The sequence below is a fragment of the Hyperolius riggenbachi genome, chromosome 2 (genome assembly GCF_040937935.1).
Source record: "Hyperolius riggenbachi isolate aHypRig1 chromosome 2, aHypRig1.pri, whole genome shotgun sequence".
Taxonomy (NCBI): domain Eukaryota; kingdom Metazoa; phylum Chordata; class Amphibia; order Anura; family Hyperoliidae; genus Hyperolius; species Hyperolius riggenbachi.
This window is the reverse complement of record NC_090647.1, coordinates 309251574-309395752: the sequence shown is the minus strand read 5'-3', so window position 1 is coordinate 309395752 and position 144179 is coordinate 309251574. Positions and strand designations below refer to the sequence as shown.

The 144179-nt window shown below is 43.4% G+C and overlaps 2 protein-coding genes across 2 annotated transcripts; both read left to right on the top strand.

Annotated features, from left to right (window-relative positions):
* The first annotated feature begins 35099 nt into the window (after positions 1-35099).
* CSF3R (colony stimulating factor 3 receptor) lies at positions 35100-95215 on the top strand. Its single transcript, XM_068269060.1, has 16 exons — positions 35100-35178; positions 46664-46749; positions 49063-49341; positions 50377-50500; positions 50745-50932; positions 58881-59029; positions 61163-61316; positions 66865-66956; positions 68273-68483; positions 69080-69259; positions 75614-75715; positions 77147-77293; positions 81022-81162; positions 87816-87912; positions 89371-89449; positions 94141-95215. Exons 2-16 carry the CDS (start codon positions 46689-46691, stop codon positions 94603-94605), a joined length of 2469 nt encoding a protein of 822 aa, XP_068125161.1. The 5' UTR covers positions 35100-35178; positions 46664-46688; the 3' UTR covers positions 94606-95215.
* A 19445-nt stretch (positions 95216-114660) lies between these two features.
* Positions 114661-143904, top strand: MRPS15 (mitochondrial ribosomal protein S15). Its single transcript, XM_068269061.1, has 8 exons — positions 114661-114905; positions 118212-118262; positions 129687-129762; positions 130384-130432; positions 132057-132141; positions 133471-133529; positions 142001-142192; positions 142910-143904. The coding sequence occupies exons 1-8, from the start codon at positions 114773-114775 to the stop codon at positions 143000-143002; spliced, it is 738 nt and encodes a 245-aa protein (XP_068125162.1). The 5' UTR covers positions 114661-114772; the 3' UTR covers positions 143003-143904.
* Positions 143905-144179: the final 275 nt, after the last annotated feature.

Genomic DNA, 144179 nt, shown 5'->3' with positions numbered 1-144179 from the left:
TGACAGACAATGAGCACAATTTAAAATTACAGAAGCTACTGTGTGATTCTGAATCATGCAGTGCATAAAAATGATCACGCTTTCTCAATGCAACTGTGACAACTACTAGGGAAAGAAGAGGTACATTATGAATTATTCTGGTGAATAGATTATCTTCTGCAAGAACTTAAGCTTTATTAGTTGATCTCTGTGTGATTTCTCAGAAGTGCATGCCTTCATTGGAATCCCTTCCCAATGCTCACAAGTGAGTGCTGAAATGGCCTTCTGCCACTGTGTGGAGAATCTAGGGCTGGGATGACATTATAAATAACACAGTGATGTCTTTGAGTCATTGAGTATAAATACGAGCTTGCCTGAATCACAATCTAATCACAGTGTGAGTCAGTAATAAGGATGCCAACAATAAGGATTATTTCTTATAGTATATGCAGTGGCGTACATACCATAAGGATGCAGGTACTCATAGCACCAGGAGTAGCCATGGGTAGGGGTGCCGCTGTGTTCTTCCACCTGGGACCTTTTTTCATAGTTTGGGCAACATTTGGGAGAATAGCAGCAGACAGTGCAGGGCACCGTACTACTTCCTGCACTAGATTTAGCACCTCTCCCTCTTCCTGTCCCGTGGGCAATGTGTCCCCTCACTCTCTACACACAGCCTGCAGTGAGTGAATGTGCAGAGCAGCAGGGTGAGTAGAGAGAATGATTGTTGTGCTGCAGCTGGGACATTAGCAGGGAGAGGTGGCAGGATGTGTTTAGAGCTTCAGAAGTTGCCTGTCATTAGTAGCCATGTGCACTGACTGCTGTAATACCAGAGTGCCCTGGACTATTGATTATTTACCCTTCATCAGTAATCAATAATGCAGGGCAGTCTGCTGTTGCAGAAGGCAGTGGTACAGGTGCTGACAGCCAACCTCTATAGTGAGCAGAGAAGCAAACTCCAGGCCATTTAGATTAACTAGATTGCAGGTAATCTTACCTCTTTTCCCAGCTCCCCCTCCCACCCTCTTGTCTTCCCTATGACTCTTTCCTCTTTTCAGATTTCAGGGGCTTTTTTCACAGCATGTCCCTGCCAAACAGCACGGTTGATGTCTGCAGTCTTGGTGAGATGTGTTTCTGCCATTGCTCCCCTCCCACCAAGCTCTCTGTCTTGTGCTTCTACCTCCTTTTCTGACTGTCCTCAGAGGAGTTCACAATCTACTCTTGCCATAGTCTAATGTCCTACCCAGGGGCAAACCTAGGATTTTTAAGGGGGGAATTCCTGAAAGGTCTCCCTCAGCCCCGCACAATACAGTATAATAATATGGTATGATATCATGCTGGGTACACATAATGCAATTTCCCGTCTGACCGACCGACAATGGGATAGATCAGGAGAAGTTTGGATAAAGATAATAATGAGGACAGCCGACATTGCTAAAGAAGGGGAAAGTGAAGCATTCACACAGCAAGGCACAGGGCTGTGCTCATACCTGACTCTGTTAACTTCCCCAGAGCTGCTCCATGCTCTGTGCACACACTGCTGCTCCATACTCTGTACACAAGCTGCTGCTCCATCCAAAGTCAACTGTAGCAGGGAAAAAAGGGGGCGGTGCTGTGAGCTGCAGGATGCCTGCATATATTCTGGTGTTTCAACCTGTGCCTGTCCCCAGATACTGCACCAGCCCTGGTCTGAGGGGGGATTCTGGGCAGCTGTAATCCCCCCTGTGTTTGCCTATGCTACCATGTTATTATTGTGTATTTACACATGACATCTTCTCAAACCCGTCAACCCTCCCATCAAAAAAATAGGTTTTCTTTTCTTTTTTTTTTTTCTTTTAAGTTCACACATAAAAAAGTAAGCATTCAAAATCAAAATCAGATACAATGCCAATATCAGAGACATAATGACTTTTGCCAATATACAGTAACAATAACTCAGAGGAGGGATCGAGGGTTAATTTTCCCTGCTATAGACCCATCCACCAGATGCCTCTGATGCATGTATCTGACAATTGAGCAACCGAAGGGATTTACAGGTTATATGAAAGTTAAAAAAGAGAAAGAGAGGAAAAGAGAAGATAGGAAAATAAGAGAAGAAAAAGAGAAAGAGATGAAATTATGAAAATAAGAGAAGAAAAAGAGAAAGAGGTGAATGCCTGAGCCACAGAGTAGGCCACCTTCCTAACTGATGTATATAAGCAATAAAGTAATAATACATGTACTCAACTACACCATGCAAAGAGATGAGCATTCCCACACTTTTTGAAATAAGTGCAATATATCTGAGAGACTTGCAGTAAGGTGTTCCATCCTATACACCTATACACATATGTCACCCTGGCAATGAATTCCTGAGACCCCGGGGCATTAACATCCTTCCAATGCTGTGCTATTAAACTCCTAACATTTTCTAATCCATAATAATTTCACCCTAAAAACTTTATTTTCTGTGTTTTATTTATTTATTTATTTGGGGGGGGGGGGGGGGTATAGTATACATTTAAATATACTTACTGTCGAATGTCTTAAAATGGTATGAAACTCAGCATTTTCTCTTCAAAAAGCTTATTTAGAGCATAAAATCTACTACCACGAAAAAATTGTAGCTGAACGGTATTTAAACAGTTAAACACTGTTCTTAAGTGGAAAGCTCCTTACTGCTTCTGGCTGCATCCAAGGAGGTAATAACATTACTGGTGTTTTTGTTTACATGCCTCTGTTGCTACAATTAGTATACAGCCAGCAGCATGGTCACACTAAACTGCACTGAGCTGAAAAGCAGAAAGAGGTGAGAAATGATCACTACTAGATTTTAATATATAAATACAACAGCTATGCAATATGCAATCAGAGTAGATAAGTTGTACTTTGGGAACTAGTAATTAGTAAACCAGTAATATTACGTGTGCACAAAAGCAATTATGGTAACTGTATGGGTAATAAAAAGAGGGAAAATTGAATATGTGGTCAGAATGTTATCCCACTTTAAGAGATAAAAAAGACACATGCCTCAGGAATATATAAACTGATAACCTTTGTAGTTTTCAGTGTTGTGGCAGAATAGGCCACAGTGGGGTTAACACAATAACGTTTAGTAAGGCTGCTATTGTCGGTTCATAAATGACAATTCGTCAGTTCATAAATTACTTTTCATAAAAGGAACATAAAGTGAGAGGTGTATAAAGGCTGCCATATTTATTTCCTTTAAAACCATACCAGTTGACTGTCTGTCCTGCTGATCTCTTTGGCTGCAGTAGTGTCTGAACCACACACCTGAAACATGCATGCAGCTAATCTTTGTCAGATTTTTGTCAGAAACATCTGATCTGCATGCTTGTTTAGGGTCTATTGCTAAAAGTATTAAATAACAGCCACCATTGCTCATTATCTGCTGCAGTCTCCTCAGCCTTTTGTCTCTGTTTTCACAGAACAGAAGTTTTCCCAAATGCTGTGTCTCCCTCAGCTCTATTTACCAGTAACCATTAGCTTGTCAACAGGGGGGCAAGGGGTTTTGCAAATCGGGGCAGAAAATCAACCCTCCCATACAAAGCGCAACACCCACCACTGTTAGGCTTGGGTGCTCCGTGGCCAATAGATTGAATTGTTTATTAGCCAATGGCAATGTGTAAGGGGAATAGGAAGCATTGCAGATTGTAGTTGGACCCGGCTTTTTTTGTTTTTCATGACAATGCCAGTCTATGCTAGCTGTGTCTTTTCAACAAGTGTTATATTTAGTGTTGCCTTTAAGTAGGTCCACTCCGACCCTAATGCTGGGAATACATTGCTCGATCCATTAAGATGGCTCAATAGATAATTTCTGACATGTCCCATCTCCCGCCCGATCGTTTAGCCGCTCGATTCCGGATTGAAGTGAATGGAAAAAGATAAGATAAACAAACGGAAGATAAGCGAATTGACTGCGGAATCGAGCGGCAAAATAATCGAGCGGGAGAATCAAGAGGTAAAATCGACCGGTTTATTCTGAGCATTACACTACATACTTGAATAAAAGCTGTACAATGAAATTGTAGGGTGCAATGATAGTTTCAGGGAAGCCAAAGACATGGGAAGAATCAACAGGAAAATCCTGTTGACCTGTCATTTACCTAAATACATTTCATAGGAGCATTTATTGCCAGTATAGGGGTTGAACAGCTTCTGCTTTTATTGGCTTTATCATTAATGAGCCCAGGCAGGAAATAAGACACTCTATCCAAACAAATAACACCCACTAAGAAACTCTAGAGTTATTGCTTCTGCCTGATGTTCCATGTGCTCTAAGTTGTCCATACAGATCTTACTAGACCTTGTGCTTCTACATGTAGCTATAATGCCTTTCTAATTGTTGTTTTTAGCTGTTTGTAATGTCTCTGTGGAGTATTCTCATCAGTTGATGGACTCAAGAGTCAGGAAAATATTTCTTATACTAAAAGCAGACGGAGGAGCAACTGGTACCATTCATACTCACCATATAAGTGCTGGTGGATTTTATCATTATAGGGGTCTTCCTATTACAGTGAGTGTGGTTTTAGTTTTTCTGTTACCCAAGGAAGACATTATGTGAGTACTTTGTTCTATCTAACATGAGTACATTTCCATCAGATCACCGTTTATTTACTCGGTACAAAAACAGTTGAATGACTGTGGTGACCCTGATAAATGATTGCAAAAAGGCCCAGACGTTAAAAAATGGGCGCTAGGCCATGGACGCGACGTCAACCCCCCACCCTGCAGCGTGCGCATGGCAGCGGCACATGCAACCACCGCACGTCTGTGATGCGCACGCAAACAGCCCATGTGTGCACTCGTCCGTCCCCTCATCGATGTCTGAAGTTCGCTTGCATGCCGCACACCTCACAGACACAGGGACACAGGAGGATGCGGCAACAGGCAAATTATTATATAGGATATGTAGACTGGAACTGATAATAAGAAGAAATACTCAGAAGTAAAAAGCTAAATTAGGATTACAGTGAGCAAAGCTTCCCTGAGTGTCAGCAAAACCATCAGTCACATCTAGGAGGCTTCAAATGTCAGAGGGGAGCAAGATCCTTCTGAAAAGGTCAACCTCTTTTTGACTGTCTTAGTGACTGTACTAATTAGCATATTATTCTGCAGTGGATACCTTTCACTGCAGCTGACCTCTGATTATGTTTGGTTACCGATAGTTCTGGAGCCAGTACAAAATATATCAGATCTCCTAGATTGCTCTGGGAGGAAGATTCTGCATACCTAAACAGCTAGGGTTAAACATCACTGCGGGTACATTCAGTATACAGCAGTATTTAGGTATAGGAAGTGTTTCTGATGCAGTAACCCGGAAAATTACCATCAAAGTGTGTATATCCTAAATAAGTTACTACATTCTACTATATGTCACTATGGTGCCTCTTCAATGCCATGAAAATGGCTGTATGAGGGTTTGGCACTAGATACGCATGGTAAGCTCACACGCAAGACTCTCTATTCTCCCATGACTTTTTCGAAGCACCAGCCATATGAGCAATACTTTTCTTTTGCAACATGTTTGAGGCAAGGGAAACACAGTTATTGCTTCACACCACTTCCTCTTCTCAACCTGGAAAAAAAAGCAGAACATTCGTAGCGCATCCTCCTTTGTCCAGTGCTGGAACACTGCAGAAACATTATCTTTAAATAGCAGAGATGATATTGAATGTGATCAGTGAGAGCGGCTGTATCTTACATCATGTTCCTGTGTGCGGATCACAGATGCTGCTTGCTTAGCTGTCTTCCTGTATGCACCTTCAGGTTTCTCCAAGAACACTTGTAATGTGCTAAAGGGGAAATTCCACTTCGGTTGAGATAAATATTGTCAATTTGCTCCAGCCCTGTAAACTACAAGGTTTAATGGCAATCATTATTTCAACTTGTTTAACTTGGGATTATGTTTATATAAAATACAGCTTCTCTACAATGTTTCCAACAAAAGAAGATAGACAGATTTAATGATTAAAATTAAGTTTGCTGCTAGTTAACGGATTAGTACAGGTGTTGAAAATTAGTTCCTCTATGTGGCTAATTACTTATGCTGCAAAGTGGGGATTTCCAGACAGTCTGCACTCAGAGTAAGGGCTGAGACACACCAGAAAAGCTCCCCAACCGCTAGAGGTTTCAAAAGCTCTTCCCAATGTAATGCTATGTTTTTTTTTTTACAAAACCTCATTGCTCCAGTGTGCACAGACACATAGGATAACATTAGCAGGAGGTTTCAAAAACTCAAAACGCTTAGAAAAACTCCTCTGGTGTGCACCAGGCCTAACCACAGTTTTGTTGCCATGGTTCTTTGCAGCTTTGGAAATTCTTAGCTGGCTGCATACTAAACTGGAAAGATAACTTAATACAATTACATTGTAAAAAGCCTTGTACAGTGTCAATCTAGGTTTATGGAAGTTTTATAAAGAAGGTGAAATGTACACTTCCAACCATAACTGTTTTTTTTAAAATACAGTGGGTAGGAGAACACCTGAACTCGATTGTTAATTGTAACAATATGGTGTCAGGACATCTCTTCTTGTAAACAAGTAGTGAAATGCAACATATATGCAAATACCACAAACATGCAACATTTTGCGTCTGCACAGAATTCCTATCTTCATGGGAAAAAGGTATGCTGGTAACATTTATTGGACTTGCACTGTGGCCAATACATTCATCAGTTTTCCTTAATGACACTCACACATTTGACTGATGTATTGTATATGGCAGATATTCCATATGGAAACAAATGGAATATGATCAAAGGTTGCTAATACTGTTTATGACTCAGTTTGGAAAGCTTTGCTAACTTCCTGTTCTAATTACACCAAGGACTTTCATTGAAGCCCCTAGTGCCAGGAAACAATAAAATTACGCAAACCTCCCCATCATAAACACAGTCAATAATGTTAGGCAAGGTTCATACGATTCCTCCACAGTCAAGCCAGCACCATCTTTAGTATTTAAAGCTCTTTATTCTTTAAAAAGCATGACAAGCTTCTTCCACAGCGACAGCAGCGCTGTTTCGATCAACAGATCTTTTTCAAGCTGTATAAAGTTATGTCACATAAAGATGGTGCTGGCTTGACTGTGGAGGAATCGTTGGAAACGTCTGGAGTGCAGAGACGCTGCAAGCCATAGCACATCCATCCCTTTTCCCCTCCTTGGGTGCTCGCTTTACACTGAATTGAGGCAAGGTTCATATGAATGGCTGGACAGTAGTGTCCCTAGCGTTCCCTAACCACCAGAGATCAGCCACTGACAACTGCAAGCATGGATGTACAGAGCACCGTGTGGTGGTTGTTAGGCGAGGGGGGTTCTTTGTCAAACACTTCACAGATACTCTCTTTGTGGACCGGATCAGGTAATTTGAGGGTGGGGATTGGCAGGTGTCTAATAGCCCCCTGTGTAAATTATTGCTAATTGGGCGCCCAAGAGGTGAGTTGGGTGCCTGAAGCAGATAGTAGATTGGCTACTACATAGGAAGTAATGATCTACAATTGCTTAGGCACTAGGATTAGGGTGAGAAATTACCAGAGGTAGGTTAGTGTAAGCACTAGGTGGGGGTTTAGTGTTATGCATTCGGTGGGGGGACTAGTGTTAGACACCAGGAGTTCCTGTGAGAATGGGCCTGGGTTAGTCACTAGTAAAATACTGGTAATGTAAATCACTGATACGTTTACTAGCAGCACTACCCAGTAGGCCCAACTCACATGGTGGCACAAATATTGTGGGCCTTTATGCAAGAATGACAACAATAAGCTGCTGAAAGCTGGTTGACTCATTGGGTAGGAGTGTGTTTTCTGCAGTCAGAAGGCAGCATAAGCCAAAATCAATTGGTATTCAGGGGTGAAGTATTTGTCCTGATTCTGAGGAAGATGAGACTCTTCTGGTTCTAAGAAATGTCAAAACATTTTTAATTGTGTAACTGTAGAAATCATATATGAGAGGTGGGATGGTGTATAGTAGAAAAACTAAGCATTTTAAAAGCCATAATCATGAAACATATGTGGTACTTCACTTTGCAGACCATTATAGTTTTCCATAGCCTTCCCGTATAGGTAGACAGATGTTTCCCCAACATAGGTATGTACTGGCAAGTCACATGATGAGAGACACCACCTGGAGCCATGGAGACTAGACACAAAGGAGGAGAGGAATGTAACTTTTTTGGATTGAGAAATAAATTGAATTTCCCTAATTTTCAGTCTTTTTTATCAGCTATACTAGAAAATGCTGATTGATTTTTTTTGAGAAAAAATTAATAGTGTTTGGTGGATTGGTTTGATTTTTCAAACAATACAATGCATCAAGAAAAAATGGTATGGTATATGAGAGTGTTAGAATTTAAGTATGATATGCTTGAATTCGGGGTCACTTTACATAACTGGTTGAGTAAAAGGACTTGTTCTGCAGAGAGTGTCTCTTTAACGAGAATTTCTTTTAGAGAGAAACAAAGACATTTGGAGGTTTAGTAGAAATGCTCTATGGGTAGGTACAAGGCTGAAGAAGAGATATCAAGCTCTAGATGTACAGACTTCCAGGCCTTGTGGGATAAACATCGAGTGTTTTCATATTTCCTAAAGGTAAACAATAGCCAAGTACATTAACCACTTCACCACTGAGGGGTTTTACCCCTTGAACACCAGAGCAATTTTCACCTTTCAGCGCTCCATCCATTCATTCGTCTATAACTTTATTATTACTTATCTCAATGAAATGAACTATATCTTGTTTTTTTCGCCACCAATTAGGCTTTCTTTAGGTGGGACATTATGCCATGAATTATTTTATTCTAAATGTGTTTTAATGGGAAAATAGGAAAAAATTTGGGAAAAAAATATTATTTTTCAGTTTTCGGCCATTATAATTTTTAAATAATGCATGCTGCTGTAATTAAAACCCATGAAATGTATTTGCCCATTTGTCCCGGTTATAAAACCGTTTAAATTATGTCCCTATCACAATGTTTGGCGCCAATATTTTATTTGGAAATAAAGGTGCATTTTTTTCAGTTTTGCGTCCATCCCTAATTACAAGCCCGTAGTTTATAAAGTAACAGTGTTATACCCTCTTGACATAAATATTTAAAAAGTTCAGTCCCTAAGGTAACTATTTATGTTTGTTTTTTTATTGTATTTTTTTTTTTAAATTACAAAAAAAAAAAATTGGGGAGTGTGGGAGGTAATGAGTTAATTTATTGTGTAATAGAATCTATTTGTATGTGTAAAATGCTTTAGGGTGTAGTTTACTATTTGGACACAAGATGGCCACAGTGAGTCTGTTTACATGCGACCTGTAAGCGTCCGGAAGGACGCTTACAGGAAGCAGTAGGAGGCTGGGAGAATCACAATGATTTCTAAGAGAAGCAGCGGATCATTGCGGGGGCTTAGATCAACGAACGGGAATGGATTTTCCCGTTCATTGATCTCCGGGCGAGCAGGCGGCGATGTGCATGAGCAGCGGGTGCGCGCGCACGAGCGGCGGGAGCGCGGACAGCGGCGGTAGCGCGGAAGGTACGGATTTTTCCGGCCCTGGTTTTTTAGGGGGGAAAAAAGGGACGGAGAAATTCGTACCGCCGGGGGTAAAGTGGTTAAACAATGTTCTCCTCAGAACAAGGGGACAGGTCATTGGAAAATGGAATTTTCCAATGCATGCGCAGTAAAGACTGTGCTTGTCATGCTATCACGTGTTCTTATCAGCCAGTAGCAGGCGATGGGTTATGGATCCATCCTTGCTGGATGATGTCACATTTAACTCTTTAGAGGCTAGTATAAAATAGCCGACATGGGCTCCAGAGAGCCACTTCGGACTTCCAACTTTCCCTTCAACTTAAGACTTCACTTCTACTTTCATTCATATACCTGTATGCTGTATATACGCTAAGTGCTTAGATGTAACATAAGAGAAAGCCTGGCCTATCCACAAGGGATAAACCAAGTCTGCATGGAACGCATAAGATTCTACAGGCCGATTGTTTTGCTGAGGTAACGAAGATAAGATTAATGCTGAACACATCTGTATATTTGTTTTCCGAATAAACTCCTGAAACTTTGATGACGTCTAAGCAGTTCTACCTCCTGTGCTGTTGCTGTGATGAGTGTCAAGTTATCACACTTTCTGTGATATGGTGCCGAACAATGGTGTAGTGTTGTTGCCAATAGCAATCAACAAATATTTATTACAGAGAGTATCTTCAATCTAATATATTATAATTTCCAAAGGAAACTTACCACTTACCACTAAATACAATGGTGATGTCAATTTAATAACAATATGTAAGTAAATACAATCAATTATGCCTGAGAGCCAACATACAGCAAAATGATGTGGAAAGAAAATTACTGGCATGATCTAATGTTACCACTCGTCTACCGTATTACAGTAAAAATTCCAGACTGCATGTTCCAGGCATCAGACCGCACCGCTACACGGACTAGACTACAGACACGTTGTTTACCAGAAGAAAAGATTAGGTGTTCATGCTGTAAACCCAATGCAATACAAGCCAGGTATTGCTCCACACTGTGGTTATGTAGAAACAAAGGCAAGACAAGATTTACCAGGGCATGTAAACGTGCAAAGCTGTTGTCTTTCAATGTAAACACAACAATAGATGCAATGTAATAAAAAAGTGTTGACACAAACTATTCACACGGGTAAACATTTACAAACCTTAAAGGGGATCACAGCAATCAGGCTTCTTCAGTGATAATTTAAAGTGTTAATTTAATTATACTTAAATGTGGTTACATTGGTTTAAAATGATACTCTGACCAGAAATGCAATATATCTGCATTACTGAAATTTGCTCTGTTTTAAGATACTTCCATCGTAGAGAACTTGTGTATTCATATCTGGTCTGTGAATTTATGGATCCAAGTAGTCTAAACCATGTTTCATCAATAGTACACAAATGATCAGCACACCACACCCCCAATTACCCATGTTTATTTAATAATCTGCAAGCATACCAACATACATAATTGTTTTTGTATACAATGATAAAGGGTAATCCTGCAAGGCCTGATACATTTGTTGATATGCTTGCAGATTCTGTAAATAATCGCATACAGAATGTGGTGTGCTGACTATCTCTTTACTGTACATGATATAGGTGACAGCCAATCACAAAGGTCATGGCAACCACAAAGATATATTATAAACTTCACCAATGGTGACAAGTCATTAAAAAAAATATATTACCAGATTACTCAGCACTCTGCAAAACAAACTTGGAATTCACACATTTTTTGTTGTTATCATTCTAACATTTCAGCACCCACTTGGCTACAGCTTCTGTACACTCGCCTGCTCATGATTTATAAAACTCAGCATTATCCCTAGATAACTCTAGTGTCCCAGTAATGATTTTAACCCCAAAAGGTCCAGAGAGCACCACAATATTTAGATATACAATAAACCATACAGCTGTGCATATCTAGAGTAAAGCACAAATCAACGAAAAAAGAAAAGATCTCACAATGTACCAACTGTAATCAAGGTATACAAAATTATTTTGTTTCACAACATAATAAAAGCACTATCAGGAAAAATATGGGGAAAAACAATTAAAAATGTCCCTTAAAAATAAGGGGTGGGGTGGCTGACAAGGTATATATATCAAAAATTGTACAAAAAGGCTATAACGTATAGGGCAGTTAAGCTATAATAATATAATCACCAATAAATAATTCTCACGGCAGATACCAACTATACAACCAACCATGTGAATTATATAGAAAAATATACTGTATATATTCAAGATTAGAGAAAAATATGTACAAAAGTTAAGAACAAGATCATATATTGAGCCCACAATGGCTCAAGTGTATCCACATAAATAGTGACCAATCTTCAAAACCTATATAGTGAGGTGCTAGTGCAAATCAGGTACGGCAAATCGTAGGGACGCACAGCGTCTGTAATGACAACAGAGCAAGCTGCGCTCACAATCAGTCAAAGGTACTGTAAGAAGATGTGAGCTGCGGTTTATCTCCTTATACTTAGCTCACATCCTCTGACAGATTATTTATTGGTGATTATATTATTATAGCTTACCTGTCTTATACGCTATTTGTACAATTTTTTATATATATACCTTGTCAGCCACGCCACCCCTTATTTTTAAGAGACATTTTTAATTGCCTTTCCCTATATTTTTCCCGATAGTGATTTTTTGTGTGCTTTTATTTTGTTGTGAACCATAGTAAACTTGTATACCTTGATTATATACAGTTGGTGCATTGTGAGATCTTTTCTTTTTTCGTTGCCAAGTAATTTATTTTAGGTAGGATTCTCATGGAGATGATCAGCAGATTTTATAAGTAAACACTGTTGAAGGCCTCCAAGGTATTGCTGTCATTTTAGACTTAAAACTTTCATAAGTTGGCACACTGATTCACAGATGAGTATGATGGGCACTCGCTGTTCAATCTGTGCATCATACACACATACTGTAGATTTCCTCTGGTTGTTTCTTGGGCAGAATCAGGAACGTCATAATGGCCCAGAGTTCAGCACTTGAAAATTGCACAATTTGGTCTGGATCCAACTTACTTTTTCTTCTAAGTTTTCCCGTAGGTGATATTTCACATCTTATCAACAAAATGCCTTTTAAGCCACCAGTAAGTAATACAATGCTCAGAATAATTTTAACAGCACTTGTTCACCTAGTTTTTGAATTACAGAGTGATGCAAAGTTATTTTAAATAGATAATGAAAAATATCTCCTAGGAGAAAACTTTGTGTTGCCATGGTTATCTCAGTGGTCTGAAAAACACATGTATTGCTATGATCCTCTAATCTTGCCCTTAACGATAAAAATATCTATGAGTTGACATTTTTTCTAGCTAAAGTGACAATTGTGTCCTACTTCATATCAACCATGCACTTAGAAGTCTTCCCGGAGTTACGTCTTACATCTGATTATGGTATGTAGTTTTCACACTGATCACTGGCAAAGATGTATTAAGATTAAATGGGGCACTAGGCAAGGTATTAGGTTTGACTCATCTTTATGGTCTTTTTTTTGTATTATGAAAGAAGTCAAAGAAAGTGGTTTTTGGGCCTGTGACCTGCATAAGTTTTCCTTGTGGATGATCCTGCTCACTGTCTAAGATAGGAAAGAGTTAGTATCTGTGGGCCAGTGCACACCAAAAACCTCTAGCAGATCCGCAAAACGCTAGAGGTTTTTGAAGCAGATTTTCAGAGCGATTCTAGGCATGTTTAGAGAGATTTTCTAAACATGCCTAGCGTTTTTTGGAGCGTTTTTTGGAGATTTTTTTTGTGTAGCAGATTTCATATTGTTACAGTAAAGCTGTTACTGAGCAGCTTCTGTAACAAAAATGCCTGGAAAACCGCTCTGATCTAGCGATTTTCAGAGAGGTTTTCCATTTTCCTATACTTTAACATTGAGGCAGAAATGCCTCAGAAATCTAAAAAATGCTGCAGCCCCCGAGTTTGCGTTTGTGGAAAAAACCAACCACTCTGGTGTGCACCAGCCCATTGAAATACATTACCCAAGCGTTTTCAACCTGCAAGCGTTTTTTAAAATACTCCAGAACCACTCTAGTGTGCACCAACCCTGTGTCCTGTTGATGTTGTCATCCTGGGGACACTTACCTGCAATCTATGTTATGACACAAGAAAAAGCAAGCAATGATTGTCATATACAAGTTGTAGCAAAAGTCAAGCGAGAGTTCCAACTCTTTATTTTTTAAGCTAAAAAACAGTTTTGCTGGAATCCCCTTGTAACAATTTATCTTTAACCACTTGAGGACCCACCCTTTACCCCCCCTTAAGGACCAGCGCTGTTTTAGCTGATCTGTGCTGGGTGGGCTCTGCAGCCCCCAGCACAGATCAGCGTGCAGGCAGAGCGACCAGATCGCCCCCCTTTTTTCCCCACTAGGGGGATGATGTGCTGGGGGGGTCTGATCGCTCCTGCCTGCCGGGTGTTGCGGGGGGGGGGCACCTCAAAGCCCCCCTCCGCGGCGAAATCCTCCCCCTCCCTCTCCTACCTGGCCCCCCCTGGAGATCCGGGCTGCACAGGACGCTATCCGTCCTGTGCAGCCAGTGACAGGCTGTCTCCTGTCACATGGCGGCGATCCCCGGCCGCTGATTGGCCGGGGATCGCCGATCTGCCTTACGGCGCTGCTGCGCAGCAGCGCCGTACAATGTAAACAAAGCGGATTATTTCCGCTTGTGTTTACATTTAGCCTGCGAGCCGCCATCGGCGGCCCGCAGGCTATTCACGGAGCCCCCCGCCGTGAATTGACAGGAAGCAGCCGCTCGCACGAGCGGCTGCTTCCTGATTAATTAGCCTGCAGCTGGCGACGCAGTACTGCGTCGCTGGTCCTGCAGCTGGCACTTTGCCGACGCACGGTATAAGCGTGCGGTCGGCAAGTGGTTAAGGTAACTTTTCAGCATTTTGCAACTGAAATAGTACCAAAAAGTAGGTGAAAAAGTACTATCAAAATAATTTTGAGTATTTTCTTGCTTGCTAGTGGTTTAACCTCCTGGGGGATACAATTATATCGCCCAGGAGGTGGCACAGCACTATTTTTTAAAATGTTTTATTTTTTAAATCATGTAGCGAGCCCAGGGCTCGCTACATGATAGCCGCTGTGCAGCGGCATCCCCCCACCCCCTCCGATCGCCTCCGGCAATCAAATCAAACAGGAAATCCCGATCAGAACGGGATTTCCTGTTTGGCTTCCCCCGTCGCCATGGCGACGATTGGGATGACGTCATCGACGTCAACGACGTCAGGACGTCAGAGGGAGTCCCGATCCACCCCTCAGCGCTGCCTGGCACTGATTGGCCAGGCTGTGCACGGGGTCTTGGGGGGGGGAGCGGCGCGGCACGGCGGGTAGCGGCGAATCAGCGCGGAGCGACGGCGATCGATATATACACGCAGCTAGCAAAGTGCTAGCTGCGTGCAACAAAAAAAAAATTATGCAAATCGGCCCACCAGGGCCTGAGAAATCCTCTGTGGCGGCTTACCCCGAGCTCAGCTCGGGATTATCCCCCAGAGGGTTAAAGGGCATTTTTTTGATAAGGTGTGAAAATTGAAGCACCGAGTGGTGAAACTAGGTGCCCCCATAGCAGCAACGTAAAGCTAAACAGGGCGTGTAAAGGTAGTTCGGGACTCTGGCATTTGCCGCAACTTGGAGAGGGAATAATATTTAACGTCGCCAGGGAATTTTGCTTCAGCAGGGAGAGCAGTCATTCAGCATGCCCTGCGGTGAACTCACTGGCAACGCGTACATACTGTATGTACATGTGAAAATATCACCTGAAGAAATAGTTCATTGCATATGGGCCATGGTGTCCACTGTCTTTATTTCTGTCACGTCTTAATAGTTGTGAATTAGCACATTCAAGTGGAAATATTGTCAGTGGGTCACTCACAGCCATACTTATACCTGAGGGTTTTTTGTTTTTACATTTTTTGAGAAATGCCATCTACTCATGAAAAGCTAAAACTGGCTAGTGATAATGTTTGCACCACTAATGTGCAGGAAGGAAGGAAGGAAGGATACAACTGTTTTCCGCCTACCAGATTTTTCTGGAAAGGAAATACATTATTTTTCCTATGGAAACATTTTACTTCACCATATTGATTGCGGCTGCTTTAGTTTGGTTGTGGCCCAGAATTGATGTTTGTATACAGTGTGCCTCTGAGGAAGCGGCTTCTGGCTGTGAAACACGTCAGGCAGTCTTTTTATGTGAATTGGAACTCTGAATCCGTATCCATACATAATGTCTACAAATTGAAGACTTTGGCCTCGATTCATAAAAGTGAGTGCGGTAGTTCAGAGAAGGGCGGGAAATTACCGCTAGCAGTAAATGAGGGTTTTTGCAGTGAATTCATTAAAAAAATTCAGAGTGCGAGGTGATTGCAATAGCAGTCGGTAAGTGTGCGGTAAGTGTACGGTGTGGTGTGGAAAGCTGTCGGTATAATTTGCTGAGTGCGGTAGTTTGACGCTGACTTCCTAACGACAATGTGCATGCCGGGAAGAAGTGGGCAGTTTTAGACACACGTAACTTATTTATTATAAATTATAAATTATTATTACATTTTATATATATATATATATATATATATATATATATATATATATATATATATATATATATATCACTTTATTTCGCCAAGTACAGCAAGAGCTGTAATCGGAATTATTTGTGTTACGAATGGCATAGGCATAATTAGTATTATATATATATACATATATATATAGTACAGTGCAGACCAAAAGTTTGGACACACCTTCTTATTCAAAGAGTTTTCTTTATTTTCATGACTATGAACATTGTAGATTCACACTGAAGGCATCCAAACTATGAATTAACAAATGTGGAAGTATAGTACATAACCAAAAAGTGTGAAACAACTGAAACTATGTCATATTCTAGGTTCTTCAAAGTAGCCACCTTTTGCTTTGATTACTGCTTTGGATGCTCTTGGCATTCTCTTTATGAGCTTCAAGAGGTAGTCACCTGAAATGGTTTTCCAACATTCCAACGTCTTGAAGGAGTTCCCAGAGATGCTTAGCACTTGTTGGCCCTTTTGCCTTCACTCTGCAGTCCAGCTTACCCCAAACCATCTCGATTGGGTTCAGATCTGGTGACTGTGGAGGCCAGGTCATCTGGCGCAGCACCCCATCGCTCTCCTTCCTGGTCAAATAGCCCTTACACAGCCTGGAGGTGTGTTTGAGGTCATTGTCCTGTCAGAAAATAAATGATGGTCCAACTAAATGCAAACCGCATAGAATAGTATGCCGCTGCAAGATGCTGTGGTAGCCATGTATGCCTTCAATTTTGAATAAATCCCCAACAGTGTCACCAGCAAAGCACCCCACCCACACCATCACACCTCCTCCTCCATGCTCCAATCTGTTCACCTTTTCTGCGTCGCACAAAGACACGGTGATTGGAACCAAAAATCTCAAATTTGGATTCATCTGACCAAAGCACAGATTTCCACTGGTCTAATTTCCATTCCTTGTGTTCTTTAGCCCAAATAAGTCTCTTCTGCTTGTTGCCTGTCCTTAGCAGTGGTTTCCTAGCAGATGTTCTACCATGAAGGCCTGATTCACACAGTCTCCTCTTAACAGTTGTTCTAGAGATGTGTCTTCTGCTAAAACTCTGTGTGGCATTGACCTGGTCTCTAATCTGAGCTGCTGTTAACCTGTGATTTCTGAGGCTGGTGACTCGGATGAACTTATCCTCCGCAGCAGAGGTGACTCTTGGTCTTTCTTTCCTGGGGCGGTCCGCATGTGAGCCAGTTTCTTTGTAGCATTTGATGGTTTTTGAGACTAAACTTGGGGAAACTTTTAAAGTTTTCCCAATTGTTCGGACTGACTGACCTTCATTTCTTAAAGTAATGATGGCCACTCGTTTTTCTTTACTTTTTCTTGCCATAATACAAATTCTAACAGTCTATTCAGTAGGACTATCAGCTGTGTATCCACCTGACTTCTCTACAACGCAACTGATGGTCCCAACCCCATTTATAAGGCAAAAAATCCCACTTATTAAACCTGACATGGCACACCTGTGAATTTAAAACCTTTTCAGGTGACTACCTATTGAAGCTCATCAAGAGAATGCCAAGAGTGTGCAAAGCAGTAATCAAAGCAAAAGGTGGCTATTTTGAAGAACCTAGACTATGACATATTTTCAGTTGTTTCACACTTTTTGGTTATGTACTATACTACCACATGAGTTAATTCAGCTTGGATGCCTTCAGTGTAATTCTACAATGTTCATAGTCATGAAAATGAAAAAAACTTTTGGTCTGTTCTGTATATGTATATACAGTATATATATATATATATATATATATATATATATATATAATTTATATTATATTATTATTATAATAAATATATATATATATATATATATATATATATATATATATATATATATATATATATATATATATATATATATATATATATATATATATATATAAATCATTCTTAGAAATTATCTAACTCTGTGCGATTTCTAAAAACCTTGGTGATATTACAACCACCCTTCCTCCTTTGTATCCTTAAAAATTCCATAACATTAAGTTCAAAGGGCTCCATTTGTCACCTAAAATGCTACTGTGTAGAGCAAACTCATCAGGTCTTTGTTGGCGCTAACAACATGTTATTTATCGCTTCCTTACTCCCCCTTTTTTTTTCATTAATACACGTCATTCAGTTTACCGACACAAACGACATTTTCATTACCGCACTATTACCGGTAAAACATGCGTAAAACATGCGTTAAATTTTATGAATCCACTATCAACAACATACCATGCGGTAATTTACCGCTTGGGCAATAATGCATGCGGTAATGCTTTATGAATCGAGGCCGTTGTGAACGAAGAATAAATAGAGAATATTGGTTCATATAAAACCACAACATTTATCATTTTGTTAAGGAAATACATTCTGTACAGCTGTCTGCTTACCTATTGAGATCTGAAATTTCACCTTCATAAAAATGCTATAAACATATCGCAGTGTTAAAAACTTTTTTTGTAATTTAATGTGGTTAACCTGATCATTTAATTTCAGTTTTCAGCCAGCTATATTTTTTCAAAACTCTCATTAACTTTGAGTGGCACTTTCAATCCATGGCAATAGTAGTCTGGACCCTGCAAGAGTAATGAGCTGCACAAAGCAGGAGTACTTGTTACTCTGCATGTGCACCTGTACTAATCAAGCAAAAGTTATTTATCTTTAAATCCCCAGTTCAGGCTGATGTTTGTTAAATGCATATTGAGTGGAATGTATCTTAATTTGCAATACACAAAGTTTTGTATATTACATATGAACCTTTATTGTATTATGATTTGTATAATTACCTGGCAGACTGGGCTTGAAAAAGCCTGATTTGTACTAATGTCAGATACTGCTTGGCTGGACTAAACTGCAGTCTATAAGCTGTCCAAACCCCTATCTGAGGTAGTAAGGGAGGGACCTGGCAGCCACACTTTCCCTAAAACACATAGCTGACCCTGCCTATCTTTACACTCTGTGCTGATTGATTGATTATAAGAGTGTACATCTGCATTCCTAAAGTTAAAGAACAACTATCAAAGAAACTGTCCTTCTGTAAACCCCACATACCTATAGAGCTTTTTAGCCAGCAACAATAGAAAGCTTTTCAGAAACCTCTCATCACAGCCTGTGTGAAAACAATTCCTTGTTTACCAGCTGTTTGTAACAGTTTGTGTCGGCATTGGGCTAGAAGCTAGAGCTATACCATGTAACCAGGTTCCACTTCTCTGTCACTATTCACAGAGGTATGATTTACTGTTAGTTTCTTACACATACACACTGCTTTTTTACAGATTATATGAGAACAGTGGAGGGACTTTTAGATACAGAGAAGGTTCTTAAAGAGAATCTGTACTGTCCGATTTGTACAATAAAAAACATACCGATTGAGTCACTGTGATCTCCTGGATCCCTCTTTTTTCGTTTCCGCAGCTCCCGGACGCGATCCTGGTGACACACTATGTGCATTGCGGCGTGCGTGGATCGATGGGAATCCCAGTGACGTACTTCCTGCCCAGCATGGAGTACGTCAATGAGCAGCGGCCGTTGCTATGTAAAGAAAAACCTTTCTTTGTTACAGCTTACAGAACTCCTGCAATAAATCTGCAGTGTGTCTACTTCCTACGTAATGGAAGCAGAATGAGGGCTAACATCCGGTGTTTACATATTAACTGTGTCTGCCTAGGACTGGCAAATTTCTGTGCTAACATGGCTGAGAGATCAAATTACACTTGTGATTATAATAAGATTAGAGGGAATTAGACAGGCTCTTTTCTCTAAAAACACATAGGGTGCAGTTTCTCTGTTTTCCTTGTGTCCTGTGCAAGAGTTCACGTCCACTTTAATTACCTTTAGGTACCTGTGCCAAGAAAGAAGCAGACACGTAAATCAAGAGGCTCTTGCTGGAATAAAGGTTCTTTTCCCGCTCCCATAGGTACAGTACATGTTTCCCCTAGGTACAGGTTTACCAGGAATCGGACGCAAGCAATCCACATCATTCTGTACCTGGTAGTAGGCATGTGCTTTCCCAGGGCATGGAGTCTAAGTGGCTATAGATCTTCATCTTCTCCAGAGCATTCCCGGAAGGGATGATGGGCCATTACAACTAGATGGGCAGAGAATCAGTTGATGTACAATGGGCGCGGCCATGAGGTGAGTGGGCGTGGCCATGGGTGGGGCCAAATGTACATGAACTTAGCAACGGTGTAAGCTACAGATAACGGGCCTGCCCATCAAAATATTGGATAGAGCCCCCTGTCCTTTATTTAGATAATTTACAATCAGTATAGGCATAGATCAAAGATGTATACGCACATACAATTTTAATTGGTCAATCACTGACCCCCAATTTTACCACCCCCGTGCAGTAAGTGGGCCAACAGACAATGAATTTTATGAACAGAGCTAAAATTGGCTAATCAAAATTGTATGTGTGTACCAGGCTTTACAGCTAATACTGTACATACTGAAAGTAGCAGGGATCAGCATACAATATAGCTGGTTTACAATCAGTAAAGGCACAGAGCAACACCTTACACTGTACACACTGGAGGTAGATCAGCACACAGTGCAGGCACTAGAGAACAGCGTATACTGTACATACTGTAGGCAGCAGAATTCAGCACACTGCAGCTAGCGTGCCAAAAATATGAGGATAAAGTTGTGCGGTGTGCTTATCGCGCCGCACCGAAAAATGAGTGGACCATGGCCCAGAATATAGGTGTGGTAACGGGTGGAGACAAATTTACATGAACCTAGCAATGGTGGGACATTAGATTATGACAGTGGTGGCGAACCTTTTGGAGGCCGAGTGCCCAAACTGCAACCCAAAAGTCACTTATCTATCGCAAAGTGCCAACAGCAATTTAAACTAAATACTGTACAAACGTTTTAACTCATACATGAACATTATGGAAAATCCAAGTTGAAAATAAACTGTGAAGATAAACAAATTTCATCCATCCTACTCCTGAAAAATGTATTCAATTTTTTAGAACCTCCCAGTTTTATTTTCTGTTTTAAAAAGCTAAAAAAGTAGGTTTAATGCTATTGTCTCATATGATAAGGATTCAGCTTTTCCCATAGTCTCGCAGTTAGCAATCATGTGACCCCCAACAAGACAAATTCAGCAATCATGAGGCCCCCAACAAATCATGAGGCCCCCAACAAGACAAATTCAGCAATCATGAGGCCTCCAACAAATCATGAGGCCCCCAACAAGACAAATTCAGCAATCATGAGGCCCCCAACAAATCATGAGGCCCCCAACAAGACAAATTCAGCAATCTTGAGGCCCCCAACAAATTATAAGGCTCCCAACAAGACAAATTCAGCAGTCATGAGGCACATAAATAGACAGCATTTCACACAAATAGGCAAAATGCCCCCTTAATATGGTAGCCCCCCAAGTTAGGTAGTGAGTGACAGGGACTCCCAGATTAGCTAGTGAGTGACAGGGACCCCCAGGTTTGCTAGTGAGTGACAGGCGCCTCCAGTTAGGTAGTGAGTGACAGGGACCCCGATAGTGAGTGACAGGGAGCCCCTTTAGGTAGTGAGTAAGTGCCAGGGAGCCCCTTTAGGTAGTGAGTGAGTGCCAGGGAGCCCCTTCAGGCAGTGAGTGAGTGCCAGGGAGCCCCTTTAGGCAGTGAGTGAGTGCCAGGGAGCCCCTTTAGGCAGTGAGTGAGTGACAGGGAGGCCCTTTAGGCAGTGAGTGAGTGACAGGGAGGCCCTTTAGGTAGTGAGTGAGTGACAGGGAGGCCCTTTAGGTAGTGAGTGAGTGCCAGGGAGCCCCTTCAGGCAGTGAGTGAGTGCCAGGGAGCCCCTTTAGGCAGTGAGTGAGTGAAAGGGAGCCCCTTTAGGAAGTGAGTGAGTGACAGGGAGACCCTTTAGGTAGTGAGTGAGTGCCAGGGAGCCCCTTCAGGCAGTGAGTGAGTGCCAGGGAGCCCCTTCAGGCAGTGAGTGAGTGCCAGGGAGCCCCTTTAGGCAGTGAGTGAGTGCCAGGGAGCCCCTTTAGGCAGTGAGTGAGTGACAGGGAGCCCCTTTAGGGAGTGAGTGAGTGCCAGGAAGCCCCTTTAGGCAGTGAGTGAGTGCCAGGGAGCCCCTTTAGGCAGTGAGTGAGTGACAGGGAGCCCCTTTAGGAAGTGAGTGAGTGACAGGGAGGCCCTTTAGGCAGTGAGTGAGTGACAGGGAGGCCCTTTAGGTAGTGAGTGAGTGACAGGGAGGCCCTTTAGGGAGTGAGTGAGTGACAGGGAGCCCCTTTAGGGAGTGAGTGAGTGCCAGGGAGCCCCTTTAGGCAGTGAGTGAGTGCCAGGGAGCCCCTTCAGGCAGTGAGTGAGTGACAGGGAGGCCCTTTAGGTAGTGAGTAAGTGCCAGGGAGCCCCTTTAGGTAGTGAGTGAGTGCCAGGGAGCCCCTTCAGGCAGTGAGTGAGTGCCAGGGAGCCCCTTTAGGCAGTGAGTGAGTGCCAGGGAGCCCCTTTAGGCAGTGAGTGAGTGACAGGGAGGCCCTTTAGGCAGTGAGTGAGTGACAGGGAGGCCCTTTAGGCAGTGAGTGAGTGACAGGGAGGCCCTTTAGGTAGTGAGTGAGTGCCAGGGAGCCCCTTCAGGCAGTGCGTGAGTGCCAGGGAGCCCCTTTAGGCAGTGAGTGAGTGACAGGGAGCCCCTTTAGGAAGTGAGTGAGTGCCAGGGAGCCCCTTTAGGCAGTGAGTGAGTGACAGGGAGCCCCTTTAGGAAGTGAGTGAGTGACAGGGAGGCCCTTTAGGGACTGAGTGAGTGACAGGGAGGCCCTTTAGGTAGTGAGTGAGTGACAGGGAGGCCCTTTAGGGAGTGAGTGAGTGACAGGGAGCCCCTTTAGGGAGTGAGTGAGTGCCAGGGAGCCCCTTTAGGCAGTGAGTGAGTGCCAGGGAGTCCCTTCAGGCAGTGAGTGAGTGACAGGGAGGCCCTTTAGGTAGTGAGTGAGTGCCAGGGAGCCCCTTCAGGCAGTAAGTGAGTGCCAGGGAGCCCCTTTAGGCAGTGAGTGAGTGACAGGGAGGCCCTTTAGGTAGTGAGTGAGTGACAGGGAGCCCCTTTAGGCAGTGAGTGAGTGCCAGGGAGCCCCTTTAGGCAATGAGTGAGTGCCAGGGAGCCCCTTTAGGCAGTGAGTGCCAGGGAGCCCCTTTAGGCAGTGAGTGAGTGCCAGGGAGCCCCTTTGGGCAGTGAGTGAGTGCCAGGGAGCCCCTTTAGGGAGTGAGTGAGTGCCAGGGAGCCCCTTCAGGCAGTGAGTGAGTGACAGGGAGGCCCTTTAGGTAGTGAGTGAGTGCCAGGGAGCCCATTCAGGCAGTGAGTGAGTGAGAGGGAGGCCCTTTAGGCAGTGAGTGAGTGACAGGGAGCCCCTTTAGGCAGTGAGTGAGTGACAGGGAGGCCCTTAGGCAGTGAGTGAGTGACAGGGAGGCCCTTTAGGCAGTGAGTGAGTGACAGAGAGGCCCTTTAGGGAGTGAGTGAGTGACAGGGAGGCCCTTTAGGGAGTGAGTGAGTGACAGGGACGCCCTTTAGGGAGTGATTGAGTGACAGGGAGGCCCTTTAGGTAGTGAGTGAGTGACAGGGAGGCCCTTTAGGGAGTGAGTGAGTGCCAGGGAGCCCCTTTAGGGAGTGAGTGAGTGAGTGAGTGACAGGGAGCCCCTTTAGGGAGTGAGTGAGTGACAGGAAACCCCTTTAGTAAGTGAGTGAGTGACAGGGAGGCCCTTTAGGGAGTGAGTGAGTGACAGGGAGGCCCTTTAGGGAGTGAGTGAGTGACAGGGAGGCCCTTTAGGGAGTGAGTGAGTGAGTGAGTGAGTGACAGGGAGGCCCTTTAGGTAGTGAGTGAGTGACAGGGAGGCCCTTTAGGTAGTGAGTGAGTGACAGAGAGGCCCTTTAGGTAGTGAGTGAGTGACAGGGAGGCCCCCCCTCTAGCCGCCGCCGCTCCCCCCTCACCTGGCAGACCTCAGGATCAGCGGCCACCCGACCAGTACCAGCGGGCGCCGGACGCACCCGCTCGATATGCGGAAGTAATGTCACGTCCGCATTTCAGTGCGGGCGCTGGGTCCTAGCGCCCGCACGATTGGTCGCTGGCTCGCCGCCTGATCCTGAGGTCTGAGTGACGCGGCGGCGGCGGCGGCTGGAGGGAGCCGCTGACAGAGCGGCCGGGCGGAGATCCGTGGCACCCCAGGACAGATTGGGGGCACGTGCCTCCCCAAAATAGGGCTAGCGACGCCCCTGGCTGACACGAGCAAATAGCACTGAGCATTTTTGTGCCAATGCTGTTGCTCTGCCCACCGACAAAGATAGAAGGTGCCAAAAGTGCACGTATGGAAGCAAGCCCTAAGGGAGCCAGCAGTCAGTTGCTTAAATGCATGAAAGTTTTTACTATTTACTCCACCACTAGAGTATATTTAGCAGCTTACCCACTATACTTACTACTTGTCCATCACTAAGTACTGTCCTTTTTTCTACTACTTGTCATCCACTTATCACATACTATCTCTCACATATTGCCTCCTATTGCATGCCTATAGAATCTTCCTGTTATTATTATTATTATTGATTTATAAAGCGCCAACATATTCCGTGGTGCTGAACAAAGTTCCTATCACTTATTGTTGGTCTCTGAAATCTACCTAAAACAACCTGCCTGATACTAGAATGTTTCATTCATTACCTGCTGCCTAACTATCCCTAGAATTTACCATCCACTACCTGCCTGCCTCTAGAATCTACCGGTTACTAACTGCCTGCCACTAGAATCTACCAGTCACTAACTGCCTGCCACTAGCATCTACTGGTCACTATTTGCCTGCCACTAGAATCTACTGATCACCATGCATATCGCACATCTGCATCACTAGGCAAATCACACATCTTGCACACACAATGTTTATGTTACTTGAAGAGCGTCCATTACTAGCTGACAAGTTAATGTAGCACTAGATATTAACCTAATCAGCCAGGAACACATTATATACATAACACATTTGAGCACATTTGTACCATGTATAATGTGAATTACGCTATTACAGTGCAATCACATTGTGCATGCTTTTTAATAGGATGATTGCTCACAATCACATGTGCATAGCACATCCTCACTTATAACAAATAATTTGTGTGCACAATAATGTAAAAAAATAATGTAATATAAAAAAAATCATGGGAAGAGAGCTATTCGGCCCCTTTAGGGTCCCTAAAGGGGTGAAAATGATGTCTGAAAAGTATGTGGAGTTTCTGACTGACCACTTTCTTCTATAGCACAAAAAGATGAACTGTGCTGTGCTTTCCGTGATAAAATCATCTTCACGTATGACAATGCACCAGGAATACCTCTGCTCCGTTGGCTGCTTTTGGCATAAAAGGAGAAAAATTCATGTTATGGCCCCTATCCTCCCCTGACGTCATTTCTACTGAGAACCTTTGGGCATCCTCAAGCCAAAGATCTATGAGGGTGGGATGCAGTTTACATCCAAACAGCAGCTCTGGGAGGCTATTCTGGCATCTTTCAAAGAAATTCAAGCAGAAACTACTCCAAAATTTCACAAGTTCAATGGATGCAAAAATTATGAAGCTGCTATCAAATAAGGGGTCCTATGTTAAGATGTAACCTGTTAAGATGCTTTTGATTTCAGTAAATATTACCTTCTAATGCAGAAAATTCAACAAATTACTATTTTCAGTTCTTTACGACTTATAAAATGTTTTGAAACTCTGCTGTATGTAATAATTTGGAATAGTGCATTTTTATTTTTTGTATTTTTCAAATATATACTGTTATCAATAGGAGGTTTGTTTATATACTCTACTGGTTGATGACTCAAACATTACACTGACTGCCACTTGCATCCACTATTTAGGAAAATCAGAGAAAAATATAATATGCATAATAATTTGGAATGTGGTGTAAAGCTGCTAATTTTTAGGTACATTTTGCATAACATATAGTTGGGAAATGGGAGCCCCGCACTGGTGTAACAATAACAATAGGGCCTGCAGCCCCTGCCCCCGCGGGGGGGGGCTTGGGGCTGTTTTGGGGGGCTGGAGGGGTCGCAGCATGAGGGGAAAGCCATGCTGCACTTCGGCGGGGAGGGCTCTCCCCTCTGCGCTCCCCTCCAGCGTTGAATAGTTTGTGTATGCAGGCGGTGAGCAGCGGCAGATACATACCTTCCGTGCGCTCCAGCGTGGACGTTCCTCTCTCTAGCCTCTGACGCGACTTCCTGTTTATACAGGAAGTAGTGTCAGACACTAGAGAGAGAGGAAAATCCACGCTGGAACGGCCCCAGGGGGGTGCCCGCTCAGTATTTCTGCAGGGGAGCCCGGTGGGACCTTGTTACGCCCCTGGAGCCCCGTTCCTTTTTTGGGAGTTATAGGTGTTTTCTTGAGTATCTACGTCCCTGCAAAACACCACTACAGCTCACAGGTTGTAGATACTCGTCTGTTGCCGTCACACACTCCCACTCGCTCCCGCACATGTTCTCAATGACAATCATTAGAGGGGAGATGAATGAATGGGAATGCAGTTCCCATTCATTAATCTAAGTGTAACGATTGGTGTCAGCAAATACAGAGTTCTGATTATTTGGTGATCTGCTGTATCACCAAATAATGCAGATACTATATCTGATTATATGGTGATCTGCAGAATCACCAATAATCCAAATATAGCAACACTAAGGAAATAACGTGACCTTAGTCACACTTTATTGCACTGAGTGTAGTGATTGGTGCAAACAGTAAGTACTGATATATTTAGCAACACCTCACCAGAGGAGCTGGTGGGTACTAACAGTACGGAGCCCCTCACCAGAGACAAGGGCTCCCTGGTGAGAGTAGAGAGGTCAGACTAATCGATTCGGCAACAGACAGGCAGATAAGGTACAAATACAGAAGGCAGAGGCACAACGATATTCAGGCAGAGTTGGCAACAAGATCAGATGGGCAAAGGTACAGAATCAGAAGACAGAGGCAGAATGGTATTCAGGCAGGGTTGGCAACAAGATCAGATGGGCAAAGGTACAGAATCAGTGAGAGTAAGAATAGTCAGAACCAGCCAGAGTCATACACAGATAATAAACAGTATAATAACAATCCTATCCCTGTGTGAAATCCCCGGTTTCCTCCCGGATCAAAGCACACCGGATCTAACTAAGGTCTGAGCGCTAACACGAAGTGATCGCAACAGCAGACGAGGTCTAATGAATCCTCCGGGCTTAAGAGCCCGAGGAGACCCTGAAGCACGCCCCCTCTGCGCCTAGCCAATCAGCGGTGGAGGGCGCATGGCGTGACGTCAGCCGACCCGCAGGTCAGCTGAGACGTCTCTTCGCCGCATAAAGGTTGTGAGGGTGTGCGCGCGCACGCGTCAATGTGACCCTATGAGCGGCAGACAAATCCGTCCTCGGCGTGCTAGACGCCCAAGGCACGGGAGACCGGACAGGCAGGGAGACGGAGGCAGCTGCGGTGACGGTGCTGTTCGCCGCAGCTGCCCACTATTTGTTACAGTACCCCCCCCCCCCCTTGAGGCGTGGACTCCGGACACGTCCTACATGGCTTTTCAGGATGCAACCTATGAAACTCTTGTCTCAACTCCTCAGCATGCATACGATGACCCGGCACTCAAGACCTTTCTTCAGGACCATACCCCTTCCAATGAACCAAATACTGAAGCGAATTGCGCACCCAGCAAAAATCTAAAATATGCTCAATCTCATATTCAGGTTCACCATCAATCACCACAGGGGCGGGGGGGGGGGGGGGGGGGGAGAGGAATCCACATGCACATCTGGCTTCAATAGAGACACATGAAAGGGCTTTACACCTTTCATACAAGATGGCAGCGAAATTACATATGTGACATCATTAATTTTTTTGGACACGCGGTATGGGCCTATAAATCTGGGGTCCAATTTGGCCGAGGGTTGTTTCAACGCCAGATGCCGGGTTGAAACCCACACCATGTCCCCAGGAACAAATTCCTATTCTACAGATCGCTTCTTATCAGCTTGTCTTTTCAGGGTTAGAAAGGCCTTTTCCAGATTTCTTTTAACCATAGTATAGATCTCCCTAAAAGATCTCTGCCAATCTTCCATCGCCGGAAGAGAAGAGGACACCACTGGTAACGGGGAAAATTTAGGAGATCTTCCCGAGACCACCTGGAAAGGAGAGAATCCTGAAGAGGTACTTTTTAGATTGTTATGTGCAAATTCCACATACGGCAGGAATTTTGCCCATTACAACTGAGCATCGGCCACATAGCACCTAAGGAACTGTTCAAGTGACTGGTTGACCCTTTCGGTTTGCCCATTGGTCTGTGGGTGATAGCCGGACGAGAATGACAGGTTCATTCCCAGATGATGACAAAAATCTCTCCAGAACCTGGACACGAATTGGACTCCCCTATCTGACACCACATTTTCTGGTATCCCATGCAACCGAAAAATGTGTTGGATGAAGAGATCTGTCAGTTCCTGAGCTGAGGGGAGTCCATCCAGTGGAATAAAATGAGCCATTTTGCTGAACCTGTCGACTACCACCCAGATGACAGTTTTACCCTCAGATCTAGGAAGTTCGCCCACAAAGTTCATGGACAGATGGGTCCATGGTTGCTCAGGCATCGGCAATGACTGGAGCGTGCCCACTGGAGCCTGTCTGGAAGGTTTATTTCTGGCACAGACTGAACAATCTCTGATGAACTCCTTACAATCTGAGACCAGGGACGGCCACCAGACGCATCTAGCAAGCAAATCCTGCGTTCTAGCCACCCCAAGATGCCCTGCATTCTTATGTGCATGAAACAATTGTAAAAGTTGCAAGCGATAATGCAGTGGCACAAACAGAACCCTATCTGGTTTCCCATTCGGGAATGTCCTGTTGATAGGGACCCAATGTAGATAACCAATCCTCCCATGTGTCGGTGGCTGCTAAGACAACTTTCTCGGGCAGGATGTTCTCAGAGGTTAGTGGCTGTACTGTCTCGGGCTCAAAACATCTAGACAGGGCATCTGCCTTGATGATTTTACTTCCTGGCTTGTAGGTAATGATGAATCTGAATCTCGAGAAGAATAAAGACCAGCGAGCTTGTCGGGGGCTAAGTCTCTTGGCCCCCTCAATATATTCTAAATTCTTGTGGTCAGTATAGACCGTAATCGTATGTTCTGCCCCTTCGAGCCAATGGCGCCATTCCTCAAACGCGAGTTTGATGTCCAACAACTCTCGGTTTCCAATATCATCATTTCTCTTGGTTAGAGAAAACTTCCGAGAGAAAAATGCATACGTATGCAATCTGCCCTAAAGACCAGAGTGTTGAGACAGTACAGCCCCCACCCCAATCTCTGATGCATCCACCTCCACAATAAAGGGAAAAGTGACATCAACATGCCGCAAAATGGGGGCGGAACAAAACAACTTTTTCAATGATGAAAAGGCTGAATGCGCTTCAGCTGACCAATTATAAGTGTCTGCCCCCTTCTTGGTAAGTTCCATGAGAGGTGACACTACAGAAGAAAATCCCTTGATGAATTTTCTATAATAATTGGCAAAGCCAAGGAACCTCTGGAGTGCCTTCAGCCCTAAAGGCTGTGGCCACTCCAGCACAGCCGATACTTTTTTGGGTCCATGGAGAGTCCGGCGGTAGAAATGATATATCCCAAAAAGGGAACCTCAGTCACTTCAAAGAGGCATTTCTCTAGTTTTGCATATAAAGAATTCTGCCTCAGTTTCCTTAAAACAAACTTTACATGCTCCCTGTGTTCAGCCAAATTGGGTGAGAAAATAAGTATGTCGTCCAGGTAAACAAGGACGAACCGCCCTAGGACTTCACTGAAGACCTCATTGATCAACTCCTGGAAGACGGCGGGAGCGTTACACAACCCGAAAGGCATGACTAGATACTCGTAGTGCCTGTCGGGTGTGTTGAACGCCGTCTTCCATTTGTCACCCTCCCTTATGCGTACCAGGTTGTATGCTCCTCTTAGGTCGAGTTTAGAGAAGATACATGCATCAGTAACCTGGGAAAACAAGTCATCGATTAAAGGGAGTGGATAACGATTTTTTATAGTAATCTTGTTTAACTCTCTGTAATCAATACATGGCAGGAGCCCACCGTCCTTCTTTTGTACAAAAAAGAATCCTGCTCCGGTCAGAGACTTTGAAGGACGGATGAACCACTTTGCCAAGTTTTCTTTAATGTAAACCTGCATAGCAAGTTTTTCAGGACCAGAAGGTTATATAAATGGCCTCTAGGGGGCATATAACCTGGTCTTAACTTAAAGGGACAGTCAAAACTTCTATGCGGAGGAAGTTTGTCTGTCACTTTGGGACAAAAGACATCAGTGAAGTCTGTATATGGTGCGGGCAATCCTTCCATTTGAACCTTGGTAATGCAACTTTCTCCAAGCAATGATGATGACAGAAGGAGGACCAGCTTAATAGCTGCCCGGAACTCCAGTCAATCTGAGGGAGTGCTTTTGCAACCACGGCATACCAAGGATCACTGTGGAAGTGGCCATCTTGAGCACAAAAAGTTGTATTTGCTCCTTATGAAGTACCCCTACTTGACATAACAGTACAGGAGTCTGAGACAGAGGTTGTTTCCCCTGAAGTGGAGAGTCATCCACTGCAGTAACAAAAATCTGTCTGTTCAAAGAAACAATGTGAATTCCCAACCTCATAGCGAAATCATAATCTATAAAATTGGCTGCTGAGCCCGAGTCTATGAATGCCTGGGTAGACAAAACTCGATCTTCCCAGGTAATAGAACACGGGAGAAGTAAACGATTCTCATTTAGCGGTAACACAGGCTCGCCTAGGGTAGTACCTCTAGCTACACCTAGGTAGCAGAGTTACCGCCTTCTTGGGGCAATTCTGTACCACGTGGCCCTTCTCCACACAGTATAAGCAGAGCCTCTCTGTTCGTCTCCGATTTTTCTCTACCCCAGACAATTTGGAATGTCCGATCTGCATCGGCTCATCCCAAGGAAAAGAAGGAGATGGAGAAGGAGAGGTGATAGAGACGGATCTCCCCGAGAATCTACCTCGAGTTTGTCTTTGATAACGAACCCGGCGATCTATTTTAACTGCTAATGAGATCGCAACGTCAATAGTCTTACGTTCTGGATGACTTAACATAAGATCAGCAACCGCAACAGATAATCCCGTTAAAAAACAATCCAATAGGGCAAACTGTCCCCACCTAGCCAACACAGCCCACCTTCTAAATTCTGCAGCGTACGTCTCAACGGTGTTATGCCCCTGCCTGAGGGTTTTGAGTTTCCTCTCAGCCGTAACTGCTAAATCGGGATCGTCATATATAATCGCCATGGTTTTAAAAAATTCCTGAACAGATGCCAACGCCTCATGACCACTAGGGACTGTAAGCCCATGTCTGTGAATCCCCAGATAATAAAGTTTTAATAAAAGTCACTCTCTGACTCTCAGACCCTGATGACGTAGGTCGTAACTCAAAATACGAAAGGCAGCGATTTCTGAAATTCTGAAAATCAGACCTGTGCCCTGAAAACTTTTCAGGGAGAGGCAGGGCCGGGCCGAGGCATAGGCTGGAGAGGCTCCAGCCTCAGGGCGCAGTGTAGGAGGGGGCGCACAATTCATTCAGCTGTCATTCCTAATTGTGTATGAAACAGAAAGAAATAAGAAAAGGGGATACATAGCAGTGACTGCAAGCCTTAATAAGATATTAAGGTGTTGGGGAGGTTGTGGGCCCTGTGGCCCTCTTAGTCTAATAGCAATCAGTGTGTAACAGCTGGGGTGGGAGGGATAGAGGGGCGCACTTTGGTGCCTCAGCCTTGGGTGCTGGAGGACCTTGTCCCTGCTCTGGGGAGAGGTATCCTGGGCTCCTTAACAACAGGGGATGGCACTGGTGCATTAGTTGCCTGAAGGGTGCGCACCACCTCAGACAACTGGTTGATCTGTGTCTGTTGAGCGTTAACTGTGTTGGTTAGGCCGTTAACAGCCGTTGTTCAAAAGTTCAACCTGACTGCACAGTGCCTCCATAGACATTTTTTGGTCTGCTGTTCTGTAACGATTGGTGTCAGCAAATACAGAGTTCTGATTATTTGGTGATCTGCAGTATCACCAAATAATGCAGATACTATATCTGATTATATGGTGATCTGCAGAATCACCAATAATCCAAATATAGCAACACTAAGGAAATAACGTGACCTTAGTCACACTTTATTGCACTGAGTGTAGTGATTGGTGCAAACAGTAAGTGCTGATAGATTTAGCAACACCTCACCAGAGGAGCTGGTGGGTACTAACAGTACGGAGCCCCTCACCAGAGACAAGGGCTCCCTGGTGAGAGTAGAGAGGTCAGACTAATCAATTCGGCAACAGATAGGCAGATAAGGTACAAATACAGAAGGCAGAGGCCAAACGGTATTCAGGCAGGGTTGGCAACGAGATCAGATGGGCAAAGGTACAGAATCAGTGAGAGTAAGAATAGTCAGAACCAGCCAGAGTCATACACAGATAATAAACAGTATGATAACAATCCTATCACTGTGTGAAATCCCCGGTTTCCTCCCAGATCAAAGCACACCGGATCTAACTAAGGTCTGAGCGCTAACACGAAGTGATCACAACAGCAGACGAGGTCTAACTGAATCCTCCGGGCTTAAGAGCCCGAGGAGACCCTGAGGCACGCCCCCTCTGCGCCCAACCAATCAGCGGTGGCGGGCGCATGGCGTGACGTCAGCCAACCCGCAGGTCAGCTGAGACGTCTCTTCGCCGCATAAAGGTCATGACGGTGCACGAGCGCGCGCACGCGTCAATGCGACCCTATGAGCGGCAGACAAACCCGTCCTCGGCGTGCTAGACGCCCGAGGCACGGGTGACCGGACAGGCAGGGAGACGGAGGCAGCTGCTGTTCGCCGCAGTTCGGGAATCCTGTTGCAGAAATGACTGCTTCAATGCGGCATGGCATGGAGGCAATCAGCCTGTGGCACTTCTCAGGTGTTATGGAGGCCCAGGATGCTTCGATAGCGGCCTTAAGCTCATCCAGAGGTCTTGCGTCTCTCAACTTTCTCTTCACAATATCCCACAGATTCTCTATGGGGTTCAGGTCAGGAGAGTTGGCAGGCCAATTGAGCATAGTAATACCATGGTCAGTAAACCATTTACCAGTGGTTTTGGCACTGTGAGCAGGTGCTAGGTCGTGCTGAAAAATGAAATCTTCATCTCCATAAAGCTTTTCAGCAGATGGAAGCATGAAGTGCTCCAAAATCTCCTGATAGCTAGCTGCATTGACCCTGCCCTTGATAAAACACAGTGGACCAACACCAGCAGCTGACATGGCACCCCAGACCATCACTGACTGTGGGTACTTGACACTGGACTTCAGGCATTTTCGCATTTCCCTCTCCCCAGTCTTCCTCCAGACTCTGGCACCTTGATTTCCGAATGACATGTAAAGATTGCTTTCATCCGAAAAAAGTACTTTGGACCACTGAGCAACAGTCCAGTGCTGCTTCTCTGTATCCCAGGTCAGATCTTCTGCCGCTGTTTCTGGTTCAAAAGTGGGTTCATGCTTCCATCTGCTGAAAAGCTTTATGGAGATGAATATTTCATTTTTCAGCACGACCTGGCACCTGCTCACAGTGCCAAAACCACTGGTAAATGGTTTACTGACCATGGTATTAATGTGCTCAATTGGCCTGCCAACTCTCCTGACCTGAACCCCATAGAGAATCTGTGGGATATTGTGAAGAGAAAGTTGAGAGACGCAAGACCCAACACTCTGGATGAGCTTAAGGCCGCTATCGAAGCATCCTGGGCCTCCATAACACCTGAGCAGTGCCACAGGCTGATTGCCTCCATGCCACGCCACATTGAAGCAGTCATTTCTGCAAAAGGATTCCCGACCAAGTATTGAGTGCATAACTGAACATAATTATTTGAAGGTTGACTTTTTTTGTTTTAAAAACACTTTTCTTTTATTGGTCGGATGAAATATGCTAATTTTTTGAGATAGGAATTTGGGGTTTTCATGAGCTGTATGCCAAAATCATCAATATTAAATCAATAAAAGGCTTGAACTACTTCAGTTGTGTGTATTTGAATCTAAAATATATGAAAGTCTAATGTTTATCAGTACATTACAGAAAATAATGAACTTTATCACAATATGCTAATTTTTTGAGAAGATCCTGTATATGTAGCAATATGGCTTAACAAATACAGTATCTCACACAACTGAGTACACCTCTTACATTTTTTGTAAATATTTTGTAATATTTTTTCATGGGACAACACTCAAGATATGACACCTTGATACAATGTGAAGTAGGAAGTGTACAGCCGATCAGTGACCACAACATACGCCGCACACCGTGCCAAATTGCTCTGCATAGCTGTCGTTCCACAAGGAAGCCTCTTCTAAAGATCATGCACAAGCAAGCCCACAAACAGTTTCCTGAAGACAAGCAGACTCAGGTCATGGATTACTGGAACCATGTCATGTGACCCTGCGGTCTGACAAGACCAAGATAAACTCCCACTAGCAGCACTCATGCAGCCCCAAACCATCAAACCATGGCCATCCCAACAGCATGCTTGATTGTAGGCTAGACACACTTGTCTTTGTACTCCTCACCTGGTTGCCTCTACACACACTTGACATCTGAACCAAGTAAGTTTATCTTGGCCTCATCCGACTGCTCTTATGGCGCGCTCAGAAGCCAATAGCAGCGTTAGAGAGTTTTGTTCATTGTCTCCTTGCTGAATAGGTGCTGGTTTACTGTACAGGAAGAGCCAAGATTGTCAGAGGCCGAGCTCTTAACCATTACAATATCCAGTGACCACTTAGATGATGCTAGATGAGACCCATTTAAATAATAATATCAGAAATTAATTACATGTTTTTCCTTATGCGTAGTCTTCCTCTATTAATGTTGTGGGTGTCTGTGGGCTTCATTCCCCCTCCTCATAGTCTGTCAGGCACGCTTGAAGTTCAGGGAGGTGTTTTGCAATTTCCAGTGGGTTGGAGAGACAGTAACGGCATCATTGTACTAGGAGCAGAACAGCTTCACTTGTGCCCCAGGAAAACCAACACGCTGCCTCATAAGTCACATGTAGATAGAAGCACTGGCTGAAGGCTTTCTGTAGTGCGTAGAAAAATTGCTGAGTGAGTATAAATACTGTTAACTTTTACATGACTCTTGTTAAAAAGGTATAATTTTTGTTAAGCCATTAAGGGAAAGAGTAAATGTGCAAAGGGCATCAATGCTTAGCAACTCTGCAATGATCTTTTAGAGATTCAGTTACTTGATTAATTTCTATGTACTCTCCATTGCTTTCTAGTTTTTTTTCCATTGCCTCATCTATGAGATGTTTGAATAAACTGTCCCCCTATACAGCCTTTAGTTTTGAGAGGTGACAGAATTAATTTGGAATGACCAAAATTGATACTGCACTGCATACATGTAGACCTTTATCTTTTTTTCAAATGCAGGCTAGCATTTATTTATTTATTTATATGTTTTCATTCAGTGGCCAAGGTAAATAATGGAAATATAATTACGGTATAGATTAGGTGATAAAGCCATTTTTAATACTCTCCAAAAGCCTCTAGCAGATCCGCAAAACGCTAGAGGTTTTTGAAGCAGATTTTCAGAGTGATTCTATGCATGTTTAGAGAGGTTTTCTAAACATGCCTAGCCTTTTTTGGAGCGTTTTTGTGTAGCAGATTTCATATATTGTTACAGTAAAGCTGTTACTGAACAGCTGCTGTAACAAAAACGCTTGGAAAACCGCTCTGGTCTAGCGTTTTTCAGAGCGGTTTTCCACTCAATTAACATTGAGGTAGAAATGCCTCAGAAATCTAAAAAATGCTGCGGCCCCCGAGTTTGCGTTAGTAAAAAAACAAACCGCTCTGGTGTGCACCAGCCCATTTAAGTGCAGTTTTCAAACCACTAACGTTTTTAAAAATGCTCCAGAACCGCTCTGGTGTGCACTAGCCCTCACACAGACTACCAACAGTAACAGAGTTGATTTAAAGGACATCTGAAGTGAAAGGAATATGGAGGCTGACATATTTATTTCCTTTTAAACAATACTGGTTACCAGGCAGTCCTGCTGATCTTTCATGCATCAGTAATGTCTGAATCACACACATGAAAAAAGCATGCAGTTAATCCAGTCAGACTTCAGTCACATCTGATCTGTATGCTTGTTCAAGGTCATCAGCTAAAAGCATTAGATGCAGAAGATCAGCAGGACAGCTAGGAAATGAGTATTGTTTAAACACTGACACTTAAGCAAAAATAAACTAATGAGATTGTGAATTGTATGTGTTGTATAGATAATTAATACAACATTAGTAGCAGGCAAAAGAGTCCTTTTTTTTTCAGTTATATACCTTTATTTATAACATTGCATCATTCTGTCATGTTTGCAGTTTAGAAATCACGCTCTGTATTTTAAAGTGTACCTGAGGTGGGGCCACAGCAATAAACTATACATACCTTCCTCCAGTCCCATCCGGCCTGATCTCTCCCTCTCCATCCTCTTCTGACTGCCGTTCACCCGCCCTGAAAAAATTCTCCAGGCCAGATGCAGTCCCCTCTCTTTATCCCATCGCCGGGAGCATACTGCGCCTGCACCGTAGAACTGCGCGGGCGCAGAATGCTGCCGGCAATGTGAACGCTGCAGGAGCGCGTGCGTGGTCGGGACGCGCATGCGCAGTTGGCCTCAGACTGGAGGACTTTCTGGGGCCAATTACAGCGAAACGGGGAGTCAGAAGAGGACAGCGTGGGAGCGATCAGGCTGGAGGGGGCTGGAGAAAGCCCCAGGTATGTACATTTCAGGTTCCCTTTAAAGGAGTCATCGGGGGTCTTTAAGAAAATTAGTGCTACTTACCGGGGGCTTCCTCTAGCCCCAAGCTCCGAGCATGTCCCTCGCCGCAGCTCTGCCTTTAGCCGTTCGTCGCAGCTCCGTCCCGATCCCTGGCGATGACGTCAGGGCGACCTCCAAGTCGGCCTGTACTGCGCCTGTGCGAGCGGTGCTGTCAATCACCGCCACATGGGCCGGAGCGGACTGCGCAGGCGCTGTAGTTCTGCACCTGCGCAGTCCGTTCCGGCTTATGTGGCGGTGATTGACAGCACCGCTCGCGCAGGCGCAGTACAGGCCGACCTGGTGGTCGCCCTGACCTCATCGCCAGGGACCATGACTGAGCTGCGGCGAACGGCTGAAGGCAGAGCTGCGGCGAGGGACATGCTGGGAGCTTGGGGCTAGAGGAAGCCCCCGGTAAGTAGCACTCATTTTCTTAAAGATTCCCTGATGACTCCTTTAAGCTGTAATATGAAGCAAAACTAATAGCCCTTTAGAGAGGGATATGGATGTTTCCTTTTAAACTGTTTCTTGTCAGTCTTGCTGATCTCTTTGGCTGCAGTAGTGGCTTAATCACACCCCTGAAACAAGCATGCAGCTAATCCAGTCTGACTTCAGTCAGAGCACCTGATCTGAATGCTTGTTGAGGGGCTGTGGCTGAAAGTATTAGAGACACTGGATCAGCAGGAGAGTCAGGCAACTGGTATTATTTTAAAAGGAAAAATCCATATCCTTTTCAGATTAGGTTCCCTTTAAGGTGCCTATAGATCTAGCGATGATTGGCAGAATCGACCACAAGACAGATCTCTCTCTGATGGATTCTGATTAGAGAGAGAGATCTATCGGCTGCCCATACACCACAGGCCAATTCCTGATCAATTTCAGCATGCCGCCTCGCCTTTGCCCCCCAGTGTATAAATGTGCCCCCCGTGTGTGCATTTTATACATTACCTGTCTTTGGAATCCCATTCCTCCATTTGCACAATACACACCGCCATTTGCGCTATACAAGTGGCTCATGTGTCACGTCACACAAGCAACACATGCTATATGCCGGCGGCGTGTATATCGTAAATGGAGGAGCGGGATTCCAAAGACAGATGGGCACCGCGCGGTGGGCAACATAGGGCAGGTAATGTATAAATGCACATACGGGGGGCACATTTATACACTAGAGGGAACCATTACCAATGTGCACCTGATTGACCACTACGGCCGGATATCCTGCAGCATGTCCGATCAATACATGCGATCAATTTCGGCATGAAATTGGTTGCATCATTGATCGGGCATGCTCTTGGCTGCACCAAATTTCATCCGATTAGATAATAATAATCGAATCAGATGGTCGATCCACCACTAAGCCAAGTAGTGTATAGCCACCTTTACTTTTTCTTGGCTGTTTAAGCTTTTTAAAAAACAGAACAGTTCAGAGAAGCTCTTTTTCATAGATAATAACTCAAGTGTTTTAACTCTTCCTGTACTGGAAAACAACATTAGATTTTTTTTATTTGCTACTAATGTTCTATTTTTTAGCTGTGCTACACACACAATTCATTATCTCATTTGTTTATTTTTCGCTTCACGTTCAGGGGTGCTCGGATACCCCTTTTCAAAATCCGGATTGGAGCCGGATCCGGATACCCAGATATCCGATCCAGGTAGGATATCCGATTTAAACATTTTTCTAAACCAAATCCAAATCAGATATCCGACCCCAGTATCCGGGATATCCGGGCAAATTCGGATATCTGTATAGAAAACCCAGAAGTGGCCTTTAAATTGCTTTAAAAACATTTTTTAGGGTAAATGAGGCATGTAGCATCATTATTTTTTTTAAATTGTGTTTTGGGTTAAATATAGGTGGTATCAGCACAGCAGCAGTGGCCTGTGGCACCCTGACAGTGTGAGCAGCACAGGCAGCAGGAGCAGGGTAATGCAGCAGCAGCAGGTGTAACGTCTGCCAGGAGCATGCCAGACAAGGCACTTGGCAGTGGCACGTGGCACTTTGCACTTGGCACTTTGCACGTGGCACTTTGCACTTGGCACGTGGCACTTTGCTAATATATATTTATCCATTAGTTGAGTCGTTTGTTATTTTCTTTATTCAAGCTACGGAGATTTTTCAGTTAGCTAGTCAGTTTAGCACGTTTCAGTAGGTTGCGCCTATCGTGATTCGTGACCACCCGTGCTTAGCTAGCATAGTTGTGTTGCTATTAGTTATGTTCTTTCCTGTAGTCTTTCCTGTGTGGATGCTTGCTGGTGACTTTTGTTAGCCTGCTTGCTCTGCTTCTGTGGATGTGACTGTGAGCTGCGGTTGCAACTAGTTACGCTCCAGTCTATAGTCCTGTCTTGTATCTGTCTGATTGCTTGTTATCGCAAGAGTAGCGCAACATTGCACTGCGCTGCCATTGCGTCTTATTTGTATTATTTGTAGCAATATCGGAAGCCCAGAGCTGCAGTTGCTCTGGGCAGCCTGTGTAGCCTCTTCCATTATCCAGCTCTTAGCCTTGTTGTGCTGGGTGGTCAGAAAGTATGACCCCCCAGCATTACAGCAAGTAGTACTACTAGCTGTAAAAGCACAGGAGTTTCATAAAATCATATATATTCTCATACAATTAACATACACTTTTCAGTTGTCAGTGGACATGAACACTGTGGTTGCTGGTATTTCTTCTCTGCGCTTACGGTATACAGTCTTAAATTATGAGAATGTCAATAATCACTGTAATGAGTATATTTTAAAAATGTGTTGGGATCTCCTTTGTGGGGTTGATGGAAAGGGGTTGACGTAGAAGATGAGCTTGTAAAGCTGAATAATTGCAAATACCTTTTGTTTACATTTAGCATGACTTATTAAGTTGGGGGCTTCAGTGTTTCTTTTTATCTCCTAAAAATTTCTAGTGATTTTGGTTCACCATGATTTAACTTGGTACTCTACAAAGCATCTTTTTTTAGAACTGCAAAGCTTGCTGAGCACTTAAAAGTTTTTACATTAACCACTTCAGCCTTCAGTCGTGTTTCACTTTATGCATCCGAGCAATTTTCACCTCCCATTCATTTGCCAATAACTTTATCACTACTTATCCCAATAAATTGGTCTATATCTTGTTTTTTCCGCCACTAATTAGGCTTTCTTTGGTTCATTTTGCTAAGAGCTACTTTACTGTAAATGCATTTTAACAGGAAGAATAAGAAAAAAACTGAAAAAAATCATTATTTCTCAATTTTCAGCCATTATAGTCTTAAAATAATACATGCCTCCATAATTAAAACCCACGTATTGTATGTGCCTAATAGTCCTGGGTATTACACTGTTTAAATTATGTCCCTATCACAATGTATGGCGACAATATTTTATTTGGAAATAAAAGTGCATTTTTTCCGTTTTGCATCCATCACTATTTACAAGCTTATAATTAAAAAAAATAGAAATATTTCATCTTTACATGGATATTTAAAAAGTTTAGACCCTTAGGGTAAATATTTACGTTGTTTTTTTTAATTGTAATCCTTTTGTTTGTTTTTTATTACACATTTTATTTGGGTATTTTTGGGAGGGTGTGATGTAAATAGTAATTTTTTTATGTAAATATGTGTTGTTGTTTTTTTATATGTAGATTTAATTTTACTATTTGGCCATAAGACGGCAACCATGAGTTTGTTTACATGACGTCACTCTAAGCATAACATGTATGCTTAGAGGGATGTAGGGGGGACATAAGAGGCAAAAAGAGCGAGGCTTCTGAGAGAAGCAGTCGCTTTTTCTGCCGGGGAAAGGGATCAATGATCAGGCACCATGTACTGATTCATTGATCCCTGGACAATCGAACCGGGGCCCGGGAGTGTGAGTGCACGCTCGTGATTGGCCGCGGGAGCGCACATGGCCTTTTGGACATAGCCTCTAACTGATAAGTCTCTAGCCTCTAAACTGATAAATGTTCCTATTCAATTCACTTTTTCTAAGTTTCCTCTTAGGTGATATTTTCACACCTAAACAGTTATTTTAAACAAAAACAATTATCTTCTAGGATAAGTTTCCTCCCAGGAGATAATTTTTCTTATTTTGTTTTAAATAACTTTTGCACTCTGCACTTGAAAAGTTACCAAAAAGTAGATGAAAAGGTGCTGTCAATATTATTTGGTATTATTTTTTTGCTTGCTGGTGGCTTGGCGGGTATTTTATTGATAAGATGTTAAAATATCACAAAGGAAAAACTGAATTGAATAAGGGCCAAGAGGAGAGAAACGTTTGCAAAAATCAACCCACTGGCCCATATGCAATTCACTTTTTGTCCGAAGTTTAATCCTAGGTGATAATTTTTCATCTATCTTCTTTTTAAAATAACTTTTAAGCATTTTGCAATTAAAAAATTACCAAAAGTATTCAAAGTACTATCAAAATGGCTTTGTGTCTTTTCTTGCATGCTGGTGGGTTAAAAGGCATTTTATTGACAAGGGCCCATATGCAATTCACTTTTACTCCTAAGTTTTATCCTAGGTGATATTTTCACACCTTATCAAAAAAATGCCTTTCAAACCACCAGCAAGCAAGAAAATATTCAAAATAATTGTGACAGTACTTTTTCACCTGCTTTTTGGCACTGTTGCAATTGCAAAGTGGTGCCAAGGGCCCATATGCAATTAATTTGTTCTCCGGAGTTTTCTCCTAGGAGATAATTTTTCATCTTCGATTTAAAATAACTTTTCAACTAAAAAAGTACCAAAAAGTAGGGGAAAAAGTACTGTCAAAATTATTTTGAGTATTTTCTTGCTTTCTGGTGGCTTAAAAGGCATTTTATTTAAAAATTTTAAAATATCACCTAGGAGAAAATTCAGGTGAAAAATTGAATTGCATATGGCCTAAGGTGTGAAATATCAACTGGGAGAAATCTAAGGAGAAAAGGGGAATTGCATATGGGGCTTTATATCTACTATATATTTTCAATTGCAGAGTGCTAAAAAGACAGAAGATGAAAATTAGCTCCTAGGAGGAAAAGTGAATTGGATCAGGCCCATAGTGTGAACTATGAGGGAAGAAAAGCATTGCCACTAATAATGTGCCTGAGTATTTGACACCAGCTTATGAAGCCACAGCACTAAATGAAAACGATCATATTTCAGACCTAAAAAATGATATTATTCAAAGGCAAGAAAGAGATCCTTGCAGCTGAGACCAGCATTTAATCCTTAAATCCATCCATTAAACATTAGATTGGGGGATTAGTACAAAGTCTGCTCACACAAATACCGTAGTTTTCAGAAAAAAATGCATGCAGTTACCTAATAGGCAGTGTCCTCCATAAACCTGGTATGTACACAAAGATGAAAAAGATAAATGGAAAGTCAGGCCACCCTGTTTTCTCTCATTACTGTGGCTGCATTTTTTAATTACAGATCAGAGTTTTCCCTGCCCTGCCATTATATTTGTTGCTGACTATCATGTTGTGTTTGTTTATATAACACAGAATGAGCATATGTCATATAATTTGCCTGGGGCCCACCACAAAAGCTGTTTCTGACGCAATATAGAATTGCTGGCAATACCAAAAGAGCTAGGCTAATTAAAGGGGAACTGAAGTAAGAGGTATACGGAGGATGTCATATTTATTTCCTTTTAATCAATAACAGTTTCCTGGCAGCCTTGCTGGTCTATTTCTCTGCAGTAGTATCTGAATAACACCAGAAACAAGCATGCAGCTAGTCTTGTCAGATCTGACTTTAAAGTCTGAAACACCTGATCTGCTGCATGCTAGTTCAGGGGCTATGGGTAATAGTATTAAAGGCAGAGGATCAGCAGGGCTGCCAGGCAACTGGTATTGCTTAAAAGGAAATAAACATGGCAGCCTCCATATACCTCTCTCTTCAGTTCCCCTTTAAAGTAAATGGAGGTGATTCCACAGGAGTGAATGTGATTTCCTGGAATCAGAGTCACATGTCCTGCAGCATTTTTGGAGCGTTTGCGCTCCAAAACAAAGTATGGCCTGGGACCCACTAGCAGCACTTTTCTAAGCTCTTGTGAAGTAATTCTATGGGGGATTTAAAAAAAATCACATTGTTCAACTGAAATCACACACATAGCATTACACTAGCAAGAGCTTTTCAAATTACAATCTCTTAGAAAAGCACTGCTAGTGGGTCCCAGACCTACAGGTTTGCTGCAAAATTGCTTTGCAATTGCTGTTCAAAAGTGATTTTGCAGTGATTTTACTACCAGAATCACAATCACTGTACTATTGCTACCATTACATTTAAAAGCGCTTTGAAATCACCCAAAATCAGCAGATTGTTATAGTTTCATTGTTGGTGGTTACTTGGTTTCACCATAAACATATTCAATGCAGTCATATCCTATCTTGACTGCTGCAACCTCTGCTCTTTTGCCTACGGACTCACAAATTCCTACTAAAATCTGCTGCTTCTTTGACAATTTATTTTCAGTTTGGGTTTGGGATGAGAGCAAGTTTCACATATCAGCACTGCTCCCATTATCACACCTAACTGATCTACTGTATATTTGGGGTTTTTTCAGGACAAATTAGGTTTTCAGCGTGTGATAATTTTGTTTAATAATTTCCTTATTTTTTATGCCTTTCAGAGGGAAAATAAGAAAAAAAAAATAGAAAAAACACACTATTTCTCCCTTTACATTCATTATAGCTTTACAATAAACAGTGCTATCTGTAAGTTAAACCCATAAATTGTATTTGCTTATCCATTCGTTATTAGAACATTTAGATTGTTTTTTGCTTTCTCATTGTACACTATCGATGATTACAAGCCCTTTTTTTTTGCAAAAATAATAGCAATATACCCTCATGGCATACATATTTAAAAAGCCAAGTTCCTAAGGTAACAAAAAATGTTTCTTCTTTCATATTTTGTCACTTTGTTTTTATTTTACAAGTATATTATTTTGGTACACATGGGGCCATATGCAATTAACTTTTTCACCTAGAGTTATCTCCTAGGAGACAATTTTCATCTTCTCTTTAAACTAAATTTTCAGCATTTTACAATTGAAAAAGTACCCAAAAGTTGGTGAAAAAGTACTATCAAATTTATTTTGAGTATTTTCTTTTTTGTTAGTGGCTTAAAAGACATTTTGTAACAAGTTGTGAAAATATCACTTAGGAGAAAACTTAGGTGAAAAAGGTAATTGCATATGGGCCATTATGTGAAAATGTAATTGCTTTTGATTCAGTTTGTGACTAAAAAGAATACACAAGACATGGGCCTCAACCCTACAACTCTCTAAACCAGCCTTTCTCAACCTTTTTACCCTGGAGGAACCCTGCAAATACTTTTTGAATCTCAAGGAACCCCCACAAGTACTTTTTGGATCTCAAGGAACCGCTGGCATGGTCTTTAAAAGCTGATGTGGATGTTTATGCCACTACCTTCTATTACAGTGCCCTTTATTACAAATTCTAATGCTTTTTATTAATGTGCTCATTAATGTTCTGACCCCCAATTTGGTGCTTCTTTTTACAGTACCCCCTTTTATAGTGTGGTCACCATCATACTTCCCCCAACCCCCACGATGGGGAAAAATGCCAAGGAACCCCTGCAGAGTACTCAAGGAACCCTGGTTGAAAAAGCCAGCCATAAACTCTACTTATCACGGTTAAAATATTACTGTAGTTTTGCTAAGACTTGCCTAAGTTTCATCATAATTTTGAAAATTACTTTTTATGTTTTGATTGAGTTTGTCCCTACCTATTTTTTATGTGACGTGGGTACAAGCATTAAGACACACCAAAATGTATTATACAACTTGTCATGGTTAAAATTATACCACGTATGTCTTATTTAATTACAAACTGGTGTTGCACTCTCCACAACTACATTGGACATAGATATACTGTACATCCAGTTGTCAGGACACCTAAACTGAGAGGGATATGGAGACTGCCATATTTATTTAATTTTAAACAATATTAGTGGCTTGGCTGACATTCCGCTGTGCTTTCTTGCTTCAGTAGTAACGGAATCACCCACCAGAAACAATCATACAGCTAATACAGTCAGACCTCAGTCTGCACGCTTGTTCAGGGTCTATGGCTAAAAGTATTAAAAGCAAAGGGTCAGCTAGATAGCCAGGCAATTTGCGCTGTTCAAAGGGAAATAAACATGACAGCCTTCATATCCCTCATACTTCAGGTGTCCTTTAAAGGACATCTGAGGTGAAAATAAAGTGATGAGATAAACAATTGTATCTATCCTCCTACTCCTAAAAAATGACTTTATTTTACAAAATGAGGTTTATTTTACATTTAAATCTAGTTTTTACTGTTTCATTGGCTCTGCTCATTGCCACCTTCATTGCAGTATGTCAATCTCTTTCCTGCTCTCAGAAGCCATTTACTGACAGGAAAGTGTTTTATGGCTGTAATGACTTATCAGTGAGGGTTATGCTGTAGTCCGACTCAGTCCCTACCCAGACAGAAACTTGCATACCTGATATTTAACTCTGTAAGGCAGAGAAAGATAAAAAAAAAAGAGCACAGCATAATCATTTGTGTGCTTGGCACATGTCTATCTCGTCATGTCACAGGTCACCTTGGTTGTCCTTTAAGTTATTTAAGAACAACTTATTTTGAGTTTTTTTGGGTTTTTTTGCTTGGAAAGTGCTGAAAAACTACTATATAAAGTAGGTGAGAAAAATATTAGAATTGATAATTCATAAGTTTTGTGAATCAGTCCTGTGCAGGCCTGGCTCACCCATGATGCCAAGTGAGGCGTATTCCTCAGACGGCAGAAGTGTATTGGTGGCGCCAGGCAGACACAGGAAGTGCAAAGAGCATGCCTGGCCTACCGCCTCCCAGCTTACTGCTGCCTGCCTGGCCATGGGGTAGCAGCAGGCACACAGCGGTGGGGAGGGGGGCCAGATGCCCCCTCACCTGGGGCTATCCCTTCCACGCTCCCCCCTCCAGATGTTAGTGCAGAGTGTCAGCGGCAGCGGATGATTGACTCACCTCTATCTTCCACGTCCCAGACACCGGAGGCTCAGTGCGCTGCGCTTCACACGTCTTCTCCTTCTTCCGTGCCACCCACCATACTTCTGAAAGTACAGTGATAATCTCCCTATTCTTTGCGGTGAAGTGATTGATAAAATAGATTTTTTATGTAATATGAATAATATTGACTACCCAGAAGTGTAGGGAACTTGAAGTATGCTGTGAAACATACATCGACCACATACCTCAAGTAATGCTTTAGCTATTTGCAGAGATGGATTCAGATGTAATGGGCCCCTAGGCGAGGTAGTACATTTTGGACCTCCTTGTAATCTTTTTGGTAAGCTGAAGTGGAGAGAGGTCAGAGAAGGTAGCTGGTGGGCCCCAAGCACCTGTCTAAGTTGCCTGGTGGATGATCCTGCTCTGGCTATTTGCTTCTCTTAATAATCAAGTTGTTATGGCATCCTTACATCTAAAAAGCATATACCTATATGTGTTATGAAGGGTAAGAGGAGGCATTTGCTTTTATTAGATTTTACTGACAATAACTTCACTGTGAATAGTCGGTAGAGTAAGAAAGAGAGAACTCTGATAACGTAGGGGTTATGGTAATCTACACAGATCAAATCTGACTAAACCTAACTTACAAAGGCAGGTTGTAATAATCAGGCTGATAAATAAATACAAGTGTATTGTAAGTGTATTTTCAAAGAATGACAATATCTAGCAATATCTTCAGTTCAGTTCATTTGTAGCATTTAAATTACTTATTTTCATTGTCCAACCCAAAAAAAAATCATTAATGGCTCTTTTTCTTTACAGTTTATGGGTTGAAAATACTGAATTCATGAAGAAAGACAGGCACCTTCTGATGCTAGAGGTGATTGTACCTCTCCTACTGATTGAAGGTAACACATTAATTTGAACTCGTGTTGTACTCTAAACTTGTTAATAAAAAAATCAGCTAATGGAAACCAAGCAATTAATGAAATAACAGCAGAGGACTGAAAATGTGAAAATAAATTGCTTTGATTTGTGATTTAATGGCCCTGGGTAAGCTATGCTAGATTTTCTTTGATGGCACGTTCATATGCCCTCTACCTATGCACACATAGTTTACATGTACTGAAGCAGATCACACTCTCTCCACAATGCTCATGTTTCTGTTTCTTAACAAAAATCATTTTGATAGTATATATTTAAATGTTACGACAAAGCAGTTGAATAGCAATAGGGGGTGCAGAGGTTGTGATCGCACCGGTGTCCTTGGGCCAGCGGGGCCCCAAGGGGACCTCCCTCAACTGTAGTATTAGTTCTTTATTGGTCTTGTGCTGGTAATATCTATAGATGATTTGGGGCTGGTTCACACGGACGCTTGGCGGCGTTTACCGCTAAGCGTTCGGGACTCGTCAGCTAAACGCTCCCATTCAAGTGAACGGGAGCATTTAGCACCGCGCGGTTACCGGCGGTTACCGTCGATTGTGCAACTGCAGCGTTTCGATCCCAATTTAACACGTCGTTTCAGCCATCCCTTGAAGCCACATGCAACGTCCAGGGTCGTCTAGCCGCCGTGGCTTCATGTCCCCTTGTGGAGACGAGAAATCCAGATCGCGACAGGAAGCCGACGATCGCCGTACTGCTGCCCCGAACGAGACATCACAGGACAATGCGGCTTCCGGCCGCCCGACGCCGCCTTCCATCCATGTGAACCAGCATAAATACTTAAATAGTAGTCATCACTAACAAACTGCTCCCCATCCCCTTCTTGCACCTCTGACACTGTGGTTGTCCTTGGTAGGTTTTGGTGTGTTGTATCAATAGTTATGTATAGAGTGCTTATGTATAGAGTGCTTGGGGGGCCCAAAGTAAGACCTGCATCGGGGCCAATAGCCCCTTAGCTATGCCATTCCGGCAAAGTGTATGTTTAGACTTGAAATGAGACAGATTCACTTGTAATTAGTTACTGCAGTTAGTTAGATCTTCAATTTATTACTCAGATTGCCTTACTTTCAAGGTTACATTATAGCAAGGAACTGCTCTGTCCTAAATTAGTCTTTATGGCCCATGCACATGAGACTGAACACTGAAAAGGTGTTTTTTTCAGTTTTTAAACAAGACAGTTTTGGATTTTGGTGGAGAAAAAACAAAACACAAAAAAAAAACCTTATTACCATAGATATGTTTGAGTGTAGCTGCAATGACTTAACCTCTAATTTGCATGCCTCTAGTTTTAACAACCCTTTACTAGGAGTGGCCAATTCTAATCACATGATAACAAACCTTCTTTTTTTAATTAATGCAGTTCAGTTTTGCTGAATCTCCTATGAGATTCCTAAAAGCTTGTGGGTTTATTGGAGAAATCCAAGTACATCAGTCCCAATAAACTTTGTCCATCTATAGGAAATGGTTAACTTGGGCAGAGATATTTTAAAGGGAAGGTCCAAGCAAAAAAAAAAAAATGAGATTCACTTACCATGGGTCTTCTACCAGTCCCATGCAGCCATCCTGTGCCCTCGTAGTCACTCACTGCTGCTCCAGTCCCCCGCTGGCAGCTTTCTGACCTCGGAGGTCAGGGCCGAATTGCGTACATTTTTACACATTCCCGCTAGTGCAGGAACATTAACACATACATTTTTATGCGTTAGTGGTGAAACGCGTAAATTTTTGTTCCTGCACTAGCTGGAATGCGTAAAAATGTATGCAATGTGGCCCTGACCTCCGAGGTCAGAAAGCTGCCAGCGGGAGACTGGAGCAGCAGTGAGTGACTACGAGGGCACAGGATGGCTACATGGGGCTGGTAGAAGCCCCAGGTAAGTGAATCTCATTTTTTTTTTTTTGCTTGGACCTTCCCTTTAATTAATTATTTATTTAATATTTGGTTCTCTTGGCTTACCATAAATCAGAGTAAAACAGTCAATTAACAATTGACCTGTCCAATGGCTGAAATTATCAGATCAAGTTATGAATATGTGTGTTGCCAGCATACGACTGCATGGTTAGATGTGAATGCAAAATATTTAGGCATTTAACAATATTTAACATGCACGAGAACTACAATTTCATTTATTATGGATATCTCCAAGTGTTTCTACCCACTGGATAGATAGAAAGAAAGATAGATAGATAGATAGATAGATAGATAGATAGATAGATAGATAGATAGATAGATAGATAGATAGAAATTAATTGTCAGCAATACATTATTTTTTTATCCCTGACAGGAGCCCACTCATGTCGAATCATAATAGAATCACCCATAATTCATCTTGGTTCTCCTCTGTTGGCCTCCTGCTCTTCACGCTGTCCTCAGTTTGGAAGTGGAACCGTGGTATGGAAGCTGGATGGTGACGTGGTCCCTGACATTCAATACCAGAATGCTGAGGAGAACATTTCATCTATTTATTTTAGCAGCTTCAACAAGACTTCAGGACTCCTACAGTGCTATGTCTCCAGCAATGAAGAACTTCAGATGGTGGATCAAATTTACATTAGAGCTGGCTGTAAGTACATTTTTTTTCTTGAGCTGTTGATATTGCAGCTTTTATGGTACCTTTGTTCTGTCCATAAAACCTTGTAGCAGTATAGTTACAGTATATGCATGTTTTGATATATGTATTATCCCCAAAACCCAGAAAATCAGAGAAAACTAGTAAGCCTATGTAAAGATAAAACTGCATATAAAACAACAAGCGCACATATGCCCTGTACATTGTACCAAAAACTGGGAAGCTGAAGCAGGGCTTTAAAGTGAATTTGTAAAAATTGACTTAACAAATCTGTCACTGAAGATTGTTTTTATAGGTGCAAGTCCAGAGGCTATTTTACTAATTCTATATTCACTTTGTAGTAAGTTACTAGAAGTCATTTACTAGAAGATGTGCTGTAAGGTACAAAACTGCAATGTGTTCATTTCAAACATTCCATTAGGAATGTGAGAGTTGGAAAATAGGAACTATTTTACATACAATTGTTTGAAGTGAAGACAGCTTTTCTCCATGGTGCATCTGTGTACTCCAGTTCTAGCATGTTTGTTCCAGGTGAGTTGGTAGGGACACCTTAATCAGGATGATGGTCTTAGACCAGGGATTTTCAACCCTGTCCTTAAGTACCACCAACAGTGCATGTTTTGTGGAAATCCACAGAGGCAGTTAATGTGCACTGCTTTTGACCTTCAGCAGAGCTTGTTGTGCTGTGAATTCTTGGAATACTTTGATCTCTCTTTCTGCTAGTAGAAAATACAGAAACTGAAAGCAGAAGTCCTCTGTTATTGTCTCACACTGCCCCTAGTGACAAGTAACCATACATGCATTACTACAGTACTATTTAAGAGCTAGAAAATGTAACAAAAAAGAAAAAAAATGTGCTAAAACAAAATGGCCTGGGGTACTTGTAAGCCAATAAATTGGCTGCTAAAGAGTTGATAAATGACGATGGCAGTGTCCATCCAGTATTCATATTATGTATATTGCTGTTGCTATGTACTTTATATGTATATGAATGAGTAATATAATGATTTATCAATACTGTGTTCGCAGATCCACCAGCTCTACCTACCAACCTCAGCTGCTTTTTGAACCTAACAGAGTATGTTGTGGTGTGCAGCTGGCTGCCCGGTAAAGACTCTTTCTTACCAACCAATGTCACACTTTCCAGTTCCAGGCAAGTCATACTGTGCTGCGTGATCTGGTTTTTCTTGTTTTCCTGTATTGCTGTATGTCACTCCTAAATATTGTCTGTAACCTAAACTAATGTCCAGCGCTGCGTAATATGTTGGCGCTTTATAAATACAATAAATAAATAAATAAATAAGTCATTATACACTACATGGAGAATCTAATGCAGCATTTAGAAACCTATTTGTTTTCTATATTTCTGATTTCTCAGTAACACAATGTTTTTACAGGTCCATGGATCAATGTGTGATACCCACAAGAAGTGAATTTACCTGCACTCCTGTTATGGCTCAAAATTCCTGTAATATTTCACGCAAATATTTCCAAACCACCAAAAGTCTTACAGTATGGGTCACCGCACAAAACGAGCTGGGATCTGTAACCTCTTCTCCTATTTGTGTCATACCACTACGAGACGGTATGTATATTTACTTCAAGGAAACATTACTTTTCTGTGCCTGATTCCATCTCCATCATGTGTACATTTTTAACTAACATCAAGGTAGAACAATATGTCATCTGGTCCATCTCCCTAATGCGGCAAAGGCTGACAAATCTGTGTCATGGGTGCTGCCATGTTCCATGTAACATTCTGGCTGTGGGCAGAGGATGCTGTCAGTCAATGTAGGAAATTTGTTGCTGTTCCTAGCCTCACTGCATCATAACAAACTTCGCAAGCAGGCAATCCAGATCCGCAAATGGGTAGATGAATTCCAACAAAGCAATGATGCCTGGGGCTCAACCTGATGCAGGGATTCCCTTTACATTTTACTTGTCTTGCACCATTTTATGCTTAAAGTGAACCTGAGGTGAAAATAAACTGATGAGATAAACAATTATATTTATGTTTCTAATCCCGTAGCGGTGGAGGGCGGCGAGGATGGTGACTACCTGGTCCACCCGCCCCCCCGGATCAGGTAGCATAGGATTTTTTTAATTATATGAGCTTACCTCGGGCTCTCTTTAAACATTTACAAAGTAGGTTAAATGTTTTACGGTCTCTAATCGGTGGCAGCCTATAACGTGTCCCAGAGTTAGTAGAAGATCAATCAATCATGTATTTTATTATCTCACTGCCTCAGAAATTGTATTCTGCCAGGAAAACTTTTATGACTGTAATTTGCTTATCAGTGATATTTACTATTCCTGACAAAGAATCAAAAAGACAGAAGCTGTCCATGCCTAGAAATTAAAGGTGCCCATACACTTACTCGATTTCCCGCCGATAGACAGCAGATTCGATCACTGTGATCAAATGTGCTATGAAATTGATACGTAAACGCTGACCAATCTGTTCAAAATCGATTGATCCCGTTGATCTGTCTGCACAGAAAATTTTGCTCGATTGCCGGCGGGTCGAGAGTGCGTTGATAGCGGAATGTCCCACGACCGACGCTAGCGGCAATACATGACCTGTTCCACTGGCGCATGTCCCCGCGGCCCCTTCTCAGCGCTGGGCTCTGGCTAGCTTCACTTACTTCCTGTTGGGGGAAGTTTAAACAGTAGAGCGTTTAAACGTCCCCCGACAGGAAGTAAAGTGAAGCTGGAACCCAGAGCGGAGGAGAGACAGTGGAGACCAGGGGACTCGCGCCGTCCGGATCAGGTAATGCATGCCAAGGTGGGGGGGCTGGGGCGGCAGCTCCACAGATTGTGAATCGATTTCATAGTGAAATCGATTCAAAATCTGTTTGCAGTGGAGGCAGCCAAAAGATCCCTCTTTGATCAGATTACATCACAGAGAGATCTATCTGCTGGTCGATCTGGTGGCAATTGACCGGTGTATGGCTGCCTTAAAGGTAGCCATACACTGGTCGATTTGCCATCAGAATTGACCAACAGATAGATCCCTCTCTGATCGAATCTGATCAGAGAGGGATCGTATGGCTGCCTTTACTGCAAACAGATTGTGAATCGATTTCAGCATGAAACCGTTTACAATCTGTGGTGGTGGTGTTGCCGCCGCTCCCCCCTCCCCCCCTGCATACATTACCTGCTCCGCCGGCGTGACTCCCCAGGTCTCCGCTGTCTTCTCCGCTCTGGTCTGGGCTCCGGCATGCTTCACTTCCCCCTGTCTGGGGGAAGTTTAAACAGTAGAGCGCCCTCTACTGTTTAAACTTCCTGCCGGGACAGGAAGAGGTGAAGCATGCTGGACCTGGAGACCAGACCAGAGCGGAGAAGACAGCAGAGACCTGGGGAGTCGCGCCGGCGGAGCAGGTAATGTATTGCAGCTGTATTGCGTCGGTTGGCGGGCACTCGAACGCCGCTAGCGACGCGCTCCCTACCCGCGGGCGATCGAGGATCATTTCCCGCACGGTTCGATCGACGGGAACGGACGAAATAGATCGAAATTTAGCGTGTAGCGTGAACGATGTGACAGCAGATTCGATCCCAGGGAATCGGCCTAGTGTATGGCCAGCTTAACTCTTTCAGTTAGGAAAATAAAAAACAGCCTGATTTTTAATATGTTTTGTACTGTACATAGACATGCTTATCTAATGTCACTTATCGCTTTGGGTATACTTTAAACACTTACCGTATATACTCGCATATAAGCCGACCCGCATATAAGCCGACCCCCCAACTTTTCCCTGAAAAACCAGGGGAAAATGATTGACCCCCATATAAGCCGGGGGTAGGAAATGCTGGCCGCCTTATTCCCCGAGTGTGTCTTAGTATAGCTAGTAAAGTGTCCAGTATGGGTAGGTAGTGCCCCAGTATAGCTAGTATAGTGCCCAGTATAGCTAGTATAGTGCTCAGTATAGCTAGTATAGTGCTCAGTATAGCTAGTAAAGTGCCCCAGTTTAGCTAGTATACTGCCCAGTACAGCTAGTATAGTGCTCAGTATAGCTAGTAAAGTGCCCCAGTTTAGCTAGTATAGTGCTCAGTATAGTGCTCAGTATAGCTAGTATAGTGCTCAGTATAGCTAGTAAAGTGCCCCAGTTTAGCTAGTATAGTGCTCAGTATAGTGCTCAGTATAGCTAGTATAGTGCTCAGTATAGCTAGTATAGTGCCCCAGTTTAGCTAGTATAGTGCTCAGTATAGCTAGTATAGTGCTCAGTATAGCTAGTATAGTGCTCAGTATAGCTAGTAAAGTGCCCCGTATAGCTAGTATAGTGCTCAGTATAGCTAGTATAGTGCCCCAGTATAGCTAGTATAGTGCTCAGTATAGCTAGTATAGTGCTCAGTATAGCTAGTATAGTGCCCCAGTTTAGCTAGTATAGTGCTCAGTATAGCTAGTATAGTGCCCCAGTTTAGCTAGTATAGTGCTCAGTATAGCTAGTATAGTGCCCCAGTTTACTAGCTAAACTGGGGCACTATACTAGCTAAACTGGGGCACTATACTAGCTATACTGAGCACTATACTAGCTAAACTGGGGCACTATACTAGCTATACTGAGCGCTAAACTGGGGCACTATACTAGCTAAACTGGGGCACTATACTAGCTATAGTGCCCCAGTTTAGCGCTCAGTATAGCTAGTATAGCGCCCCAGTTTAGCTAGTATAGCGCTCAGTAAAGCTAGTTACGTGCCCCAGTTTAGCCAGTACAGTCCCCGCTCCCCATGGCCGCCGCCGCTATTACCTGGCTGCATCTTCTATTTCAATCTCCGTTCTTGTAAACATTCAGAGCAGCGCGCCCGGCGCTGCTACTGTGACGAGCGGCGAGCCAGGAAAGAGCGGTTCCCATAGTAACAGGACGCTCTTTCCTGCCTCGTCACAGTAGCAGCGCCGGGCGCGCTGCTCTGAATGTTTACAAGAACGGAGATTGAAATAGAAGATGCAGCCAGGTAATAGCGGCGGCGGCCATGGGGGGAGCGGGGGACCCGCGGACAAGCGGAGGGGGGGACCCGCGGACCACCATGACTCGCATACAAGCCGAACCCCCAACTTTTGGCCCCCTTTTTGGGGGTCAAAAATTCGGCTTGTATGCGAGTATATACGGTAATAACATCTGCAGGACACCAAAAACATTTTGTGCATCATCTTGTATACTTTATAAATAAAGGAGATTCCTGCATCGGGCTAGTAGTCCCAGGCATCACTGCTTTATTATTATTATTATTTATTGTATTTATAAAGCGCCAACATATTACGCAGCGCTGGACAATAAATATATACAATGATACAAGGATGACATACATAGGGTTATACACATAGAACAAAGTTATACATACAAATTGTACAAAATACATGATCATGCAATATGGGCTGGTTAGGTAGGCCCAGTAATACAAGTACAGACTGTCATAGGACAGGAGCACATGATCCTGTAGATTACACTAGGGAGTGGAGGACCCTGCCAGAGGCTTACAATCTAAAGGGAGGGGTGGAAACACTAGGGGGGGCTGTTAAATATTCCTTAGAGAGTTACTGTGTGGTAGGAGGTGGGTAGGCCATCATAAAGAGGTGGGTTTTAAGGACTTGCTTGAATGTGTTGAAAGAGGGAGCAAGTCTGATTGGTGGTGGAAGGGCATTCCAGAGGGTGGGGGCAGCTCTTGAGAAATCCTGCAGGCGGGCATGGGAGTGTGAAATGCATGGGGTGGTAAGGCGAAGGTCGTTGGAGGAACGGAGGGGGCAACCTGGTGTATACTTGTGAACAAGCTCCGAGATGTAGGTAGGGCAGATTTATACGCCAGGCATAGAATCTTGAAACTTATCCTGAAACGGATAGGGAGCCAGTGCAGGGATTCACAAAGGGGAGATGTGGATTCAGACCGGTGCGAAGAATGGATGAGTCTTGCAGCCGCGTTCATCACTGATTGAAGGGGGGCAGTGCGTTTCAGGGGGAGGCCAGAAAGGAGGTAGTTACAGTAATCAAGGCGGGAGATGATGAGGGCATGGATGAGCAGTTTGGTCGTGTCCTGGGTTAAGAAGGGGGGGATCTTGGAGATATTACAGAGGTGGAAATTGCAGGCTCTGGTGATGTTTTGTATTAAAACTTTTTATTGAAGTATAGAATTAACAAGAACAGAGTAACATACAGTGGTACAGCAGCCAAGTATAAATACTTGAGGTGTCAATGTACAGAGCAGATTTACAAGAATCAAAATGAATTAAGACAGGTAAGATCAACTTCAGTAATATCCTTGATAAAGAGAAAGCAATTGGTCAATGCCTTTCGGTAATTGTTGAACCAAACTGTAAACCTGCACTGGTGATTGGCAATTTTTAGCTGTCGTGCCGAAGAGAAAAGGAAATAGAGAAAGAGAGAGAAGAAAGGAAAGAAAAAAAAAAACACAGAGAGAACAAAAACAGAAATCAAGAATCAGCCCTTTGCAATAGGATGAAAGTAATCAGTCTGAAAACTTTCCATTACTAGTCATACTTGAGATTTGGACCCCTAACAGTTAGTTGGAGGGTTGAGAAATAAGTGCTCTAGCCATCTCAGAGTCCCTGAACTCATACCAAACTGCCCATTTCCTGGTGAAGGCTTCGTTTCGATCATATAGAATAGATCATCCAGCCTACAGATATTATTCAGTTCACTAAACACGTGGATGGGAGACGGGATATTGGTGCTTTTCCAGTTTCGTGCTATTAGTAACTTAGCAACAATTAAAAGTGTGCATGTTAAAGTTTTCTTTGCTTGGGAAATTTTCCCAGGAATGAGATTAAGGAGAGCAATTTCTGGAGTGAATAGGAGCTTTTCTAGATACAGGGACTCATTGATAGCATAGATCATTTTCCAGAATGGCTCCACCAACGGGCATTGCCACCAGATGTGTATATAGGATCCAGTCTGTTGGAGACATCTCCAACACGTGTCTGGTTCATTAGATTTGTATTTTGCAGTTTGTTGGGGGCATCTATACCATCTGGCAAATAACCTATAGTTACGCTCCTGGAATGATGCAGAAATTGTGGATTTGTGTAAAAGGGTGAAAATGTTCTCCCATTGTTCTCCTTCCAGAGGATGCCCCAGATCTGTGTCCCATTTGTTGGTAATACAAAGGAGCTGGGGGGTGCTCAGTAAGGAAGCCATTTCAGAGTAAAGTACAGATATTTTGTGATCTGTGGAAACAGATGGAGAGCACAGGGACTCAAAAGCAGTGAGTTTTCTATGTATATTAGTGTTAGGATTCAGAGAGAAATAAAAAGCTCTGATCTGTCTCCACAGTAACCAATTAATGACTGGCTTAGATTCCAAATTTCCCAGATCCGATCTATCCTTTATAGTGTTAGAGCTAGTTATGTGTCTGACCTGGGGCCAGAAGTCTCTACTCCAACCCAGAATGTATTGGGCGTTCATACCAGCACCAAGCTCTGGATTGTCAAGTAAAGGTGAAAGGGGACTGGGGATTGAAGACAGATTGTATTTTTCCAGAACCTTATCCCATCCCCTTAATACAATTTGAGGATTAATTGCTATCAGATGTTCTTTGGGTCTAGAGGGAGGAGATATCCACAACAGGGCCCTTGGATCAATATCCGAGAATAGAGAATCCAGCAACACCCACTGTTTACTTTGCCTACTCTGAAACCAATCCAGGACTCTTGTGAGGAGAACTGCGTGGTAGTATGTTTGTATATCAGGCAGGCCCAAGCCCCCCCCCGACCTTTGTTCTACTTAACAGTTTATGATTGATTCTGTGTGGCTTTTTATTCCAAATAAATTGTAGAAAGGATGTGTGTAATTTTTTGAGAAATGCATTGGAAAGGCGTATGGGCAGGGCCTGCATCATCTGGTGATGTTTTGGATGTGTGGGATGAAGGAGAGGTCAGAGTCCAAGGTGACACCCAGACAGCGGGCCTGGGAGGTAGGGAGAATGGTTGTGTTGTCGATTGTGAGGTGGCAATCTGGGATGGGTGCAGCAGCATGGGGTGGAAAGATCAGGAGCTCAGTTTTGTCTAGGTTAAGCTTTAGGAACTTAGCTGACATCCAGGAGGAAATTGCTGAGAGACAAGAGGAGACCTTGTTTATGGTGGTGGATGAGAGATCGGGGGTATGGAGGTAAATCTGAGTGTCATCTGCATAAAGGTGGTAATTGAAGCCCAGGGAGGAGATAAGCTTGCCAATTGAGGAAGTGTATATGGAGAAAAGGATGGGGCCTAGAACAGAGCCCTGGGGGACCCCAACTGAGAGGGGGGCAGGGGTTGAGGAGGAGCCATTGAAGGAAGTTGTGAAGGAGCGATTGGATAGGTAGGAGGAGATCCAGGCCAAGGCAAGCCCATGGATGCCCATGGACTGTAGTGATTGGAGGAGGAGGGAGTGGTCAACAGTGTCAAATGCTGCAGAGAGGTCAAGGAGGAGCAGGATGGAAAAACTGCCTTTGGCCCTGGCAAGGGTAAGGTCATTGACCACCTTGGCGAGGGCTGTTTCAGTTGAGTGTGCAGGTCGGAATCCAGACTGTAGGGGGTCAAGTAGGGTATTGGTGTTGATGTATTGGGTAATGCGCTGGTGGACTAGGCGTTCGAGGAGTTTAGAAGCATAGGGAAGGAGGGAGATTGGGCGGTAGTTTGAGGGTAGGGATGGGTCGAGTGAGGGTTTTTTCAGCTTTGTTGGCATTAAAACAGTAACCCAGCTCATATTTTGAAATTGAACTCTGAGCCCTGGCTGTGGCTCTATTCTGTTGATTATGTAAGAAGGCAAATGGCTGCTGCTGTCAGTAAAGGGTTGCCTAAGCTTCTGCCTACTCTTTGCAAGAAGACTGTCACCCTGGGAAGTCCTATGGTTGCTGTTATTTGAAGAGTAGCGGAGTTTGAGAAGCTGCCTTATTGTTAGTGATGTTCTCCTAACATGCTAAATAGCTTCATCCAAGAGGCAGAAGCTGGAGCCACCAAAGCACTGAATAATTTACACAGTTTATAGTAATAATATAATAGCAATAAGCTGCTATAACCTTTGATTTGCTAATGCCAATGTCTGCCTCCTAGGTAAGTCTAATTAGTATATGCAGATATTTTTTTGCTCATCACTAGTCATCACACATGGAGAAAGAGGTGGAAGGGGGTCAATGGGCCAGCGACTGCTTTTCTCGTGCAGAGACTAAACTTTACCAAAGAGAGAGGAGGCGGGGCCAGGCGCCAGAAGTCAGGTGATGCAATGACTTCGAGACGGCATTGCCGGACAAGGCTTCTCAGGTAAATATAACTTTCTTTTACTTGCAGGCTGCTGGATTTTCTTATTTACTCTGCAGTTCCTTTTTAAGGCTCTGCATTATTATATGGCCCATAGTCTTCCATTTTCTCCCAATAGGTAAATCAACTCGGATCCATTTTAACAAATAAATAAAAGGATTAGGTTATACTCTAGTTTGCACTAATCTAAATTCTACAAGGACGTAAGATGATGCTCATAATGCTGCGTCTGTACTGGGTAAGTAATATATACATTGAGATGTTCTAAAAGTGAATATTTCCGTTTCAGTGAAGCTGGATCCTATAGTCATCGATGAAACAACAGCTCGTGGAGACAGCGTCAAGCTGCGATTTACATATGGAAGGAAAGCAGAATTTCTGAAAGATGTGAGATGTCAGCTGCGTTACAGAGCAGAATTTGAGACTGAGTGGTCTGAGGTAAGTCATAGATGCTTCATAGGTTTCTTAGGCCTCTTTCAGACAGACAGCTCAACTGTGCACTTATTGGGCAGCCTCCCATCTGCCAGCTACTGAGTGCCTTTTGGCTGCAATTTTATGTGACCAAATGGTAGTGTTTGTAAACCCCATGTGTCTCAGTGCTTGATATGCATTGTAGTTACTTGGTAGCAAAAATGTTCATAATGTTGCACCTAAGCATGGCAGCAGCCATGCTCAGATGGTTGGCTCTCCATGCCCATCCTGACCACTAGCAAGTACCTGGCCAATTCACAGGAGCAGCATTAAATTCACCACCTTTTTCTCCCGGCTACCATGTAAAAGAGGCCTTGACATTCAGATGTTATTATTAATCCAGGTATTCCACTATACAGTATATCAATTTGTGCATTCCCATTCAGTTACACACTAATTAATACAGGGTTAATGTACAGATGTGCAGTGCCTGGGGGCTGGAAAGTTCATGAGATGAAGTTCTTCAGTGTGAGTACATTTCTCGGCTGGGAGATGTACTCACATCGAAAGACTACATCTCCCAGCATACAATGTGGCAACTGGGGACATGCACTAGTGCTGCGGGTGCTTCAAACTGCAGCACCTGTGGTCTGGCTGGAGAGATAGTGGAGTGCATACAGGTAAATAATGCTTGTCACCCCCCCTTCCATTGGCCCATGCTATTTACATTCCTTCCTTAGGGGTGCGTTGTTCAATTCCAGATCCAGGGGGAAAAAAATCAAGTTTATTTGTGTATTATGTGGAAATGAGATTTTTTTGGGGGGTCTTACTGCCCTCTTTGTCATCATTGGGAAGATCCCCCCAATGTCTGTCCCTGGCCATCCATGGAGCTCCATGGCTTTAATATGAACCCTCCTAATCCAGGAGAATTTCACACATTACAAGTGCAAACATGATATTTATTTAACCTGACAGCCTAACTAGCAAGCTTTATACAGTAAGCACAATAAAGGTCCATAGAGAACAATTGAGCTTGGTTAGTCACGTCTAAACACAATGAATAAATAAATCAAGTTTACTAGAGGGCAGAAGACATTTATTTTAAATGGCAGAAAAAATAATAATGAAGAACGTTTTCCTTATGTATATAAATAGGGTGTAGCTATCCCCTATCCTTCTATTTCAAAAAATTCTGAATGTATTCAGTACATCAATAATGTAATGCAATCAATAGTAATTCTCTAGGATATATTTACATAGAATCAGGATTTTGAGACAAATATTAAAATGTACTAGAATATAGTGCATATAGATAATATTGCTTATACCATCAACAAATACCCTTGAGATATACCATCAATAATATCTAATACTTATGTAATGGTTTTGAAATAAATGTGAAATATTTTATGTCATTTAGCAGCGCCAGTATACACATATATATATGTATTTGCTGGCTGAGACCTGTGAAACGCGTTGTCCTTTTAATCATGCTGAATAAATAATTTAATCTTTTTACATTAACCCTGTGGTTTGGGTTCTTCCATCTTGAGTGGTAAAGACACCCTCCCTCCACCATATTTTTGTTTCATTACATTACCTATTTTTGGCCGCCTCCACCCCCAGTACTATCTCCTAAGAGGCTGAATGAGGAACTTCACCAGTATTTGCAGTATAAATGAAGAACCCAAGCAGGGTACTGAAAGCCTTCCGCTCCAGCTGTGCAGTTCAGTTTTTAATATATCAATAAAATAAAAATAGTGCGCGCGCGCGTGTGTGTGTGTGTACTGTGTGTGTGTGTACTGTGTGTGTGTGTGTGTGTGTGTGTGTGCGTGCGTGCGTGCGTGCGTGCGTGCGTGCGCGTGCGTGCGTGTGTGTGTGTGTGTGTGTGTGTGGTATAAATATAACTGTAAAAGTAAAAGAAACATGCAGTCATTACAGAGAATGATTAATATCGCAAAATGTAAAGGGGCTTGAACACGTTTTACCAAAATAACTAACTATGTCATTTGTTCTTGCAGATAACCATGTATGTGCTCTAATCAGGGTGTAGTAGTACTTTTTGAATCTTGATTATAGTTGTATGAGTTCTGTTGAACTTATTTACTTATTATGATTAGATGGAGAGCTAGTTCATTTATTAAAATAATATATTTTCAGCCTGTAGATATACCTGTTGGTTTAAAAGAGACAAGCCAAGGTGGACTATTATATGCTACGCAGTACTACTTCCAGATTCGATGTATTCGGAAAAGCCTAACTGGGCAGTGGAGTGAATGGGGTCCTTCTCGTTCTCAAATTACAGCAGAATCCGGTAAGTGCCTTTCTGCATATGGATGACAAATGGAAATATGGTTATAAATTAGCTTATTTTATTTAAAATATGATTTTTAGTTTGGTATTCAATATGGCAAGTTTGGTTAAATATACAATTTTATAAAAGGCAATCATGGAACTCACAGAATAAGGCCATTTTCATATGGCAGGCTGAAGGTGGTGAATTCACCACGTTTGCTAGTGCTTGTCATGAACATTGCAGAGATGGCCACCACAAGCCACATCTGAGTGCAGCCAAAGCTGCTCTCAGAAGTGACATGATGGGGGTTTTATGGTTGCCCGATAACCCTACCATGTGTCAAGCACTGCCATGTTTAGGGTTACAAATGCCACAGTAGTCAGTGAAGATTGAAATCAGGTTTACACAGTATACCTGTGTACTTAGTACAGTTATTAACCCTTATACGAAATCTCATTCAAGTGATGTCACCAATCATGCCATGGAAAACTAGATTTTGTTTTACTAGTGCCTGGCATTTAACCATTGAAATCCTTTTCACAGATATTTTATTGTGTGCATAGTAGAAACGGAAATGTTACTCAGGAAGAGTACATTGAAAACCGTTTTTAGAGGGTTTTTTGTTTTTGATTTGTTTTTTAGAGTTTAACCCGTTAAATTATGTTGAAACAAGAACCACAAGGGTTTTTTTTTTCCTGTACACTGAGTTAAACCTATAAGCCATGTGATAAAAATACTAAAACCACAATGTTGTCCTTTGAAAACAGAATTTAATTCCAGCTCATCACTTCCAGCACAATTGCACAAAGCTCCTTCCTAATGCATCCCTTAAAGACAGTAGGTGGATGCGGGCAAATCATTATTTTTGCCATTGTAGACTAGGCCGCATACATGGAGTAAGGTTTGTCAGTATAATACACTTCTACAGTAATAAATATGTAGTAATAGGAGTAATCTACTGATTGCAATTAGTACTTCAGGCAAGTATGTCTGGGGTAATTTGCCACTCTGCTTGCTCCTTGCACTGGCATAACAATAGGGCCTGCAGCCCGGTCCTCCCTCGGGGCCCACTTGGGGCCATTTTGGGGGGCCAGAGGGACAAAGCATGAGGGAAAAGCCATGCTGCACTTCGGCGGGGAGGGGGGACGGTCGCCTCTGCACTCCCCTCCAGCGTTGAATAGTTTGTGTATGCAGGCGGCGGGCAGCGACAGATACATACCTTCCATGTGTTTCCAGCGTGGACGTTTCTCCCTCTAGTGTCTGATGTGACTTCCTGTATAAGCAGGAAGTCACGTCAGAGGCTAGAGAGAGGAACATCCACGCTGGAGCGCACAGGAAGGTATGTATCTACCGCTGCCCGCCGCCTGCATACACAAACTATTCAACGTTGGAGGGGAGCGCAGGGGGTAGAGCCAAGGTGAGGGAGGTGGGGGGGACCGTCCCCCCTCCCCGCCGAAGTGCAGCATGGCTTTACCCTCATGCTGCGAACCCCCCAGCCCCCCAAAACGGCCCCAAGCGGGCCCCGAGGAGGGGGGCCCCGCTTAGTATTTCTGCAGGGGGGCCGCGGTGGGACCTTGTTACGCCCCTGGCTCCTTGCACTTTTTTTCAGCTTCGAGATCTGGTAGCTTGGTTTCATCCTACAATTGTGGGCATTGGAGATGCTCAGCTGATAGCACCATTGTTCTGGAACAGCAATTGTAATTTCTGGTGTCCATGGTAAAAACTTGACTGCAATAATTTCTTAGGGACTGAGAAGTAATTCCTTCTCATCCTATCTGGCTGATGTCCTGTATGCATACCCTAGCCATAGCTGCTATACAAAGCTGCTTGTGCAGATAAAATCCAAGAACCCATCCTTAATCCAGAGCTCAGTGAGTACTTTTCCATTTCAGAGGTCTGATTAAGTTACCAATTCCTAAAGCACTAAATGGCCCATATGCAATTCACCTTTTCTCCAAAGTTTTCTCCTAGGTGATAATGTTTCAGCTTCTCACCACAGGGTTGGCACCACGGGGCTCTAGTAGGGAGGTGTAGACTTTCATGTCTCATGGGTGATTAACATTGATGCACCAAGGGTTTTTGGAAAATGATAACTTTAGCTGCAGCTGTTAACAGTTCAAAGAATGTATGGTATATATATTAAGTGATTTGGCAGATATATGTGTATTCTATATGCCAGACAGCCAGGGGTCTAGTCCTGGGAAAAAAGATGAGTGGACTCACATCAAAAACCCATGCCGAAAAATGGGCATGGTCACGCAGCAGAACATGGGCGAGGTCATGTGTGGGGCCACATGAGCTCTGACGTAGTGTATCCCCCAAAAATAGAGGTAATCTGACAACTTTTCATCAAAAAAACACATAATCTGGCAGAGGTTCCTCCAAAACACAGATAATATGACAGTGGTTCCCCCAAAATACATGTAATCTGGCAGCAGCGGTTTCCCCAACATACACATAATCTGGCACCAGTTCCCCAAAATAGGCTTAATCTGGCAGCAGATCACCCAAAATACAAATATCACCCAAAATACATGTAATCTGGCAGCAGTGGTCCCCCCAACATACACAATCTGGCAGCGGTTCTGCAAACTACATGTAATCTGGCAGCGGTTCCCCCAACATACACATAATCTGGCAGCTGTTCCCCAAAATACACTTAATCTGTCAGCAGCGGTTCCACAAAAATACAGATACTCTGACAGCAGTTCCCTCAAAATAGGTACCCCCAGTATAGGTAGCCAGGTCTATAGGTCTATAGGTGTCCCCAGTGGAAGTAGCCACTAGCCAGGTCTATAAGTGTTCCCAGTATAAGTAAACAGGTCTATGGGTGTCCACAGTATAAGTAGCCAATTATCAGGCAATATATCTGGCAGTGGCAGGCAGACTAGAGGTCAATATCAGGCAATATATCTGGCACTGTTAGGCAGACTAGAGGCCAATTATCAGGCAATATATCTGGCAGTGGCGCAGACAGACTAGAGGCCAATTATCAGGCAATATATCTTTCACTGGCAGGCAGAGTGGCAGACTAGAGGTCAATATCAGGCAATATCTGGCACTGGCAGGCAGAGTGGCAGACTGAGGTCAATATCTGGCACTGGCAGGAATAATGGCAGACTGAGGTCAATATCTGGCACTGGCAGGCAGAATGGCTGCGAGACGAGAGCAAAGTGGCCGGTCGGGTGCTCGGCGAGGAAAATTAAATCAATCAAAACAAACAGCGCTAAGCTGTGAGTGCTCTTTCTCTCTGGGGCTGCGGCTGACTGACTGGTGCTTGGCGGGCGAAAAGCGTAGACGTGCTGCCGCTGCACGTCATTACGCTGCCACCCGCATTGTAGAGAGGAGGGGAGAAGGCAGGAAGTAGCGCCGAGCGGTCATGGGACTGAGCAGTGTCACATGACCGATGCTCCCGACCAGGAAGTAACTGGGGAGAAGTACGAGTCCTGCTAGGGTGGACGGCATCCACGCCTAAGAAAAAGTAAGTGGAAGTCATCCACCCGCGTTCACGCAGGATTCGACCCCTGCAAACAGCACAGGCTAGTTGCCACTAAACCTTCTGGTAACAATTGTTCAATGCTAGATAGACAAGTACTTTGACAACCTCCAATGTTGAATGGATAGCTTGACTGATGTTGTATGATGACATCTGACAGTTTGCCTCACACACCATTCTCAACCTCCTGGGTCCATGGCAAAATCCCACTCTGCTCAGCCCTTGTGTTATAGACACAGGTCATCCTCATCTTCCATATACCATTACTGCTTCCTCCTGTACTCAGGCTGTGTAATGAATAGTGGAGATGCCGCCGCGTGGGCAAGCGGCAAGGCGGCTGTCTCCGTGTTCAAGCCGGCGGTCTCTTCCGCGCAGCAACATGTCTCTGGTTCGCCTGGTTCTTCTAGTGCACATAGATGGAGAGCTACGCGCGTGCGCGCCAGGCGACAGGACCTTTATGCCAGCAGAAGGGGAATCAGCTGATCAGGCCGATCAGCTGATCCCAGCTGGACTCTGGATTGGCTGAGTGTCTGGGGCGGCACTGTGGAGCACTGTAGGTATATATAGGACTTGCTTGTCAGTTGCAGGTTGTCTGCCGTTGCTAATACTTACGTGTGAGAACTCAGACCTCAGTCAGATCTTACAGTGTGTTGGAACCAGTTGGAACTGGGAATTCACACTTAGCCAGATTCCGTTTTAGGCGCTATTGTGTTATTGTACTGTTATACATCAGACTAGTTCCCGGGTGTTGAGACCAAGGACCTTACACCCAAGACTAGGAGATTACTGTGTTACTACTGTTATACTTCAGACTAGCTCCCGGGTGTTGAGACCAAGGACCTCACACCCAAGACTAGGAGATTACTGTGTGACTACTGTTATCCTTCAGACTAGTTCCCGGGTGTTGAGACCAAGGACCTCACACCCAAGACTAGGAGATTACTGTGTTACTACTGTTATACTTCAGACTAGTTCCCGGGTGTTGAGACCAAGGATCTCACACCCAAGTCTAGGAGATTACTGTGTTACTATTGTTATACTTCAGACTAGTTCCCAGGTGTTGAGACCAAGGACCTCACACCTCAGACTAGGATTGTGCTATATTGATACCTGGTATGATCCCTGGCTTTGCCGACCACTCTCCTGCTTACTGATTCGGTACCTTGCCTATCTGTCTTCCCGTTGCCAACCTTGCCTGTACCCGGATACCGTATCAGTCTTCTGTCTCTGTACCTTATCTGCTCGTGTGTTGCCGAACTGGCCTGTATGACCCTTCTGGCTGTCACTCGTCCATTGGGTGAACAGCCTCACTGTACTCCTCCTGACACCAACTCTATAGGTGTCCATTAGCTGTAAGGGCTGCCTGCTCCTCAGGATGTCCTCCTTACAGTCCAGTCAAGGGACTTTACCTATAGGAGTCCACTGGCTGCAGTACAGTCTGATTCCCAGCCCATCAGGGAATCCTTGGCTGCAGTACAGTCTGATTCCCAATCCATCAGGGAATCCCTGGCTGCAGTACAATCTCCATCTCCTCCTATTAAGGAGGTTAGTGTCTACACAGTCAGAGGCCACCTGCACCTCAGGTGTCCACTGGCTGCAGCGCAGTCCAATTCCCTGCTCTTCAGGGGATCCTTGGCTGCAGTTGTGTCTGTATCTCCCGCTCCTCGGGAGATAACCTTTCTCATTGTTGCACCAAACACTCACACTACATTAGGTGTCTTGTGTCAAGCTATACTTATATTATTGGTGATTCTGCAGATCACCATATAATCAGGTATAACATCTGTATTATTGGTGATACTGCAGATCATCAATAATCAGATACACTTTGTGTGCTGACACCAATCATTACAGGCTGCAGCACAATGTGACAGTCTATCTTCCCTATGGAAAATCCTAACCTATTGCAACCTGGATGTTTTACATAAGAGAGACATGAGTAAATATTGTCCAATGTCCAATATTAACACCATAACCTTGTATAATGTCATCTTCAATTATTTTTTAAGTATATGTAAATACATGTTTTTTGAGGTTTTTATTCATCACTACTGTGTTACTTTGTTTCAGCCCCAACTGGTAAAGTGGAGACTTGGTGGAAAATGTTAGAGACAGCAGAGAATGTATGGGACGATTCACCGATGGTTCAGCTGTTCTGGAAGGTATTGAGACAGATTTAATGTTTAACTAGTATAAGTAGCTTTACAAGTGAGTGCAATTCTTAAAGTGGTCTAACACTCAGCGTTTCAACTTTGCTTTAAAAGATTGCTTACAACTTAGAAACTATTATGCCAGATTTTTGTTAAGCAGAAATTCGTTGAATGGATTAAACATGACATTTTAGTGTTGCATTTAGCTAAAAATCCGCATCTGTGCTGAGATTTAGATACAAATGTATCATGTTTGAAATGTAAATAAACAAAAGCCTCTCTGAGAGAGCACAGAGGGCTTCCCAGACAGGCTTTTCAGAGGTTTATTTGCATTCCAAACATGATACATTTGTATCTAAACCTCAGCACGGATGCAGATTTCTAGCTAAATTCAACACTAAAATGTCATGTTTAACCCATTCAGTGAATTTCTGCTTTAAAAAAATCTGTCATAATAGTTTCTAAGCTGTAAGCAATCTTTTAAAGCAAAGTTGAAATGCTGGATGTTAGACCGCTTTAAAGCTAGACTACAAATCTAAACTCTCTTCAGGATAAATACCGCCATAATTTATTAACATACCAGTTCTACCTGCAGCAGGACATCCTTTAAAGCAAAATTGTAGATGTTTGCATTATAGTTAACTGCTTTACAGCCTTGCCACCTTAGCGTTAGCAGCACAAGCTGTGGCCTGGAAACAAAGCTCTCCCAAGCCCTAGTCAGTTTACGGCTGGTTTCCTGGTTTGGAAGTCCAATCATACGCCCCCTTCCCCATATGCCATTCTGCACCAGCTCCATGCCATGACCAATGCCATATCTCCATATTCTCCCAGCATATACTTCCCATGTTAGCTATACCAATTCCCCTTGATGATGTCATGTCATTGTCTGACCTGTACACCAATACTGAGGCCAGGCAGGAGAGAAGTGGTAGAGAGCTAGGAACTGTGACCTTAGTCATATTCTTGACACAGTCTCTTGACAGTCAGCCTACTGGGCCAATCAAAGTGCAGGCATCTCGCCCTTTGAAGCCACCGGACCCGCCGGTCTCAGGGCGGATTCAGTGGAGCACTTGTTAAGTTTAACGAAGCGCTCATTAAACTATTGAAGCATAGCATAATTTAGCAGTGCACGCTGTGGCTGCATAGCATGTGCTGGAGATTATAACACTCACTGCTGTCATTAAGCTGCGCTGCTGTAGCAGCGCAGCTTAGTGAATCAACCCCAAAGAGTCACAAGCAACCAGAAAGCATAAGCCGATCCCCGTTGGTGATGGATAACCGAGACTCTACTGTAACAATATTAATTATTTTGGATTTATTTCCCATAGCCACTGAATAAAGCTGAAGCCAATGCCAAGCATCTCTGGTATATTGTGAAGGAATCATCTGATCTTCTTCAAAGTGACACTCTTTTATGCAACACAACTGCTCTCAACTGCACTTTCAGTCTGTCCAATGAAATGAAGAGTGCATTTATTTGGACTTACAATACAGCTGGGCCTTCTCCAGTGAAAGAGATATTCTTCACTATAGTCACTGGTAAGACTATTCAAAATTACTTCAGTGGGAAGGGGAATATAGCTAGACTGTCTATTCCTATGTATTATAATTCAGCCCATATTGGGCCATGCTCATAAATAGTGCCCATTCTTTTACAAAATTTGCTAAGTCTCCCATCAGTGTTGATCCTGGTAGAAGAATTCCTCTGACAAGCTGCTGGTAATCCTGGCTGTTACTGCAGTCACCTGGAGCTTGAGGTAGATGCAGATTTCCACCCAATCCCTCCACACCTTCTCTTTGCTGGACTTGGCAAGTGGAAGATGAGCCGGTATTGACATCATTCTGTGGGCTGAAAGGGGCAAAGAACGGGAGTGCATTTAATCTAAGTTAAGCTTCCAGGTATGAATTTTAACATGAAGAGAACCAAATGGAGAGTGAGCCTGAGGTATAATGAAAAGAGGAACTACAGCATGTACCAATACAGATAACTATAAAAAAGGCACCGTTATGGGAGGAATTGATGGTGGCCATATATTATATATCCCCTAGCAGATGATTCTCCTGGAGGGGGGAGGAAGGATGAGAGATAGTGTAAGACTACATTTCCTAATCAGAGTTTGCTTTTCTCATTCTAGGAGCTTCTCTGCATTCATTGCATGTGTCACCCTATGATGATTACAGCCTAAAAGCAGAGTGGGTGCCACAAACCTCAGCTACAGCTTACGTCTTGGAGTGGTGCAAAAGTGTACAGCTGCCCAACTGTGAAATTCAGTGGAACACAGAGTTTAAAGGATGCAACACATCAATTCTGCATGGTAAGATGGGTCTTGCAGAAAATCACATTGCAGTGAGGACGATGTACAACATCAGACAGTTAATGAGCATAAGACAGTTTGCAGCTATTCTTCACATTCCTAAGTATGGTTCATAGCAAATTCACTTGGCCATATATTATAAATAAGAATGATGCTTTACGTAGAAATTGCAACTTTTGTCAAATTTTGCAATATTTTTTAATAATCTTTTATTGAGACAGCAAATAGAGTATAGATACAACTGCATCAGGTTAAATGCAACACTCCAATCATAATCTGGAATTATACAGAAGGAACATCATTGTAAGCAGGTACATCTTATCACATAGTACAGAGTTCAACAGCAGAAGGAAGGTTGGCATGTTTGGGGAAGCGTCAAAGTCGTATCATCCTAATGCGAAGAAAATGAGTCCTCATTCTCTAGCATCCTCTGTTGTTTCTTCCACTGTACTACTACTTCAGATCAGCATCAATGGGACGTGTTACTGCTTGGGTTACTCTAACAATTGGTTAGATTAACAAGGGGGGGGGGGTAGGTGTGTTCATATTAATAGCGACAGGTATTAATGGGTCATGTCTCCCCATGGCACGGTAGAGGCCTCTTGTTGTTTTAACTAAATAAATAATATAATATTGTCCAGTTGGGTGTTTCCCCACGAATCTTGAGGGGGCGGATAGGGAAGAGGGAGCCAGAGTCACCAGAAAGATTAGGACTATTTTGTTTCATCCATTTCTCATAATGTTTTTATAAATCTCTTTATCTGTAAAGTCATACCATAGCGCCCAGGTTCTAGTGAATTTGTCCGATTTTTCCTGCTTTAAAGAGATTAATTCTTCTATGTTTACTATGCTTTGGACCCTTTCTAGCCACATCTTTACTGAAGGGGGGTTAGTTGATCTCCACAAGACTGGTATGCAGGCTTTTGCTGCGTTAAGAAGGTGGCAGGGCAGGGATCCTTTGTATCCTTTGCCTGTACCAGGCATAAGGTGAAAAAGAAAGGCTTCCGGGCCCAAGGTATGTCAAATTCTGCAATGGTTTTGATCCACTTTTGTATAGATTTCCAATAGGTGGTTATAAGAGGGCAGGACCACCATATATGGAGAATGTCTCCAGGATGAGTGGTGCATCTCCAGCATAATGCTGATTGAGAGTTGTAGATTTTGTTGAGGAGAACCGGAGTGCGGTACCAACAAGCTAAAAGTTTAAAGTTGCATTCTTGCATTGTGACATTCATAGAGCTTTTATGGACTAGGTTGCATACTTTCGTCCAGTCCTCTCCATCAATCGTTCTACTTAGAATGGTTTCCCATTTCTCTAAGAAGAGAAAAGGGGGTGAAGCCTTCCCTAATATTAAATCTAGGTATAGTTTAGACAGTAAGTGTCTCTGAGGATTAGCTTGCCTGCACATGAGTTCTAAGGGTGTAAGGGCTCTTATGTACGTGTCCTTTGAGGTGAGAGAGGTTATGTAGCTGCGAATTTGCAGGAAGGCCCAAAAGGGAATTGGCTGATCGAAGTCAGCATTGAGAGCAGCAAGAGGTTTCATTGATGGGGGAGATGTCTCTGTTAGTAGGTCCTTTACCAGCAAATCTGGGAATGGGGAGCAGTTTTTTAAGAATTTCGGTTGTTCACCTGGGGGGAATGTTCTATTCATTCTGATCGAAGATAATGGGCTTGGGATGGAGGAAAGATTTGAAGTGGAGAATATTGAGTGACATTTTTGGAAAATTGGAGCTAGTAAGGGGTGGTCAATTAAATGTGATAGTAACGGTTTGGATATGTCAGAAGTTTTAGTCCAAGGAAGCCATTTGAGAGGGATCTCAAAGCTTTTGTTCTCCAAAGTAACCCAGTCTTTTGAATCAGTGTTGCAGTGCCAATCTACTACTCTAGAGAGGAGAGAGGCGTGGTAGTAGCATGTCAAATCTGGAAGGCCTAGTCCGCCTTTGGGTTTGGGGTATGTGAGTTTGTGATGGTGTATTCTGGGGGGTTTACCCGCCCAGACAAATTTCACTAGTGATTTCTGCATATCTTTAAGCCATGTCCTAGGCAGAGAGATAGGGACTGTCTGGAAGATATAAAGTATGCGTGGCAAAGCTGTCATCTTTAAACTGGCTATACGGCCGAACCACGATAGTGGTCTCTCTCCCCACTCATCCACACACGAATGAAGTTGTGTTGCTAAGGGATGGTAATTACATTTAAAGAGGTCTTTAAGGTGTCTTGTGATCTGGATTCCCAAATATCTAAAGGATGTTGAGGTCCAAGTGAAGGGGAAACTGCTCTTGCAGATCTCTACAGTTTTCTCCTGGAGAGAGATATTCATCGCAATAGATTTTTGAAAATTAATCTTTAGGTTGGAGAGTTCTCCAAAGATTTTAAACTCCCTTAGAAGGTTGGGAATCGAGATCAGGGGTTGTGTTACATAGAAAATCATGTCATCCGCAAAGGCTGCTACTTTATATTCCTTGGTTCCAATACGTACACCATGGATATTTGGGTTCTTCCGTATGGCGTTTAAAAAGGGTTCCAAGGAAAGTATGAAGATGAGTGGGGAGAGAGGGCACCCCTGTCTCGTACCATTGTGGAGTGTAAAACGGTCAGAAAGGGTACAGTTTACTTTTACCCTAGCATTAGGATCTGAATAAAGGAGGGAGATCCACCCTTTCATACTCTGGCCCAGCCCGATAACGTCGAGAAGGGCCACTATGTAGTCCCATGAGACCCGGTCAAAGGCCTTCTCGGCATCAGTGGAGAGGAGGAGTCCGCCCACCGAATGCCGAGAAAGCCACCATTGGATATCTAATGTCTTAATGGTGTTGTCCCTGGCTTCACGTCCAGGGACAAATCCAGTTTGGTCTTTTGTAATCAGGTGTGGGATATGTATAATAAGACGATTCGCAAGAATTTTTGCAAACAATTTCAGGTCGTTGTTTAAAAGAGAGATCGGCCTGTATCCAGAGCAGTCTTGAGGATCTTTACCCTCCTTGTGAATCACTGTTATGTGTGCTTCTAAGAGGTCTAAGGAGTGTTTGTCGTCTTTCGGGACTGAGTTAAAGGCCTTCAGGAAATAGGGGGACAGCATATCTCGGAACTTTTTATAATATTGAATGGTTAGTCCATCAGGGCCTGGACTTTTACCTGTTGCTGATTGCTTCAGCGCCAGAGTGAGTTCATCATTGCTTATGCTGCCCTCCATCTCCTCCAAGGCCTGGTCACCCAGCTTCGGGAGGGAATTGGTTTGTAAGAAAGCCTGTATGGCTTCCTTGGAGGACACCTGGAGTGTAGGGTCTGGATTGATATTATAGAGCTTGCTATAGAACTGTCTGAATCTCTCTGCGATATCTTTTATGTGTTGGGTTGTGGTGCCATCACTTTTTTTGATTGCATTTACCTGGAGAGCCATTTTTCTTTGTCTTAAGGTACGGGCCAGTAGTTTGCCTGGTTTGTTGCCCTCTTCGTAGAATAATTTTTTTCTATATAAAAAGGCCCTTTCTGCCTTGCTATTTAGAGTTACTAATAGTGTCTGTCTGGCCTGTTTTAGTTCCTCAGCCAAAGAATCCACTGGGGATTTTTTGTGTTGGAGTTCTAGGGTCCGTATTCTCTGGATTTGTAGATCTAGCATGGCTTCCAGCTCTCTCTTCTTTTGGGCCCCCAACTGGACAAACAGTCCTCTAATAACCGGCTTGTGGGCCTCCCAGAGTGTCATAGGTTTAATGTCATCGGTATCATTTAGATGAAAGTATTCTCTCAATGTCCGCTCCACTTTATCTTTGTTTCCCTCGTATGTCAACAAAGATGGGTTTGGCCTCCAGATCCATTGTTTATGTGTAGGTTGTGGATCAAGAAGAGCAATAGTAACTGGTGCATGATCAGATATCGAGAGAATACCCACATCCGCTGAGATTAATCGATGTAAATCTCTCTGCATCAGGAAAATAGTGTCTATTCGTGAGTACTTCTTATGTAGTGGGGAAAAATAGGTATAGTCCCTTCCTGAAGGATTTGCTAAACGCCAGGCATCTAGTAGTTGGAGGGAGATGAGGGACTTTTTTATTTGAGCTATGGAGTGGTATGGTACGGATGATTTCCCGTTAGAGGTGTCCACAGCCGGTTCGAGAGGGACATTTATGTCACTTCCAATAAGCAATGTGCCTTCACAAAATCCTCTTAACTTGTAAATGATAGAACTCCAGAAGCGTGTCTGTTTGGTATTAGGTGAGTATACTGACGCTATTGTATATATTTCTTGATCAATTTTACCCTTAATAAAAAGAAATCTTCCATTTTCGTCTTTAAGCTGGTCCATTAAGCTGAAGTTCAGTTTTTTATGCAGGACGATTGACACCCCCTTGGTCTTGCCAGTTAGTGCCGTTGCATGGAAGACCTGCGTGTAATATTTATCTCTTAAGGGCGGTACTTGGCCTAAATTTTGCAATATTGTGCAAAAATGCCATCTTGAAGAAGCAGACCGTTTGCGTTGAGCCTTTTCATCCATGCACTTATTTGGCCACTGCAGATGTACCGAAGCCCCAGAGCATCATAAATCACAACAAATCTCACCCTTCAAAATGCTAAAATTGTGTGAGTTCCATCAAACGCCAGGTAAGGACAGCGTGGCTGCAGTCCACACTGAAAAATGGCTGCCGTCCAGATTGCACATATGTTGTAAAAGCACAACTGCATGCAAATTCATCCAGATGAATAATGATTGTTTGCCCGTTGACAAAAGCAATGATAATTATTCAATGCATGCAAGTTCAAAGCTGCTAAATGCACCCATAGGACTAATCCCAATCACAAACAAGTCCCAGTTGAAAGTGAAACAGATCCTGCGATGCATTTGACAAGTAAATCCAGCATAAGTACAGAAGGTTACTGAGAATATAGTGAGATTGCAGTCGCAGACTCCCACCAACACACAGCCAGACTGAGTAGATCCGTAAAAAGGGGGTGAACTCCCCACTGAGGTAGCAAATAACAAAGGCAGCTAACAAGAGTTGTACGATGTCACAGTTCATAGATGATATCAAAGGACTCACTACTGTAACCAAGCAGACGGTTGAAATGCAAATGCACATCCAAACGGCTGTAGTGGTATAGGCAAAAGACATAACGGAGGTTGAGCAGAAATATCACTCCATATGCATGTACTGTGTCAGCAATCCAGAAAGCCCAGCGTGGGTACTGTGCAAACAGTTTATATGCAAGAGGGCAACAAGTCAATTGTAGCAACAGAAGGTAGAAAGCAATGCAGGATAGTGAGCATAGTTACCACTCCATGTGCAAGTAATATAGGCAGTCCAGAAAGTGTTGCAGTTCCAGCGGCAGCACAAGGTATAAATCCTCTGGTGATGTGGGCTCACAGTAAGGTAGCCCTATTTAACGTGTTTCACCGTTACTAACGGCCTCATCAGTGATCAGCACCCCAAAAAAGCAGTCTGTCACAACACACTACACAATACCGCATCATATAATAACAAACAAGCCAAATCATCTGATCGTTGGGATATTTTGAAAAAATGTTCTAGACCCGAGGCCTTGGACAGCCCGGCGGAAACACGTCTTATTACTCGTTATTCATCTAGATGAATTTGCATGCAGTTGTGCTTTTTCAAAATATGTGCAATCTGGGTGGCAGCCATTTTTCAGTGTGGACTGCAGCCACACTGTCTGTACCTGGTGTTTAATGGGACTCACACAATTTTAGCATTTTGAAGGGTGAGATTTGTTGTGATCTATGTTGATTTGATAATTAATAGACATTTTTAATGTTTCAATAAAATTAATGTTTATACCGACATGCACGCAAGAGCCAATTCTTTCTACATGGTTTTTACATTGGTATCAAAGATGTCTTGCAGCACTTTCCCAGAATGCACTTCTTCATGGGTGTGTCAAACTGGATACTCAGAATTACAAAGGCATCCCACAATGCCACAATATGATTATATAGGACAGTGTTAACACAGACAAACTCCACGCCCAACTTCTGTTATAGTTTTTTATATATATATATATTTAATATAGCATAATTTTATATGAATTTTGCATAAAAATATTCTTCAGAAAACACCATAGTTTCTGCAAAATAAAATAGAAAAATACCTACGTTGTAATGGATTGCATTATCCTAACACATTTTATATAGTGTGTTTCTGAATAACAAGTGTGCAAACAAACTGCTGCTGGAATACATTACAGCTGGTTTGGTGGGGCTGTGTGAGTGGCACTGTTTGCCAGGTCCCAGACTCACTCAGCCCCCATACACCAGGCCCCCTGTGATGGTGGGCCTGCATACATGCAATAAGACAAATGTGCTTTAAATTATTCTCTATATCCCTTTTTCTGAATCTTAGACAATATTGAGCCCCTTAAGATGTACACAGTCAGACTTTATCCTATTTATGAGAATGACGTTGGAATTCCAATAGAGACTGAGGCCTATTCCAAAGAAGCAGGTAATATAAATGTTATTTTTTTCTTGCTTTTCAGCATTGGTCAGCAACCCTTTTTGCTAAGGATAGATAATTATGTGGATGGTATTCAATGTTGAAAGAGCAATTTTGTTGTATTTTTGTGTGCTTTATTATTGTTACCATAGTAATATGGTACCACTAATACAACTACCATAGTAATATGTTCATTAGTGTCTAGGGCCCATGTAGGGGAAGCCAGTTAACTTATATGTACATTTTTGGGGTGTGGGAGGAAACTAGAGTGACCGGAGGAAACCCAAGCAGACACTAGGACAGGCATGGGCAAACTTTGCCCTCCAGCTGTTAAGGAACTACAAGTCCCACAATGCATTTTAGGAGTCTGACAGTCACAGTCATGACTCATAAAGGAAAATGCATTGTGGTTCCGTAACAGCTGGAGGGCCGAGTTTGCCCATGCCTGCACTAGGACAACATACAAACTCTGTGCAGATAGTGCCCTGGCTGGGATTCGAGCTGGGGACCCAGCACTGCAAGGCGAGGGTGCTATCCACATGCCACAGTGCTGCTTTAGTTAGTAATCAACAGAGTACTAGATAGGAATGGTAGCATTTTTTGCAGCCTGAGGATGCTGCTGCCCCCCCTCATAGGTAGTATAATTGCCCCCCAGTATAGGTAGCCTAGAGGGGGTAGCTGCCAGGAATGGAGTGCAGCGGGCACAGCAGCGGGAAGGGGCGAAGTACAGTGGACGGCATTGCAGGAAGTGACACGAGCGGTGGAACGCAGCGGTGGATCCAGGAAGTAGAGGAGTCTGCTCTCCCTGCTGTCTGGATAATGTTAATTACTGAGCAAATAGCTGGAGGGGGAGCACAGACAGGGGAGCCCCAGGTGAGCGAGGGAGGATGACTCCCCTCTCCCCACTGCTGTGCCCGCTGCTCCCCCTTCCTGGCTCCTACCTCCTTTAACTTGGCCCCCCCCCCCCCCACACTTCCGCCGCCTAAGGATCCTGCCTCACCCCGCCCCATGGGCGGCCCGGGGCTGGGAAGTAATCATTTTTCTTGTGTTCATACACAAGATAACAATGGCCTCAATTCACTAAGCTTTATCAAACGTTTGATAATTTACCTCATGGGTAAAATCCAATTTTGAATTCACTAAGGTGTTATATATTTATTGAATGTTTTATTGATAAAGCATTCAATACATCTATAACACCTTAGTGCATTCAAAATTATATTTTACCCATGAGGTAAATTATCAAACGTTTGATAAAGTGTTTGATAAAGCTTAGTGAATTGAGGCCATTAATGTGTGGGATGGCGGGTGGTGCTCCAGGCCTAGTTAATTTGGGCGCAGAGTTTCGTTTTACCAGTAGTCTTGTTCAATGACTGTCCAGTTATACACAATTAATTTGTATAATTTTAACTTGTCTTGTAATATATGTTCTCTCTATAGCTCCTGACTTCTCACCAAACCTCATAATATCCCATGTTAGCAAGTCACGGGCTGAATTGCACTGGAAGCCAATTCCTTTGGATAGACGCAATGGGTTCATCAATAATTATACCATATTCTGGATAGACACACATGGCAAAGAACATTGTAAGCATTTGTGTCATAATCATTGTCTTTTCAAAACAACCGACTTGTCAAAAACACACCTTTGCAGATAAGCCTCTAACCACATTAGATTTGTTAAACTTTTATTGATATTACTGTTACTGTTGTATTACTATCTAAATTGGTTAATCCATTGAAATGGGGGGAAAATGTACCAGAAATGAACATACAGGGAGTGCAGAATTATTAGGCAAGTTGTATTTTGAGGAATAATTTTATTATTGAACAACCATGTTCTCAATGAACCCAAAAAACTCATTAATATCAAAGCTGAATATTTTTGAAAGTAGTTTTTAGTTTTAGCTATTTTAGGGGGATATCTGTGTGTGCAGGTGACTATTACTGTGCATAATTATTAGGCAACTTAACAAAAAACAAATATATACCCATTTCAATTATTTATTTTTACCAGTGAAACCAATATAACATCTCAACATTCACAAATATACATTTCTGACATTCAAAAACAAAACAAAAACAAATCACTGACCAATATAGCCACCTTTCTTTGCAAGGACACTCAAAAGCCTGCCATCCATGGATTCTGTCAGTGTTTTGATCTGTTCACTATCAACATTGCGTGCAGCAGCAACCACAGCCTCCCAGACACTGTTCAGAGAGGTGTACTGTTTTCCCTCCTTGTAAATCATGATGGACCACAAGTTCTCAATGGGGTTCAGATCAGGTGAACAAGGAGGCCATGTCATTAGTTTTTCTTCCTTTATACCCCTTTTTATACCCTTTCTTGCCAGCCACGCTGTGGAGTACTTGGACGCGTGTGATGGAGCATTATCCTGCATGAAAATCATGTTTTACTTGAAGGATGCAGACTTCTTCCTGTACCACTGCTTGAAGAAGGTGTCTTCCAGAAACTGGCAGTAGGACTGGGAGTTGAGCTTGACTCCATCCTCAACCCGAAAAGGCCCCACAAGCTCATCCTTGATGATACCAGCCCAAACTAGTACTCCACCTCCACCTTGCTAGCGTCTGAGTCGGACTGGAGTTCTCTGCCCTTTACCAATCCAGCCACGGGCCCATCCATCTGGCCCATCAAGATTTACTCTCATTTCATCAGCCCATAAAACCTTAGAAAAATCAGTCTTGAGATATTTCTTGGCCCAGTCTTGACGTTTCAGGTGTGTGTCTTGTTCAATGGTGGTCGTCTTTCAGTCTTTCTTACCTTGGCCATGTCTCTGAGTATTGCACACCTTGTGCTTTTGGGCACTCCAGTGATGTTGCAGCTCTGAAATATGGCCAAACTGGTGGCAAGTGGCATCTTGGCAGCTGCACGCTTGACTTTTCTCAGTTCATGGGCAGTTATTTTGCACCTTGGCTTTTCAACACGCTTCTTGCGACCCTGTTGACTATTTTGAATGAAACGCTTGATTGTTCGATGATCACGCTTCAGAAGCTTTGCAATTTTAAGAGTGCTGAATCCCTCTGCAAGATATCTCACTATTTTTGACTTTTCTGAGCCTGTCAAATCCTTCTTTTGACCCATTTTGCCAAAGGAAAGGAAGTTGCCTAATAATTATGCACACCTGATATAGGGTGTTGATGTCATTAGACCACACCCCTTCTCATTACAGATATGCACATCACCTAATATGCTTAATTGGTAGTAGGCTTTCGAGCCTATACAGCTTGGAGTAAGACAACATGCATAAAGAGGATGATGTGGTCAAAATACTCATTTACCTAATAATTCTGCACTCCCTGTACAGTATGTGAATGGTATTTACTTCCGGCAGCCGAAAGTCTAGCATAGACTTGTCCACACATACACAATCTATAATATTTCTCCAATACAATTTGTATTTATGTAGCTCCAGTAGAGTCCTGGTTATACGGAAGTCAATTAAACAGCAGTCTTAACCAACTGGCACAAATCAACAGCAGTACACATAGTGAAGGCAAACTTCTTAGGCTGTGTTGTGTTTAAAGACTGGGTTCCATGACTCCCCCAAGGTTAATATCATTTCAATGACTGTATGTTAACCTTTAATACAGAGTTCATGGTATGTATATAGAGTGGGGTATAGTACTGTATTAGCTTAGGTGTATTTTTAACATTGAGTCTCAATCAATCAGAAAACACACTAATCCGGCATCAGCCGATCTCCGTCAGAGCTGGATAACCCTGGCTGGCTGTACTTGGTTAGTAGTGATTTGGTCAACATTTTCAAAAACATAGAAAGAAAACATCCAGTTGAAACCAACTTATTTTCATTCATATATGTTGTACCGTGATCTGGCTACATGAGAACATGAAGGAACTAACTTACAAGGTATACCTGGAGATCTCTAAGCATCTCCCATGGGGATATCATAAGTGATCCAGCAATTCTGTACTGGATACATGAAAAATGATATGCCATTAAATTACCACGCTTACTTGGATCATATCAATTCATAGTCAGGGCTAATGAGAGATTTGTGTATTAGTGATGGTGTGATTGCAGTTACATGTTTAAAGAGAACAAATGCTGCATGAGGCAGCAATAACAACTGCTAATTTACTAACTATTCAGCATCCTCCAGTGTGTTCCATCATGTCCAGTGAAAGTCCTCCAAGTCTAAGCACATAGTTTTTAAAACATCCAGACAAGCTTACGACTGAAACTTTGATGGATCACTTATGACATCCCCAGAAGGTGGTGTCAAGAGATTCTTGCCTTCTTACTACTGCCTGCCAAGAATCAGCTTTTACTGTGATGCCTGGATTTTGAATAAAAATATCTAGTGATTTTACCCGGTCTGGTCCGAGCATTCCATTTACTGCATCCCCACCTGTGGTGCTTGGAGATCTTTGGAGATTCTTTAAACAGGGTTCCCCACTTAGGAGGATCACATGCGATTAGATATTTAATGTGATTTTTGAATGTGGGGAAAAAAACTTACAGCAGTGCTGCATTTTCCCACACACCGTCCGAGTTAACTCCATTAAGGCAGGATTCACACTTTGGAAGATTGCATATGGTGTACCAATGCCGGATAATGACATGCAAATATTCATTAGATCTGACAGGCCAATGTAAGTCAATTATTATTATTATTTAGTATTTATATAGTGCCGACATCTTCCGCAGCGCTGTACAGAGTATATATAGTCCTGTCACTAACTGTCCCTCAGAGGAGCTCACAATCTAGTCCCTACCATAGTCATATGTCCTATGTGTATGTATCATAGACTAGGCCAATTTAGGGGTAAGCCAATTAACATATCTGTATGTTTTTGGATGTGGGAGGAACCGGAGTGCCCAGAGGAAAGTCACGCACACACGGGGAGAACATACAAACTCTTTGCAGATGTTGACCTGGCTGGGATTCGAACTGGGGACCCAGTGCTGCAAGGCGAAAGCGCTAACCACTACGCCACCGTGCTGCCTTGGGCTCAGTCCCATTTAATGGTATTTCCACATGCAGGAAAAAAGTTACGGAAGTGTTGCTTTTTCCCACATACTGTACATATCATCTACTTTAAAATCATTCGCTATTTCATCTAACCGTAGGCATTGTAGTGGAGAAGTAACACATGTGGTGTGAGGGGTAATGACGTATGCATTGCCTGCGTGCGAACCCTCCCTCAGTAAATTAGGCCCTCTATCTATGTTGTCCATAGCAGCAAATCAGTTTTTTCTAACAGTTCAGTTCTTCTATCAGACACCGTCTTATGTTCAGTGATAACTGTATGAATTTCTCATTTCTAGTTACTGCAGTGGACAGCTCAGTGACAAAGTTTGAGATGAAAAATCTACTCCCTTTCACCACATATCAAGTGTTTCTCAGAAGCTCCACAGCTGGCGGCAGTGTGAATGGGACCGTCATAATGCTTTACACCACAATTCTAGGTGAGCACTGCATTATAATCGGATGACGAGCTTACAACTGAAACTTATATACTGTACCTAACATGCCCCGCCCTCAAATACTACATACTACCCTGACAGGGCTGATCTATGCTCTAAATGTAAGAGGGATATTTGGACTTTTTTCATATGATATCTGGGGATATTCTGTCCTCCGGACACATTGAGGCTCCCTATGCCAGATAATGACAGAGGTTATGAGTATTTTTGGTTCAAGCATAGAAGTCTCACCCTTGGTTTGTACACGGACTCCACCCTTACTTCACACCAAATAACTCTGGTTAAAATTATGGCAAAAAAGAGGTGTTCCATAAATGGTTTGTTGAAAGTCCTCCCTTCAATATTCTCATGGTCAAAAAGGATGATTAAAGCCATGCTGTAGTATAAGCTTACATACTTTGACCATAACTGTCCTTGTAAACTCGACAAAATATGGTACCTATTGAGTGAATACTCATGATCTTCTAGCTCATGCTTCTTCTTAAAGCTGTATTGCATATAATATGTAGAGGGAATAGCCTGGGCTGGATTTACCGTAAGGCACTGTAGGCACTTGCCTACAGACACCTGACGGAAAGGCGGCTCACTCTCCTCCTTGATGAGTGTAAATAAGAGGTTACTCACTCTGCCCTCATCATTCCACTAATAGGATCTCTCTTCAGTCAGAGGCACCTCTAGCTACTTAATATTAATACTTCTGGCTACCCAATACTAAGGGGCACCTGTGGCTACCTATTATGGGTAAGGGAGAAGTGACAGCTGGGCCAGCCAGAAAACCTTCAAAACAGTTTGGCGGGTTTTGTAGGTTCATGGAGGGGGAAAGTCTAGAGTGCCAGGACATCTGTGCCTATAGGCTCCTGTGAGGTAAATCCAAGCCTGGGAATAGCATGTTTAGATGTTATACAAAGTCATCTGGATGGTCTGTTTGGAAGGCGTGGTATGTTAATAGGGTGAGAGTGTTCTGGGGTTTTGTGTAATATTGTTTGATTATTGATATGTAAAACATTCATGCAGTTTTTAAAAAACAATGGCGAGCTGGTGTGATGACCAGGAAAATAAAATAAGACAGGAAAACTGTAGAAAGAGCAAAGATACTTTGATGGGGACTGAAATGAACCAATATTCACTTTAAATATCCAATTGAAAACAGGAATTTTCAAAAGGGAAGGATTCCTGTACACAACTACAGATTAAGGGAAAGGAGTTGCTTAGTGAAGGGTCAGGCTTTACCTTACATAGACTACTCTATATTTAATCTACATTTAATTAGTGACAAGGGGGTGTATTCACTAAACAATTTTACAATGTACATGTGCAAATAGTGCACAAATTTACGTAATGCATGTTACACAGTTTGCATAACTTTTCTTATACACACAACGTGTGCATTGCTTGTAGGAGGTCTAGTACGCAATTTGCATAACCCATGTTGCTCAAGTAGCTAAATTGCATTACATAATGTGTGTAACATCTGGTAAAACTGCATGCTCTGTCTGTGCATGTTAAATTTGATGTGGTTTAGTGAATACAGCCCAAGGTTGTCAAAATCTACTGGAGTAAGATATAGCAGAGCATCTGACAATTATTGTGTATGACCTCATAAGACTTTGGGAGACAGGAATACCTCTGACTGGTGTTCTTACTAGTTATAGTGAAATGAAGATAAGACGTTAATTTCAGGGTCAAAGCATACCCCTTCTTCAGTATGTATTTTGCACTGAGGAAGGTGTATGCTTTGACCCCGATATGATTGTCTGTAGTACAGATTTACTCCTGCTTGAAGTAACGATGCATAGTTGAAGTATTGGAGTGTGTGGACTTATCTTCATTTCACTGTTAGGAGGGGCACATGCCAATGTCCTAGGCCTTTCGCTACCCCACTCCTGCATTGTAAGCTTCCCAGTGTGGCTGTGCTATCTGTTCACCTACAATTTCAGACTTACTTACTATACACTGATCAGTTAGAAACATTAAAGCAGCCCCCTAATATTGCGTAATTCTGCTAGTAACCACCAAGCCAGCTCAGACCTGTTGTGATATGGACTCCACAACATCTCTAAGGTGTCCTGTGCTATCTAGCTAGCAGCAGATCCTTTAAAAACTTCTAGTTGTGAAGTGAGGCCTCTATGGATTGAACTGTTTTTTCCCCAGCATATCCTATAGCTGCTATCCTACTAATATTATAAATGGGATGTTTGTATGCGTGGATGTTTGTATGTTTGAATGTTTGTTACATAACCAAAAAGTGGGTGGAGACAAATACAAATTTGACTGGTAAAATGTAAACTGCAGCCATTCTTACACTGTTAATGGTAGGGTTCTCAAACTTTGCACAGTTGGTCGCTGGGTGACTAAGAATAATATTCAGAAAAGTGGGTGGAGCCTATAAAAGCCAATCAAAATCCACCTATTGATTTTAAAGGGGAATTTTTACATTGCTGCCATTCTTGCACTGTTAATGGCACAAACCTCAAACCTGGTACAGTTGATCATTGGGTGACTAGGGTTCAAATTGAGAAAGGGTGTGGAGCCACAAACAGCCAATCAGATTTGTTTTATTCCAATGCAAATTATTGATGCCAAACACTGCACAGCTCACAAACTTGGTAATTGAGTAATTGATTAATTGTGTGTTAGGGTTAGGAAAAGTGGGCGCAGCCAACACCAGCCAGATGCATAACCAGGCAACAACCGTCTCATCAGTGGGCGGAGACAAAATACAAATTTCACTGGGAAAATGTAAACTGCAGCCATTCTTACACTGATAATGGTAGGTTTCTCAAACTTTGCACAGTTGGTTACTGGATGACTGGGATTAATATTCAGAAAAGTGGGTGGAGCCTACAAAAGCAAATCAAAATTCACCTATTGATTTTTAAGGTAAAAAATTTCATTGCTGCCATTCTTGCACTGTTAATGGCGCAAGACTCAGACCTGGTATAGTTGCTCATTGGGTGACTGGGGTTTACACTGATAAAAGGGGGTGGAGCCACAAACAGCCAATCTGATTTGTTTCATTTTAATGTAAGTTATTATTGCCAAAGACTGCAAAGCTCACACACTTGGTCATTGAGTTATTGAGTAATTGTGTGTTAGGGTTAGGAAAAGTGGGCACAGCCAACACCAGCCAAATACATAAGCGGGCAATGATGGGTCATCAGTGGGCGGAGACAAATACAAATTGCACTGATAAACTGTAAACTGCAGCCAGTCTTACACTGTTAATGGTAGGACTCTCAAACTTTGCATAATTGGTCACTGGGTGACTGGGATTAATATTCATAAAAGTGGGTGGAGCCTACAAAAGCCAATCAAAATTCACCAATTGATTTTCAGGGAGAATATGTAATTGCTGCCATTCTTGCACTGTTAATGGCACAAGCCTTAAACCTGGTACAGTTGGTCATTGGGTGACTCGGGTTCAAATTCAGAAAAAGGGGTGGAGCCACAAACAGCCAATCAGATTTGTTTCATTTCAATGTAATTTATTGATGCCAAAAACCGCAAAGCTCACAAACTTGGTCATTGAGTAATTGTGTGTTAGGGTTAGAAAAAGTGGGCGGAGCCAACACCAGCCTAATACATACCCGAGCAATGTCGGGACATCAATGGGCAGAGAAAAATACAAATTTAATTGGGAAAATGTAAACTGCAGCCATTCTTACACTGTTAATGGTAGGGTTCTCAAACTTCGCACAGTTGGTGACTGGGTGACTGGGATTAATATTCAATAAAATGAGTGGAGCCTACAAAAGCCAATCAAAATCCACCTATTGATTTTCAAGGGGAATATTTAATTGCTGCCATTCTTGCACTGTTAATGGCACAAGCCTCTTGCACTATTAATCACCTGTACCTGGTACAGTTGGCCATTGGATGATTGGGGTTCAAATTCAGAAAAGGGGTGGAGCCACAGCCAATCAGATTTAATTTATTTCAATGCAAATTATTGATGCCAAAGACCGCAAAGCTCACACACTTGGTCATTAAGTAATTGATGAATTGTGTGTTAGGGTTAGGAAAAGTGGGAGGAGACAACACTGGCCAAATACATACCTGGGCAACGCTGGGCCACCAGCTAGTATCCTATATATCCTATATTTGAAATGCATGTTTGGATAATTTGGAGGTCAAGCAAAACATGATTTTTCAGATCAGGCCACCTTCTTTCATTCAGGGGCGCAGCAATAGGGGTTGCAGAGGTTGCGACCGCATCGGGGCCCTTGGGCCAGAGGGGCCCTGAAGGGGCCCTCCCTCAACTACAGTATTACCTCTCTATTGGTCCTGTGCTCATAATAATCACTTCTATAGATACTTTGAATAGTAGTAATCATTAACAAGCTGTTCCCCATCCCCTTCTTGCACCTCTGACACTGTAGTTGCCATTGGCAGGGACTGCTATGTATAGAGTGCTTGGGGGTAATCAGTAACAAGCTGTTCCCCATCCCCTTCTTGTACCTCTGACACTGTAGTTGCCATTGGCAGGGACTGCTATGTATAGAGGGCTTGGGGGTAATCAGTAACAAGCTGCTCCCCATCCCCTTCTTGCACCTCTGACACTGTAGTTGCCATTGGCAGGGATTGCTATGTATAGAGTGCTTGGGGGTAATCAGTAACAAGCTGCTCCCCATCCCCTTCTTGCACCTCTGACACTGTAGTTGCCATTGGCAGGGATTGCTATGTATAGAGTGCTTGGGGGTAATCAGTAACAAGCTGCTCCCCATCCCCTTCTTGCACCTCTGACACTGTAGTTGCCATTGGCAGGGATTGCTATGTATAGAGTGCTTGGGGGTAATCAGTAACAAGCTGTTCCCTATCCCCTTCTTGCACCTCTGACACTGTAGTTGCCAATGGCAGGGATTGCTATGTATAGAGTGCTTGGGGGTAATCAGTAACAAGCTATTCCCCATCTCCTTCTTGCATCTCTGACACTGTAGTTGCCATTGGCAGGTTTTGGTGCGCCGTATCAATTGTTATGTATAGAGTGCTTGGGGGGCCCCAATGTAAAACTTGCATCGGGGCCCACAGCTCCTTAGCTACGCCACTGCTTTCATTGCTTCTCAGTCCAATCCTAATGCTCATGTGCCCACCGTAAGCACATTTGGTGGTGGACAGGGATCAGCATGGGAACGTTAACTGGTCTATACCTACTGTATATGACCCTGTTTGCAGAATACAGAGATGCACTGTGTCTTGACATCTTTCTCTCACGGTGAACATTGCGTTTTTAAGCAGTTAGTGCTACAGTAGCTCAGAATATCAGAAATCTGGAAAGCCAATGGTTAATGTGCGAGAAACATTACATTACTAAAGAGAACCTGTACTGAGTAAAAATATTTAAAATAAACACATGAGGTAACTTCAAATGAACATTACATAGTTACCTTGCCATCAGTTCCTCTCAGAAGCTCACCATTTTCTTCTGACAATGATCCCTTCCAGTTCTGACAACATTTTGTCAGAACTGAAATATATCAGTTGCTGTCAATAAAATACCAGTTGCTGTCAGTTAAAGCTGAGAGGAAAACTGATGTACCAGGTAATGTCCATGTTTCCCTATGGCTCAAGTGGGCGATGTTACAGTTTAACTGTGTGCTGACCAGAAAGCTGTTATGGGGTAATGGCCATTTTCAAAATGGAGGACGGAAAATTCCCTTGATCACAGTGAACAATATTCCTGCGGGACAGGAGAAAGACACTGTGGAGTAGACTGCATGGAAGGTAAGTATGACTTGTGTATGCTTATTTTGACTTTTAATTTTCAGTTCAGGTTTTCTTTAAACACGTCCAGGAATGGGGCTGTCCTGATCTGTTGAGGTAAGGAGTTCCAAAACGTAGGGGCAGCATGACAGAAGGCTCTGGGACCAAAAGTTTCCAAGTGGACTCTGGGTATGACTAGATTATTAGAACCTGTGGATCTGAGAATGCGGAGATTGCTACGCAGCTGTAACATATCTTTCATGTATCCAGGGCCTAGATTATTCAGGGATTTAAATGTCAGTAGGCCGATCTTGAATAGGACCCTCCATTCTATAGGTAGCCAGTGAAGGGAATGCAGGACTGGCGTTATGTGGCAGTGACGGTTGATGACAGTTTCCTCTCACTTCAACTTAAAGGGATACTGTAGGGGGGTCGGGGGAAAATGAGCTGAACTTACCCGGGGCTTCTAATGGTCCCCCGCAGACATCCTGTGTTGGCGCAGCCACTCATCGATGCTCCGGCCCCGCCTCCGGTTCACTTCTGGAATTTCTGACTTTAAAGTCAGAAAACCACTGCTCCTGCACACCCGTGTCCTCGCTCCCGCTGATGTCACCAGGAGTGTACTGCGCAGACACAGACCATACTGGGCCTGCGCTGTGCGCTCTTGATGACATCAGTGGGATCGAGGACACGGCAACGCAGGCGCACTGGTTTTCAGACTTTAAAGTCTGAAATTCCAGAAGTGAACTGGAGGCGGGGCCGGAGCATTGGGGAGTGGCTGCGCGGGCACAGGATGTCTGCGGGGGACCATTAGAAGCCCCGGGTAAGTTCAGCTCATTTTCCCCCGACCCCACCTACAGTATCCCTTTAATAATAAGTCTTGCTCTTACAATTTAACAGAATTTTTAACAACATTTTTTTTTATTAATTTCCAGATACTGCAGATATCACATTGATATTCCTGATTTTCTCATTATTTTGCTTTGTGGTGACAATCTATGTATTCATTGTCTGTGTAAAGAAGAATGAAAGGTAAGCCTATATTGTCATTAAGCAGAGCACATAATTTCCTGTTAAAGTGAAACTCTAGTGCTGTTGTGAAATATGCAACTCCTTCAGCTCAGTTCAACCTCCCTACATCACATTTCTGCACTCTCCATCTCATATTATCAGTCCTTAAAAATACTCTGGATAGCAACACTACAGCCTATTAACCTGACACACTATACACTGTATATAACCTGTATATAAATAGGCGGGTATTGAGTCCAATTCCTCACATGAGGTGGATTCTAGTCTTCACTGGGTCTTCTTTTCCTTCTACTAAGAAGGTGATTATGTCACTTAATTCCCATACTCTAAATTAATGTACTGCTTATTCACAAAGGTTAATATGAAGGAAATATAGTGATGACTGAAACAACCACTGAATTTATTTTGAAAATATGTATTTTGCTCATAAATTGTTCATGTCATGCCAGGGGAATGGTGGTAAGTGTGATCAGGGGCAGGGCCGGTTCTAGACTTTTTGCTGCCTGAGGCAAACTTGTGAGGATGCACCCCCCTCCTTCCCCTCAATTTGGAATGATCGCACAGCACCCCACAATTTACTCTGCTTCATTTGATGTTCTCACATGACATGCTGCAGCTCAACAAATAGCACACTGGCTGGCTGTGAGTCTGTGACAAACAAACTGCTCACCCTCAGCCACTCCATTCCTCCTTAGTCAGGACAGCAGTGCCACCTCCTCCTTTCTCCGGTGCATGTCAAATGAAACACTGCTCTTCTGCTTCCCCCCTCCTCACTCACTGTCAGACTCCTCACACAGCATTACAAGCTGCTTTTCCCCAATGTTGACCTCGTCAACTTGCTCTCCTCTTACTTCTCCTCCTACTGTAAGCACAGTACAAAAATGCTGCCCCTGTAATCTCTGCACTTGATGCTAATTGTTCACCTTGCTTCATGAGAGAACCAGCCCTGATCAGGGGTAATGTGGGAGATGTGACCAAGGATGTGGTTGGAGGTGTGACCAGGAGTGTGGAGGCAGACTGGACCGGGGGTGTGGTGGGAAGTGTGACTAGGGGTGTGGTGGGAGGTGTGATCAGGAGTGTGAAGGCAGGTGTGACCAGGAATGTGGAGGGAGGTGTGACAAGGGGTGTGGTAGGAGGTGTGACTGAGGGTGTGATTGGTGGTTTGACTAGAAGTTTGGAGGGAGGTGTGACCAGAGGGTAGTGGAAGGTGTGACCAGGGGTGTGGCAAGGGTATAACCAGCAGTGTGGCTGAGGCACAACCAGAGAATTTGCTATGTGTTTTCCATGGAGCTGCCATCTTGCTTTTCCAAACAGCTAGTAGTTACCTGTCCTGCACAGCTCCTTTGACAGCAATCTCTTCCTTTCTGTAAAGTTTAAAGCTTATCTTTGCCAATAATAGCATTTTGAATTTACGCATTTCACTTAGCTTATCCCATGACCTCCTACTTGCTTTGACAGAATGAAGAATCGTCTATGGCCTGTAATCCCAGATCCAGCAAAAAGCCTAATGGGAAAATGGAACGCTTTCTTGGAAGAGGTAATGAATGTATGGGTAGACTAACATACCACAGCTTACCAAATGTAGGATGGCGGCCGCTGAGTGACTCTCTTGTTCCTCGATCATGCACCAGCGCGTGTTCTCGTGATGCACATGCTTTGACGGAGCTTGCACTCACTCTAGCGCAAGCTTCCGTAAATAAACACAGCGGAGCTCCGTGATCAGCCTGCCAGACGCAATCGCAAGCATTTGTACAGCAGTGCGATCTAGCGCAGCGCTGTACGGGGGACAGCTCTGTCACTTAGCTGTCCCCAGGAGAGGCTCACAATCATATCCCTCTCATAGGATGATGCCTATGAGAGGCGTTTCTATTGGTGGATCTCGGGGGTAAGGAGGGGAAAAAATAGACATTTTTATTTAAAATTAAATAACAAATAAATTGATAAAACATTTGCAGCACCAATCAGATCCCGCCAACAGAAAGCTCTGTTGGTGGGAAGAAAAAGAGCTAAAATTAAAGCGGAATATAACCCTGCATTTCAACTTTGCTCTAAAACATTATTTACAGCGTATTATATGCAACCAGCATTTTTTTTTTACTAGACCAGCATTGGAAGGGTTACACAGGGCTTTAAAGTTCCTGGAGATTTCTGCAGACGCATCCGAAGCTGACATAGATACATTTTGTTTACATAAATGTATCTATGTGTTGAATGTGACTGTCTCTGACTGAGAAGGAGCTGGAGGACAGCCAAAGAGTGTAACATTTCTCAATAGATACATTTAACTAAATAGAATGTAACAATCTGAACTTCTGCATATCTCTCCTCGGAACTTTAAACCTCTGTGTTTAACCCTTCCAATGCTGGTCTAGTAAAAAAAAAATGCTTTTTGCATATAATATGCTGTAAATAATGTTTTAGTGCAAAGTTGAAATGCAGGGTTATATTCCGCTTTAATTTGGCTGCTAAGTTGAATAGCCACACAATAAACTTTTAAAGCTGCAGAGAGCTGATTTGTTAAAAATCACCTGGTCACTATTGGGGGGTGTAAGCCTGTGGTCCTCAAGTGGTTGATACTTATTAACCACTTGCCGACCGCCCACTGCACAGAGGCGGCCGGCAAGTGGATCCCGCAAGGACCGCCGCATGCACAGAGGCGGCGGTCCTTGTACGGGCATGGGCGGAGCGATCGCGTCATTCGTGACGCGATCCTCCGCCGGTGACTGGCTCTGCCCCCCTCGCGCTGTAACCCACCGGCCATTCGGAAGCGCCGGATCGCCGCATACAAAGTGTATAATACAATTTGTAATGTATACAAAGTGTATTATACAGGCTGCCTCCTGCCCTGGTAGTCCCAGTGTCCGAGGGACCACCAGGGCAGGCTGCAGCCACCTTAGTCTGCACCCAAGCACACTGATTTCCCCCCCTGCCCCCTGATCGCCCACAGCACCCCTCAGACCCCCCCCCTGCCCACCCCCCAGACCACTGTTTGCACCCAATCACCCCCCTAATCACCCATCAATCACTCCCTGTCACTATCTGTAAACGCTATTTTTTTTATGCCCTAAACTGCCCCCTGCTCCCTCCTGATCACCCTCCCACCCCTCAGATTCTCCCCAGACCCCCCCCAGACCTCCCCCCCTGTGTACTGTATGCATCTATCCCCCTGATCACCTGTCAATCGCCTGTCAATCACCTGTCAATCACCCATCAATCACCCCCTGTCACTGCCACCCATCAATCGTCCCCTAACCTGCCCCTTGCGGGAAATTTGATCACCCACCCACACCAATAGATCGCCCGCAGATCGGACGTCAGATCACCTCCCAAGTGCAGAGTTTACATCTGTTCTCTACCCTAAACACCCACTAATTACCCATCAATCACCCATCAATCACCCCCTATCACCACCTGTCACTGTTACCCATCAGATCAGACCCTAATCTGCCCCTTGCGGGCACCCAATCACCCGCCTACACACTCAGATTGCCCTCAGACCCCCCCTTATCAATTCACCAGTACATTATTTACATCTGTTCTTCCCTGTAATAACCCACTGATCACCTGTCAATCACCCATCAATCACCCCCTGTCACTGCCACCCATCAATCACCCCCTGTCACTGCCACCCATCAATTAGACCCTAACCTGCCCCTTGCGGGCAATCTGATCACCCACCCACACCAATAGATCGCCCGCAGATCCGACGTCAGATCACCTCCCAAGTGCATTGTTTACATCTGTTCTCTACCCTAAACACCCACTAATTACCCATCAATCACCCTCTGTCACTGCTACCCATCAGATTAGACCCCTATCTGCCCCTAGGGCACTCAATCACCATCCCACACTCTCAGAACGCCCTCAGACCCCAGCCCTGATCACCTCGCCAGTGCATTGCTTGCATCTATTCCCCCCTCTAATCACACCTTGAGACACCCATCAATCACCTCCTGTCACCCCCTAGCACACCTACCCATCAGATCAGGCCCTAATTTGCCCCGTGTGGGCTCCTGATCACTCGGCCAAACCCTCAGATCCCCCTCAGACCCACTTCCGATCACCTCCCCAGTGCATTGATTGCATCTATTTTCCCCTCTAACCACCCCCTGAGACACCCATCAATCACCTCCTGTCACCCCCCTAGCACTCCTATCCATCAGATCAGGCCCAATACAACCTGTCATCTAAAAGGCCACCCTGCTTATGATCGGTTCCACAAAATTTGCCCCCTCATAGACCACCTGTCATCAAAATTTGCAGATGCTTATACCCCTGAACAGTCATTTTGAGACATTTGGTTTCCAGACTACTCACGGTTTTGGGCCCGTAAAATGCTAGGGCGGTATAGGAACCCCACAAGTGACCCCATTTTAGAAAAAAGACACCCCAAAGTATTCTGTTAGGTGTATGACGAGTTCATAGAAGATTTTATTTTTTGTCAAAAGTTAGCGGAAATTGATTTTTAATGTTTTTTTTTCACAAAGTGTCATTTTTCACTAACTTGTGACAAAAAATAAAATCTTCTATGAACTCGCCATACACCTAACGGAATACATTGGGGTGTCTTATTTCTAAAATTGGGTAACTTGTGGGGTTCCTATACTGCCCTGGCATTTTAGGGGCCCTAAACCGTGAGGAGTAGTCTAGAAAACAAATGCCTCAAAATGACCTGTGAATAGGACGTTGGGCCCCTTAGCGCAGTTAGGGTGTAAAAAAGTGTCACACATGTGGTATCGCCGTACTCAGGAGAAGTAGTATAATGTGTTTTGGGGTGTATTTTTCCACATACCCATGCTGAGTGGGAGAAATATCTCTGTAAATGGACAACTGTGTGTAAAAAAATCAAACAATTGTCATTTACAGAGATATTTCTCCCACCCAGCATGGGTATGTGTAAAAATACACCCCAAAACACATTATACTACTTCTCCTGAGTACGGCGGTACCACATGTGTGGCACTTTTTTACACCCTAAGTGCGCTAAGGGGCCCAAAGTCCAATGAGTACCTTTAGGATTTCACAGGTCATTTTGCGACATTTTGTTTCAAGACTACTCCTCACGGTTTAGGGCCCCTAAAATGCCAGGGCAGTATAGGAACCCCACAAATGACCCCATTCTAGAACGAAGACACCCAAAGGTATTCCGTTAGGAGTATGGTGAGTTCATAGATTTTATTTGTTGTCACAAATTAGCGGAAAACAATTGTCATTTACAGAGATATTTCTCCCACCCAGCATAAGTATGTGTAAAAATACACCCCAAAACACATTATACTACTTCTCCTGAGTACGGCAATACCACATGTGTGGCACTTTTTTGCAGCTTAACTGCGCTAAGGGGCCCAAAGTCGAATGAGCACCTTTAGGCTTTACAGGGGTGCTTACAAATTAGCACCCCCCAAAATGCCAGGACAGTAAACACACCCCACAAATGACCCCATTTTGGAAAGTAGACACTTCAAGGTATTCAGAGAGGGGCATGGTGAGTCCGTGGCAGATTTCATTTTTTTTTTTGTCACAAGTTAGCAGAAATGGAAACTTTTTTTTTTTTCTTGTCACAAACTGTAATTTTCCGCTAACTTGTGACAAAAAAATAATATATTCTATGAACTCACTATGCCTCTCAGTGCATACTTTGGGATGTCTTCTTTCCAAAATGGGGTCATTTGGGGGGTATTTATACTATCCTGGAATTCTAACCCCTCATGAAACATGACAGGTGGTCAAAAAAGTCATAGATGCTACAAAATGGGAAAATTCACTTTTTGCATCATAGTTTGTAAAACGCTATAACTTTTACCCAAACCAATAAATATAGGCTTAATGGGTTTTTTTTTATCAAAAACATGTTTGTCCACATTTTTCGTGCTGCATGTATACAGAAATTTTACTTTATTTGAAAAATGTCAGCACAGAAAGTTAAAAAAATAATTTTTTTGACAAAACTCATGTCTTTTTTGATGAATATAATAAAAAGTAAAAATCGCAGCAGCAATCAAATAGCACCAAAAGAAAGCTTTATTAGTGACAAGAAAAGAAGCCAAAATTCATTTAGGTGGTAGGTTGTATGAGCGAGCTATAAAACGTGAAAGCTGCAGTGGTCTGAATGGAAAAAAAGGGTCTGGTCCTTAAGGGGGGGTAAAGCCCACGGTCCTCAAGTGGTTAAAATTACTTACTTTTTTTTTTGCTAAGGCAAGAGATCCTTATTTGTTTTTCTTGTCCTAGACACCTAGGATGGTTATGAATCCCCATAACGTTGCTCAGATCCTAACAAGTGAGATAACGATTGTAGAGGAATGGCAAGGAAAGAAAACCACTGAAAGCAATACTAAAGATACTACAGTTTCCTCTTATATTCTTGCATCCAATCAACAAGCACCATCAAGCACAGACACCGGAAAGAAGTGGAAGCCCTATGTCAATGCTGACACTGTTCAGTATGCTCAGGTGATTGTCGGAGGCTACCGTGAACAAAGCCCTCAAAAATCATTGTATGTGAGGTCTGATTCCACACAACCTCTCTTAGGTGATTTGTCACCCAGTCCCCAAAACTATGAGAACATGTGGTTTCACTGCGGCCCTCAGGAAGGAAATGTATTCTTGGAGGAGCAGGAAAGCTTGACTGACTTTCCTCTTCTCCACGCTCTCCAGATGCACGAAAATGGAGAAAGCTTTCATGTGTATGACTAACTTTCTAAATATGTTGTGCAAATTGCCTGCATAGTCATTATTTAAAGTGGACCTGAACTCTTGCACAGGACAGAAGGAAAACATAGAGAAATGCACCTTGTATGTATTTAGTGAGTTTAGCCTGTCTAATTCCCCCTCTTCAGTGACTAACCACAACTGTAATTTGATCTTTCAACTGTGACAGCTGGCTGTCTCGGCAGAGCAGCAAAGTTCTAAACACAGGATATTAACCCTATATCTTCTTACATGAAAGCAAGAAGTAGACACTCTGCATCGTTATTGCAGGATTTGTATCAGCTGTAACAAATAAATGTTTTTCTTTAAAGGAGTATTGTAAGGGTATATAAAAAAATGAGTTTAACTTACCTGGGGCTTCTAAAGGCAGACGTCCTGTGCCCACGCCGGGACGAAACGATCCTCAGAGAGGAAGTTCTGAGTTCAGGTCCACTTTAGCATCATATACAGTATAGTGTCATATATATTATGCTTATTACCAATGGCACATATCATTACAACAAATCTTAGTACATGCAGGGCCGGCGCTACCATTAAGGCAAAGGAGGCAGCTGCCCCAGGGCCCCAGAGCTTGTAGGGGCCCCCAGTAGCTACAAGAGGAAAAAAAAAAATTTCAAATCGGCCTTATAGTTTTTGAGAAAATCGATTTTAAAGTTTCAAAGGAAAAAAAATACACATTTAAAAACCAGCCGACTTTAATGGTTAATAGCAAATCCACCTTAAATGCTAGAAACCCTAAATTTGCAGGATATGTTAAGGAGATCATTGGGAATAAGAGGAAAAAACAATTTTTCAAAAAGACCTTATAGTTTTTGAGAAAATCGATTTTAAAGTTTCAAAGGAAAAAAGTATAGTTTTAAATGCGGTAAAATGTCACTTTTAGTAGCAAACCTAACAGTAGTGTAATTTTACATGCATCAAACGAAAGCGCAATAAACTTCCTGAAGGGGTTTCCAGGGGGTCCATACGCGGCCGCAACGCTTTGGCCAGGGATCGCTATACAGCCGCAATATGGCTGTATGAAGATCCCTGGCATTTTTTCCTATTTTCCCCAAAACATTTTTATGTTTAGAGTGTGTGAATTTTTTAAAAAAAAATTATGTGGGGCCCCCCCTCCTGAAACTTTTTAACCCCTTGTCCCCCATGCAGGCTGGGATAGCCAGAATGTGGAGCTCCGACCGATTGGGGCTTCACACCCTGACTATACCAGCTGCAAAAAAGGTCCCCTAATGCCGATTTTTGTTCCAGGGAATATGTTGGGGAGGCCCCCCAGGTTTATTTTGCCCTGGGGCCCCATTGTTGCTTAAACCGGCCCTGAGTACATGTCCCAGTTAAACATAATGGGGCTGATTTGTAAAAATAAGTCAAACTTAGAAAAAGTGAAGGGGGCGGAATCAATCAAAGTCCTTGTTTTTCTTTCTCATGAAAAGCTTTAATGATTGCTCTCATAAACTTCTACATTTTTGCTTCACTTTTATTGACTATATTTTGATACCCACCATGCCTACTTTAAAAGAGTTAGAATATCAGTGGAGTATTGTTACAAATATTCTACTAACAGGCAGCTTTGCATCTGTATTTTCATTTTTTTTTCAGTCCCCACCATCCCTAAACAATGCCCTTCTCCTTCCCAATGTCTAATCAAAATCTACTCCATAATATAAACCCATTTCTCTGATGTAAAGTTCTTCATTATGCCAAAAATTACCCAAACCACATATAATTTCCTTCTTTATGCCTAAACTTTACCTTTACTCAGTATACAGTCCTACCTCACATCTAACCCAAATTAATACATATAACTATATCCTGTAAATGTACATTTTAAAAAACGGCAAGCTAATTTAAATAGAAACCGCAACCAAGAATAGAACTTCATCCCAATCAGAAGCTGAGACCCCCTTTCCCATGAGAAATCTTTTCCTTTTCACAAACGGATCATTAGGGGGCTCTGTATGGCGGATATTGTGGTGAAACTCCTCCCACAGTGTGATGTCAGGACCATGGTCCTGACAGTTTCCTGTCTGTGAACCTCATTGCATTGCGGGTAATAACAGCTGTTTACAGTTGGGTCCAACTGCCAAAAAAGCAAGCAGCATCTCCTTCCACTGACATCACTTGCCAGCAGTCAAAATGTCACCATATGGTAAATGTCAGAATGTAAATCAGGGAGAGGAAAGATTTTACAATGGGAAAACACTGACTAAATCATTTATGCATAATTAGTGTAAAAATGAAGCACTTTTTTATTACATTATTTTCACTGGAGTTCCTCTTTAAGCGCAATAATAACTGAATTTTTTTTCGGTTTAAAGGGTGCAGGAAATAGTGGTAGTAGACTATCTGAAATTGTACTGATATTCTACTACTTCATTCATATAGTGAAACATCAGTAACATTTGCCAATAATTCACTATAGCCTAACCTCTCCCTATTCTCACACAGAACCCCCTGGTGGTGCCGAACATTAACCCCTGCCATGCCTAAACCTAATCCCTCCTTGGTGGACAACTGACCTTAGCCCACCTTTCCCCCCATGGGCATCTAACCTTATACCCCCCACTGGTAGGCAACTAATCTTAATTACTCCCCCCCCTCCTTGGAGGGCACCTAACCTTAACCCCCTCCTTCTGCCTACCCTTTAGCCCCCCAAAAATGTGTGTGTCTATGAGGAACTGCTGCCACTAATAACAGGCACGCAAATTTGTCCGCACTTCACCAAGCTGTTCCGATCCCGTTACCATCTGAAAATCAAGTGTGTAACCCTAACTGATATCCACCTTCCATCATCTTCATTTCCAAGTGTCTGATTGGGTGCTGACATAGCACTACATTTGTAGCCAACTAGCTTGGCTGCAGTACATATGTTAGGCATGAGCATTCAATCAATTTATAGCTGAACACTACTCAGGTACCCAACTGATGCACTGTAGCTGAGTGCAGGTGTTTAGCTACACAAGATCTGAATGTTAAGACAAGACAAGCCAAATAACATTTATATCAGCTTTTTCTCCTGGTGGACTCAAAGCATCAGCACACAAAGCAAACACCATGCACCTAAAATAGTATATTGTCACTAATGATGCGCTGCTCTACCTGATGCTAAGGCTCTTCTTCAACTTTATTAACTACCTCTTCAAATATAGGCCAGTTCAATTGCTTTATCACTAGACATTTCTGAGTGGCCATAGGGTCAGGGGGAACTAGTTACCAGGACATGATGCAGCGAACTCCTTGATTGCTTCCCCTGATATGCCACTGCCTCAAACAAGGTTCTCTGCTTGCCTAAAGCTGGGAATACACAGTTTGTTTTTGAGCCATTTAGATGGCTCGAAAGATAATTTCCGACATGTCCCATCTCCCGCCCGATCTTTTCGCCGCTTGATTCCAGATTGAAGTGAATGGAAAAAGATAAGCAAAACGAGTTGAAGATAAGAGAATTGACTGCGGAATCGAGCAGCGAAACGATGAGCAGGAGAATCAAGTGGCAAAATCGAGCCATGTATGCCCAGCATTATAGAAGGAAGGTCTTATCTACATGCTCATATTTATTAACTCTAGACACAAGAGTGCTATGTAGTCAAGTCATAAGAAGGGGCCAGATCACAGCAGAATGCTAGTTCATTATAACCAAGGGAACTAACTAAGACAAGGCAGTATTACTACTGGGGAAACTATCCAACGCATACACATCTGCATAGCAGCACCATACACAATGCAAAAAGTACAATAAATATATTTTTTTCTGCACTTTACATTTTTAAGAAATTGTGTTACTCTTATTTTGTACTTTTCTAGAATTATATGTGGTTGTTCTTTGCTACCATAGCTGCTGTTAAGTATATTTACTTATATATTATGAACCATTAGATATCTGTTTTGTGTTAAGTATAAGCTATATTCTTTTTCCTGTAAGTGTGAACCTCATTTCCTTAAAGCCCAACACCCGGAACAAACATTTTCCTAGAGTAGGTGGCACAGTTTGTATAAGCTCCTTCGTCAGCTTAAATGTAAATAAATCACTTTAAACAGCCCGTCCACTAGCCAGTGCCTTGTACCACAAACTCGCAGAGCTATAGACTGCTGTCTTCTCAATGTAGTATATCAAGCAGTAGGGTGGTGTGTGTGTGGTGTGTGTGTGTGTTTGGGCGGGGGGGGGGGGAGAATAAGGGGTTGAGAGGGTTCATATTTTGCTGGTCATTTTCAAATTAGGTTTGGTATCATCACCTCTGTATGGTACTAACTATGGTTAATTGAGTTTGTGGGTAAGGCTTAGTTATAATTTCAAGATTCTAGGTTAGAGTTAGGCTTGGGTGATATGTCATGTTACAGTGAAGCTTTTAGGGGAAGGGCTAAAGTTAGCAGCTAGATTCAAGTTATAGTTGCTGAGGGGGTGGGGAAGGAGTGGTTAGGAAAGTGTTAATGTTCTAGTTAGGAAGAGAAGACTGGTAATCTGAAGAGCATGATGAGGAAGCCAAGCAGTAGCTGCTCCTTTGGGCAGTGACTTTTTCGGCTATCAGGCCATACAATTACAGGTTTTAAGTTACAGACGCCTCAGTTGAAGCAATAAGGTGGACATCTGGCCACTCTACTTACTAAGCCACCCGGATATATATTAAGATCTGTGCCAGGAGTTGGGCTCTAAAATAGCCATGAATGGGTTAAAGCCCGAGTTCAAGCTTGTGTTTTGTAATGCATAAAGGGGAAAATATATAATAATTTGCAATGCAAAAAGTGCTGTGTATTGTGAATTACCTGGCTTGCTGGTTTTGTAAAGCTGGTTTCTTGTGTGAATATGACATGTAGCTTGGTTAGGCTAAATAGCAGTGTGTGACAGGACCAAACTCCTCCCCTACCCATCATCACTTGATAGAGGTAACCAGGAAGGAGCCTGGAAAGGGCACAAGCGGATCTTTTACTTAGTGTCTTTATAAAAAAGGCAACGTAAAAGAATTGTGAGAAATGGCTTCTTATGCTAGGAGGGGCATGGTGATGAGAAAACACACAACATTTGTATAGATGCAGTGATGACCATAAACAGGGCTGGTGCACACCACACAAAAGCTTTTTAAACACTTCAGATTTTAAAAGCTCTTGCTAATGCAATGCTATGGGGGATTTTTACAAAATCACATTGTTCCAGTGTGCACACACACATAGGATAACATTAGCAGGAGCCTTTAAAATCACAAATCGCTCAGAAAAGCTCTTCGGGTGTGCACCAGCCCTTACTCTCTATAGTGTTGGCAAGTGATGGGCTGTGTCAGGTGAGCTGCCCTGTGCTGGGGAAGGAACTCCCTCTCTTCTAGCAGAAGCTACTGGAGGCTGTTCGTCAGACAGCAGACAAGTACTGTACTTTCATTTCTTGCAAAAAGTGCACAAAACTTTGTGCATCGTTAATTGATTCAAATGTACTATCATATGCATTAAAATAGGAGGTTAAAACAGGGATTTAAATATGTTTGTTGTAATATGCATATTTAGTATTTTCAGGCTGTAAGCTTTAATAATTTGTTAACTACTGCTGTTTTTGTGAACTCAAGAGATCTGTATTTTGTGACAACTTTTATATCAATAAAAATTATTTTAAAATGTTACTTAAAGTGTTACAGATAAGTATGTGGACTTATTATTTATTTATATAGCGCCAACATCTTCCGTAGTGCTGTATCATGTGACTGGATCATCATTCTGCCATAGTAGGCTATGGTTACAGATAACCAACACTTGGAAATATCTCACAATCTCATATCAGACCTGTCAGTTATGTCTGTTTTGCTTTAAGTACAGCTTGATCACAGCGAATGATATAAACAAGAAGAAGCAGTAGAGTATTATACTGTGTTAGAGGTAAGGTCTAAGAACTGTTATGAGGAACACAATGATGAACAGAGTATATAATAAAAAGTTGTGCTCTGACATAAACACATGCATGTACCATGCCCCCCTTCAGGAGTCCATTCACCGGATGTTGAGGTCTACCAATAGACCACTTAGCACATTCGGGGTATATGGCCCCCCGCCGCCCTCCAGGCTATCAGCTACCACCTTAAGCCTCTGCGGTCCAATCCGGGTCTGGATCTAAGTCTGTCGTCCTCTCGGGGCTGCAATGGTTGCAAAAAACACACAGGAAGACCAGCTTCCAATAGTGTGATTCTGTTTTTATTGGTAAAAAATTAAAAACAATAGCAGGCAGGTAACACTGTAGGGATAGGTAACACAGGAAGACCAGCTTCCAATAGTGTGATTCAAAAATTCAAAACAATAGCACGCAGGTAACACTGTAGGGATAGGTGGAATCCGCTCCTGTGGGGCAACCAGAAAACCCCCAGTATTGTATCTACCGTGCGTTAGAGATAAACACCGCTGAGACGCTAAGCCGGCACACCGGTATTCCAGCCTGCGTCTATACATAATGACGTCACTCCGTGGCTCCGCCCTACGCGTTTCGTTGCTTAGCAACTCATCAGGGGCTACATGGAGTGACATGTGCGCCCAAATTTATTGCTTAGTAGGCCGCCCTCTGGGAGGAGACTCCTCCTTTACACAGTTAGAAGCCAAGGGAGAATCTTTCCATGCGATCTACGTATAACCCACAAGTGACGTGGCATCCCATTACTGGTCATAAAGTTACAATTAATTCAGGGCTTACTATGTCAAACCCAAACCTTTCCTTACATACACACGTGTAAATGGAAAGTGAAATTAATAAACGAACATACAAATCAAATAAACTCTCACTGCTTTCGCTTTTTACATTATTACATATGCAAGGCATTAGGAACAATCCATGTTATCAATCTGGAGAATACTCATAAGCATTCATGGTTATACTCATAACCATGAATGGGAATACTCATAAGCAATAAATTTGGGCGCACACGTCACTCCGTGTAGCCCCTGATGAGTTGCTAAGCAACGAAACGCGTAGGGCGGAGCCACGGAGTGACATCATTACGCATAGACGCAGGCTGGAATACCGGTGTACCGGCTTAGCGTCTCAGCGGTGTTTATCTCTAACGGTAGATACAATACTGGGGGTTTTCTGGCTGTCCCACGGGAGCGGATTCCACCTATCCCTGCAGTGTTACCTGCGTGCTATTGTTTTGAATTTTTGAATCACACTATTGGAAGCTGGTCTTCCTGTGTGTTTTTTTGCAACCATTGCAGCCCCGAGAGGACGACAGACTTATGCTGGATACACACCATGCGTTTCCGCGTTGAATGTGTCCGTCGATACGCGTCGATTCGATTATTTCCGAGCATTTCCAAACGAATTTCGATGATTTTTAGGTCAATTGCCATGTAAAGTATGGCAAATCGACCTAACGATCCATCGAAGCTTTAATCGGACATGTCGGAAATAATCGAATCGATGCGTATCGACGGACACATCGAACGCGGAAACGCATGGTGTGTATCCAGCATTAGATCCAGACCCGGATTGGACCGCAGAGGCTTAAGGTGGTAGCTGATAGCCTGGAGGGCGGCGGGGGGCCATATACCCCGAATGCGCTAAGTGGTCTTTTGGTAGACCCCAACATCTGGGGAGTGGACTCCTGATGCATGGTACATGCATGTGTTTATGTCAAGAGCGCAACTTTTTATTATATACTTTGATTGAACTGCTGGCCATAACCCAGAGACTGAGCTGCAGCACTTGACCTTTTAGGATACTGAAGACTGCATAAGTGATTTGATCTGTGGACACTATTTACACCTCTCTTTTGAGTTGATCAAGCACATTTTGTGGATAGTAGATTAATCGTCTTATGTATTGTTGATTGTGAAAACTTTTTGGAGTGAGCGCTTTTTTACTTAATTTTTTAACAATGATGAACAGCACCTGTAGGTTTCTGGGAAAAGAAAAGGAAAAATACTAAATAGGGAGGCACTGGGCCTAATTTACTAAGCTAAGAGCACTGGAGATCACTAAGGCCCTGGTCTTTTTCCACTACACAGCTGAATCGCAAAATCGCTAGTGATTTTTAAATCACTAGGGTTGCTACTTTATCATAGAAATCATGAGAAATATTTTCCACTATAGTGATTCGAATTGAAAATCACAAATCGCAATCGCTTTCTGGAGCGATTTGATGGCTCTTTTCCACTACGCGTTTGCGATGGCTGAATCGCAAAAACGCAAACCGCTAGTGATTTTCAAATCGCTACGGTTTGCTTTTTAACATAGGAATCACGGTAGGCCATTTCCACTACCGCGATTCATTTTTTACTCAATCACGATCGCGCCGCGGAACGATTATTGCCGCGATTTTGCTATGCGGTGCATAGCATAGCAAAATCACGATCGCAAACGTCGGGTAATCGCCGCGAAATTTAGCACTTTTGCTGAATCGCAATCGCTAGCGTTCAGCGCGAACGCTAGCGATTGCTAGTGGAAAAGGGCCCTTAAGAGGGATAATGCAATGCAAATGAAAAATCGCAATCGCATAACAGAATTTAGGGGACCTTTTCCACTAGCAATCGTTAGCGTTTGCGCTAAACAATAGCGATTGCAATTCAGCAAAGTGAACAAATTTTCCCGGCGTTTGCAATCGCGATTTTGCTATGCAATGCACTGCATAGCAAAATCGCGGCAAAAAACGCTCCGCGGCGCGATCGTATTTGAGTCAAAAATGAAAAGCGGGAGTGGAAATTACCTACCGCCAATCCTATGTTAAGAAGCAAACTATAGCGATTTAAAAATCACTAGAGGTTTGCGATTCAGCATCGCAATTGCCGCTAGTGGAAAAGGGCCCTAATGAATAATCGCTGGCGTTTGTGATTTGTGATTGCGAAAAGGGCCCGTTCAGCACATCTGACCCAAGGCATCGTTACCCAATTATAGAGATTTGTTCCTGTTGGATGTACATACTTCTGTGAATGGTCTGTTCCTCTCCTCTTACGCCCCAATCCCCAAAATCACTTTTTGACTTTTGACTTGATTTGACTTTTTGCTAATTTAAAATTTTCAGACAGGAAGTGGCAGCATGTGTTTTAAATGTTGAACATTTAAAACACATACAAATAAGCTTCTTCCAGAGTAAAATGAGCCAAAAATTACTTTTCTCTTATGTTGCTGTCACTTATAGAGATGGCCCGAAGTGTTCGGCCGCGAACTGGTTCGCGCGAACATCAGTGGTTCGCATTCATGGTGAACCGCGAACTTTATGCGAGTTCGACCCGCCCCCTATACTACATCATTAGGATTAACTTTGACCCTCTACATCACAGTCAGCAGACACAGGGCAGCCATTTAGGCTACACTCCCTCCTGGAGCCCCCACCCAATAAAAAACAGCAGCGTCGGCCATTTCCTCATTCTGTGTGCTGTGTAGGTAGTGAGAGAAGGGAGAGAGGTTGCTGCACAGATTAGGGAAAGCTTAGTTAGGCTCTTGTTAGGCTTGTTAGCTTGCTCCTTGCTGATACTTATTGCTAAGAAGCACCCCAAAACAGCTCTTTTGAGAGCTAATGTTCTTTTGATGTGTTTTTTTTTTTTTTTTTTTTGTGTGGCCCACTGACACTTGCATATACAGCCCTGTCAGTCGCAGCTGGCCCTTGCTAATTGCTATACTGTGCAAGGCCCAGCACATTCAGTGACTACCTTTTCACTGAACCTGTGTGGGACAGCTGCATATTTGTAATACCAGTCACTGCATACCTGTTCATGTTTACCGCACCTGCGTGACAGCAGCACATAGTGTTATATATACCAGTCACTGCATACCTGTTCACGGTACCTGTGTGTGTGACAGCTGCACATTTGTAATACCGGTCACTGCATACCTGTTCATGTTCACTGCACCTGCGTGACAGCAAGCAGTGTTATATACCAGTCACTGCATACCTGTTCATGGTACTTGTGTGTGTGACAGCTGCACATTTGTAATACCAGTCACTGCATACCTGTTCACGGTACCTGTGTGTGTGACAGCTGCACATTGTATTGATACCAGTCACTGCATACCTGTTCACTGCACCTGTGTGTGTGACAGCTGCACATTGTATTGATACCAGTCCGTGCATACCTCTTCACTGCACCTGTGTGACAGCACACAGTTTTATATACAAGTCACTGCATACCCGTTTACTGTACCTGTGTGACTGCACATTGTATTAGTCAAGTCAGTGCATACCTTTCACTCCATTCCCCCCCAATATGGACAAAACAGGCAGAGCCAAAGACAGGCCACCCAGCAGGTCTGTTCGAGGTCGTGCTGTCGTGATTTCGTGAAGCCCTGGACCAAAGTACAGTGTTCAGAAGGCACGTGCCATCAACCCCCAAGATTGTCAGGACGTAGTTGACTATTTAACACAGAACACCTCATCTTCCTCAGCTTCCGCACGGAACCGTGATATATCTTCCTCCTCCTGCTCTGATTATGGCACCCTACTTAACACTCAGTCGGCTGCCACCACCAAAGTGCCATCATCCCAGGGCTCAGCGATGTAGAAATTTTTTTGAGTGTCTGCCTCAGATGAGAGCAATGCCATCTGTACTCTCTGCCACCAAAAAATGAGCCGTGGAAAGACCCAGACCCACGTAGGGACAACTTCCTTACGAAGGCACATGATGACAAAGCACAAACTGTTATGGGATGACCACCTGAGGAAAAGCAGCACACAAAAGCAAAGCCACACACCACAGTGGAAGGTATCAGGCCAAAATTATTGTAAAAGGCAATACCCAAACTGTACCGTGATGTTGAAAGGCAAGTGGTGTAATCTCTGGCACACCGCGTTGGGTCAAGGGTCCATCTGACCACGTGGTCTGCAAAGCACGGTCAGGCCTGCCCGAAGACTAAGTCAGTCCCCACACACAGCATCTCTGCCTGCACAGTGCAACCAAGGTTTTTGTGGCCCCAAGTGGACTGCAGGAAGTGGCCCTATCCTGCGGTGCGCTTTGTGCGCTGCAGCGAAAAATAGGCGTGGCTATTCCACAATAAAGTGGGCGTGGCCATGACATGTGGGTGGAGCAGGAGGGGGGACTGGGAGGGGGATTGGGGACAAGGAGTTAGCGCGCCGAAAAATGGGCGTGGGGGGTGTTATGAAAAATGGGAGTGGCCATGACATTGTATGGGCAGAGCGTGACCGTAACCCCAAAGCAGCAAATATAGCCAACTATGACCAATAAATAATAAATGCAGCAACAGTTACCCCAGACACCAGAAAATAAACTCAATGTGGGCAACATTTCAGCAGAAAATAAACACAATTCGGGCAACATTTCAGCAGAAAACAAATGCAATTCGGACCACATTTCAGCAGAAAACAAACGCAATTCGGGCCACATTTCAGCAGAAAACAAACGCAATTCGAGCCACATTTCAGCAGAAAATAAACGCAATTTTGGCCACATGTCAGCAGATAATAAACGCAATTTGGGACACATGTCAGCAGATAATAAACGCAACTTGAGCCACATGTCAGCAGATAATAAATGCAATTTGGGCCACATGTCAGCAGATAATAAACGCAATTTGGGCCACATGTCAGCAGATAATAAACGCAATTTGGGCCACATGTCAGCAGATAATAAACGCAACTTGAGCCACATTTCAGCAGATAATAAACGCAATTTGGGCCACATGTCAGCAGATAATAAACGCAACTTGAGCCACATGCCAGCAGATAATAAACGCAACTTGAGCCACATGTCAGCAGATAATAAACGCAATTCGGGCCACATGTCAGCAGATAATAAACGCAACTTGTGCCACATGTCAGCAGATAATAAACGCAATTTGGGCCACATGTCAGCAGATAATAAACGCAATTCAGGCCACATGTCAGCAGATAGTAAACACAATTTGGGCCACATGTCAGCAGATAATAAATGCAATTTGGGTTACATGTCAGCAGATAATAAACGCAACTTGAGCCACATGTCAGAAGATAATAAACGCAATTTTGGACACATGTCAGCCGATAATAAATGCAACTTGAGCCACATTTCAGCAGATAATAAACGCAACTTGAGCCACATGTCAGCAGATAATAAACGCAATTTGGGCCACATGTCAGCAGATAATAAACGCAACTTGAGCCACGTGTCAGCAGATAATAAACGCAACTTGAGCCACATTTCAGCAGATAATAAACGCAACTTGAGCCACATGTCAGCAGATAATAAATGCAATTTGGGCCACATGTCAGCAGATAATAAACGCAATTTGGGCCACATGTCAGCAGATAATAAACGCAATTTGGGCCACATGTCAGCAGATAATAAACGCAACTTGAGCCACATTTCAGCAGATAATAAACGCAATTTGGGCCACATGTCAGCAGATAATAAACGCAACTTGAGCCACATGTCAGCAGATAATAAACGCAACTTGAGCCACATGTCAGCAGATAATAAACGCAATTTGGGCCACATGTCAGCAGATAATAAACGCAACTTGTGCCACATGTCAGCAGATAATAAACGCAATTTGGGCCACATGTCAGCAGATAATAAACACAATTCAGGCCACATGTCAGCAGATAATAAACACAATTTGGGCCACATGTTAGCAGATAATAAATGCAATTTGGGCCACATGTCAGCAGATAATAAACGCAACTTGAGCCACATGTCAGAAGATAATAAACGCAATTTTGGCCACATGTCAGCCGATAATAAACGCAACTTGAGCCACATTTCAGCAGATAATAAACGCAACTTGAGCCACATGTCCGCAGATAATAAACGCAATTTGGGCCACATGTCAGCAGATAATAAACGCAACTTGAGCCACGTGTCAGCAGATAATAAACGCAACTTGAGCCACATTTCAGCAGATAATAAACGCAACTTGAGCCACATGTCAGCAGATAAACGCAATTTGGGCCACATGTTAGCAGATAATAAACGCAATTTGGGCCACATGTCAGCAGATAATAAACGCAACTTGAGCCACATTTCAGCAGATAATAAACGCAATTTGGGCCACATGTCAGCAGATAATAAACGCAACTTGAGCCACATTTTAGCAGATAATACTGTAAACGCAATTTGGGCCACATTTCAGCAAAAAAAATTCATTTACTCACCTGACAGAAGTCTTCTCTTCCGACTGGCCTCTGACGCGCAGCTCCCCTGGAGATCTTGCTCCTCCAATCTCCCGCGCTGGCAGTCAGGCAGAGCGGGGCTACGGGAAGATGGTGCCCGAAGCCCTGTACTGGAGACACAAATAGTCTCCAGAGCAGGGCTTCGGCAGCCATCTTCCTGTAGCCCTGCTCTGTACTGAGAACTGGCTGGTGCGGCGTCACTCAGTGCGGACAAGTGTGACGTCACGAGGACGTCACGGAGCCTCCGAGGCCCTTAAAAACGTGAGGCCCCAAGCGGCTGCTTGGTCTGCTTGGTGCCTCGCGGCACCCCTGTACCTGCACGCCGTGTGACTGCCTGCCCCAAGACTACGTCGGTCCCCAGTTCCTACACAGCATCTCTGCCTGCAGGCCGCTTGACTGCCTTCTCCACCACCACCAACAGGGTCCAGAACTCAAGGTGGATTCCTGAATTTTTGAGGCTGCTGCTAGCAGCGGCCGCTAACAAAGCCAATAACAATTTTTTTCAGGTGCGTGTACATGCCTGCCTAATTTTTTTGGCTGCACTATGGCTGCAACAACAAAACAAAAGGCATGTACATGTGTCAATTCCCCTTTGTGATCATTACTTGACTCTGTGAAGGGGCTTGAGTATCACAATGAAGCAATGACCGCCGGGTATATGAGTGTGTCGGGGGGGCACACCCAAGATAATAAGGTCGTTGCTTCATTGAGGACAGACCAAATTCGATCAGCTGGACAGTCACTGTTGTTCTATCATTGAGCTACCACAGCCCGGCCACCATATGGGCTTGAAAACCACCATGGCCTGCACTCTCGCCATGGTGCGCACCAGTCCAGCAAGGGCGTCACTACACCAACAGCTGTTTGCGGTGCGTTACACAGTGAGTTTGGTGTGTCAGTGTGAAGCAGTACACTCACTACATTACCTGATTGATGTATACACATGCAAGATGTTTTAAAGCACTTTATGCCTCCAACTTAGCATTGCAATGTGATTTTTGCCCTTAAAACGCTGCTGTGCATCAAATCTAGATTTTTACCCCGGGCCTTTTGGCATGTATCCCACTCCGCCATGCACCCCTCCAGGTGTTAGACCCCTTGAAACATCTTTTCCATCACTTTTGTGGCCAGCATAAGTGTTTCTAGTTTTCAAAGTTTGCCTCCCCATTGAAGTCTATTGGGCTTCGTGAAGTTCGCGCGAACCCAAACTTTTGCAGAAGTTCGCGTTTGAGGTTCACGAACCTAAAATCGGAGGTTCGAGCCGTCTCTAGTCACTTACAGTAAGGAGTAGAAATCTGATATTACCCACAGGTTTTGGGTTAGTCCATCTCTTCAAGGAGGAATCTCAGGGTTTTCTTTATTTTTAAAAGCACTCCAACTGCTAAAAAAAGTGTGCCACGAGAAGGGAGGCTGGCCAGCATCTTTGTATAAATCTTTTTTAGGGAATATCTTTATAAAGAATAAAGGCCATGCTGAAAATCCCCCATGAAAAGATGGATTAACCCAAAAAAACTGTCGGTAATGTCAGATTTCTACTACCTACTGTAAGTGACAGCAACATAGGAGAAAAGTAATTTATGGCTCATTTTACTCTAGAAGAACCATACTTCTTATTTGTATGTGTTTCAAATGTTAACATTTTTGCGACAGTTCCTCTTTATGTACAGCTTGAGAAGGAAACTGCACTATTTGGCGATTTCTTAATGTGTCAGAGACAGCTCTGCACAGATTTCTAAAGACCTACCAACAGGGGCGTAACAATAGACCCTGCAAGGGACGCAGCTGCATGGGGGCCCAGAAGCCGCAGGGGGCCCTGTGGGGAGAGATGTTTCTTTTACCTAACCTGAGAGACTGTCAACTAACGGCACAGAGAGAAAACAAGCTTTTTGCTCTCTGCACAATGGTTCTAATGACTGATTAGGAATCATACAAAGTTTTGCAGACAAAGATTTGTAGACAGTCCCTATTCAGTGTGCAGCAGGCTCTTGTGTACAGCGCCCAGCCCCCGACCTCTTTAATCCCCCCCCCCCCCCCAAGTGCTGTGTACTGTAGTGATATTAGAGAAATCTGAAAAGCCAGTGCTGCTCCATCAGAGATGGACAGAGTGAGTGTAATAAGCTGAAGCTGGGAGCACACTTGTCTGGCAGTTTTCTGTATGCATTCTGTGTGTCTGTAGGTGTGAAAACATGCACGTTTTATCACAAAAGCTAAGGTAATTGATAGAGAAAATGCCTGCCGTGCTTCTCTGCTGTCTGTTTTTATCTGCATGGGGAAAACACATTCAAGTGTGCACTAGACACAACATTGGTTCTCAGTTTACCTGTGCAGAAAGCGAGGGAAGTGGGAGGAAGGGGGCCCCATCTAAAGTTTTGCAGGTCCCAGTGATTTCTAGTTACGCCCCTGCCTATCAATATTTTGTCTCAGACACTCTTGATAAATGTCCTCCATTGACTCTTTAGCTGCATGTTCTACTACTGATTACACAGTCTCTCAAGCTGATTTAAAACATATGCTGTTGTCACTGCAGCACTTAATAAAAAATTACTTTATGCAGATCGCAAATAAAATGCAAGTTAGTGCCTCAACTCTCAGCTAGGGAGCAGGGTAGGAGAAACTAAAGAGAGAGTTGAAATCCTTAGTAAAGAACAATAAGGTTGTGGATACCTTAGACTCTATTGACATTAAGTACTGTATTGTGAAAAGCTGTAACATTTAAAATGTATGTGTATACAAAATGTGCATTTGTTCCAGAGTACAATGCACTATAAAGTATGTTTCTCCTAACTCCCTATCACTTAAAATAGGCAGTAAGAATGTGACAGGTTCGGGACTAGTCCGTCTCATGGGGGATTCTCTGGGTTTTCTTTATTTTCAAAGGCATTTACTGAATGGCATTTGCTCAGTGCCAACTGCATGCAAATGAGTAGGCAGGGTGGCTGGAATCTTTAATAGATCCTGTCTATGGAGTGATTTTGCAAACAATGAAGGAAATACTCAGAATCCCCCATGAGGAGATGGACTAGTCCAAAATCTGTCAGATTTTTACTGCCTGCTGAAAGTGATGGCAACATAGGAGAAAAGTAATTTATAGTACATTTTACTCTGAGAGAAATTTTAACATTTTTCACAATAGTGGTCCTTTAAAGATTAGGGGAGTAAACAAATAAGTCCTCCCTAATCATTTAAGGTGCGTACACACGCACTACCAAATGCAATGACAGGTCCGCCGGACCCTCCCGCTGAGCGAATCGTTCAGAAACAGCCTTATCAGTCCGCTGACAGCGCGTACACATGCGCATACTGTCGGCTAAAGACTGCCCAGCGGGAGGGTCCGGTGTACGCACCTTTAAAGTGGAACTGTAAATAGATTAAAAACAAACTGTTTCACTTACCTAGCCTAGCCTAGCCTAGAAGCGTCTGTTCAGTCTCAGCTTTGCCCTGTTGCCCAGAGGGATCAAGTCCTGATCCCTTCTGGGCAACAGTCCTTATATGTATGTAGGAGGCTTTATTTGCGTAGGCTGTATTCAGTGATGTGATGGCAGCTATGTATCTGCTTGTTTACAAATCATGTTAAAGCGGAACTGTAAATAGATTAAAAACAAACTGTTTCACTTACCTGGGGCTTCTGCAAGCCCCCAGCAGCTGTCCTGTCCCACGCCGGTCCTCCACAAGCCTCCGTTCTCCCGCCGTCGCTCCGTTCCTCGACTTGTGAGTCAAGGCCAGCGCAGCCCTGCCAAGCGTATCCATTCTACACATTCCCATCTACAATTGCGCTATTGCGGACTGGAACGCAAAGAAAGGATGCGCGTGGCCAGAGCCGTGCAGGCGCAGTAGCCTGGCGGCGAAATCAAAAGTAGCTGGCAGCGGGAGAACGGAGGCTCGTGGAGGACCGCCGCAGGACAGGATGGCTGCTGGGGGCTTGCAGAAACAGTTTGTTTTTAATCTATTTACAGTTCCGCTTTAAAATGATTTGTAAACGAGCTGATACATAGCTGCCATCACATCACTGAATACAGCCTACACAAATAAAGCCTCCTACATACATATGAGGACTGTTGCCCAGAAGGGATCAGGACTTGATCCCTCTGGGCAACAGGGCAAAGCTGAGACTGAACAGACACGTGCTTGCTTCTAGGCTAGCGGTGTGTTCTGTTGCTCAGGGAACCAAGACTGAAGTGCATAACCAAAATACTTACCCTAACTTAAATACACCATCTCATCTGTAGTTTCCCTTTACTGTAGTTGGAAACTCAGAAAGCAGAGCAAAGGATTCCTACTAGCTATCATTGCCCACCACACTGACTGCTGCTATAGCTGTAATTCTCACTATGGCCTATGGCGAAGCCCTAAGTGCTGTGGCGAAATCAGCGAATTCGGGTGGCTGGGGCTGAGTGAAATATCCTGTCCTTATTGAAAAAAGTGACTTTTGTTGGCGGCTGCCTGGGGGTTAACCTTAGGCAATCTTTGAGTAGCAGGAGCTTGCACTTGCTGCCGATCGCACATTTCTGTGGCTCCATATACAGCAACAGAATAGGATACCCTATTCTACATTAATTATCCTGTTTTCAGCATTAGAAACACTGCCTATAGCTATATATTGGTATGTAACCTACCCTCCAAGTGATGTTATTACAGTAATTATTATTATTGATTATTCAGGCCTAGGCTGATGTTGCCTAGGCAATGAGGTCCTGAACAGGGGTTGGTCGTAGTCAGCCAACTTCGCTACGCTGGAACTTCGCGTATTTTTACGCAAATACGCTTCGCAATCTACGGCTCCGAAATCAGCAACTTCGCTACGTTAGCATACCGTAGACTACGTGGTAAAATACGCAAGCGTCACGTAGTGTGTAACGTAGTTGATGCGACCGCTTATGGCCTTATGCGGAAAACTTTCCGCAATAATCTGCTAACTATGCGCATATATAAACTAATATAAGCATACATTCCACCATCCAATGCGGAATTGTATGCGTATAAAGGGCAATACAATTTCTGCGCATGCGCAGTGATCTATGTAGATGCAGTTACCGCACGCGTAGTTGACTTCGCAATACATACGTCAACTACACGTAGCGGGCGAAGCTTCGCATAGCGGGACTACGACTACGCGGAAATGCGTATGTGTAGTTCTGAAACTTCGCCTAAGAACTACGATGCGTAGTTGCGTACTACGATGCGTAGATTCGCGCTGGCGTAGTTTACGAGCAACCCTGGTCCTGAAGCCTTTTCCTCCAAGTGAACTCTGGGAGACCTGGGGCCATATGCAATTCACTTTTTCACCTGAGTTTTCTCCAAGGTGATATTTTTACATCTTAAAATAAAATGCCTTTTACACCACCAGCAAGAACATAAATACTTAAAATAATTTTTACAGTAATTTTTTACCTACTTTCTGATACTTTTTCCATTGCAAAGTGCTAAAAATTTGTTTTAAATTGAAGATGAAAAATTATCTCCTAAGAGAAAACTCAAGTGAAAAAGTGAATTGCATATGGCCCCAGGTGTTGTTTCTTCTCACTTCAGAAAACATGGTACACTGATGCACCTGCAAGCAGTAAAGATGTCACCACCTGTGATAAATGTAACTACCTGAAGACCGATCCACGCCCATGAGCGTGGTTGCGGCGGCAGCCCCAGGACCGCCTAACGCCAATTGGCGTCAAGTCCTGGGGCTGCATTTTGCAGGAGATCGCGTGCAGGCTGCGCGCGCATCTCCTGCTCGGAGGGCGGAGCTCCGCCCCACCTTCAGTCTCCGAGCAGTGAAACCGAAGTCTTTACAGTTAGTACAGCGCTGCGACACAGCTGTCCCCCTGGGAGACAAGAGAGCGATTGGCTCTCATAGGCCTATGACAGCCGATTGCAAGGATTGGCTGGCGGGGGGGGGGCAGCTTGGCCTTAAGCTGAACTGGCCAATTAACAATAAAAAGGCCTGGTCTTTAGGGGGGTTTAACACTGCGGCCCTCAAGTAGTTAAGGATGTAAATAGGGGAGGAAAGATTGTACAATGTGCAAACACTGAATAAACAATTTATAAACTAATATTGTAGAAAAAAACATTTTATTTAAGTTATACAGTATTAAGTAAAGCTCCTCTTTAGCCTAAAGCCTACACACCAGCAGCTAAAAAAAGTTGTTTTCAGCAGTATTTCAAAGTCAATTATAAACAAAGACCGAGTCAATGATTGACAGAACTCGAATGAAGCTTAACCACTTGCCGACCGCACACTCATAACGTGCGTCGGCAAAGTGGCAGCTGCAGGACCAGCGACGCAGTACTGCGTCGCCAGCTGCAGCCTAATTAATCAGGAAGCAGCCGCTCGTACGAGCGGCTGCTTCCTGTCAAATCACGGCGGGGGGCTCCGTGAATAGCCTGCGGGCCGCCGATGGCGGCTCGCAGGCTAGATGTAAACACAAGCGGAAATAATCCGCTTTGTTTACATTTGTACGGCGCTGCTGCGCAGCAGCGCCGTAAGGCAGATCGGCGATCCCCGGCCAATCAGCGGCCGGGGATCGCCGCCATGTGACAGACCACATCCTGTCACTGGCTGCACAGGACGGATAGCGTCCTGTGCAGCCCGGAACACCAGGGGGAGGCAGCAGGTAGGAGAGGGAGGGGGAATTTCGCCGCGGAGGGGGGCTTTGAGGTGCCCCCCCCCCCCCCCGCCACCCACAGCAGGCAGGAGAGATCAGACCCCCCCAGCACATCATCCCCATAGGGGGGAAAAAAGGGGGGCAATCTGATCTCCCTGCCTGCACCCTGATCTGTGCTGGGGGCTGCAGAGCCCACCCAGCACAGATCAATCAAACCAGCGCTGGTCCTTAAGGGGGGGTAAAGGGTGGGTCATCAAGTGGTTAAATGCAGCCTTCTACAGTTCTTCATCAACCTTCCAACTAAACGTTGTCCCACCTATCTCGGCAATGAAGACTGGTGCAATCTGCTACACGCTGCTATGCCCATACAAATGTGTCACTGCTGCCCCCTGCTGGTGTGCTGCGCATTCGCAGGATCGACGATCAATTGAGGTGTCCTACAAGATGTCTGCGCCCTTGTGAGAGCTGCTTGACTGACGGTGGCCGGTGGGCACAGGCTCCGAGATGTTTGTGGTCAGGCGAGCGGTGTGTGAAGTGTTGGGCCGGGGTGTGCGGAGTGGCCCCGCTGTGTCTGCAGGAAGGCATCTGATCAGGCATCAGCTATGGAGCGCAGAGAAGGCAGAGCTGACTGCTGCGGGTATGTGATGTGTGGAGCGCAGGCCTCATGTCATCCTGTCAGTACATGGCACCTTCATTAGTCTAAAGGACAAATCTTATGTTCTCATCATCATATCGTTCTGCTCCTCTATAAGTTCTATTTGTGGGTCTGTGTGTATACAGTATGTGTTGTTTAAAGTGTTACCCTGACCGTGAGTTTAAAAAAGTGCAAAATTCCCTATTACAGGGGAGCCCCTGGATAATCCAGAGGCTGCCCTCCTCCCATTGAGATTGCAGTTCCAGTACTGGGGACCCTCTAATAAAGACTGCAAGGCCACAATATATAAAGTAACAGAAAGGTCAGCAATCATTCGGCAGCTTGTCAAATATGTTTCCGCGGTTGTGCTCCTGTCTGTGCACGCCTGCACTGCTCAGTTGCATGGATCGTCTGCAGTAGCACATTTTTTCCCCCCTCCTTGCTGCCGTGCAGGCATGGGTCATCTGTGCGCCTGCATAGTATGGTCACACTCGTACAGGGATGGGAGAGCAGCCGTGAAGAAGATGGGGCGCTAGTCTAGTTTAGGGGACCCACCAGGAAACCTCCATAGGAAAAAATTCAACTATCGTAGCACCCTCTACAGCACAACAGGTTATGATTGGCCACATAGTGTGGGTGTAGTTTACTACAACCTATCTGAAACCAGGCAGTTTGAGAGGGTGCTGTCCACCCAATCATGTTAGCAGGATTTTCCTATGAGTTTTCCTGTGCTGGGTCCCCTATACTAGACTAGCACCGAAGACAGTCCCGACAATAAGCGGTGTTCTGCGAAAAGGTCAGGGAAGCCTCTGGAGGATCCAGGGCCTTTCCTCTACCAGGGTAAGTATCTTACAGGTGGTGGACAAGTGGAGTTGCATCTGAGCACAACGGTTGTTGCTGTCCTCAGACGCAACATTAGACCTTTTTATTTTTTACTGGCCAGTAACACGAAATGCTACCTTTTAGATGCATGTGATTGCAACCGAATGGTGCTTTTAGCCGTCCATGGCCTAATGAAAGCCTGTGCTTAGTAAGTACCATATTTTTCACCGTATAAGACGTTCTAGGAATATAAGATGCACCCATGTTTAAAGGGCAAAAATCAGGGGGAAAAAAAAAACTAAACCTGGTGTGTCCATGTTCCAGGAGCGTCTTGTACATGTTCTCTCCCAGATGTTGTCCTCCTGTGGATCCCATGTGCCCCCCCCCCCCATGTGTCCTCCTGTGCCTTTGCCGTATAAGACACAGGGACTTTTTCTCCCCATTTTTGGGGGGAGAAAAAGTGCATCTTATACGGCGGAAAATACGGTACTTCCTGGTATTGGTACCATATTTGAAGTACTACCTAGGTACCCCTTGACGCCTTTACATTTTTTTTAGAGATGAATAAATACTTAAACTTTTCTTATGAGTTTGTGATCCACGTGACCTGGATTTAAGAGGAGGCTGAACCAAAATTTTGCATGGGGCTTATCGGATAGTGGGTGGAATGAATGTCAACTGAATTGTATAATAAAATGTATCTGATTAGCACTTTGCAAAGTTCCATTTCAGCCTCTGCTGAAAAGTTGTTGTTAGGAAAAAAAAAATGGTAAGCTTGATTTTAGGTCACTTCTCTATTAGTGACATGAGTTGCTAATATTCTGGCTGGCATGCGGATTTCATGCAAATTATTCTAGTTTTCTCTTGTTCTTATATATTTTTTTTTTATTCTTTATTTTAGTGTTATAAAAATATCTTAATACAATTAGCATTTCAGGTTTCAGGAAAGCATACATTTGAACAAAGGTGATCTTCCAAAAATGTGAGACATTAGGAGACGCAGCTCCATTGCAGTAAATAAGAAATAGATACACCAAAGATAAGAAAATGCTAAATGCTAAAATCCTGATTTGATCAGCTACTGTGGATTTTATGATGCATAAAAAATATAGCAATTAAGGAACAATACTATTTAAACCTATAACTCAACATCAGTTGGGCACAAATTTTGTGTGCCCTGGTTAGGAATGGCATGTCGCCTCCCCCCCCCATTTCATTCATGTATTTTGAAAAAGATCCTCCGTAGTCAACTCCAAGGTATACCCAGTGTCTTGTGATGCCACATCTTTTCATATCAGGTCAAGCCCTCCAGTGCTTTATTAAAATCCCCTGACTCTCTAAACACGCTCCAGTACGACCATGTTTTGCGAAAGACTTCTGTTCTGTTCAGAACGGAGTGAGTTAGATTTTCCATTGCATAGATATGATCTAATTCTCGCCATCTTCGTACTAAAAGGCATTTAGCTGCATTTAATATGTCGAACTACCGATTATTAATTTATTTTTTTATATGCCTTCATCGACCAAGAGTTATGATGTAGGAGGTAGAATTCGGGGGAGAATGGTACCTCTCGTTCTGTAACGTGTTTCAGAAGCCTTTCTACTTTTCCCCAGAATTCTGCTATAAGTGGGCATGTCCACATAAGATGCATAAGCGAGCCAACTTCCCTGCCACATCTCCAACATCTATCATCTAGTTCTGGAAAAAGGTTGTGTATTACCATTGAGACAGGATTTTGTAGTTGATCTCTTGTATTTTGGCCGATAAAGAGGTCTTATGGGCATATATACACATTCTTTCTTGTTGTGCTGGGGTGAAAGTTTTGCCAATATCCCTTTCCCACTTCTCGAGGAATGGCGCACGCCGCTCCTGTGGCGTAATTAACATAAGATAGATCTTGGATAAAGTTTTTTCCATCAGGACTGAGCCCGAGCATAGATCCTCAAATTCAGTCTTTTTCCTCATCTGTGAAGGCTGCACTCCTGAATGTCTTAACATATATTTAATTTGGAAGTATCCCCACCAGTCTAATTCTGGTTTCCCATATGCTCGTCGAATGTCTGTCAGGGTCAGCCATGCTCTCTCTCCCACAACGTTAGATTAGTTCAGAAATTTGAGCTCTCTCCAGACTCCACCTGCACGTGTCCCCCTTATATTTGGAAGATTTGGATTGTCAATCAAGGGCAACAGAGGGGAAGGCCATGGCGAGATCCCCATTAGCTTCCTCACTTTAGCAAATACTTGGATTGCGTGAGTACACAGGGGAGGAAGAGGCCATTTTTTTGAGGTAGATTTGGTTAGCCACATTAAGTTGAGAGATCCTGTTCCAAGATTGTCCATTGTTTGGATTGAGCATGTCTGACCCAGTCCACCGCTCCGGTAAGAACCGCGGCAAAGCAGTAATAGGTTACATTTGGTACCGCCAGCCTCTTGTTCTTATTTTAACATATAAATCAGCGTCTCAAGTTACTTTACTTGCTTTCCAGGTGCAACTCTTGTTCAAGTGACCAGAAAATATGCCAAGGCAACAAGAGAAGGTAAGATTTTAGAAACTCTCTGATTCACGTGCTTAAAGCCAATGGGTACCGTTTAAAAAAAGAAAAAAGTCAGATACTCACCTAAGGAGAGGGAAGGCTCGGTCCTAATGAGCCTTCCCTCTCCTCTCCTGGTGCCCTCGGTGCTGCGCTGGCTCCCCCGTTCGCGTCCGCCGCCGCAGGGACTTCGGAGGTCTTTGGGAGCACTCGGGCTTCCGAAGACGGGCCGCTCCATACTACGTACGCGCGAGCGCGTCATAGAGGGCGCTCGCGCATGCGTACTATGGAGCGGCCGCGTCATCGGGAGCCCGAGTGCTCCCGAAGGCTTCCGAAAGCTCCCTTCGGCATGCGGAAGTGGCAGTATTTGACCGAACTGGTCGAGTACTGCCATGGGGGATCCTGCGCGGGTCCGGGCACCGGGAGAGGAGAGGGAAGGCTCATTAGGACCGAGCCTTCTCTCTCCTTAGGTGAGTATCTGACTTTTTCTTTTTTTTAACGGTAAACATTCACTTTAACACAAAGCTGAGCATCACTAAAACCCCATCTAATACGTTTCAGTCTGGGGGTGACTTAGTTGCCCTCTTTGTGGTCCATGCAACCTCTTCCAGCAATACCCTGGTCTTAGGCTGTCTAGTTGCAGCCTACAAGGCACGGGGTTCTGGTTCTCTGTAACTTAACTAGGTACCATTCAAAACAAATCTGTGAGGGGAAAAAAATAGATAATTAAGTAGTGGGAAGCCTCCAGAATGGTCCAGAGACTTTCCAGATCCTCCTGAAGCATACCGTTGCTTCCCAGGATTCTCTTTTTCTTTGTGGTCACACTCCTTTGTACTGGGCATGCACAGTTAAAGTCCACACATGCCCAGTAGAACAAAGATGACTTGTGCACAGAGGAAGAAGCCAAGCTCTAACTTGGGTGGGAGTAATCTGACACACTCCTTAGAGACCACTTCATCAAGTTTATAATGCTTGGAAACACATATATTCTAGAGAGAAATCAAAGCATTTGGGTTCAGAAAAATACTTGCCTAAGGAGGGGGAAGCCTCTGGATCCTAATGAGGCTACCCTCAGTGTCCTCTGCTGCCCGCCAGGCTGCTTTTGCTGACCAGGACTGCGCTCCGATACTGGCATGAGTGAGTAGCTTGGAGCCGCTTGTGCACGAGCAGCTCCGGCTTACTGCGCAGGTGCAGCCATACTCGTGCAGGCGCAGTACAACCGGACATGTGAAGATGAGCGTGGCTGTGATCAGATTACTGACAATCCCTTGTTGGTAATCTTGGAGGATCATTGACGAAGGATGCTGAGGAAAGCCTCACTATGATCCAGAGTCTTCTCTCTTTTTAGGTATTTATTTGATTTTGTACTTGAGCTTAGGCTTAGGTACACTTAAAACAACTTAAAGTGGACCCAAATTAAAAATACAAGATTTCAGAAATAAAATCTATTTTCTAAATTATAATAATAGCAGCCTTTTTTCAGCTGCATGATGACAAATATAAAATATTTTACATTTGTTGGAGGAACCCCTCCCTTCCTTTCATATTGCCGGGACAGAATCCGGCAGACTGGTGGAGTAGGTGGTGTCCAACAAAGGAGGAATTGCTAATGGCTGCCACCTGTATAACCCTAGTTATGAAAAGAGAAGGGTGAAAAGCATGCACTGAAATGCTCATAGGCTTGAAGGAGTGTTTATTTATCTTTGTATGTGTCAGAGTGGTGCAACTAAGTATTTTGAATTGGTTTGGGTCCGCTTTAAATATGAGTGTTTAAAATTATATACAATAAACAATTCTAAAATTCATAAGAAACCTGATGAAAATATATCTGATTAACTATTCAGTGGCTAACATTCCTCAAATTATATAGCATTAGTATTTGCTAGAAAACAGTAGTGTATAGAGTAGTGTTGATTTTATCGAGTAGCTACTCTGAATCAAAATTTAAATGAGAGAGCTGTGACCACGGGAGGGGGTTAACACACCCATGCGGCCATCTGATCCGATTTTCTCATGTTACCTAACACGTCGCGTTCCATGTCACTCCTACGCTTCCTCCTTCCGGGTCAAAGGAGGAAGCGTTGGAGTGATGTGGGACGCATCAGATTAGATGGCCACATGGGTATATTAACCCCCCTCCCCCAGGGTCACAGCTGTGTAATTTAAATTTTGATTCTGAGTAGCTACTTGGTAAAATCAGCGCTTCTATAGAGGCCTCATGGGAGCCAAAAATGATCCAAATGGAGGCACCATGAAGGAAAGTTAATTTTAATAGGTAAGTAAGAACTTGTGGCAATGGGGGTGGAAGTAAGGATAATATTGCCATGTACTGTCTGTATACAGCAAGCAGAAGCGAGCCACAGCAGGAAATAACATTAGCAGTCAGGCATGGTTTTCGTGCATGTATGATTGCTAACAAGAACTAAGTGCATGTTTAAACACCTGTACACACATAACTGTCCCAAATGATTGTTTCAGGTGACCATATTTGCAAGTATTTATGAGCCTTATGATACATGTGATAAGTGTGCAGCTACCTTAGGCAAAGTGACATGAACATCTAACGTACACTTATTGAGTCATCATAAAAGGCACAAAATCACAATCTTGGCCACATATTAGTGTTTGTTAGAAAGAGTTTAGCCATAGCAGCTTTCATAATTCTTCACTATAATTCATCTTTAAAACCTTGATGGCTTTCAAAAAGTGGGAAAACAATTGGGTCAGCACCACTGAGAGTAAATATTAAAATAGCTCTTTATTGTAACATTATTATAGCAGCAACCACAAACCGCTGTTTAGGAGTCAACCCATTCCGAAACTACGCACCCCATCAGGCTATGTTACAATAAAGCTTCTTCTTCCTTTTTTTTATTTTAAGGTCTCATTCACATCATACACTGTGCGCATTTTGGCAGCGTGTATGGTATGCGACACGCAAGAACGGCAGAAGTGCATAGACAACACATTCCAATCATATGTGCTACGCAGCAGTGTGATGTGCTATTGCGTTTGTGTTTTTCGGGAAGTGTGGAGCTGACCCATTCACTGCAGTGAATGGGATCAGCAGCGCATAGCGGTGCAGAAGGCATGCGATTGTTTGCATTGCATTCCAATCTCATGCCCACCTGCAGTAAAGTATGTGAATGAGCCCTTAGGCTCCTTTCACTCTGAGAGCATTGCGTTGCAGTAATATCGCAATGTAGCTGAATGCAAGTGAAAAATCGCGTGGTAACGTTGTGGTGCGACCATGTGGTAAAACATACAGTACCATGAAAGTATATCTTGTTGAAATTATAATACCCTGTAATTTTAATACATGCAGCATGTCATCCCGATTGTTTCGGGCATAGGATCTGTAACCGAGAGGTTGTTTGTTTTTGGACCATCTCCTGAGGCCCCTGCTAAGGCAGGTGCCAGTCTACCAATGTGCTGAGCAGCATTGAAGGATTTCCATGGGTGGAGAGGGATGCCCTTGTGACCATTTATGTGGTCAGTTTGTATAACCGTATCCCACATGAATCAGGCATTCAAGTGGTGAGGACCTTTCTGTGTAGAGGACCTAAGAGCGAGAAATACATCGATTACCGCATATACTTGTGTGTAAGTTGAATTTTTCAGCAAAAAAATTGCTGAAAAGTCACCCCCTGGGTTTATACGCGAGTCACCTACTTCCTGTGCCTGTGTTTGTGTCATGGAGTGTGCTGACTTCCTGTGCCACTGAGTGAAGAGGTTTGGAGTTGAGTGCAGCAGTGATGCCTGTACTGACACGGCTGAGCAGGCTTGTGGTGGCAACGTGCTTCCCTGCACTGAATAGCCGGAGCTGATCATGTGGCCTGCGAGGAAAACAGCTGATCATGTGGCCTGCGAGGAAAACAGCTGATCATGTGGCCTGCGAGGAAAACAGCTGATCATGTGGCCTGGGAGGAAAACAGCTGATCATGTGATTGGAGAACAGCTGATTAGATGGCCCATGGAGGAGAACAGACTTGTGATTTATTGTACGAGCCTCTCCTTTACTCCTGCCTACTCTTGCTTTCCTTGTTCTGCTTCTCATATCACAGCCTCCAGCAGTCAGTCTGCAGGGAAGCACTCTCACACAGTCTTTTCATTAACTCTCTTGCTGCTGATGGATGTCTTTCTCTCCTCTTTTGACACTGCACCTTTTTTTTGCTTCTTGCAATTTGCAACTTATTAATTGGTTATACATCTGTTCATCAATTGTTTTTGGGCTGCTACTGGAATCTTTGCTTTGCACAGTTTCTCATATCTAGTGCACTTACCACTTTCTAATTTTTAACTATTTAACTTTACTATATTATGCATTGTTTCATGAATTTTCTCATGCATTTTTTTTCCTATTGCAAATTACATCATGTTCATGAATTGCACTTTATCAGTTGAGGTCATCCATATGTGAACAGTTTCTGAATAATGTGCAAGTGCCCTGCAAAATTCTGTGCAAAGTCTGTGTCAGTGCAAGGTACACAGATTGTAATGCTTAGTATGGTGCTGGCTATGGGGAGGGGGGCTAACGTACTGGGGGCACAGTTACATTTGCTATTTATAGTGGATATAGAGCTCCCTTGTACAGGAAGGTCATTTGGTTATTTATACTGTGAAGGGGGCTATACTGGGGACGGTCTTGTATGTGAGTCAATCACTTTTTCCTAGTTTCTGAGGTAAAAGTGGGTACCTCTGCTTATATGCGAGTGTATATATGGTATGTGTGCGAGTGTCTGAGATTTGTTCTCACGAACCATGCCTTCATGTATGACAAAAGGTGGTATTGGTTGCTGTCTGGCACAACCATGGGGACATCGGTTTTATGCACACATGCCAATATTTTTTGGGCATGGTGGGAGGAGAAATGTGTATGTTGCTGATGTTCCACATGGCAATTGCCTCAGGAGATGGTTTAGATATGTGGATGATGTCCTGGTGTTTGGGTCCAGGACTTGAGCAGCCTTTGAAGAATTTATGAAGTACATTAATGAATAACGACAATATGCAATTGAGTAAATTCAGCACCACCAAGATTGCATACCTGGAACTCAAATTAGAAATTCAGGGAAGTGCATTGATCTCTCCACGAGCTATAAAAAAACTAAAACCTATAACGGGGAATATGTTATTACACTGGGACAGTTATTATCCATCACATACCTTTAAAACTCTACCATGTAGCCAATTCCTTAAAGAGGATCTGCCGTGAAAATCTTAAAATTTAAAACACATACAAATAAGAAGTACATTTCTCCCAGGGTAAAATTAGCCATCAATTACTTTTCTCCTATGTTGCTGTCACTTACAGCAGGTAGTAGAAATCTGACATTACCGACAGGTTTTTTTTTTTATCTAGTCCATCTCTCCATAGGGGATTCTCATCATGGCCTTTATTCTTTATAAAGGCATTTCCTGAAAAAGATTTATACAATGATGCTGGGCAGCCTCCCTGCGCGCTGCACACTATTTTGGCAGTTGGATGGAGCAACTGCCATTCACTAAGTGCTTTTAAAAATAAAGAAAACCCTGAGAACCCCCCCCCCCCCTTTGAGAAGATGGGCTAGTCCAAAATCTGTCAGTAATGTCAGATTTCTGCTACTTACTGTAAGTGACAGGAACATAGGAGAAAAGTAATTTATGTCTCATTTTACTCTGGGAGAAATGTACTTCTAATTTGTATGTGTTTAAAATTGTAAGATTTCGCGACCGCTCCTCTTTAAACCTGAAGCGAAAAAAAACTTACGATACAATGAAGCAAAGAAAAGTCTCTTTTTTTATATTCAGTTATTTCGTTTGTTTGTTTTTTTACATTGCATCATTCTGTCATATTTGCAGTTTACAAACCACACTCTGTATTTTAAACTATAAAACAGAGCAGAGCTAATGGCCCTTTGAAAGTCCCTGCAGTAAAGCCTTTTTTCAACCTGTGTCTCACAGTTTTTTTGTTTTTTTTTGTTTTAATGTATTAATGGTTCAAAAAACAGGACTGTCCAAGTTGGGTCAAAGAGCTCAGAGAAGCTCTTTTGCATAGATAACTGAAGTTTCTTAACACTTCCTGTGCTGGAAAACAATGAAACTCTCTTGTTTGCTACTAATGTTCTATTTCTTAGCTGTAATACATATACAATTCATTATATCATAAGTTTATTTTTGCTTCAGGTTTGCGTTAAAAAGAAACACAAACCATTAAGACTTTATTAAGCAAGCAAATTACCTAAATTTGAATCTGGAGAAACGGCAATGTTCTCCCCAGGCTCTTTTAGCGCACCCGGCTAGTTTTGGTGAACACCTGGCTGTCATCGGCTCACCTCCTCCTGCGCAGTAACCAGAGTTGTACAGAGAAGCACCAGCCCTGCATTCTCTCATCTTGCCCCACCCGGCTGGAAAAAAATTCTGGAGAGAACACTGAACGGGGATACAGAGAGCTTAATCAAAAAGGATATAGAGAAACCCAAGACTAAAAATAGGTTAACCTTTTCCTTTGACTATATGCCCATGGCCCAGGAGATCAAAAAAAATATTGAAAAATTGCAGCATAATCAGAAAGGGCCTCCTCCTGAGATACGGCATGAGTGAAATGCCTCTGGTCACAGCCACTTAGATAGTCACAGCCAGATAGAGCACAACCAAAAGGGAATTCCATCTGTGGACATTTGTTCTTTGTGCCCCACCCTAACAGGTAAACCTGTAAAGGTGGGACCAATAGAAGATGGTGACGACAGTTTGATCACATGCCAAACAAAATGGGTTGTGTATGTAATTTGGTGTTCTGTGCCTGATTTTTATATAGGCATGACAACTAGAGAAATGAAAACCCGGATACAGGAACATGTTGGATCATTGAAATCAGGGAAAGGATGCCAAAGACTAATGGTGTGTACACACTTGAAAGATAAATGAAAGATCTAAAGGGGCCCATACACTCAGCTGATTTTCTGGCCGACCGATCGATCGATTGATAGTTTGCAAATCGGTTGGCCAATCGACCGATCGATGGCCGATTTCGATCGATTTCGATGGAAAATTTAGGTCGATCTGATGAGATTGCTTATCAGTTTGCATTGGCCTTAATGGAAATCTGATGGCAAAAAAATGCCATCAGATCGAATTTCAATAGATTTCAAACTGAAATCTATTGGAATTCTATCCTGGTAAAAAATGTTCTAAAAACGCATCAGATAGATCATCAGATGCATTTCTTATCTATCTGCTGCCAATCTGACGAGTGTATGGGCACCTTTAAACCAATTTTACCTCCTTCCATGGATTATGAGAGCCATACTCTACACTGTCTTTTCTATGGAGCTGAACTCCCCATCAGATAAAAACTCTTTGCAAGATGCGGCACACACAGATGCTGTACACATTCAAAAGATCAGTATCTGCAAAAGATCTGTTCCTGCAAAAGTGCCATTCCTGCAAAATGCATTCATAGTCTATGATATCTGCAGATCCTCATACACACCTTGTTTAATGGACAATCATCTGCAGATCAGATCCACCAGGATGGATTTTTAGATCTGCAGATGATTGTCAGATATGCAAATGAAGTCTGTTAAACAAGGTGTGTATGAGGATCTGCAGATATAATAGACTATGAATGCATTTTGCAGGAACAGATCTTTTGCAGATACTGATCTTTTGAATGTGTACAGCATCTTTGTGTGCAGCATCCTGCAAAGATTTCAGCTCCATAGAAAAGACTGTGTAGAGTACGGCTCTCATACTACATGGAATGGGGTAAGATTGGTCTAAGATCTTTCATTTATCTTTCAAGTGTGTACACACCATAAGGGTGCATACACACATCAGACCATACTCTTTGGAAAATGAAAGATCAGACCAATTTTACCCCCTTCAATGTAGTATGAGAGCCATACCTACAAAGTCTATTCTATTGAGCTGAACTCCCCATCAGAAATCTTTGCAAGATACTGCACACAAAGATGCTGTACGCATTCAAAAGATCAGTATCTGCAAAAGATCTGTTCCTGCAAAAGATCCGTTCCTGCAAAATGCATTCATAGTCTATATCTGCAGATCCTCATACACACCTTGTTTAACAGACATTCATCTGCAGATCAGATCCACAAGGATGGATCTTCAGATCTGCAGATGATTGTCTGACCTGCAGATGAATGTCCGTTAAACAAGGTGTGTATCATGATCTGCAGATCTCATAGACTATGAATGCATTTTGCAGAAACAGATCTTTTGCAGATACTGATCTTTTGAATGTGTACAGCATCTTTGTGTGCAGCATCTTGCAATGATTTCTATCTGATGGGGAGTCCAGCTCAATAGAATAGACTGTAGGTATGGCTCTCATACTACATGGAGGGGGGTAAAATTGGTCTGTGATCTTTCATTTTCAAAAGACTATGGTCTGATGTGTGTATGCACCCTAAGGCTACATACACACATGAGATAAGTCTTTGGAAAAGGCAAGATCACAGACCAATTTTACCCCATTCCATGTAGTATGAGAGCCTAAAGGCCCATACACAGTCTATTCTATTGAGCTGAACTCCCCATAAGATAAAATCTTTGCAAGATGCTGTACACATTCAAAAGATCAGTTCCTGCAAAAGATCAGTTCCTGCAAAAGATCAGTTCCTGCAAAAGATCAGTTCCTGCAAAAGATCAGTTTCTGCAAATTGCAATCCTAGTCTTTGATATCTGCAGATCCTCATACACACCTTGTTTAACAGACAATTATCTGCAGATCTGAAGATCCATCCTGGTGGATCTGATCTGCAGATGAATGTCTGTTAAACAAGGTGTGTATGAGATCTGCAGATATCATAGACTATGAATGCATTTTGCAGGAACAGATTTTTTTGCAGATACTGATCTTTTGAATGTCTACAGCATCTTTGTGTGCAGCATCCTGCAAAGATTTTATCTGATGGGGAGTTCAGCTCAATGGAATAGACTGTGCAGAGTATGGCTCTCATACTACATGGAAGGGGGTAAAATTGGTCTGTGATCTTGCCTTTTCGAAAGACTTTATCTCAAGAGTGTATGTAGCATTATAGAACATTTTAGGAGTACACATGAAGGAAATCCAAGATGTTTAGCTTTTGCAAGTTTGGAGCATGTACCATTTCCACCAAGAGAGGGCAATCAAGAACGTCTACTTTTAAGGAGAGAGACCATATGGATTATTAAAACAGGAGCGATGGGCCCTATGAGCCTCAATGACTATGTAGATATGTCCTGTATCCAAGATCCATAGTGGGATACTGTTGAGTATACTTAAAGGAAACATCCGAGGTTTTTTTTTTTTTTGTTTTTTTTTTAAATCTACTTACCTGGGGCTTCGCCCAGCCCCTGGCAGCCGATCTGTCCCTCGCCGCAGCTCCAGTGTCCCCCTCTGTTGCAGATGCTGACCTCGCCAGGTTGGCATCTTCTGAGTCTGCCTGCACAGAGTGCTCCAGGCCACGTGAGTGCAATCACGCGCTCTCGCAGGGGCAGGAGATGCAGAACTGGCAAGGTCAACATCTGCAATGGAGGGAACCTGGAGAGAACGGCTGCCAGGAGCTGAAGGAAGCCCCATGTATGTGTAATTTTTTTAAATTTATTTTTTCCCTCTGACATTCCCTTTAAGAGATAATAGAGATAGTTTAGCACCTCTTGAAATGTCCTCATCTTTTTATAATTTTAATATAGTGTGAATAAATGTGTAAAAAGTTGATGTAGGATGCTTTTATAATAGTAATTGTTTTTAGCAGGGCTGTGGAGTTGGTACAAAAATCATCCGACTCCTCAGTTTTTGAAACCTCCTACTCCAACTCCCCAAAATTGCTCCGACTCCTCGACTTTGACTCCTTAGTCTAATTTTTACAAAGGCTATGGATTTGGTTCAAAAATCATCTGACTCCTCAGTTTATTGAAACCACCAAATCCAACTCCAGGTACCCAAGATTGCTCCGTCTCCACAGCCCTGGTTTTTAGCCATAGTAGGGGGGGAGTTGTATGAACACATGCAGGGGGCAGTATGGCGGTGGAGGGTGCGAAGAAATGGTAAATTATCTCCATACCCATGTTTCTTTGGGATTTTAAAATGCTCAAATAAAAAAAATCATCTGCTGATTCCTCCTGGTCATGTGATATTTGTATACACTTTTTGTCCCCCCCACTAGGTCACAATCTTTTAACAGCATGTGCATGGATGCTTGTTATGTCACTTTTACACAAAGTATGTTTGTTTTACAGTGGAATTAACCTGTACAATAGTTTCTAGGCAACCATATACAATGCTGGAATGTTGCCCCAGGCGTGTGCTTCTGTTGGTTATGTGGTGGCATGTCAGTAATTTTGCACACGACCAGGAAGCACCACGCTTCTTAGAGAACTAAACACTGAGGCAGGGATCACACTTGTCGGCTTTTGTGCGCGTTTTTTTTGCACAAAAAAACTGATTTCAACTGAGAACTCAAGATAATCAATGGGCTAGGTCTCCCTTGAATGCAGATTTTGCACGCAGAAAAAAACCTGACATCTTGAGTAGTTTTCCAGTTTTCTCTGTAATTTACATTAGCTGCTGTAAGGCAGGGGTCACACAAGGGGTTTCTGAAATGTGTAGAAAACTGAAAGACAAGTGTGACCCCTGCCTAAAGCCAGAAGGTTATCCCCAAACGTGTACCCCATTGGGTCAGCGATGATGCACACAGCCATAAAATACAACGCTGTGTAAGGTGGTGGGGCGGGCGGAGCTAAATATATCTTGAACAGGGGGAAGTTCGGTACATTGATGAGCCCGGCCAGGCTCAAGGCTCTTCGCCACAAAGTCCCTGAAGACGCAAGATACGCAAAACAATTTTTAGGTGGGCCACTGCCACATCAGTGAATTAGTATGTCATTTTTATGTATATTTAGATGTTGATTGTTAGTATGAACAGCCCAATGGAATAAAGCGATTTAAAGCAATAACAAGTAGTGTACAATCATTTCATTGTACCTCCTTATCATTGGATTCATAACACTTGCTAATTTTGTGTCCTGAGCACACGTGAATGATAATCTTTGACTACCAACACAACTGACTTCAAGAAAGTCATCCTGTATTGGTAGAGTTAAACCAGCACGTGCACTGCAGTGCCAGATCTGTGCCCAGGAATTACCACTGTTTTAGTGTGAACCTTGAACTCTCATGTTACAACGCGTCGCACAAGATGTGCAGTGCAGTGCATCATAACTGACAGCACCACGCTTAGTGTGAATGAGCACTTATAAAATGCATGGGGCCATTGTCACGTTATGTTCTGCTTTATTATGTAGAGGACTATGTACTGTCATTGTATAAATATGGAAAACTGTGTTAAAGATTATAAAAAAAGGTAGAAACCTGAAATTGCCATAAATGAGTGGAAGATGAAAGCAATACTTGCTGTAAATATGCATTGCTCTTTTGTGTTTCAGAACCAAAGAGTCATTTTGCGGATTTGGCTCCCACAATGCTTAAACAGGAATATGAGGGAGTGAAGGCTGTAGACGGGTAAGTTAGAAAGTTGCTGCATGCTTTATAGATATCCCTAGCTGTAGCATTAGTTGTAAGGCTGGCGGCCTCACCCTTCTTCAGCAAAAGTCCTGGCAGTGTTAATTACTATTCCCCCTCCAGGCCACCATTGACACTGTGGAAAGATGTAATTCGGTTTTCAGCTATTGCTGGCGGCCGAATTACGCAGTTTTTCTCGTAAATTAGGCTCTCTTTGACAGCATCAAAAATAACTAGCTGGTATAGCTGTAATTCACATTACGACCTATGGTTGTGCCCAAATTGCCAGCGCCATTTTTTGCCTGATTCGCTCTGGCTCACCCATAATGCTCTTAACAACCCTGTGAATGCCGTTTTTGCTTCTCCACAAAAAAAAAAAAAAGTTTGCAAAAGTCCTTGCATTGTAAAGATCTGAACTAAAAGCTTTCTTATTCTCGGAAATGGTGAAATGTCACATGAAATATTTGTTTCATTATAAAATACGGTATATGTTCAACTGCATCGAATTAAAACAATTTGAACGCATAATGTGGTCTTATTTTAGTGGCTGACCTAAGCTGAGCTCTATATGCGATGGGAAGATGGTGTACTGTTGTAAAAGTGCTTCTTTTCTTATTCCAGGGTCAGTGATGTTGTGAAACGACTGTTGTCGTTAGACATGGCAACTCAGGTTAGTTTCAAGTTAAACAGTATTAAATGTGGGTTTATTTTTTGATTTTGTTTTGTTTTCTCCTGTTTAACAGAATAAAAAAAAACTGTTTGGACAGTGTCAGTATTAGTTTGTTTCATGTGACAAATAAGGTCACACTTAATGTGGCAATTCCTCTGAGAACACCGATGTTAAGACATGTTAACAATGGTTAACCCTTTCCGGTTCTATGTTGAACTTTTTTCTGCATAGCTCCAATGTCGAGCATAGTGAAAATGGCTGCCCTGACCTCCAGCACTGTGCCACGTAATGTAAATATTATATGGGCGCATTTGAGGTTGTAGGGACACCACTGCCGGATTTGGTTCAGCATGGAGTCCCCTTATGTGGATCAAAGTGTCACACAAACTCTGACACTTTGATCTTCTTCAGTCAAGGAGATGATGGTTTTACTACTATTTGGGGTATGATTTAATTGTATTTTCCACTAAATGTGGAAATACAAGTTAAAGAGAATCTGTATTGTTTAAATCACACAAAAGTAAACATACCAGTGTGTTAGGGGACATCTCCTATTACCCTCTGTCACAATTTCGCCGCTCCCCACCACATTTTAAAGTAGTTTTAAAAAGTTTGTTTGTAAACAAACAAAATGGCCACCAAAACAGGAAGTAGGTTGATGTACAGTATGTCCACACATAGAAAAATACATCCATACACAAGCAGGCTGTATACACCCTTCCTTTTGAATCTCAAGAGATCATTTGTGTGTTTCTTTCCCCCTCCATCTCACTGAAGAGTTACAAGCTGATTGTTTGTTTACTCTTGCAGACAGCTCTGCCCGGTTGTCTGTAATTCTGCAGTATGTGACTCATCAGTATGTTAACAGAGGATTTATCCAGCTTGTAAAAGATAAGAGAGCAGAGAAAGGGCTGGTTCAGACGGACGTTTGCAGAGCGTTTACAGCCAGCATTCAGGGATTGGTGTTAAACGCTCCCATTCAAGTGAATGGGAGCGTTTGTACCAAGCTTTCAAGCGCGTTTACACAAACGCGGCGTTTGGGTCCCGATTTTCCCTGGCGTTCAAGGAGCCCCTGGAAGCTACATGTAGCTTTCAGGGGAGGTTAACCGCGACAGCTAATGTCCCTCTAGGGGAAGAAAAAACGCGACCGCATCCAAACGCACACGAACGCTGCTAAACGCGACGCCAACGAACGCAACGCCTCCAAACGTCCATCTGAACCAGCCCAAAAGCTGGCTAATGTAAATAACACACACACACAGGGGAGTGTGCATAGAGGGGGCATGCATAGCAGATCACACTGAAGAGTTGGCAGCCTTCCAGACACAGGATGATAAGTCCGACAAGGGAAAGATAAGCTGATTTATTACAGAGATGGTGGTAGTATAAAGTGCTGCAGTAAGCCAGAGCACATTATAATAGGTTTAGGAACCTGTAGGATGGTAGAAAACACAATGACATTTTTGTTAGAGTCCCTTTAAGGAAGTACACCATTATATTTATATTTCCTACAGATGTATATTAGTGAGGTACATTCAGTGATTTTGTTGTATAATTTATAAAAAGAAATAAGTAAAATGTATTTCATCTCTGATGTCTTTTATCTTTGTTTTGTGACCTTTAGTCCGATAAACTCAAACTTAAAGCCCAGCAACTTGTGGATAAAGTGAAAAGAAGTCCTGATGATACAAATTCCAAAGGAGTTTACAGTGAGTGTCATTTCTTGTCTCATTGTTCTCTTTCACAACCAATTTACTCACTGTCTGATCGCCAAAGTCATGACAAATTTATAGATATCCCCAATTTAATACAACATTTTGTTTTTAATGGAGGATTGAAGGATGATGAAAATATTGTTGGAAAATGTCTTAAAGGCACTTAAAGTCCTGACTGAGGCGGAGGAGAGCCGCAGGCAGGGGGGAGGCGGAGGAGAGCCGCAGGCAGGGGGGAGGCGGAGGAGAGCCGCAGGCAGGGGGGAGGCGGAGGAGAGCCGCGAGCCACAGGCAGGGGGGAGTCGGAGGAGAGCCGCAGGCATGGGGGTGGTGAAAGAGAGCTGCAAGCACGGGGGGGTGGGGGGTGGAGGGCTGTAGCAGGCACGGGGGGGGGGGGGGGGGTAGGGTTGGTGGAGGAGAGAAGTAGGTATGGGGGTGGAGAGCAGCAGGCATAGGTAGGCGGAGGAGCGCAGCATATTTTGGTATTATTGGGAGTGAGTCATGGAAAGAAGACTTTCAACATAAAGTAGATATTAGGAAGATCCACACTTGAGCAAGCTACTACGCTCAAAGTAACTTCCAGTTTATGTATAGGAGGATCTGTTTGATGAAACCACAAGGCAATTCTTGAGTTCAAAAAATTCAAAATCACACTTTATTGTATCAAAAAGATTATCAACAGGTAAAAACTTTTGTATTTGTCAGTAGAAAGTCTTCATAACATGAATGTAGACTATTCCGTTTTGACAGATATTAGACACAATGTGCTTTGGTTGATGAAACATTTCAGCCAACGACACTAGTCTGTTTCGTGTTGGTAACCCTTCATCAGGCCTTTACAAAGCAAATATATCATAGGGGGGGAGGGGGCATGGGGAGGTGGTAGAGAGCAGCATGTATGGGGAAGCAGAAGGAAAATATGTTTATATTTGAGTAATTCTTCCCTCATGGTTACCCTATACATGTGACAACAAGAGAATAATGGCTCTCGTGGTTTTAGTCACATCAGCCATGTTTCCTGTTTTTTTCATGTACAATTGGTGGTTTTAGTTTCCAGTCAGATTGGTTTATATTACAATTTATACAGGCAAGTAGGTTTCCTCAATTACTGAAAGCATTGCATTAGGAGGAAACTACAGCTTCTCTGTTTCAGCATATGCAGATATTCTCTTTCGCTATTACAACACTGTTTACAATGTGTGATGTACTGCTTCTGGAACAGGAACCAGGGAAACATCTACCGTACTTGCTTTAGTTTTTTTCACTTAGTTCTGTTAAAAGCAAAGAATTTATGAATTATGTTTAAAAATGTATTTGTTATTGCAGTTGCCCACATGACAGCCAAAATCCAAAGTTACATGGAACATAATCAAAAGCATCCAAAGGTAAGCAAAGTTAAAAAAAAAAACACTAACCGTACCGAGTAGAAGAGTAAATATTATTGCCTTATATGCCCTTTCATTTCCTTACTGATTATTATTTACCGATTATTATAAAGCTCAAGTCCAACCAGCACTTTCATTTTTGTTTTTGCTTGGAGAACGGCCCTGAAGTAGTTGATTTGCTATCCAGTGCAAAAAAGGGGGGGGGGGGGGGGAAGCTCCTCTGTTAGAGGTGGCCATTAACAATAAAATTACAAAGATGATCGATCGTTTAAAATCACTGCGATAATCACGATAATCGCTTGGCCAACAAATCAATAGCCAATTCCATCAGGTTAATGGATCAATTTTCCGTGTAGAACCCATCAATCTGATCTGATTGTTTAGCAAGTTTTCGAAACTGGGAACAATCGATTGATTACTGCTGAAACGATCGGTCAGCCGTGGGATTGTATCGTTAATGGCTCCCTTAAGTTAACAGATTTAGTTATACAGAGTGCAATTGAAGCTATTCTTCCTAATAGAAGAAAAAGAATGACACCAGTTGGATGATGGGCAAAAGTGTACTATATAGCTTTGGACAAGAAAAATAAAGTGAGAGAAATGTACCCTTACAATTTATCACATATGGGGTTGGTCACCTTTTGTTCTTTATAGGTGTATGCTGCCCACCACCTACTTAATGTATAAGGGCTTGTTCACACCTACGGCGTTTTCGCCTTTTTTTTAAAGTGCCGGCGATTTGAAAAATCGTCTGGGAATTCAGACATAACAGCTCCAACCTTATGTGCAGCCTTGGCGCACTAATCGATGGGGAATTGACTTTCAGAAACCAAATTTCATCTGTAGTTAACTCTTCCTACTTTCATCTTAAGAACATTGCAAAGATTAAATATCTGATTCCCCCAGAGGATCTTCTAGTTCACGCCTTCATCACATCACGGCTGGATTACTGCAATGCCCTTTATGCTGGTCTCCCCAAAAAGGACCTGCGTCGCCTGCAATTAGTGCAGAATGCTGCAGCCAGATTACTAACAAACCAGCCTCGCCACTGTCACATTACACCGATCCTTCGCTCACTGCACTGGCTACCAGTAGAATGGAGAATACTCTTCAAGATTGGACTGCTGACATTCAAATCCCTGCACAATCTGGGCCCTGGATACATGAAGGACTTGCTGAAACTGCACCACACCTCTCACAACCTCAGATCAGCAAGTTCTATAAACTTGGTCACTCCCAGAGTGCACCTCAAAATCTAGAGACAGAGCCTTCTGTCATGCTCTTTGGAACTCCCTGCCACACCCAGTAAAGACGGCACCATCCCTGGAGCTATTCAAATCCAGACTGAAAAGCCACCTGTTTAGCCTGGCATTTCCGGACTTATAAAATTCTTCCTCTGTACCACGATGGTCTGAGCCATGCTTATACGCTTTGAGTCCTACGGGAGAAAAGCGATTTACAAATGTTGTTGATTGTTGTTGTAAAAGCGCTTGTGCGATGATTCCTGATTAGAGTGTTCACATATGAGCGGATTGATTTCAATCCACTCACCAAAGCGCTGCCTGTACCATTTTTGGGACGATTTGCCTCAATGGAAGGTATAGGGAAATCGCAAAGCGCTTGAAAAAAACGCTTGGTATAGCGATTTTCCCAGCGCTGCCATGAATAACTATATTGTTATTATTCATTTCCGGGTGAAAAAACAATCGCTCTGCAAAAGGGTTTAGAAAAGCGCTTTATAAAAAAATCGCAGCGCGCAGGTAAACGCTAAAAAAAACGCACAAAAAACAAACATCTGGCATCAGCGATTTTCGATTTTTAGATGTGAACAAAGCCTAAGTGAACCTGAAATGTAAGGCCCTGGACCTTTGTAAGCCAATCCAAGTGGTTTTGGGGCAGACTCTAGTATTTTTCAGTGATGCCGAGCACATCCTTTCAGTATCATTGAAGAGTTGTATCCACTTTCTTGCAGTACAGAGGAGAAAAGCCCGCATCAGCTATTTTTCAGATATTGCAATACAAGCCCATTAACAATTTAACCCCTTGGTTCAAAATGGACATTTATAAATGTCCTAATTATGCACTTTTTTAGTGCAAATAGGATGTTTATATAAAGGTTCATTCTGCCGAAGTGGGTGAGCGCCGTGCATTTTAACTCTTCAGCCTATGACATGAAGTGGTTAAAGTGAACCTTAAAGAAAACCAGAGGTGGGTTCTAAGAATCCTAATTGCACACAGAGGCTGGGTCTGCATATAATACCCAGCCTCTGTTGCTATATGGTTCCCCCTGCGCTCTGCTGTGACCCCATAAATCATACGCTGTGCTAAGCGACACGCAGCGTGTCGATAGCCGGCTGTTTACGTCTGTGCTGTCAGTCTCGCCGCTCCCCCGCCTCCTCTGTCGCCGCTCCCCGCTCGTGTCCCTTCCCTCCAATCAGCGGGAAGAGACTGGGAGCGGCGAGACTGACAGTACAAACTTAAACAGCCGGCTATCGACACGCTGTGTGTCGCTTAGCACAGCGTATGATTTATGGGGTCACAGCAGAGCACAGGGGGTCCTGTGGGGGAAACTATATAGCAACAGAGGCTGGGTATTCTATGCAGACCCAGCCTCTGTGTGCAATTAGGATTCTTTGAACCCACCTCGGGTTCTCTTTAATCCAAATCCTATTTAGTACACCTGTAAAAGCATTACAAATGTTGTTGTTGTTGTATGCCTGACTCAACTTATTGGGGTTTGTTTCTGCTCTAAAATGGCTTCTTTTTATATGTGTGGATTAAGACCGTCATAATTTATCATTTTTTCTGTTCTGTCACACCAAAATGCTGACATTGGCCAGCTGTCACCAACTATAGTCTTGTGATATTGGTGACAGGATTAGTGGTTAGCAATCTTAGGGTGCATACAAACATCCAGTTTTCAAATGGCCAATCATTGACCAATTTTATCACCTACATGTAGTATGAGAGTCTGCCTACACAATGTGATCATACTACATGGAAGTGGTAAAATTGACCTATCAAAAATGGGTGTGTGTATACACCCTTAGAGAAAGAGAGACCTGTGACTTGGGCACTTGTGTGGCAACTATTTGTGCTCGTCGTCCTTAACAGCCAGTCAAATTCTTTGTTTCATTTAGCAATCAGGACTGGAAAAAAAGCCACAAGCAGGACAGTTGTTTTAAGGTAACCAACTGTCATTCTCACATACACAGAGGAAGTAAAATGCCGAGGACAGACTTGTGTACATATACACAAAATAAAAGATTTGTGTATAAAAAAAACGGAGATTGAAGAGAAAAGGGTAAGGCCTCTTTCACATTATGAAACACAGATGGGCGTGCGATCGGAATGCGATTGCACGCCATCAGCATTTCCATCTGTTGCCCTGCTGATCCCATTTACTACAGTAAATGTTTCAACGCTGCATTTTGTCCAAAGATGCGTGAAGCAGTGTGGTATCGCCACACACTGCTGCGCAGCGCAATAGTGAGAATGTCAGTAGGTGTAGGCCATGCACTTCTGATGTTCTTACTTACTGCGCGTTACTGAAATGCACTCAGCAATGTGTACAGTATGAACGAGGCCTAATGTAGCAAGTTTTTATCACTCCTATCTGTACATGCATATAAATTATTAAAGCAATCCTGAAGCAAATTAAAATGAAAAGGATATTTAGGTACTTAGCTCAGAAAGTCTCTTTTGGATATTCCATAGGATTCCCTCTCTATTTAATCGCCCCAGCAGGCTGAATGGGTTTCTTCAGTATGTGAGAGCGGTCATAGATGAGCGTGCCTGTACTAGGCATTCATGAGTGATTTGAAAAAGCTCTTGCTAATGCAATGCTATGGCATTTTTATCACATCGCTCAAGTGTGATCACACCCATAGCATTACATTAGCAAGAGCTTTCAAATCACAAAGTGCTCAGAAAAGCGCTCCTAGTGGGTTTCTGGCCTAAGAGCTGAGCATGTTTTTTTCCCACATGCTTAAAATGATCCCGTGCCGAAGCTAAGCATCAAAATAAGATATTTACCTGAAGAGAGGGAAGCTTCAGGATCCTGCTGAGGCTTCCCTGGGTGCTCTGATGTTCCCCATCGCTGAGCGCAGCTCCCCTCCAGATACGGGGACACCCTTCGGGCGTGCATGCGGCTCTGGCTTACTGCGCATGCCCATGGGTAGGCTGACGTGGCCTCACTGCAGGAAGAGGAGCTGCACTGCCCTGATATGATTAGCGACTATGCCTTGTCACTACTCCTACGGGTGGCCGCTCTCGGCGACGGGGGAAATCAGAGCACAGAGGGAAGCCTCAATAGGCTCCTGAGGCTTCCCTCTCTCTTTAGGTAAGTATTTCAGTTTGTACCCGAGCTCGGGTACACTTTAAGTGCATTCATTCTATTATGCGTGGACCTCACTCACATGGCCAGGGCAGACACGCTCTTCCATGGCTGTGCTCGCAGGCAGAAAAAGAGAAGGACCCAGCACAGGAACAGTGTGGAATAAGAAGATATGGGAAGCTTCCCACTACTAAGGTAAGTATCTGTCTTTTTACCTGATGACAATTAACATGGTTTTCACTATTGGTAAGGCCCTACTTTAACCACTTCCCGACCGCCTAACGCACAGGGGCGGCCGGGAAGTGGAGCCGGCAAGGACCAGCTCACCCACAGAGGCGGCGGTCCTTGTAAGGGCATGAGCGGAGCAATTGCGTCATCCGTGACACGTTCCTCCGCCGGCGCCTGTCTCCGTACACCCGCCGCAACATCCCACCGGCTATACGGAAGCGCCGGCGGGATGTTAACCCGACGATCGCCGCATACAAAGTGTATAATACACTTTGTAATGTTTACAAAGTGTATTATACAGGCTGCCTCCTGCCCTGGTGGTCCCAGTGTCCGAGGTACCACCAGGGTAGGCTGCAGCCACCCTATGTCGCACCCAAGCACACTGATTTCTCCCCCCCTGCCCCAGATCGCCCACAGCACCCCTCAGACCCCCCCTGCCCACCCCCCAGACCCCTGTTTGCACCCAATCACCCCCCTAATCACCCATCAATCACTCCCTGTCACTATCTGTCAACGCTATTTTTTTTTTATCGCCCCCTCCTGATCACCCCCCACCCCTCAGATTCTCCCCAGACCCCCCCCCCCCCCCCTGTGTACTGTATGCATCTATCCCCCCTGATCACCTGTCAATCACCCGTCAATCACCCCCTGTCACTGCCACCCATCAATCAGCCCCTAACCTGCCCCTTGCGGGCAATCTGATCACCCGCCCACACCAATAGATCGCCCGCAGATCCGACATCAGATCACCACCCAAACGCAGTGTTTACATCTATTCTCTCCTCTAAACACCCACTAATTACCCATCAATCACCCCCTATCACCACCTGTCACTGTTACCCATCAGATCAGACCCTAATCTGCCCCTTGCGGGCACCCAATCACCCGCCTACACGCTCAGATTGCCCTCAGACCCCCCCCTTATCAATTCGCCAGGGCATTATTTACATCTGTCCTTCCCTGTAATAACCCACTGATCACCTGTCAATCACCTGTCAATCACCCATCAATCACCCCCTGTCACTGCCACCCATCAATCACCCCCTGTCACTGCCACCCATCAATCAGCCCCTAACCTGTCCCTTGCGGGCTATCTGATCACCCACCCACACCAATAGATCGCCCGCAGATCCGACATCAGATCACCTCCCAAGTGCAGTGTTTACATCTCTTCTCTCCTCTAAACACCCACTAATTACCCATCAATCACCCCCTATCACCACCTGTCACTGTTACCCATCAGATTAGACCCTAATCTGCCCCTTGCGGGCACCCAATCACCCGCCTACACGCTCAGATTGCCCTCAGACCCCCCCTTATCAATTTGCCAGGGCATTATTTACATCTGTCCTTCCCTGTAATAACCCACTGATCACCTGCCAATCACCCCCTGTCACTGCTACCCATCAGATTAGACCCCTATCTGCCCCTAGGGCACTCAATCACCCGCCCATACCCTCAGAACGCCCTCAGACCCCAGCCCTGATCACCTCGCCAGTGCATTGCTTGCATCTATTCCCCCCTCCAATCACACCTTGCGACACCCATCAATCACCTCCTGTCACACCCTAGCACACCTACCCATCAGATCAGGCCCTAATTTGCCCCGTGCGGGCTCCTGATCACTCGGCCAAACCCTCAGATACCCCTCAGACCCCCTTCCGATCACCTCCCCAGTGCATTGATTGCATCTATTTTCCCTTCTAACCACCCCCTGAGACACCCATCAATCACCTCCTGTCACCCCCTAGCACTCCTATCCATCAGATCAGGCCCAATACAACCTGTCATCTAAAAGGCCACCCTGCTTATGACCGGTTCCACAAAATTCGCCCCCTCATAGACCACCTGTCATCAAAATTTTCACATGCTTATACCCCTGAACAGTCATTTTGAGACATTTGGTTTCCAGACTACTCACGGTTTTGGGCCCGTAAAATGCCAGGGCGGTATAGGAACCCCACAAGTGACCCCATCTTAGAAAAAAAGATACCCCAAGGTATTCTGATAGGTGTATGACGAGGTCATTTTGCGGCATTTGATTTCCAGATTACTCCTCATGGTTTAGGGCCCCTAAAATGCCAGGGCAGTATAGGAACCCCACAAATGACCCCATTTTAGAAAGAAGACACCCCAAGGTATTCTGTTAGGACTATGGCGAGTTCATAGAAGATTTTATTTTTTGTCACAAGTTAGCGGAAAGTGACACTTTGTGAAAAAAAACAATACAAATCAATTTCCGCTAACTTGTGACAAAAAATAAAATCTTCTATGAACTCACCATAGTCCTAACAGAATACCTTGGGGTGTCTTCTTTCTAAAATGGGGTCATTTGCAGGGTTCCTATACTGCCCTGGCATTTTAGGGGCCCTAAACCGTGAGGAGTAGTCTGGAAATCAAATTCCGCAAAATGACCTGTGAAATCCTAAAGGTACTCATTGGACTTTGGGCCCCTTAGCACAGTTAGGGTGCAAAAAAGTGCCACACATGTGGTATCGCCGTACTTGGGAGAAGTAGTACAATGTGTTTTGGGGTGTATTTTTACACATACCCATGCTGGGTGGGAGAAATATCTCTGTAAATGACTTTGTGTGTAAAAAAAAAAAAAAAAAAAAGTCATTTACAGAGATATTTCTCCCACCCAGCATGGGTATGTGTAAAAATACACCCCAAAACACATTGTACTACTTCTCCCAAGTACGGCGATACCACATGTGTGGCACTTTTTTGCAGCCTAACTGCGCTAAGGGGTCCAAAGTCCAATGAGCACCTTTAGGCTTTACAGGGGTGCTTACAATTAGGCGCCCCCCAAAATGCCAGGCCAGTAAACACACCCCACAAATGACCCCATTTTGGAAAGTAGACACTTCAAGTTATTCAGAGAGGGGCATAGTGAGTCCGTGGCAGGTTTCATTTTTTTTTTGTCGCAAGTTAGAAGAAATGGAAACTTTTTTTTTTGTCACAAAGTGTCATTTTCCGCTTACTTGTGACAAAAAATAATATCTTCTATGAACTCACTATGTCTCTCAGTGAATACTTTGGGATGTCTTCTTTCCAAAATGGGGTCATTTGGGGGTTATTTATACTATCCTGGAATTCTAGCCCCTCATGAAACATGACCGGGGGTTAGAAAAGTCATAGATGCTTGAAAATGGGAAAATTCACTTTTTGCACCATAGTTTGTAAACGCTATAACTTTTACCCAAACCAATAAATATACACTGAATGGGTTTTTTTTAATCAAAAACATGTTTGTCCACATTTTTCGCACTGCATGTATACAGAAATTTTACTTTATTTGAAAAATGTCAGCACAGAAAGTTAAAAAAAATAATTTTTTTGCCAAAATTCATGTCTTTTTTTGATGAATATAATAAAAAGTAAAAATCGCAGCAGCAATCAAATAGCACCAAAAGAAAGCTTTATTAGTGACAAGAAAAGGAGCCAAAATTCATTTAGGTGGTAGGTTGTATGAGCGAGCAATAAACCGTGAAAGCTGCAGTGGTCTGAATGGAAAAAAAGTGGCTGGTCCTTAAGGGGTGTAAAGCCCTAGGTCCTCAAGTGGTTAAACCCATATGATTATTAGCTAGCCTTTATAGAAGTAGAGCTGGAGTGGGATCAGGCAGGTAGCCAGAGGCCATAGCTACACAAGTTAATGCCAAAATAAGCACTGTAGGGAGGATAACAAGGCTGTAAACAATGCAGCTTTATCCATAGCCGACAATGCTTTGGGTTTCACAGTTTTCATTTAAAGTGGACTCACATAGTTTATATTGCACATTCAGGCAGCCATTGGTCTGACACAGAGGGATGGAGCTGCTGCTTACTGTTTTTTATTAATTTGTTTGTTTCACTTTAGAAATATTCATTTGTCTTTTTCTCTGTCTCGTGGGGTTATTTTTTAAAGGATAAGGCAAACAAGAGAAGAATGCTGATGTTAATAGACAAGCGCAAGAAGATATTAAAAAACCTGCGTCTGACAAACTTCGAGGTGTTCGAGCATGTATGCAAACAGCTGGGCATCGAGTACACTTTCCCTCCAGAATACTACAGGCGTGCAACAAAGAGGTGGCAGGCAAAGAAAGCCCTTTGTTTGAAGGTGTGTTGCAATATTGTATACTTTGAACCTTAAACCTTGGGATGGGCACCCTAAATGGTTGTTACTAAGAAATGAATCTTCTTAGTAAAGACTTATTTAGATCCAGCCAGCACCATTTGGCTGTATGGATGGAAGCGAGTTCAGGTTCAGTATCATATATATCTGGGAGATGGCTGAATCTAGCAGCTTGAAAAGATGGTTTACTTCACTTTTGTATGTTGCAAAGAGTAATTGGCAATTTATTTAAGCTTGGCTACATTTTTATGTGCATATAAAACACAGCCATTCCAAAGTGTTCCTACAGAAACGGCCAGATGGGTGTGCCAAAGTCTGTTGTCACATAGCCTTTTTGTCAAGATGAGTGCACAGAAAGTAGCATACTCTTGTGCAGCTAATAAATCATACAGGAATCTGGGCTGTCTGTGCTCTGGTTTGATTCAGACATCATTGCAGCCAAATAGACCAGCAGGGCTGCCAGGCAACTGGTATTGTTTAAAAGCAAATACATATGGCACCCTCCATATCTATCTCCCTTCAGGTGTCCTTAGTTAAAAGGAAATAGATTTGGCAGCCTCCATATACCTGTAGCTTCTGGTTGCCTTTAGATTTGTTAGTTTTTCTTAATGGCACATTCTCTTTTTGACTGGTTTCTAACTTTAGCTGTAGCAATCAAGTTCCAGTTTACCAAGTGTTTCTCCTCTCCTTGCCTTATTATAGGTACATGCAGAAGTGAGGAAGCTGAAAGCTAAAGGATTACTGCAGAAGAAAAGGAGAAGATTCAGGGCCAGTAGTGTTGCATCTAAACCGTGATGAACTCTACTCCATCTGCTTCACATCATCTAATGAGAATTTGCAGAATGCCCACCATCTGCACTAACGCTCCTTATAACACTTATGGCCCATTGACGCTCAGGCGATTAGTGATTGGTTACCACCGGCGATCGCTAGCACTTTTTTAAGCGCGAGTGCAACTAAAAGTATAGGGCAGTGATCTCACTGCCGCGATTGCCGATGATTCGTGGTTCGCTCTTACGCAGGGCATGCAGCGATTTTTGAGCGATTGTGATACTAATGGTAAAGAAACATGAATCGCGATCACTCAAAAGTCACCAAAAAGTACAGTGAAAAATAAGTGATTACAGCTAAAAAAAAAAATCGACCCAAAATGCTAGCGCTAATCGCTAGCTTTTTTGCGTTTGTAAGTGTGAATGGGCCCTTAACGTGTACCTGAGATGAGTGAAAATGCATGATTTTTATGTGGCTGGGGCTTCTTCCAGGCCCTGTAGTCTTTTAGCTGTCTCAGTGTATCTCTGGTCCCCTCTGTTGTGCTGCTGTTAGCCCCGATATAGTCTGAATTGGCTCAGTCTATACTACTGTGCATGCGAGGCCCTGGCCCCACTCCTCCTCGATTGTGCTGCCGTTGCTGGGAGCTATCTGCAGCTGCGCAGTGTCAAGCCTTAACTAACTGCGCAGGTGCAGAGGGCTCCGGGGCGCGATAGAGGAGGCTTGCTGCCTGGAACAGCACATGCTCAGTAGCCCTTGGGAGAACACAGATTTTAATTTGGCTGCAGCAGCCCATCAGATTAGACCAGGAGGACGCCTAGCGAGCTGACAGACCACAGGGGTTGGGAGAAGTCCCAGGTAAGTTCACATTCTGTTGTTCATCTCGTCTCAGATTTACTTTAAATAAAGCCTCCAGGCAAAAACTGAAATCCTACTGTTTTCCTGTATAGAATTAGAAGAATACCTATAAAAGTATTTGTAATTCAGCAGCTGAAATATAGAGATGGTCAGCGAGATGCTAATATGCATGCAAATTGTGTGCAGCTTGTAATCAGGCCAATCAAATTTAACTTGTCCCAGTCCTATTGAATTGTGAGAGAACTGAGTGTGTTCCACTATGCACAAACGATAAGAATAGACCGATATCTGGGTGAATTGCATCAATTTGAGGATTAAGCAGTATGGAAGATATTGGTCGATCAGA

What these genes read in the sequence shown, in the direction of transcription:
- CSF3R (XM_068269060.1), top strand. Translation starts at nt 46,689, where the DNA reads ATGAAGAAAGACAGGCACCTTCTGATGCTAGAGGTGATTGTACCTCTC. An exon ending in GTCACACTTTCCAGTTCCAG is followed by an intron (nt 50,501 to 50,744) that starts GCAAGTCATACT and finishes ATGTTTTTACAG; the next exon opens with GTCCATGGATCAATGTGTGA. An exon ending in GCTTTACACCACAATTCTAG is followed by an intron (nt 81,163 to 87,815) that starts GTGAGCACTGCA and finishes ATTAATTTCCAG; the next exon opens with ATACTGCAGATATCACATTG.
- MRPS15 (XM_068269061.1), top strand. Translation starts at nt 114,773, where the DNA reads ATGTTTGTGGTCAGGCGAGCGGTGTGTGAAGTGTTGGGCCGGGGTGTG. An exon ending in GGCAGAGCTGACTGCTGCGG is followed by an intron (nt 114,906 to 118,211) that starts GTATGTGATGTG and finishes CTTGCTTTCCAG; the next exon opens with GTGCAACTCTTGTTCAAGTG. An exon ending in ATAATCAAAAGCATCCAAAG is followed by an intron (nt 133,530 to 142,000) that starts GTAAGCAAAGTT and finishes TATTTTTTAAAG; the next exon opens with GATAAGGCAAACAAGAGAAG.